Here is a 144,179-nt window from a genome sequence, read left to right on the forward strand (position 1 = left end):
AGATCCTCTGTCCCCTCTTGCGCAGCCTATATTCTTACAACCTGCGGCAGCGGTGTCCCCTTCCTGTGTCTTTTTTAAAGGGAAGGAAGACAATAATCCTGACCCGTTGGTAGACGAAAGGGAATGCTCGAATCAACCATCTTTGCCTCAAGCTGTGTTGACGGATAGGCTGGGTGGTGATCAGTCATCTTTATCTATTGATCTTGAACTTTGCGGCCGATATGTTAATACAGCTAAATTAGAGACTCTAGACCCTATTAAGCCCTCGGGGGGCGCTACCCCATCTGGGCTAATGATGTATAGCAGTACCCCTTCATTAAACGGACAGGATATGTCCGATTTGCTAGATGTTTCTGGGAGTCCGGGTCTTATCCTCTCTGGGATATGCCGTCCTGTGGAAGCGTGTGAAAAGCCAATCTCCGAATCCATGATTGCTCTGGAACAATTATTAGCTTCCATTTTAGCCCTTTTAGGGAAATTTGTAGGCAACTCGGACTGTATCTTAGAGTCAGTTACTCAAATATTAAAGGCATTGCTACAAAAGCCGTCTGATGCAAGGAGTGTTCCATCATCCACGATGGAACCCAGTTCGCCTAAGGGGAAAATAAATGAGCAAACAGTGGATTCTACCATGAAGGCTGCAACGACAGTCCTGAAAACTCATATCACAACTATCCCCTTAACTGCAGCGCCCAACTGTATCAAGAATTCAGTTCTAGAGATTGAGGAGGATATCAAACCCACTCCCGGCCCAAAAGTGGTTCAAGATCTATTCCCTATTTTCATGTCTGAAAATAAACAAGAATCTATGGATTATAAACATGAGGTAAAGGTAAAAAATGGTACACTTAGAAACAATAAAGGGAATAAAAGGAAAGCAATTCGAAAATACAGGAAGAAAAGACAGCGCCGGATAGTTTTCCAAAATTCTCTGGCTGTTCTGGAGAATGAAGAAATTAATTTGGATACGAATTCTACATCTTTAAAGGCGGAAATTGAACTGAATTTGTTTAACTCTACATCCCTAAAGGTCGAAAATGATCCGTGTCCGCTTACGCCCATGGAAGCTGTGTCACAAATGGGGGGTCCTCCTCCAGGACTATCACCATCGATTACGGCTGGAGCTTCTATTCAATATCCAATTGGGGCCCTTAACCCTCTGGCCCCCCCGTTCTTTGCAGCCTTAGAGACTGGTGACCGCCCCTTCTCGGATCGTCGCTTAACATCTCTAAAAACTCCAGTGGACACTCTTGTGCTAGAATTCTTACCTTTATTTGATGTTGATTTACCCTTAAATAGAGCCTGGCTTCTCAAATGTTTTAGCGAGATTGAAAGTCTTCGCCATGTCCAAACTAGGGACATTGAGTTAGTGTCCCTGATGGGTGAAGTTAGGGTCTCAAGCATAAGGGTGAAATTTTATTCACAAATTATTGTAAATTTGATATTGCAGCAAGCGGAAAATTTCCAACGTATAGGTATTGATATTCTCCCGATGTATAACCTTTGTAATACAAAACCCTCGCCTGGGGAGGTGTGTAGTAGGGATGAGCAAAATGGGATTCCCTTCCCCCTTACAGATCTGAAGATTTGGGTCTCTAAGGGAAAACGCTCGGTCTCGCAAGTGAGGCCTCTCCCGCTGATTCAGAATTCGTCCCTTGAGGATAACAATCAGTGGAATTGGCTTCACAGCGCCTTAGTTACTAAAACTAAGGATAATCCCAGATTGTTTCATCATCTTTAACACCTCACTTAAAATCATTTCTTGGAATGCGGCAGGGATTCACAGTAGTCCGGAGAAATTTGAGCTCCTACTTTCATTAGGAGCGAATGTGATTTGTTTACAGGAAACTTGGTGTACTAGTATGCTGGATGTTTCTAAGGATTTTTATGTCCTGGAAGTGCCTGCTGCCCCTTCAAAGAAGGGCCATGCTAGGGGGGGAATCGCTTGTTTATTATCTAACAAACTGCAATGGAGATTCTCCCATTATATTGATCCCAGTAAACTTTTCCAGGCGATAACCATTGAAAACTTGTTTAACAATGGCACCAAATCTCCTATCGTAATTTTAAATGTGTATATTCCTCCAGAAGAGCGTTTTAATGTGATATTGAAGCAGGTATTTAGTTTTATTGATCAAATCAAAAATGTTCCATCGCCTCCGGAAATTATGCTTGTGGGAGATTTGAATTGCAAAATTTCCAACGCTAGCTTAAAACTCTTTAGGAATAAATCTAAAGAAGAGGCGTATTTTGTTCCTCAATCACTCTTCCCTGACAAGTTAATGACAAACAAAAGAGGGAAGATTTTGTTAAAAGAACTAGCGGCCGTAGATGGTCTTATATTAAATGGGAGATTTCCTTCCGACGTGCCCGCTAAATTTACTCACAAATCTCCTTTTGGGTCTTCCATCTTGGACTATGCAATCTCCGACTATGGTTTGTTTCCTTTCATTCAGGATCTTAAGATTACATCCACTTCTATGAGTGACCACAGCATAATGTGTATTACTATTTCCTTAAAGCCCATGTCCACTGTACCCTGGTCTCTTAATGGCAGTGATGTTGCCTTCCATACTTCTTCGGGAAGGTGTGTTTGGAATCCCTCCGCCATTAATGGGATACAGGAGTTTTTATCTGATACTCTATCGGTGTTAAATGAGTGGCGCGGGAATTAAATAGAATACTTTGAAGAATTCATGCGAAATATCATCTCTTATGCTAAAAAAACTTCCCGACCTAGTAAAAGGGTAGTGGTCCCTAGTTCATTGCGTATCCTAAACAAGGAAATAAATAAACTAGTCCGACAACAATATGTAGATAGAGTCATGGAACGCGTAAATGAAATTTCCAGGCTAAAAAGAAAGAGATGTAGACTCAAGTTAAAAATAAAAAAGGCAAGTGAGGACGATGTTTGGATTAATTTGAGAGAATCTGTTATTCAGGGTAGGATCAGAGAATTCTGGGCAATAATCGGTAAGGGATGTGGCTCTAGACTAAGTCCCTCCCCTATTCCTATAGCAGAAGAGGTATGGATTTCTTATATTCGGGATCTGTATGCAGGGAACGGGATCCCAAGCGATGACATCGTTCTAGATGCCACTTGCGATGGACTCATTTATTACCCCACAGAAGTAGAAATCGAGATGGCAATAAAAAAGATGCGTGTCTCTGGGGCAATGGGTCCTGATGAACTCCCCATGACGGTCCTGAAACAGGATCCCGTAAGGTGGAGTAAAATTCTGTTCCCCCTATATAGAGCTTGTTTTTTGTCTAAAAAGGTACCCACCTCCTGGAGGGGTAGTATCCTGGTCCCTATTTTTAAGAAGGGAACTAGGGATAGCCCTTGCAATTACCGGTTGATTGCTCTCCTCGACTCTATCGGAAAGGCCTTTGCGAAATGTCTTTTACAATCCCTTTCCGCTTGGGTAGAGGAGCATAATATCTTGCCTCTTGAACAGACGGGCTTCCGTAGGGATCATGGTACGTTGGATAATCTTACCTCTCTGCATGTAGTGACAGATAAATACGTCCAGGTGAGAGGAGGGGTAGTGTACGCCGCCTTTATTGATTTCTCCACAGCGTTCGACAAAGTCGACCGTGGAACGCTGTGGAGAAAATTGGCTGCGCTTGGTCTCCCATCCTATCTGTTGGAGCTGGTGCGGGCTCTGCATACAGAGACCTGGTGTAGGGTCCTGATGGGGGGCGAGAGGGGAATCTCTTCTGTAATTCCATCTATGAATGGCCTTAAGCAAGGCTGTTTATTGGCTCCCCTCTTGTTCTCCTTGTACACGGCAGACTTACCTGCCGTTGTGTCTGCCAGCGAGGGCATCGCTCCGGTGGTAGGGGGGACCTCTATATCTTGTTTGATGTATGCCGATGATGTCCTTATTTTGGATCTGACCCCTAAAGGCCTTGCAAATCGGTTACATGCTCTTCATGCTTTTGCTGTAGCCCATTGCATGAAGATCAATATTTCTAAAAGTAAGGTGATGTGTATAGCTGGTAAAAAGAAGTGCCGCTCGGTAGACTATGGTTGGCTCATTGGGGGCCAAAAACTGGAGGTTGTGAAGTCCTATACCTTCCTGGGAAAAATTATCATGGCTAATTTAAGTGAGAGGCTCCATATTGAGCATTGCACACGCAAAGCTCTAGCTCATGGTAAAGGTTTAAAGTCTCTATACTTGACAACGGGGAAGCGACACTTCTTGACTTTATTAGAAGTGTATAGAGCAAAAATCCCCGCAACAATACTGTATGGTATTGAACTTATAGAAGTGAAAAACTGGGACTTTTGCCATAAGATTGAGGGGAAACTTCTTAGAGCTCTCTCTTCTCTTAACACTGCATGCTCTTTGGCCGCTTGCAGGCTTGATTTTGGTATTAGGAGTAGTTGGGTACAGGGATTATGTGCCCTTGTAAGATGGGTGGCCTGCCTTGCTAGAGCAAAAGAAGGGACAATAAGAGCTCTTCTCCGTAGTGAACTATTGGGGAATTTTAACGAGTTTTCCCAACTTGTATGTAATTTTAGAAAAGCTGTAGCCCTTCTAAAATTAGATGAAAACGTTTTGTTTTCGTACTCTCCCCCACAGTTAAAACTGGTTCTAAAAGCAGCCTCGTGGGACTTAAGTTTTCAGTCTGACAAAAAGTTAATCTGTGGTAAAAGGAAGGTAGATTTTCTCCTTGATTCTTATGTGATGAAGCAACCTCAAACTTACGCCACATGGAACCTACCGCATGGTATTCGTAGATTTTGGTTTCTTCTTCGTTATGATCTGATACCTTTAAATCTACTGTTATCCAAATGGTATGGTTCCCCTGCTTTGTGCAATTTATGCAAATTAAATATACAGGACTGCACACATGTCTTATTGATTTGCCCTGTGCTTCGCAAATTGCGCGCAAGATGGTTAAAAGTTATTTGTCTCCGCCTTGGCATTGTCACTTTAAATGGCTTTTTTCATGCACTTTACTGCCCTCCTAATGAAATGTTCTGCTTCCATATTTTTAACTTTTTTAAAGGTTTTTTAGCTATTTATTAATATGTCCTGGGTGATGTTTTGACTTTCCGATTTTTTTTAGTAGTGTGTTGCATGTTAGTTTGGTATCTAATTCCTGTTGTTGCAAGTGGTATATATTCTCTGTTTCTATGTAAATGTATCTGTCTTGATTTTGTTTTTATCTTGTACATTTTATGTGGCCCTCTTCTGAGAGCCAAAACATAATAAATAAAAAAATAGAGCATCTCGTTTTTTCTCCTACAAATGTTTATTGAAAAAGCTGGATTTTATGTTTTTAATCTTTTTTCGTTGCTCATATTTTTGTGAACATTATTTTCCCGTCTTGTAAAGCACCTGGGTATAGCGTTTTATAATATAATGAACACCGTACAAATTTAGAGAACTTCTCCCATCATCGCTGTAGGTCTAACGTTCATGAACATATTACGGCCACCAAGTGGCAGATTTGCTGAGGTTTTTCGTCAGGGTTGTATAATTTTTATGGCGCAGAACCAAAGCCAAATCTTTTTGGGCATTTGCTAAGCTACACAAAGTCACTTGGGGGCCTATTAGGATGGCGGGCGGACTTTTGTCCGCCCGCCAACCTAGCTGTGCTGGGACCGGACGCTAGTGGTGCGGCGGTCCCGCACCGATGATTAGGATGCCACCGGCACCGTGGCGGTGGCATCCTCCATTACCAAAGTAACAAACAGTGAGCAACCCAGACTACCCTTGAGGGCTCGGGTGATTATAGTAGAAGGGTGAGAGTGCCTTCAAGGGAATTTGTTTAAGGAAACTTGAGTTATTCAAACCAAATTAGGGGGATGAATTAATGATCCCTGTGTTAATTCAATATTTCTGCAAAATGGACTCACATCACAACATAATGCAATTCAACAATACAATTACATAAAACATAACCACAAACAAGGTGTATAGACACAAGTTTTTATCAAACAAAATTCAATCAATATATACAGTAAAAAGGATCTGTAGGTATATAAATGATATGTAGATATACAACGCAACAGAACCTAAACCACCTATCCAAAATAGTACAATCAATGATACAAAAAGGAAAAGGTGTAGGTCGACGTTTCGGTCTCTTTAGAGGAAGTTTACTGAGACCATCTTCAGGACTGGGGTCAATTAAAAACTGTATAATGACAGACTGTAACCTTAATTGAAAACAGGGTGATTGTAGTTAATTCAGACGATCAGCGTCCACAAAATAAGGGATTTCAGAGTCTTTAATCGACTACCGCATCTACACCACTACAAGGGTTGTGTGCGTGAATGATTCTGAATCCGACATCAAAGGATAGCCGGGAAGGCAACACACGTCTTTCAAGATGCTTGGGTTTATTTGGCGTGTGGAAGATCTCAGAGTGCTGAAAGGTAGCGAAGCACCCGTCTACCGCTGCGCACCGATCTCCGTTTAAGCGGGCATCCAATTTGTCTCTGTGATTCCCATAGGACATCTTTGCGGATCTGCATGTAAATAATCACGTTGCAGCGTCGCATACAAGTGAGGATTGTGGCTTAGACTGGAAGTAATTAAATTGGATGCCCGCTTAAACGGAGATCGGTGCGCAGCGGTAGACGGGTGCTTCGCTACCTTTCAGCACTCTGAGATCTTCCACACGCCAAATAAACCCAAGCATCTTGAAAGACGTGTGTTGCCTTCCCGGCTATCCTTTGATGTCGGATTCAGAATCATTCACGCACACAACCCTTGTAGTGGTGTAGATGCGGTAGTCGATTAAAGACTCTGAAATCCCTTATTTTGTGGACGCTGATCGTCTGAATTAACTACAATCACCCTGTTTTCAATTAAGGTTACAGTCTGTCATTATACAGTTTTTAATTGACCCCAGTCCTGAAGATGGTCTCAGTAAACTTCCTCTAAAGAGACCGAAACGTCGACCTACACCTTTTCCTTTTTGTATCATTGATTGTACTATTTTGGATAGGTGGTTTAGGTTCTGTTGCGTTGTATATCTACATATCATTTATATACCTACAGATCCTTTTTACTGTATATATTGATTGAATTTTGTTTGATAAAAACTTGTGTCTATACACCTTGTTTGTGGTTATGTTTTATGTAATTGTATTGTTGAATTGCATTATGTTGTGATGTGAGTCCATTTTGCAGAAATATTGAATTAACACAGGGATCATTAATTCATCCCCCTAATTTGGTTTGAATAACTCAAGTTTCCTTAAACAAATTCCCTTGAAGGCACTCTCACCCTTCTACTATCCTCCATTACCAGCATTGTGGCAGGTGGTGCTCACAGCACCTTCCGCCACAATGCTGGGAATGCACTGTGTGCATTGTCATGCGCAAGGTGACAGGCACCGCGAGGTGCCTGCCACAATGTCCATGACAATGCAGGGTGGTACCATAGGTACCCCCCATGTGCACCCCCACCCCCCAATACCCTGGGGGCCCGCAACGGGTCCCCAAAAGCAAAATCCACATGCGTTGCCACCACGGAATGGCTGCTTCCCGCTCCCATCCTAATATGGATGGCAGTGTCTAGCAGACACCGCCACCATATATCGCCCCCTTTCCGCCCGGTCGACTGGTCGACCTAAGGGAAACCAGTGGACGGTTTTCTGTCCGTTAGGGTCCCCCAACCATACTAATATGGTGGGGGAAATGGGTGGCGGATCACCACCGCCATGCGGGCGGAGGCGATCCGCCCTACATCCTAATTGACCCCTTAGCGTGGTTTATTAAATACAAAGTAAAGCAATGCAGTTGCATAGTGCTGCCCATCATTACCATGCATTGGGAAGGCATTCAATGGTTGGAGCATGGGAGTTCCCATGCTTCCACCCATGAATTTTGCCACATTCCTAGATTTACTAATGATAGTGATCCTGGGAATGCCTCGAAAGGTACGCCCACCGAAGCAGGCATAATGGGGATAATATCTTTATTTCTCCTTGTTACTTCCTCTTTCTCTGTGTGCTGCATTCTGAAGCACGCAAAGAAACAGAAAAATGGCTTTAAGAATTGTTGTTGTGCAGGAAGGTATGCTTCACTGCATTAAACAATCCTGCCTGTACCACAGACACTGTGGTACAAGGGTGTCTGTATTGGCGCTAGGCAGCACACATTGCGCCAGCCCTAGGAGAGAGCAGACCACATATTAGTAAATTTGCTTGCTGCCCTGCGTTGCGTGGAATGTAAGTATACCTGCTCCTTAATGTGTTTCCTTCAAATATGTAAGCACATTGTTAGTTTCAAATGAGAAATACATGATATGTATTTAGGAACTGTTATTCACCTGTCTTCCGCTATGTGTTTGATATTTTTTATTTCAACCAAAAATATTTAAAATTATGCTTTTGGTCATAGTTGAATGTTGATAAACAATGTTCAATAGACATCAAGGAAACAGTACAACACAGGTCCATACACGTAATATTGCCGTTCAGGATAGGTTTTATCGTTTTCAAAATTAGAATCAAAGCTCTGGGAAGGAAAATATTACTAGAACTAGGAAGGCAGATCACAAGCAGCACATGCAGGATTGCCAGTTGATTCCCTGTTACTTGATTTAAGGTAAAGCAATTTGCAAGAAAAAGTGAGAGCTTGCTTTTATGAAGTTGACAGCTGGGGAAACAGTGTTAGGTGACCTTGAAAAATGTGATAAGTGGTAAGAGTGCTGAAAAATGGAATATAAGCACAGCTGGACGCTAATTTTCAAGAGGGCAATGGTGGTCCCGGCTTATATATGAACATTCTGATATTTAGTATATATGTGTGGAAATGGGTAACTCCTCATTAGAGACAATTTTCAATTGCTTTGTGGATCTTTTCCATCAACGAGCCCGAGGTGCTAAACGTTCTTTCTCCTCTATGACAGTTTTGTGCAAACACATTATTTGAGATACTCTGGAGAAGTCACTATCAACAGGCTAAATGTCACCAGAACTACAAATAATATGTTTCTTAGCCATTCACAGTAAATCATGTCAGTTAAGCAATTACTGGTGAGTAATTGGCAGTGTAGCCTTCACTTTACAAGAATGCAAGATTAGTTGGTGATTTGCAACACACATTTAATTGTATAATATTTTGAACTTCTCATAACAGCACTATTGTATAATAGCATCAGAATGGTAGTTGATGGTTGGTCCAACATGCTCAAATAACCGCAAGCCAATTATCGTGAACTTAAAAATGAAATTTTAATTCAATACAGTGTAAATTGTAAAATGAGTGATTGTACTTTATGTGTTTTTTGTTTTATATAATATAAACCATTTCCATAAAATTTGAATTTATCTCAATATGCAGTTGTTCAACATTTTATTAAATTACCATGTTGTTAGTAAATACTACATTTTCTGAATTCTATCCCCATTGAAAACAGAGTGCAAAGAACCTTAATGCATATTTAGGGAATATGTTTTCACTAGGCCTTCTTGAGAAGTAGAGCAATCAAATATGATTCAACGTGATTCTGCTTCAGACAAATCACCAGCGCAGGATTTCAATATAATAACAGTCTGATATGGGTGTAGTATTCTGCTCATACAAAAACTCTTACTAACAGTTATTTGTCAGATAAGTCATTGAGGGGCACAACCCCATACTCCCACGTGACTAGTTCTATACCAGAGAGTTCTTCAATGTCCCACACATTCAATCAGTTTGCATTCCATTAATTTCGGAGTGAAATATATTCTTCCTCCAATTTTGCAAGCCCATCATATGTTTTGCTTTTCATTGCTGTGGAATGACTCAGCCTGTTTGTAAGTGGTGACAAGTGGTGATTGAAGCCAGACAAAAGCAGTGTAATTATGTAACAAATATTCCTTTTCTGCATGGTCTCCCCAGATTTGTTGCATTGTTGTACCATATTTGTGAATTATTTTGATACTGTGCCCGATGCAACTGACAGACTGTGCCAAAGAGCATATGCGCTGTACATAAAAATGTACATATAAAATGGCTACACCTCATTGGTTTATATAAGTTTTCCATACGGCCTTAGTAAATTGGGCAAAAAAATGTACACGCGTCAACAGACGACCATGAGGGAAAATTAAATAAATCATTAACTTTCCCTCGTCATCGTCTGTCGAAATCACCCCCAACCGCTCTTACCTGCATAGGCTACAGCTGTGGGAAATGAACCTGCAACCGTGAGATCGAACACAGGCCCCTGCAGTGGACTTATTAGTCCACTTAGTCGCCAGACCCTGCTCTGTATTAGTGCGTGAATATTACATTGATGAGGACATCAGTGTTCAAAGGTGCAGCGATGTGAACAATAAACTTACAAACAAACAATAAACTAATGCTACATCTATGTACACGTAGGATATGTCTCCGAATTCTCAAATATACACAGTCCAGTAATAATTCATTGTTATGTGTTTAGATCGAATCAGCATTGGACACTCCCCAACACCATGTCGAGGTTTGTACCCACGCCAGAGCTCCAATGAGTCTCTTCTTCTGGACATAGCATGCCATTTGGCAAAACAACCCACTGCCGCGTTCAACCTTTGTACATGCTGTGGTTGTCTATTTTCCAGGCTCTCGAAAGATTGCAGAATCACAATTTGAACTCAATTGAATCAGCGGATATATTATTCTTTTACAGATCCTCCGAGAACATGCAATGCGATGCGATCATTTTCTTTGTCAGCGAGTAACTACTGACAGCAAAGTAGCAGTGGACACTGGCCATGATCAACAACCCTCAGAAACGTCTGAACATGGCCCAGATGTCTACCAACCAGGCTCTTGTGTTAGGAGGACTGGGTATAAGCAATGTCCAAAGGACACATGCAGTGCTTCAGTGACCAGTGGCTCTTTCTGGCAAGGAACAACGCATGTCATAACCAAACCAAGGTAAGTCATAGAAAGATCTTCGATAAAGGGAGGTTTCCTCGGTTAAACGCATAAAATTGCAGTTGAAAAAATGTCACGTTATAATCCTTGGCCTAAAAACCCTGGAATTTGCCAGGCAAGGTGAGCTTTACAACCATAACTCTCACTTTCAGTGTTCATGACCACACACGATGAAACAGATGACATTACTCATAACATAATCAATGAAATTAGACATATGTATATATATACACACACGCACACACACTTTTTCATTGATTGAATTGAACATGTAACCTTTGCTAAATCGCCAAACTAATCTGGTGCCTGAAAATGGAAGTAAGTTTATCAAGCTAGCAATCACTCCATGTGACGCCTGTCCCCGTATACAAATAAAAGTGTATTAATTTATTCAATGCATTCAAAAATACCAAAAGTTGTGATAAATTGAGAGACCTTGCCTGTGGAAGATGTGTGATGAAAAACTGGTTCTCAGTCTATAGGAGAATATATATCTAATAAAAAGCACTAACAAACGCTTAGAGATTTTCTCTGCCTCATGTCTTTATAAAAGTCAGGAACACTGAAAAAAAACAATTGGTGAAATAAAGCCTATGTCGCTTTGCTACAGCAAATCATTTGTAACTAGTAACAAAGCAGTTTCTCTGCTGTGACCAGCATGAAACCCTTAGTGAAATTTGTCAAGAAAACCAAATTAATTGAGATGGTCGGTTAATCGCACAGCCTCTGTTTTGTAATGGCTGAGACTGCTGCTGTGGACTTTAGGTAATGTGCTCCCCAGTCAGCCCACCCTGAGACGAGCATCTGGCAAATGATGTGTTTGGCAGATGGATCAGTGGCAGCCCACATACTTGTCCTATCTAGCACACAGGTGCTTGAGGCTGCATTTCCCACTCCTGCGGCCTATTGGCATTTTGTATTTGTGGTTGGAGGGGCTCGGAGCATGGAGTGGAATTGCCTGCGGTTTCCATCATAGATCACTAGATGCTATCATGATCATTACCTCTTGAACTAAAGCCGTTCATCTCACTTTCTCGTCTACCCCGTGAATCACTACACGATTTTATCAGTGTGCCCTTCTCCTCCCTGTTGGCATCCCCCACATTGCTGCTCTCTAGGAAGCATCAGCGGTACTGTATTACCGCGGTGGAGTGTGGGAAAGGACAAGAGGCGGAGCCTCCATTGGCCAGGGTGCCGCAGACATAGCAGCTAACGTCAGCTGACGTGCATGTGTGTGACACGCCATGTGTGAAGGATATAACAAAAGTATTTGACAAGAAGAAGCTCATATTCCCTTTTTTGCCAAACTGCGAGCTACATGCTCATAAATCTTAATGCAGCGTTGTGGTTTGCACACACGCAAATATGGCTGTGCCATAATCATGTTGTGCTTGTTTTATCTCTGTGTCTCGCGCAGATATCACCTATCCCTTCCATAGCAGGAGCCTTTCCACTAGGGAGCAATCCGATCAGTTTGTGAAACATATCCTCTGCTATACCGTGCATCCTTTCAAAATGTTAAACAATATTTTAATAATGTGCCATCTATAATTTGCCCCAAAAAACAATAAACAGCAAAAATATTACTCAATTCCTTTCGAGGTTAGAGGCATGTCTATCATTTCAATGAGTTAGTTCATAACACTGGCAAAGATATTTTGAAATGTATCTCACATGAAAAGTGTTAAAAATATATTTGTAAAATCCCAATAGATTGCAGCATCCGTGTTACAGTCTGTGCCATCCTGTGTATCATTTGCTCACTTATTTGGTTATATTCCAGCAAACAGAATTAATTGGAGCAAACATTTCTTATCACTAAATTGCAACATCTCTGTGAGAAACACTCTAAGCAGAGTTCTACATAAGCAATGTCCTGCTAATCGTGCATATGAAACGCCTAACCTATATAGTCAGGTGCCAAACTGTGGCTAAATTACAATTTGGAAAGTACCACGACCTAAATCGTGTTCGTAATCTTACATAATCCCTTAGGGTTGGCTTCTCGACCCTTTATTTTTCATTGTATATTAATGCCATTGATTAATTCCTTTTTCATAAATCTGTAATATACATTTTCTCTTTGCAAATAATACGGTTATTTATATGTCAGGGAAGTCTTTCTATGACATTCAGTTGTGTCTCTAGTGAGAGGTTGACAAATGACAGGTTACAATTGAAGCGAAGGGGTGATTTTTTTTATATGCACATTTCAAGTTTAGACATTTGTTGGGATGCAAAATTATGAGGATTTAATATATAATCTCACCTTTTCCATTGATTAGGCATTGAACTTGTCACTCATTTCAGAACGCTTGTGAAATAATAGTAATTTACGTGATACAATCGTTATTCAGATTGACGGGGTACCGGTTGACATTTCACTTTTTAGATGTTATCTCTATTATTATTTAAGAGTGAAAAAAAAACATTTTATTCTTTAATTTTTATTGTAAAAAGTACTATTTTTGTATTTTCACGGTTTTACGCTCAGCCGCTGGTTCCTTGTTCCATGCATGTAGCTCTATCTCTTCCTTCCATCCGGTACTTCTGGCGGAGCGTGCATATTTTCTTCTATAAAAGTTATGGAGGGATGTCTTTTGTTGAGACTGTTGCTAATATATTGGGGCATTGGTCGAAAACTACTAATATATGGCGGAGATGTGGCTTGATGGCCAGAGTACCGACTTTTGAACTGGGGAACCAGGTTGGAGCCCCGGCCTTGGCTTAACACATTATGAATTCTGGGCAAATCGCTTAATCTCCCTGTGCCGTCTGACCTTGAATTACATAATCTGGTGCTCATTTGAGGCACTCTGATACCTTTGGGCCATGATCACACTCTATAAAACTGCCAAAAAAAAATAAACATACATCTGGCACATGGTCAGCACAATAGAATGTAAAAATGCACATGAACCCACAGAGGACTTTTAGACTTGACATCCTTGACGTGGTATCCTCCCAAATCTTTGCCTTCACCCCTCCTATTTTGCTTGATTTGTTTTTGTTGGCTTTAGTACTCTGTGTATGTTACCACTACTAACCATTGCCAACGTGCTTGTGCTCTCTCCTTCAAACATGGTGAAATTGGCTTACATTTAATGGGTACATTTCATTTTACTGTAAGTCCCTAGTAAATGGTACTACATGTACCCAGGGCCTGTAACGCTACTAGTGAGACTGCAGCACTCATTGTACCCCCTAACTGAAGTAGCCAGTTAAAACATGCCTAAAGCCTGCCTCTGCAGCTCATAGTGCAGTTTTAAACTGCCATTTCAACCTGTTAAAATAAACCTTTTGCCAAGCCTAAGCATTTCTTTTTAATATATATAAGTCACCCCTAAGGTAGGCCCTAAAGGCTCATAAGGCGGGGTGCATCGTATTTAAAAAGTAGGACATAGTGGTTTAAGTTTTCATTTTCTAGCTGTGAAAAACTTCTGCAGTCGTATTTCACTGTTGTAAGGCCTATCTATTCGATTGACTAACACTGGGCTATCTTATTATATTTAAAAAGTGATAACTTTGGATTGGGAGCAGAGAGAAAAATACTGTTTACACTCAAATCAAGTGTAATTGAAAATCCACTTTAATGGTAAAGTTAGATTTTAAGTCACAATTTTGAAAATGGCCCTTTAAGAAAGTTGGCATTTTCATGTCCTAACAATTTATGTCTTCTGTCAGTGTCATGAGGCACAACTGTGAATGGCTCTGCTTTTGGGGTCTCTTTATTTCTTCCAGACAGTGACACAAAGGGGGTTTAGGTGTGGTGTGGTATGGATGGGCCATCCTGGCAGGATAAATGGGTGGAGCTGCACCAAGCTCCACTTGCATTTCAAAGAACTATGCCTCACAGACACACACACACACACACACACACACACACACCCACACACACACACAAAGGAATTTTACATCATACCTGCCCCCTTTTTTGTTACCCTGACTTCTTGGAGACTTAATAGGGTTAGGAAAGAACCTGACATGGGGGTGGAATAGGGAATCACCCATTTCAAAGGCTGGCACCAGGTATAAATATTGCACCTCCTGAGCTATTCTTGAGAACACTCCTGGACCCGTGGAGATTACAGAAGAATGACTGACTTGCCACTAGAAGACTGCCCTCCTGCTAACAGAGTACTAGATTCAGGACTGCCATACCCTCTGAGAAGGAAGACTGGAACTTCTTCCTATATCCCAGACTACCCTGAGTGACTCCTAGTGTAAGTTGGCTGGCCTATCTGAGCTACAGGGACACAACAAACTCCAGAATCCTCCCTACAACTACCTAACTGACCTGCTGCACTGGAGCCGTCGCCGAATGGATGATGAACAGTCGCCTGAAACTAAACTCAGACAAGACAGAGGTGCTCATCCTCGGCTCCACCCCCTCCGCCTGGGACAACTCTTGGTGGCCAGACACATTGGGAGGTGCACTGACACCCACCGACCACGCACGCACGCACCTTTGGGTTCATCCTGAACTCATCGCTCTCAATGACCCAGCAAGTCAACACTGTCTCCTCCTCTTGCTTCAACACCCTCTGCTTGCTTCACAAGATCTACAGATGGATCCCCACCGGAACCAGAAGGACGGTCACCCAGGCCCTCATCAGCAGCAGGCTGGGCTGCGGCAACACCCTCTACGCAGGAACCACAGCCAAACTCCAGAAAAGACTACAACGCATACAGAACGCCTCCGCACTGCTCAACCTTGACATCCACCGCCATACCCACATCACAGCCCACTTAAGAGACATGCACTGGCTTCCAGTCAACAAGAGGGTCACCTTCAAGAACCTCACCCATGCTCACAAAGCACTCCACAATGTGGGACCAGCATACTTCAATAAATGACTCACCTTTTAAACCCCGAACAGCCAGCTTCACTCTGCTGACCTCACCCTTGCCACCGTTCCACGCATCCACAGGACAACCACCGGTAGCAGATCGTTCTCCTACCTCACTGCCATGACATGGAACACCCTCCCCACCCACTTGTGACAGACCCAGGACCTGCTGACCTTCAGGAGATGCCTCAAGACTTGGCTGTTGGAGCAGTAGCTCAGCGCCTTGAGACCCTCACGGATGATTAGTGCACTCTACAAATGCTTGATTTAGTGACCTGTAACTGGACTAGCCGGAGCCCTGCTGGCCTCTGCTGGCCTCTGCTGGAGTGGGATTTGGATCCCCAACAGGTGTCTCTCCAGGTCCTAAACCCTTAGCTGGCATCAGTTGGGCTCTTGCTGAAAAGAAAGGTGAAATCTTGATAATATGGGCTCTTTGCAACTGCAAACGGGCCAGTTCACACTGAGGCCCTTCCATACACAGCAACCGTTTGCCCATATCTCCAGTGAACCTTACCTTTTGTGCTACAGCGATTGCCAGCAATGACCAGCAACTGTGCACTCAAGCAGCAACAGCCCATGGACACTGCTCATGTGAGGCTCCAGCATCTACCATCCGAGATGCCCAACTGGATCTTCTTGCAACAGTGATGACAGGCAAGCCACCAGGACTGCTCTTTGCACTACATTGATGCGCATCTTTACCTCTCTGCCTGCTCCTTGGGCCTCCTCCACTGTGTACAGAATTATTTGTACTCGACTCTGAGAAAGTAACTCTTTCAGCAGGGCTAACCAGGTCCCCATATCAGACCTGTTCTCCATCATGGTCAGCCTGAACTTGTGACTTTTCCCCAGTTTGGCATGACCAAATGACCGCGAGTGGCACTTTATATTTTTAGATGCTGTTTTCGATGAAAACATTAAAATTAAATATCTCGGGTTCTACTGATTGGATTTGTGTCATCATGGTATCTGTTTTTTCTAAGTTGGTTTGGAATATTTCTTGTGTTGAGTGTTGTTTTTCACTTTATAGCTGTTTATGTGGATGAGAAGGACATCCTATGGTAACTCCCTCACTCCTTCACGGGAACAGCCCGGGAGTTACCGTCCAAGGTCTGGGAGTTACTATCCAAAGCAATTCTCACCTGCCATTTTCCTAGGCAACCACTTTTGCTGCAGAATCGAATACTGGTTCTTCCCCCCAGTTTCCTCCTTTTTTTTGGATCCAAACCCATCTGTTAGCCCATGACCTTGCTTATATCATTAATATCAAAAGAAAGAGAAAATAAATAGCACTCAGATACACCATAGGCTTCGACTCAGACCGGAAGAGAATTAATCATATATATTTTTTACACCTCCAGAAGCGTACTTCAGAATGACAAACAAGCTCCAATATGGCCTCCATGGTTTCAGTCATACTTACGAGTTCCAGTAGGCATGAACATGTGTTAGACCACATCGACCGACGGGCACCTCATCACCAGGGAACTGATACCCGCAGCTGCTTCCCCGAATGGTATTATAACCAAGCAGCTCACACTGGGCGTTTATCTTCGGGCAGGCAGACAGGAGCGTAGGTGACCACCAACATATTTTGACCATCCACATGAATAAATTTGCTCCCCGGTCAACTCGCTTGCTCCATAGCGACATTACCTCAAGTGCTCTGATTGTCTTTCTCATTATTTTAACCTCTACAGCAACATTTAAAACCACAGAGAACGTTTTGGACCCCTTCCTTAGGAGCATCATTAATATTTTTTGATCCATGCACTTCATAATTTATAAATGTACCCTAGTAAATTCACCCAGGCACACACTACTCTATTTTTATTTCTGTTGATGTTTAATTTGTAGGTTGGAAACTCAGATGCATCTAGGTCATCTGACAACTAGGTACCTGTGTGACAGGTAAATATTTACTTATCGGTAACAGTGAATACCCCATGAGACATGCAATTCCCCCACACAACCTAGAATAAGGGCAGCAACTGAAATGCCTTGGATACCTCCTAGACCACTGAGGCGTGAAACATGTCGACCCAGATCCCGCACACATAAGTAGATTGATCTCCTCCATTCAGAGAAGCTCACAATCTACATACATCCCTTTTTAATCCTACAGTGGGGACCTTGGATTAAAGTTTAACATTGATGGATCCCATAGGTAGTTTTAACTCACCATCCACAATTCCCCCACACACCTGCACTCACCATTTTAGCTCATTATAAATAGATCTCCACAATAGAGCCCTCTCGTGGGGCTAGAGGGGTATTGCATTGCGACCTCTGACCCTGTTCGCAGGCAAGTTGCTCCCCACGCTGTTGCACGGCTCTGTCCGCATTGTTTTTGCCTAATCTTGAATTTTTCCCCTGTACCTAACTTGCTTTCTTGCCCAGACTTGTTTTTATTCCTCTGTGCCTGTCCTTGCTTTCTTGCCCAGACTTGCTTTTTATCCTCTGTGCCTGTATTTGCTTTCTTGCCCAGACTTGTTTTCATTTCTCTGTGCCTGTACTTGCTTTCTTGCCCAGACTTGTTTTTATTCCTCTGTACCTGTACTTGCTTTCTTGCCCAGACTTGTTTGTATTCCTCTGTGCCTGTACTTGCTTTCTTGCCCAGACTGGTTTTTATTCCTCTGTGCCTGTCCTTGCTTTCTTGCCCAGACTTGTTTTTAATCCCCTGTGCCTGTACTTGCTTTCCTGCCCAGACTTGTTTTTATTCCTCTATGCCTGTACTTGCTTTCTTGCCCAGACTTGTTTTTATTCCTCTGTGCCTGTACTTGCTTTCTTGCCCAGACATGTTTTTATTCCTCTGTGCCTGTACTTGCTTTCTTGCCTAAACTTGTTGTTCCTTCCTGTGCCCAGTTCTCCCACGGCCCGCTGGCTTTTCCTGCTGCTGCGTCCCTGCGACCCTGCCCCCCTGCAATCCCATTCGCCACCTGCTGCCGCCTCCCAGCAGCTCCTCCCTCCCACATCCCCTCATATGGAGGCTGAGCAGCAGCTGCATGCAGTGGGTGCGCAGCTAGTGCGCCAAAGTTCCCAGCGCCAGGACCCTTTGGACCCCGTGAACTCCATGATGCCCGACACCACTACGATACCAGTACCCTCCACACACTCAACTCCGGATGATCACACACTTGCTTCCTGGCCACCCCGAAGTGCACCCACAGTGCTTTCACCAGCCAGAACTGCAGCTTCACAAGCATCCGCCCTACCATGCTGCCGACCAGGAAAGAGCCCAACCACCTCAGATGCATCCTTCTCAACACCCGCTCCGCAAGCAAACAGGCTGTTGAACTCTGAGACCTACTTGACTCAACCTCCCCAGACGTTGCCTTCCTGATGGTGACCTGGCTGAACCCCGCCTTGGCACCCGACATAGCCATCCCAGAAGGCTACAAGGTCACCCGCAGGGACCGCACCAACGGAGCAGGAGGAGGAATCGCCATCATCCCCAGGAACACTCTCAGAGTCTCGACCAACACCGATGACACCCTCAGCACCGCCGAACACCTGGACTTCCAGATCCACACGGACACCAACACCACCCTCAGAGGAACCCTCATCTACATACTCCCGGACCCCGACCACAGTTCAGCGACTCCATCACCGACTTCGTCAGCACACACGCCCTCGCCTCCACGGACTATATCCTCCTCGGGGACCAGAACTTCCACCTCGAGAACAACAACAACACCAACTCCACCACCCTGGTCGACAAACTAGCCAACCTCGGACTCGGGCAACTCATCACAACACCAACCCCCCAGCCGGTCACATGCTTGACCCCATCTTCTCGGCAAGTCCCTACGTCTCCTTCAACCACACCACCGAACTCCATTGGACCGACCATCGCTGCATCCAATTCACCTTCAAGAAACCCACCACTCACCACCACACCCAACAGATGCCTCGCTGCTGCTGGAGCAAAGTCACCAAAGACCAGCTAACCACCACCCTCGCCCAGAGCCCACCCACCGACCCCACAGACCCCGACACAACCATCCGCAACCTCAGACAGTGGATCAATGACTGCGCCAACACCCTCGCCCCAATCAAGAAACCCTCCAACAGTCACACCAACAAGAAAGACAGCTGGTTCACTAAAGACCTTCGGGTATCCAAGCAAACCTGCTGAAAGCTGGAGAAGATCTGGCTCCGGGAACGAACACAGGACAGCCACGCAGTCCACAAGAATGCCACCCACAGACACCATCACCTCATCAGATCCGCCAAAAGGGCCTCCTGCAAAGACCGCCTAGACAACAACGTGCACAACAACAAAGAGTTCTTCAACATCGAGAAGGAACTCCAACCCCAGCTCAAACACCAATGACGTCCCACCCTCACAAGACCTGTGCAACTCGCTGGCCACCTTCTTCCACCACAACATGGCAGGCATCCACAACAGCTTCAGCTCCATGACCCCCCGACAACCACTGAGACCTCTGCCCCCACGACCACCATCCGCACCAACCCCTGGACCATCATCAACGACAGCAACACCATCAAGATCATGAACACCATCCACTTTGGATCTCTGTCAGACCCATGCTCACACTACGTCTTCAACAAAGCCAGCACAGCCATCGCACCCCATCTCTGGAAAGTCATCAACACCTCCTTTGAGACAGCGACCTTCCCGGAGAGCTGGAAGCACGCCGAGATCAACGCCTTACTCAAGAAACCAAAGGCGGACCCCAAGGACCTCAAGAACTTCCGGCCCTCCCGGTCCTAGGAAAGGTCATCGAGAAGACGGTCAACGAACAACTGGCTCGCTACCTCGAAGAGAACAACATCCTGGACCCTTCCCAGTCCGGGTTCCACTGCAACCACAGCCCCAAGACTGCCCTCATCGCCGCCACCGATGACATCAAGTCCCTGCTTGACAGCGGAGAAATGGCGGCCCTCATCCTCCTGGACCTGTCAGCCACCTTCGACACGGTCTGCCACCACACACTATGAACACGCCTCCAAAAAGCCAGGATCCAAGAGAAGGCCCTGGACTGGACCACCTCCTTCCTCACCGGCAGAACACGGAGCGTCCACCTTACCCCCTTCCGCTCCAATGCCACCGAGATCATCTATGGCATACCCCAGGGCTCATCCCTCAGCCCAACTCTGTTTAACATCTACATGGCACCACTCACCTACATTGCCCGTCGGCACAACCTCAACATAATCTCCTATGCAGATGACACCCAGCTGATCCTCTCCCTCACCAAGGACTCCCACACCGCCAAAATCAACCTTCACGAAGGAATGAAGGCGTCGCTGAATAGATGAGGAACAGTGGACTGAAGCTGAACTCAGACAAGACGGAGGTCCTCATCCTCGGATCCTCCCCTTCAGCCTGGGGCGACTCCTGGTGGCCAACCGCACTGGGAACCGCCCCAACACCCACCGACCATGCACGCAATCCAGGGGTCATCCTCGACTCCACCCTCTCCATGACTAAACAGGTCAACACCGTCTCCTTCTCCTGCTTCAACACCCTCTGCATGCTCCACAGGATCTACAAGTGGATCCCCACTGAAACGAGAAGAACAGTCATCCAGGCCCTCGTCAGCAGCAGGTTGGACTACGGAAACGCCCTCTATGCAGGAGCCTCGGCCAAACTCCTGAGACGGCTCCAATGCATCCAGAACGCCTCTGCACACCTGATCCTCAACATCCCTTACTGCAGCCACATCACACCCCACCTGAGAGACCTGCACTGGCTCCCGGTCAACAAGAGGATAACCTTCAAGCTCCTCACCCATGCACACAAAGCACTCAACAACATCGGATCAACGTACCTCAACACATGACTACACAGCAGCCTGCCCTATGGGTTACCTAAGGCCTACCTTAGGGGTGACTTATATGAAATAAAAGTGGGGCTTAAGGCGTGGTAAGAGGGTTTTAATGTCAAGTCGACTTGGCAGTTTAAAGCCGCATTCGGGCTTCAGTGGCTGGCCCGGGTCAGCATATAAGGTGCTACTTAAGTGGGCGGCACAATGACTTCTGCAGACCCACTGGTCACATTTAGGTTACAGGCCATGGGTATATGGTATACCACATTACAAGAAAATTATTAATACATTAAATATGCCAATTGGGTATAAACCAATTTAACCATCTTTTAGGGATTGAGCACAAGCATTTTAGCACTGGTTAGCGTTGGTAAAGTGCACAGAATAATACGGTCAACAAAAATAAGTACAGCCAATGGAGGAGGAGAGGCAAAAATGTGGGGGAGGACCACCCTAAGGCTGGCAGGTCCAACACTGCTAATTGTAAGAGGTAGCTGTCCAAGTCGAATACTATATCAAATATCACCAAGTATGTTGAGTTCTTTAAAATCTCACTGTTCTCTAACTTTAAAAATGATACTGTGGGGAGAACAGCATCTATGTCCACCCCAACATCCATTTTGTGCTGTAATTATTTTTTGGGATCAGGCCACCCCTAAACAGCTACTTCTGGATACATGCCTGTCTATTACTAAGCATGGGCGTAAAATCCGTTCCGCTCGCGGATTTTGCGGATTTTCGGCAAATTCGCAATCCGCGAACTCTCGCGAACTTGCCGAAAATTCGTAAATCCGTGCGAAGCGGATTTTTTGCTTGGTCGCACTTGCCAACTAGAATACTATACAATTTCGCGGGAGTAAACACTTGCGAACACGTAGATGCGGCGGGCAGCGACAATCTCGCAATTGCGAGATTGCAAAATTTGCAATTTCGCACAAGAAATCCACCAGCAGGCAGCATAAACCGTCAAAATTATGATTTTTATCAGAATAACTCCTCAGGTTGACATTTGCCTGCACTTTTTTTTTGCAAGGAGTCCATTTTGGGGGCGGGGGGTGGGAGGAAGGAAGTGCCCCACAGTCTCCAACTTCCTGTTCCTGTCCAGGAGGCTCCTCCCAGTGTTTTCTTCATGTGCTGGTCACTTTGATTTGGATCTTGACTTGGAAGGATTACTTTTTGTGGATGCTGCTGGATATTTGGATTTTTGCAAAACTGAAAGCACTCAGCAGGTGAAAAGTTCAATCTTATCATTAGTAACCATTCCCTGTAGTGCCTGGAAGGATTACATTTTGTGGATGCTGCTGGATATTTGGATTTTTGCAAAACTGAAAGCACTCAGCAGGTGCAAAAGTTCAATCTTATCATTAGTAACCATTCCCTGTAGTGCTTCCTGAGGGGCCCCTTCAGAGTTCAGTTGCCTACTTGCAACTATTCTATGACCCTGCTCTGACCCTCACAGCAGGCTCAGAGAATAGCTGCAAGTATACAACAAAGGTCCTGTTAAAAAAATTACACTGCAACAGAAAGCAATTACAGATAAGGAAGCAGGTGCCAGCCTGGAAGTTCAAATTCAGTGACACATTAATCAGCCCCTAATTCATTCATGTCAGTTGAGGCAGGGCAGGTGTGCTTTTCCCCCCATAATCTACAGTGATGAACTAGAGGGTGGCATGGGTGAGCCAGAGGGTGGCATGGGTGAGCCAGAGGGTGGCAGTGGTGAAACAGAGGGTGGCAGTGGTGAAACAGAGGGTGCTGTGATGAACCAGACGTAGAAACAACATGGTCGCGACCGTTGCTACCCGACAAGTAAGTTTGCGTTTGCGAACTGGTAAAAAACCCTTGCAAAATGGCAGAAACACTTGCGAACACAAAAAAAAGGAATCCGCAAAATTCGCGAGAGTTCGCGGATTTTGCGGATTGCGAATCCGTAAATACGCAATTTCGCGGATTGCCAATTCGCAAAATCCACCCATGCTTATCAATTACCTCCATTCTTATGGAGGATATTGAAGGGGCAGAGTGTCTTAGCTTTTAGTGCACACTCTCCCCTCATCAGTGCCTAGCTGGAGTTCAAATTTATAGACCCCAGGGCCACGTAGGGGCATTTTCGAAGTCTTTTAGTGACTCCATTACGTCACTGACCCCCAGATTCAAACACTTTATTGTCTTGGGGGATTTTAACAGCCTTATGGACAATCAGGCACGTACCAACACTGTTTCCTTAATAGAATCCATGGACACGCTTAATCTTCCCCCATATGTCCTTGCTCAAACGCATAAGAAGGGTCATATCCTCGACCAAATCTTTGTGAACACTACCTTTCAAACGGATGCACCTCAGGCTTTACCGTGGTCAGACCATTTTTTAATCAGCTTTAAGCTACAGAAATGATTGAAACACTGGCAAACCCAGGTGAAGCATGCATCATTTACATCCAGGCCTTTGCATAGAAATACCCCGGAAGCCCTCAAAGACGAACTGGCCCAGCACCCACTCTTGCTGAGCTGCAACATGAAGAGGGAAGCGGAGTCCCTCGAAAATTGGGCCAAGCCAGGTACATGGAAACTCAACCCTCTGATCTCTCGCACTCCTAAACCCGTAAGATGCTCAGCCCCATGGTTCAATGCAACCTTGAAACAGTGTAGAAAGGACTGTAAACATCTGGAAAGAGCCTGGAGGAGAGATTTTAGAGAGGAAAACAAAGAATATTGTAACAAGTCCTTAAGAGCCTACCACAAGAGGATTCAGGAGGAAAAGAAAACATTCTTTGCATCTAAAATAGAGTCCTCGGGGAACAAAAGTAGAGACATTTTCAGCATTGTGAAGTTTCTCTTTGCCTAGTGCTATGTCCAATTACCCCTCCTTCTCCTTGAATCAGATTAAACAGTTAGCAAACATTTTCTATTCGAAAATCACAACTATCCAATATTCCTTTGGAATGTCTGGTAGGCTAGAGCCTAAGGCCTCCTCCTCGGCCGACCGTCAGATCCAGGCAGGAAGTGTTTTTCTTTCCCATTTTCCCCCCATTTCTTTCTTTCTTTCTTTTTTTTTTGTAGTCCTCATACCACCGTAAGTGTCTGCAATTGTAACATAATAGACCCCATCGATCCTACGCACCCTGGGTCCATGTTCCTGCATTCACTTTCGGGCCCACCAGGCCAGCTTCTTTTTGTACGAGGCTTGGTGTAATCATAGGACCATTTTAAACCAGCCGCAATTTCGTGCCCCAACATACCAAAGGTAGCCAGATGTTGCCCTCCCTTTGGTCCAATCTCGCCATATTCAGTGCAGCCCGAGCCCACTTCTCATAAGAAGGGGAAGCAGGGTCTTTCCATAATTTACAAATTTCCCTTCGAGCTAAACAAAATCAAACATAGAAATAGACCCGTTTGTAGGCTAGATATACGATTTACAAGATCAGCACTTATACCAAATATGATTAGAGCTGGATCGAGATTTACCTTAAAATTAAAAATTCCAGTCAGTGCAAGCTCCACATTCTGCCAATAGCCCTTCAGCTGAATGCACTCAAAGAACATGTGGAGATCATCTGCTTCTATCAAACCACATTTAGGGCATCGAGGGGGTGGATCTGCGATTTTTTGGGGCGTATAGTACAACCTATTGATAGTAGATAGAGAGAAAAAATAAAGCTCTACAGAACTATTTTCTAATATAGATGAATTCCAAACTAGGTGTGGTGAAGGAAGCTCAATATCCTCCCTATCAAGTAAGCTCCTATACCATATCCCAACTTCCTTTTTAATGGGAGTTGGGTTTTGGAGCTTATGTTCCACCTCCCGATTCCCGCCTATGGTTGCATTCTCTGCCGCATACCATGAGCAAAGTTGTAGAAACTTAAATCGGGAAAAGGGATCCCCAATCTTTGCTTTTAGAACCTCCCAGGGGTGAACTCCGTCTGAAGAAATTAAATCAGACCATATCAGAGTTCCTGCGCGCTCGATTGGAACAGCCAAGCTATCTTTCAAACAAGCAGGAAGCCCCGGGTAGTCCCAGATTGGGGCAAAGTCCGAATAGTATTTTATCCCCCATCTTGCTTTGAGAGTATGCCAAGTATTAAGTGCCCATCTAATCACCTTTAACCAGACTTTCTTAAAGAACCTGGGAGCCCCAAACTTATACAGAAATCCAGGGTCCCCCCCTCTTGATTGACCATGGCATTTAGGGTAGACAGCGTATATTGTTAAACTGAAAGGCAAAACAGTATGTCAGGTAAAGCTAAACCCCCCCTTAAGTAGCCTTCTCTTTAGCTTCTTCCAGGAAAGTCTGGAGCTCTTGTTGGCCCAAATAAAGCTCCCGATCTTGCTCTGGATTTTGCTGAGGAGTTTACCAGGGAAGTCTAAGGGGATGGCACTAAACAGGTAGGTCAATTTAGGTAAAATTACCATTTTGACTAGGTTTAACCGACCATATATTGTAAGTGGTAAACTCCTCTACCTAAGAAAAAGATGGTCGATTACCTTAGAAACTCTCCTCAGATTAATCAAGGGAATGTTCGCGAGGTCCTGCACTATAGTGATCCCCAGGTATTTAAATTCTATACTGCTTCTCCTCTCCCAGCCTTCAATCCCCCAACACATTATCTCAGTTTTGGAAGGGTTAACTACATACCCAGAGTACAGGCCAAACTCATTTAAGATATTTTCAACTTTAGGAAATGCCTCTGTTGGGTTGCTAGTATAAATTAGCAGATCATCTGCATACAGATCGAGTTTAATTCTAGAATCTTGAACTCGAAAAGGGGTGATTTGAGCGTCGATTCTAAGAGCTTGAGCCAGAGGTTCAATATATATGTTAAACAACAGGTGTGAAATAGGACACCCCTGTCGTGTACCCCTCTGAATTTTAAACCTTGGTGTTAATATCCCATTAAGAATAATAGTGGCTGAAGCACCTTCATAGCATTTAACTAAGGTTCTTATAAATAATGGGCCAAAGCCCATTGCTCTATGGGTTTCCCAAAGGAAAATCCAACTGACGCGATCGAACGCCTTGGCTGCGTTGTATGCGTGGAAGGGTATACTCAGATGTGAGTCCCTTGCTTATGTGGAGTAGTGTGGCTCACTGGTTAGAGGCGGCAGGCCTGAGAGCAGAAGTCAGCCTGGGACCAGGGTTCAATTCCCGACGCGGCAGGGTCGTGGACCTTGGTCAGCGGACTCGATAATTCTCGCTTCGGTGCTTACTCTAATCAGGGGTTCCACTCGGAAACTCTGGGCATTAGCTTGCCTAATCTCCACAACGGCCCCACCAATTCCGGGGATGCCTTGCTCCACCTTGGGGACTCCCAGCAAGGGACCATCCCACAGGGAAAGCCAGGACGGGTTCCCCAGAGTTATACAGCGCCGGGACGCCCCGTTGCTGGGGCAGCTGTGCGCTTTACAAGTATACTACATTTACATTTACATTGCACCATCAGGATTCAAGCAAGCCGGGCCGACGACGCCTGAAATGGCATAAACCGGTCCCCGGAAGCTTGTTTCCTTCCCAGTACAAGAATTGGCTTGGTAGTTTGGTTTGCCCTGTTCCCATCATGCACTGGGACAGGAACAGACTAATTTGCATATAGCCAAGTTCTGAGCCGGGATGGTGCAGTGAGCTAAAAAACGGTGATGGATCAAGCCCTGATCTTTGGACTGGGTAAGAGTGTTCTGCTTAATTCAGGCACTCTGTTCATCACCACCCCCCTTTTCTGAATCATTTTGTCCACCTCAAGCGTGGAAGGGTATACTCAGATGTGAGTCCCTTGCTCATTGCACCATCAGGATTCAAGCAAGCCGGGCCGACGACGCCTGAAATGGCAGAAACCGGTCCCCAGAAGCTTGTTTCCTTCCCAGTACAAGAATTGGCTTGGTAGTTTGGTTTGCCCTGTTCCCATCATGCACTGGGACAGGAACAGACTAATTTGCATATAGCCAAGTTCTGAGCTGGGATGGTGCAGTGAGCTAAAAAACGGTGATGGATCAAGCCCTGATCTTTGGACTGGGTAAGAGTGGTCTGCTTAATTCAGGCACTCTGTTCATCACCGCCCCCCTTTTCTGAATCATTTTGTCCACCATAAGCGTGGAAGGGTATACTCAGATGTGAGTCTCTTGCTCATTGCACCATCAGGATTCAAGCAAGCCGGGCCGACGACGCCTGAAATGGCAGAAACCGGTCCCCGGAAGCTTGTTTCCTTCCCAGTACAAGAATTGGCTTGGTAGTTTGGTTTGCCCTGTTCCCATCATGCACTGGGACAGGAACAGACTAATTTGCATAAAGCCAAGTTCTGAGCTGGGATGGTGCAGTGAGCTAAAAAACGGTGATGGATCAAGCCCTGATCTTTGGACTGGGTAAGAGTGGTCTGCTTAATTCAGGCACTCTGTTCATCACCACCCCCCTTTTCTGAATCATTTTGTCCGCCATAAGCGTGGAAGGGTATACTCAGATGTGAGTCCCTTGCTCATTGCACCATCAGGATTCAAGCAAGCCGGGCCGACGACGCCTGAAATGGCAGAAACCGGTCACCGGAAGCTTGTTTCCTTCCCAGTACAAGAATTGGCTTGGTAGTTTGGTTTGCCCTGTTCCCATCATGCACTGGGACAGGAACAGACTAATTTGCATATAGCCAAGTTCTGAGCTGGGATGGTGCAGTGAGCTAAAAAACGGTGATGGATCAAGCCCTGATCTTTGGACTGGGTAAGAGTGGTCTGCTTAATTCAGGCACTCTGTTCATCACCGCCCCCCTTTTCTGAATCATTTTGTCCACCATAAGCGTGGAAGGGTATACTCAGATGTGAGTCCCTTGCTCATTGCACCATCAGGATTCAAGCAAGCCGGGCCGACGACGCCTGAAATGGCAGAAACCGGTCCCCGGAAGCTTGTTTCCTTCCCAGTACAAGAATTGGCTTGGTAGTTTGGTTTGCCCTGTTCCCATCATGCACTGGGACAGGAACAGACTAATTTGCATAAAGCCAAGTTCTGAGCTGGGATGGTGCAGTGAGCTAAAAAACGGTGATGGATCAAGCCCTGATCTTTGGACTGGGTAAGAGTGGTCTGCTTAATTCAGGCACTCTGTTCATCACCACCCCCCTTTTCTGAATCATTTTGTCCACCATAAGCGTGGAAGGGTATACTCAGATGTGAGTCCCTTGCTCATTGCACCATCAGGATTCAAGCAAGCCGGGCCGACGACGCCTGAAATGGCAGAAACCGGTCCCCGGAAGCTTGTTTCCTTCCCAGTACAAGAATTGGCTTGGTAGTTTGGTTTGCCCTGTTCCCATCATCCACTGGGACAGGAACAGACTAATTTGCATATAGCCAAGTTCTGAGCTGGGATGGTGCAGTGAGCTAAAAAACGGTGATGGATCAAGCCCTGATCTTTGGACTGGGTAAGAGTGGTCTGCTTATTTCAGGCACTCTGTTCATCACCACCTCCCTTTTCTGAATCATTTTGTCCACCATAAGCGTGGAAGGGTATACTCAGATGTGAGTCCCTTGCTCATTGCACCATCAGGATTCAAGCAAGCCGGGCCGACGACGCCTGAAATGGCAGAAACCGGTCCCCGGAAGCTTGTTTCCTTCCCAGTACAAGAATTGGCTTGGTAGTTTGGTTTGCCCTGTTCCCATCATGCACTGGGACAGGAACAGACTAATTTGCATATAGCCAAGTTCTGAGATGGGATGGTGCAGTGAGCTAAAAAACGGTGATGGATCAAGCCCTGATCTTTGGACTGGGTAAGAGTGGTCTGCTTAATTCAGGCACTCTGTTCATCACCACCCCCCTTTTCTGAATCATTGCGTCGTATGCGGCCACCGCCAAGGGCTCCGCCCGTGCTACTGCTAGATCTGTACAACCAATTAATTGTAGGGTCTGTTCTTGTTTATATCGTCCCTGAGTGAACCCCTTTTGATCTATACCTAATACCTGAGGTACAACCCTGACCAATCTTCCTGCTAAAATGCTAGTGAAGATCTTATAATCCGCATTTAGCAGGGAGATTGGTCTATAGGAATCTGCCTTGAGTGGGTCCTTTCCAGGTTTTAATATGAGCACGATTGTTGCTTCTTTCCAAGACGGAGGGATTCTCCCCTCTGAAATATAGATGTAATTGAACAGCTCATGTAATCTGGGTATTATTGTCTCATCCAGCACTTTATAGACTTCTCCTGGTAGAGCATCGGTCCCTGCAGCCTTATTGTTCTTGATCTTTTTAATGTGAAACCTAATTTTCTCTTCGGTGATCGGTCTTTCTAACATCTCTTGGGAATCCTTAGTCAGCACTGGTAGAGCTTTATTTTTTAACCACGCTTGAGTAAGGTCAATCTGGTACAACATTCTCTTTATATAATTGGGAAAATAAAGAAAGAAGACATTGCTGCATACCTTCCTGATTGCTTGAAGTTGCACCAGCCTCATCGATAATTAACTTATTGATATTATTCTTTGCTCTATCGACTTTTATCTTCCAGGCTAAGGTGGCGCTTGCTCTTTCCCCGTATTCGTAGTTCTCCATTCTATGTACCTCCCATTGGGCCCTGACCTTAAGGATTAAAGGGACTATCTCAGGTTGACAGTGCATCCTTGCATTTTCCAGTCTAGATACCTCAATTTCCATTTTTTGGAAATTTAACCTGTCTTCCTTGTTTTTAGAAGATATCAGACTGTGGAACACCCCCCGGATGTAAGCCTTAAAGGCATCCCATACATAGTCAGGAGAGGTTGAGCCTACGTTATCTAAAAAAACCTGGTTGTTGATTCTTTATTGTTGCTAGTTAATTCCTGATTAAGCAACATATCCCTTTTTAGCGTCCACCTAGGAGGGGGCTTAGATTTACTACCAACATATAAAAAAGTTATTGGGGAATGGTCCGAAAGGATACATGGAAGAATAGAGATATCTACCACATTTTCCAAGCCCACTCTGTCAGTGAGGATATAATCAAGTCTCGAAGAATGACCGTGTTTTTTACTGAAATAGGTGAACCCAGATCCCTTTCCCTCCTTGACTCCCCAAACATCCACCAAACCGAGGTCATGGATCATATTGATCATCACTCGCCGTGTACGCGGTGCAACCACGTATTTACTATAATTAGACCTGTCTTGAGCGGGATTAAGAAGTACATTAAAATCACCCCGATTATTACTGGGATTGTAACTTCTATCAGGTTGGCCTGTACTTTGAGAAGGCAAGCGGGATCATCTATATTAGGACCATAGTATGATATCAAAACAAGTTCGGTCCCCCCCAAAACCGCCCGTACCAGGATCCATCTACCAGAACAGTCAGCTAAAAAAGACTTAACGATACTACTAAATCCCTTTCTGATCAAAACAGCTACCCCCTTATTATGTGTCGTATTTTGAGAACAAAGAAAGTGCTCTATCCATTTATATTTGCTAAAGACATCCCTGGCCTCTAAATAGCTTAGATGTGCTTCTTGTAAAAGAAAGTCCTGTGCAGACGACTTTTCAAGATATTTCATAACCAGCCGCTGTCTTCTGCTGCACCGTAGCCCGTTAACATTCCATGAGATAAATTTTGTCCTTATGAGAGTCATTTTTTACTGCCTACTCTTTCTCCTTCCCAGGTCTAGTGGCCAGGGCAAGCATCTTTAATTTTACAAAGAAACAGACAGGATATGAGGATGTTATTTTTCAATTTTATCCCACTGCAACCCCACCCATACACCCGCCAACCCTTCCCCACCCTCTAACCCATTGTGACCCGTTCAACCCTTTATACCGCTGGGGAACCCTCCCTTTTCCCTTGGTCGGAGTTCCCTCCCGGTGTGTGGCCACACCCAAAGAAAAAAGAAAGATATGATATACTGAACCTTGCTAAGGAGTGCCAGCCCCAGCTCTCTGCTCATAAAAATAGAAAGTTTGCTTACCCTATTAAAGGTCTATGTATCCTACCATAGTTATACTTTACTAACAACCCCTCCTACACCTCTGCCACGATCTACGTCCTCCCCTCCGCCTCCTCCTTTTCTGATTTTATCTATTAAAGAATCCACCTCATCCAATTGGCGCATATTATACATATGGTTGTCCCACATAATACGAAGAGATGCGGGAAATCTTAATTGAGTCTTGGCGCCCAGTTGGTTCAGTATAGCCATCCTTTTGCCCAGTTCCCACTGCCTTGTATCTGTACTATGGGACACATCAGACCGGATGGAAAAAAAAATGGAGTGGAGGTCGAGTTACATTCCAGTTGACCAGCTTTCAGGGCAAGGGATCAAATCCTCTCTTTGACAGAATAGGTTAGAAAATTTACAAGTGTTTTCCTACGGTGGGCTCTTCCAGGAGATCTTCTAAATGGGTCGCGATGGACCCTTTGAATATCAGCAAATAGGCCCAAATCTTCATCTGAAGGTTTTAATACATGTGTCTTCAAAAGGGAGACTACAAAGTTCTTAATATCGCTTCCCTCGAGATCTTCCAGAACCTTCAATAATTTCAAGTTGTTTTTCCTTGAATGATTTTCGAGCCGCTCAATATCATCTTTTAAATCCTGATTCTGCTGGATCAGCTTATTCATCGTGAGGGAGGAAGCACTTATAGACTCCTTAATCTTGGTTATCTCAGCTTCGAGCGCATCAGTTCTCTGTGAGACCTCCTCGATCTTTGACGCCAAAAGATCACATGAGGCTTGTATGGCCTCTTGATTGGCCTCTGAAGTTGTGAATCTCCTACCAATGTCATCCCTCAAACTCAAAAGAGGCTGAGGTAGAAGTGGAGGTAGTACTACAAATCTTATAAAAAGATTTTAACGATGGAGTAATTTTTAACTTTGAGGAAAGACAGGCTTTCTTCGCTTGTTTGCTCTTGCGCCTTCTCTTGCCTGGGGGAGTATCTTGTGGGGCCTCTTTCAGGACACTGGTATCTCTTTGCCTTATACTGGCCTTTACTTCCACTATTGGTGGCGGGTCTTCCTTTGATTTAGACTGGACTGGGAGGTTAACCAGGGCTCTATTATGTAGCGTATAGCGCCCGACCGCAGTTTTAGAAGAAATCGCAGCCTTAGTGTTTAGCAGACTGCACTCTAACTCGCAATCTTCCCTATTCTCCATACACTGCAGTCTTCGGTTATTGTTGTTGTTATTACTATTATTACTGCTATCACTGTTACTGTCGCTGTTACTGGCGAGATCGTGAAGCTCTGAAATCTCCCTGAAAACCTCCCAGTCTACCACCCCAGCACCTGACGCCCAAGCCCCCCGTCTCTTCCAGGGGTCCTCACTATTGAAGACGCTGAAAAAGTGAAAATGGAGGCTCTTACCGCACTCGTTGCTTCCCCCACACTCCTCCCCTGCTCTTATTTTACTGCCGCAGGAATCAATGGACTCCGAAGTACCTCTTCCTCCCTTACAACAGGGAGCGGGAGCTACTGCTGAAATTGTGCCGGGCAGAGAAAGCTGTCCGGGAGCTCCAGGGACCCACCGCCGCTTCCATTCTTTTGCGGCGTCTAATATGCGGCAACCCGGCAGGTCCTCCGGAGCTCTACCGGTGTCGCTCACCATCCGGGTAGCCCGTACCGTTCCGCGCCTTCCGGATGAAATGTAAAATGTGAAGGGCGTAGGGGAAAAAAAAAGACGAGGAAAACGGAAAAACAAAGAAGCCAGGTGTAATCCTATGAAGAACTCGGAGACGCTAGCTAGCACTTCCAATGTGGAACAAAGACGCCACACATCTCGGGAGCTCCACCTACGACCGTTAGCTTCCGGCCGCCATGTTCCCCCTCAAAATCCCCCCCCCCATTTCTTTAGAAACCTCCCTGATAATAATGAAAGGCCCGAAGTCTGGCTCCCCTTCGGACCCTTGCCCTGCAAAATTTCTGGCCTCAATGGCCAAGATACTGAATCCTACAGTCAAGAGCATTCTGAACTTGTCCCATTGCAATGGCCAGGTTCCCTCAAATTGGAAGAGCGCCAAAGTTATTCCTTTGCTGAAAAAACCTTCAGCTGACCCAACAATACTATCCAATTTCAGACCCATTTCATTACTGTCGGTTTTTGCAAAAACAATAGAAAAATACGTACATTTGGTGATCATCAACTTTGTGGAAGTAAATAATCTCTTCCATATGAGCCAGTCAGGTTTCAGGCCAAATTTTGGTACAGAGACGGCCTTGCTCGAGGTCTCTGAATCCATCAAAGAGACCCTCGATGAGGGAGAGAAATCGGTATTGATCCTTCTAGACCTTTCTGCTGCTTTCAACACCGTGCCTCACCATCTCCTCCTGCAGAGACTGCAGGAGTGCAGCCTGGGCGGCACAGTGTTAAAATGGTTTTCCTCCTTTTTGAAGGACAGAAAGCAAGAGGTCTGGTCCCCCCCTTTCGCAGCCTGTGTTCGTCTCTTGAAAGTCGGTGTCCCCCAGGGCTCTATCCTGAGCCCGGTACTTTTTAATCTGTACATGGCCCCCCTTGCCACTCTGGCGGAATCTGGTGAGGCAATGATTATATCCTACATCAACGACACTCAGCTGTTGTTTACATGTAGGAGGGGGAGGACTTCAACGGGGTGAAGATTAATAAATGTTTGACAGAAGTTTTCTCCTGGTTCACACTTAATCAACTCAAATGTAACCCCAAAAAGTTTGAAATCACCTTTTTTGGTACCCCTCCGTTGGAGGTTTGGAAACAATGGTGGCCAGCTGAAATGTCTCCTCCCCAGGCAGTGGTTAGTACTGTCAGAAATTTGGGAGTAAAAATGGACTACGCTTTATCAATGAAAACAGTTTCGGACTCCTCAAAATACTCAGGAAACTTCTCTACCTGTTGCCGATCCCACACAGAAAGACGGTCGTACAGGCCCCTGTCACCGCTAGATTGGACTATGCAAGCATCCTCTACCTGGGCCTGCCAGAGGTCATACTGAATAGACTACAAATCATTCAGAATGCTGCCGCTAGGGCAGTCCTCAAATTAGGGCTAGGGACAGGATTTCCCACCACCTGAAAAAACTACATTGACTGCCCGTCCGTTACAGAATTCTCTCCAAAGCCCTAGTCCTGGCTTTCAAGGCGTTACACAGTCTGGGGGCCCACTATATCCGCAGAAGAGTCTTATATTATGCTCCACGCAGATCCCTCAGATCAGCACACCAAAATCTGATCGTGACACCTTTTTTTAGAGCCTGCTGTGGCGGTTGCTCCTTTCAAGTGCAAGCTCCCCGTGCTTGGAACACCCTGCCATTACCACTCAGGCAGTCCACGAACCTATTGGCTTTCAGGAAACAGCTGAAAGCCTGGCTGTTTCAGCAGACACCTTAATAACAATAGCTCCTTCTGTACACTGAGTTTTTCAACGGTTTCCCGTCTCTCCTGTCATAGCGCCGGGACACTCTGTTGAGTAGCTGTGCGCTCTATAAATCCTCTCTTAACATAACATAACATATTGACCCACAGAAGTAATGTGAGGTATGAGGGTGGTGATGCAAATCATCATACAGACAATGCTCAAGTAAGCCAGGAAGAAACCTTATTTTCAAAGAAAAACACTCAGATCAACCTATGGAGTGCAGCAACAGAACACACCAACAGCCTTATTATGAGTTTGGCAGTGCATAGGACTCCGAACCCCAAAACCGGTGGTAGCGGTATGACCATTGCCACACTGCGGGCCCTCCCATGGTTTTACAACTGGCATCCAGGGCACAGCATTTAGAGTCTGAAATATGCTGGCGGTGCCACAGCGGTACTGCAGAGCATATTTCGAGTTGCCTCTCGACCACCCTTTTCATGGTGGTGAGCTCACCAGGAAAAGGATGGTGGTGAGGCAACAAAGGATCCCTAACGGCGCCCCCTGCTGGCTCTGGGGATGCATGTGGGGGGCACAAGTAGTGCCCCCCAGTTTCTGCACATTGTGGCATGCATGCCACAATGGGTAGGAAGGTGCAGTCAGCGCTCTGAGAGTGGCGGTCTGCAGGTTAGGCTCCTCTATGAATGTAAAAGACCACCGCTGTCAGACCGTCGCATGGCCACCCGCCAGACCAGGATTAAAGTCCTACACTGCCAGGCAGCAACATCATGGCTTAGATAATCCTATAGAGGACGGCGCATTGTAGCATCCGCTGTAGGACTGCCAAAGTCACAATAAGGCCCTAAATATTAAACTAATCCATTGAGTAACATACTATGCACCGGTCACTCAGTTTCTTTCAAAATTATGCACACAATGTGGTGACTGCAGTGATATTCACACTAACAAGTATGAACAAAAATGACTAGTAGGCATAAAGGGGAAGTGACAACAATGTATATACAACAATTTTGTTGGGAATGGCACATAAAAAATAGAAAGGTTTCAAAAAATTAATCGGAATACTTTCATTTCTCAAAGTGACTTGTCATGTCAAAGACAATCAATAAAAGTGAATGACAATACTGAACTTGTTCAAGACCACAATCATAGTTCGAAATAGATGCCATTGAAAAACTGGCATTTGTGAAAACAAACCTGCATCAGTATGCAATGTTTTAGACTTACCGTTATGCCAGGTCAACAGAATGTACCCATATCACAATCTAAGCGGTATGAAGGGAAGAACATAGATGTTTGATGAAGAACAACTGCACCCACTGTCCATTACAAGTTTAATTTCTTTTGTAAACTCATTTAAATGTGTTTCATATTAGCAACTTTCTGTACAATAAGCTAACAGTAACAGCAATAGAAGTGTCCAACATATGTGTGTGAACTGTGCGGATGGTCATGTTTAGAGAGGATATTGCAGAGCAGCGACATCGCTATGATATAGTTATAGGTCTTTGGATTAGTATACCAGTGTGTGGTGTTAAGTGATAAACAAGTTCACAGTAAATTAGCAACTCAATCCAACAGGGACCCATAACACCCACTCTCCCTCCCATCGCCATATCCCTGAGGTGTCAAGAGGTATGTCAAATGGTAGTAAATGGGAGTGTCAGAGATGCCAGTGGGTTGTCAGTTCGGGGTGAACATGGTCTCAGCAGGCAACAAAGGGCATGTCAGACAGTCAGTATTTTAGAGATCTAGGAGATCTTGCGGGTGGGGCTTGGTTCCCCCAGTTTGTTGGAAGAGATAGCTGAAGAGGGTGGGCAGAGTGTCAGGGTGTCCTTTTTCCTCATTGCCTCCAACAGACTCCCCAAGGACCTAGCAAAGTCTAGCAATCCCCTACCCTTCTCCGGAGAGGGCTTCCCCTCCCATTCCACCCAGCGCCCGAAATCGGCTTTCCACTGCTCCACCCGGTGACCAGTGGTTACCTGCAATTGCATTGTTATGCGTCTTATGGTATGGTATCTAGACGTCAGCTTCTTTTTGGTGGAAGGGAATATAAGTCTAGGATTTAAGTCATAGGGGACAACTCAATATCAAGTCCCATGGCATAATTTATAAACTATAAGCCCTCGATCAGTGGGTTTACATATTCCACATGACTAACCTAACATTGGTGCAGACATATTAAAAGGCCTAGCAGTTAAGGCAACTTATGACATGGCATTTTCATTCCACACCCCTTTTCTCACATGTATTTGGAGCTATGTATTTTGCACATATACCACTTGTCATACTGCAGCCACCACACCACACCACAAACCTGTTTTGTAATCTACTCTGGATATATCCCAAGTGTATGTCAGTTTTCTAATGCATCATATGACGTTGTTTTCCATCAATCAGGGATTGTGTATGCCTTACTGGGTATGGCGACATGTGATAGTGATATCTTGATATCTCTACTTAACCTTACATACAAATGTTGACACAGTATTGTTGAAAGACAAACTTTCACATACATAATACCTAGTAATGGGATAACTCGGTCAAATAAATATTTAATTTAGCATTCCATGATTGTTTATGACCTATTTGTATTTAGCTATCTCACTAAAGGGTAGATGATTCTAAATATGCTCTTTCTCCATGTCTTTTGACTATATTACATTAACTCATCACTATGCCTCAACTGAAATCTGACATAGACCTCACAGATATCTGCACAAAGCATCATAGAGTTGACCTTTTTTCTGTTACAGTCATACTTCAGAATGTCCGGCTCATGTAGTGGTATTCTACTATACTCTTTCAATTTTGCATTGCATCAACACTGATATATTTATTATTTGCCAAATCTTGGCTCAGGTCCTAATCCTGATCCATTACCTGAGCTTGATCACGTGAGCCAATGGAATCCATATCCCAAATCAACTAGTAGAAATATGCATTGACTTCCAACTCTTACAGATCAGGTACACTGTTTGATTCATCGTTTTCACACCACCATTTTTATTATGACAAGATATTGTCTGCCTGTTGCACTAGAACAATTGCAGGGGGCTGCCGAACTGAAATTTGAAGAATTTAATTGTTGGCCATTGTCTTAGAATCAATACAAATGTGTCAGGCTTCTTCATGACACATCATAAAACGTTTTGCCTTGCCTGCCCATGAGTAGAGCCTTGCTTTCTAACTTATGTGTTGGAGAATGTACATATCATCTTACAATGTTTTTTTTGACATGACAACAAATAGTTTATTCTGCTTATTAATCTGACTTCGCCCATATGTGGGTGTATATGTGCATATTTTATGAAATAATACAGTTTTCCCATATCTGCCAGTCATAACATTTTGTCTTGTAAACTTAATAGTGCACCTGCAAGCTGTTATAGTCAGGATGACCCCCCCAAATGTAAATTTTTAAAAATAACCGCATAATATAATTTTGTTTTAGAATTATATTATTACTATTGTAGATGTTTAATACTTTTTACTTTTTATCTTCTCTTCACAACAGGAGACACTAAACACCTGTATGAGTTACAACTCTCCACAACAGGAGACACTAAACACCTGTAGGAGATACAATCAGGCCAACATATCATGAGATTACCACATCTCAAAATGTTATGACACACATGCATAAATGGAAATACATTGAAACGGAAAGTGACATAATGGCCATTCCTCTACAATCAGGTGAAAATTGAGGAAAATTAACATGTATCCTACTAATCCTTGAAAGACTGTGAACTGCACCATGGCAGAGGAGCTTACAACGACGCCCTCCACTTGCACTCTTCTTGCAACCTACACAACTGAAAGGAATGTTAACATTAATAGGACTAGGTGTATGAGAGACAAACACATTTATTGCACACCACATTACTCATTATGCTTTAGTGACATCTATGCTGTGCCTCCATCCTCTGAGCATGTTTAATTAACATTGTTTTGATGTACATAATAGCGTATCATGTAGACTGAGGACGTGACCCCGAGTGTTTTGCCATAGAAGCTTTCACAATTATCTTCATGTACTGTGACATGGTATAAGACTGTCTAGTCTAGTGTTTTTAGGAAGCAGAAGACAAACAGTTGGAACTATTGGAACATATGGAAATCAAAGGAAACAAAGCCACCACAACAAATTCATCATAAAAGGAGAAAAAGGGGAAAACTGAAGATAAGCCTGTGCCCATCTATAGCTCAATATAAACAACGATCACTTAAATTCAGACATTGCGGGCAGGTTGTGATCACTGAGCCTCCAACATGTCAGCAGGAGTCAGAGGAAGAAAGAACATCTGGGACATAAGCTACAGTGAAGAGATTACAAAACTGTGTCATTCTACATCCACTTCTCTTGACCTCATCCACTAGAGTCTTCTGCCTACCCCATGAATGACATTAGTGCCCACACGTGTTATTTCTACTTAGTAGATCCTATTCCTTTTATGTCTCTACTTTGAATCCTCCCAAACCCAGACTGCAGTCAAGCACAACCTTAAGTATGTTTACCTGGCAGCAGGCATTCCTAAAGGAAATGGTACAGCACACTAGAAATTGATTTAGCTATGCAATTAATTTTCTTTCTTTCTTTCTATTTTTCTTTCTTTGTTTCTTTGTTTGCTTCTTTGTTTCTTTTTTTGTTTGTTTGTTTGTTTGTTTCTTTCTTCAATTGTTAGTAAAATAATCAATAAAGAACATAAACATTAGATACAGGAACGATCTCAATACATTGTAACAAAAATACAAATTCATAAATCGATTTATAATAAACAAAACATGTATTGTGTTAAGCCTTCACAAAGCGTTCTTTAAAAACAGCGTCAAAGAATTATAAACAACAGGGTCAGAAAACCTATGGAAGAAATAAAATGCCAGCCTGTATTGATCAAAACAAAGAATTTTAAGTATGGGTATTACAAATTTTTTCTAAAGTGCTCATACTTTTTGTAAAAGAGGGTAAAATGTATCAACACTGAGGGGCGGTATCATCACATGGACAAACCAGAATACGCTTCAAGTCAAAGTGTCCCAACAGAAAGCAAAGTTTACTTCTGATTGACCCTTGGCAAAATTTGGATAGACGTGATGGTTCCCAAACATTTCTCACTTGGGAGATATACAGGGTTCAGCCCCTCACATGTTTTAAATACTATAACATCTCTCAAGAACAATTTTCCCAGTTCTCTGCTCCCTCTGGTTATGTCTGAAATTCGCAAAAATAGCTCTTTAACCCTTTTGCTCTCCCCTTTGTCCATTTGTGGTGCAGACTGTATAGCTCAGGCTTTCCCATCACTTCTAATATAACTCAGCAAGTCTAGTCTGTTAGGGTGGATATAAGACCCCTGTCTCATAACCGCCCTAACGGACAAGACAATCAATGATAAACTCACAATTGAATGCAGTATGTTGGTTTTTTCCACAACTTGATCTAAAGGAGAATCCGAACAAGTTTAATACAGTTTTCCACATAGGTTAGGCCCAGTTCCTCATGGAGAAACAAGTAGGGGCTACCCGGACCTACTCTTAGAAGTCTCCTGTAAAATCGTTTTTCCTCTTACTGCACACTAACACAATCCTGATACCAGTATATGGTGACCCCAAACATTAGAACTGGTAAGCATTTAAGCTTATATACTTCAGTCAGTGTAAGAATCAGTTTACTGTGAACTCTGGTAGCCAGTTCGAGCAGGGCCCCCACCCGAGGCATCGGTTAGAAATGCAAGGCAAACAACATCCATATAAATAGAATGTTACCTTTAAATAGAGCTCCCTGACACTTGTTATAGTTTGCCCTGTAATAGAGATATGCATAACTTCTTCCCAAACACCAAATATCGAGTCTTTTTATGTTAACTTCCAAATCTAAATTATTAATACACAGAATTAATGCCTCTATAAGGCTGTACATAAATTAGGAGTGTGGGAGAGCAAAACTGAATCATAGCATAAAGGCAAGCCAGGACATATCTGGATTTTACTTTTTTGTAACTAAGTCTTTCCCCGGGAATTGAAAAGGAATAGAAACTTTTAATAAATAAGAGAAATACAATGGGGGCAAGGACTCAACCCTGGTGTAAAACCTGGGGACAGGTCAAACGGTTCAGTCAATTCCATACCTAAATGAAGCACCGACCCCTTGATGCAGGACAATAAGAAATTCTACCAATGGGTGGGGCAAACCTTCTTAGATAAAATGATCCAAAGTTTACAGCTCTTTACTAAGACACAGGCGCTACCAAGGTCTGTAAAAAGCCAAGTAAAGCGTACCTTTCTTGGTGACTGTATACTTCCCTATCAAACCATGTAAGTTTAGGTACTGTTCCTCAGTCCCCAGCCCTTCTCTGAATCCATATTGCAGTGGGGTTTAATTGTGTAATTTTGCTGCACCCAAACCTCTATCTTATGCAAAGAAAATATGTCCCACAATCTTCATGAATACAATAATGATGTTGGCCTGTAGCACTGGAATTCCTGTCTATTGCCTTTCTTAAAAACTGGGACAGTACAGGCAGTTTACCACAAGGGAGGGATTTGTTTGGAAACTGCAGTATTTAAAACGTGATATTATGGGTGCCCATAAGGAAATATTCATCTTGTAAAGGTCCAAAGGGACTCCATCAGGACCTGGAGCCTTATTAGAGGCTTGCAATTATGGCAGCAACCACCTTCTCAAGACCAAACCTAATCTCCAAGGGAAACCTCACATCTTCATCCATCCCATTATCTGCAGTCCTTTACTGTGAGAGTAAATCCCCCTGAAGTAGTGAAGCCATCTATTGGGCTAATTTGGGACTCTAGTCTCTCTGTTGTGGGGAAAGTTATATTCCTGCCATTCACAATGCTCCAAAAACCCCTGGTGTTCTTATCGTTGCCTGATTTAACTTAACTCCCCCACGTTTCTTCCTTAATAGCTAATTTCCTGATCTTAGTGCATCATTTGTACATTAATCACACATCAGCCATTACCTGCTGATTCCTGTGGTTACTTTTAAGGGCTACAGTGTTGCTTGGGGTTGAATCCTCACTAAAAACAGAAGACAAGAGGTGTTTGGCAAAAGAGGAACAGTTTGTTTAATAAACAGTTCTGCCGGAAGAACAGTTCCAGGTACGCGGTCTGAGGACTGTCTCAATTTATTTTGGATTCATGTGTATCATATATATAATTTTACAACAGTTAATTAAAGTTTCTGCTGTACCATATGGTGAAGAATGTTGGTTGCTGCCTTTAGAGCCATAAATTAATGGTCAAAGGTTACTTCAGGTGAGTCTCGGCCTTGGGTGACAATTTAGGAATGGTAGGGGAATTATTTAAAAATGTGAACAGTATTAATTAAAGTTTCATGCTTTAGTTGACAATAAAAATAAAAAATTCAAACTGAATATTTTAGTGTACATTTTCAAACATTAAAAAACAAAATGTTAGGAATGGCACATAAAGGGTGTAGATACCTTGGGTGGGGAATTTATTATTACCTATGACAGTTGTTAACAATAACTACTTTATAAATAATTTTCATGATTAATGATATAAAAACTACTATTAATATTTTTATAAACCTGCAAAGAAAATTGGATGAATATAAAGTATGCATAATGCACAATCTTTGTTATGAAAAATTATTTTGCCACACGTTTTATGCACCTTTCATGTTTACATGTTTTTTAAAGGTTGCTTTTTAATTTTCTCAAAAAATATTTTTTTAATGATTTTTATTTTTTATCGATTTATACGTTTTTTCAATGATGCTTAGATTTTTTATTTCTTCGAGCATCTCTTGAATAGGATTTTTTTTCTAAAACTAGTTTGGGTTTTTTTAATGGTTTTATCATAGATTATTAATTATTGGAAAGCTCTTGAATGAGAACATTGAGGGGGTCATTAGGATGTCTGGCGGATTGCCTCCGCCAGGCTGGCGGTGGCAACCGTCAGCCTGGCGGAGGCAATCCGCCAGATATCCGTCCCTGAATTCCCCCCCGCCACATTACAATGGCGGCGGGGACCGCAGCGGGAGAAAACACCGCCCGCCTGTTTTCCGCCCCGGTCGCCTTGTGGCCGGGGCGGAAAATGATTAATATGGTGGCATGTCTATTAGACACCGCCAGCCATATTAACATGGGCTGTGTTTCATGCTTTTCAGCAGCGGAAAGGCAGGCGGTGTTCACTCTGGGGGCCCCTTGCGGGCCCCCAGAGTGAAGCAGAGTGGAGACATGCACACAGGGGGTACTTGTGGTACCCCCCCACATTTACATAAACAAAGTGGCAGGCACCGCGCGGTGCCTGCTGCTTTGTTTATGTAAATGCTGCAAAGCATTTTTAGTATTGTGGCAGGCGGTGGAGAGAGCACCGCCTGCCACCATACTAAAAATACAGGATGTGCCCGCCACTGTGGCGGGCACATCCTAATACCCCCCAAGGGACCCCTGCCCTTATGGCGGGCGGTCCCATTTACCACGAGGATGGCGGGCGGGCAAAGTCCGCCCGCCATCCTAATGAGGCCCATAGTTCTTAAGAAACCACTGCCATCTGAAGAAAGAAGAATTCTTCAGGTAAGGTATTATTTTATTTAAATATAAAAAGTCAATTTAAATTATATTAGGGTTTGCAAGACAGGAAAGTAAAGACAGGTTGTAACAGAAATTGAGACCCAAATCTTTAATCTACATGAAGACGCCACGATGAACACCTACAGCACAATGAACCCCGGCACCCACACCCAAGAGCGAGACTAATGGTGCTTGAAATGCTATTTAACTCCACATCTCTGAAGACGTTCGTATAGAATGAAACATGCTGGCTGGTTTTGGCCACAATCAAATCATTTTAATCAAACTAAATAAAGATTTGGATACAACACTTGTTGGGGACCATCCCTTAATACATTGGATGTGAATGAATGTGAACAATTGCATAAGGTGGAGAAGTTCTACATATGGAAATGTAGAACATTGGACATTCTGACTACAAACTTATGCAGTCTGCTGAGTAATGTTATCTTACTGGCAAACAGATTTTCCCTATAAGAAGTTATGTGGTTGCTGTCCCATCATACTCGTGCACCTGTCTTTTTCTTTTATAAAACATTTGCCTTTTGCTTTCAGGACACATTAGGTAAATATGGTCGCTGCAGTAGTTAGATTTATGGACCAGCAACTTATCTTTACTATAGGTAATTTAAGTACAGTTAGTATCATAAAATTATGCAATATTTTTCAAATAGTCAGTGCCACTAAACATGCCAAATGTCTTCCATTCAAATGTTATGTTGTTGTTGTTATTTGTTACTGAAAACTGTTTACAAAAGATTGACTTTCCCTCATTTTTTGGAAACTTTGATCCTTTTTTAAAATGCCCCACAATAATAGAAATTAGGGTGGAGTTTTCCACCTGTTCATAGCGGAGTAATAATTAGCTCTAAAAATGTTGAGTAATTATTCTATTGTAATTACCTCTTTCTTTAAATGTTGATGGTTTCTTGTGCTTGTGCAATAAAATTCTGTGTATTTTCTATTTAGGTCTGCTAGGTTAGGTTGTTATAAAAGTATTTCATTTGATAATATGTTGTTGATACTGTTTAGTATGAAAAGGAAAATTATGGTTATTTTGTAATGTTGTTCCTGTTTCAGATACATAAATAAATATTTATTTATAAATCCTTAAAAATAGTTGTTAAATGAAGCTAGGTGCTTCACTGAGTGAAAGATTAAAGTCTAGATCTTGTTTAGTCTGTTTCACACTGGACATAGTGACATACTTTTCGTCAAATCTATTTTGTTAAAAATATATTCATATTGTTTTGTTTCTCACTTACTGCATTTTGAATTAATACTGTATGGTGTGATTACATTTTTATACTGTTTAAAAGTTAAGTGCCTCTCTGTAAGCAGTGTTCAGAAATACACCTTGTCGACTGAACTATTATCAGAGGAATGGTGACAAAATGGAGGACTGTCACTTTTTAAGATCAAAATGTCTTTGTAAAATGTAGCTCATAGTAAGCGAGATTATTGAATTTTGAATGTAAATCTGACTAAAGCCTGTTTTGATTTTTATGTTTAAATATCCCTTTAGAATGGTTATTTTGACTAATGTAGCCATATGTATGGCAAAAATAATAAATGTGGTCAAAATGTGTGCAGTTATGGTGATATATACATATATATAGGATTACATTAATATGTGTGGTAATGTCTGTAATTGTAAAACCTGCATGGCAAAGTCTAGCATTGTAAACGTTTTCCTGGTATAGTCATATATTACTGCAGAACAAGAGGATTCTCATTCAGAATAATGTAGTAACTCTCACAGAAGAAAGGATTGCTGGTACAAACAGTTCTTATAAAAGTGATAAGAAGAAATAATATGCACAATATTATTGTGGCTGGACGTTGGGGACTGGAGGGAATCCTGGACACTTTTATTAGAGTGAGCATCTGCCACTACATGCCCCCCCTTGCATGGAAAACACAGCGCTCACTTGAGCACATAGTGACCCTGAGACTGTTGCAATTTATCATCCAGGTGCACGCTGGGAGCTGTAGTCTCCCATTTGACTACAGACATCCTGATAGGATCAAGGTCAGCTGTTTTCTCACCAATGGGAGTGCCTTAGCAACAACAAAGGAGGGAGAAGTTGCAAACCAGCTGAAAGCGGCGTCTGACGAAGGCTGGGAAGCCGAAATGCATTATGCCGCACTTCATCCGGTGAATAAAGGATTCCTGAAATTGTCCTCTCTGTGTCCTTGGATTGCTTTTTGCTAAGTGATCTCCTCTTCGATATTTCCGCATCTGCCAGGAGCGCGCATACACAAGGACCCGTCCACAAAGAGGCCAGGGAGCTTGCTGGCAACACACTTTTTCTCATTAAGTGATTGATTCTGCCCAGACCCGCATGAGAACGGACCTTGCCAATGGCCGCTGCCAGGAGCAGCCTGTGACTGCACGGGAAGGCAAGTTTAGTACAGCTTGCTTCATTGCCCGGTTTTGTTCTATTATTGTGGCTGGACGTTGGGGACTGGAGGGAATCCTGGACACTTTTATTAGGGTGAGCATCTGCCACTACATGGCCCCCACCTTTGCATGGCAAACACAGCGCTCACTTGAGCACATAGTGAGCCTGAGACTGTTGCAATTTATCATCCAGGTGCACACTGGGAGCTGTAGTCTCCCATTTGACTACAGACATCCTGATAGGATCAAGGTCAGCTGTTCTCCCGCCAATGGGAGTGCCTTAGCAACATCAAAGGAGGGAGAAGTTGCAAACCAGCTGAAAGCGGCGACTGACAAAAGCTGGGAAGCCGAAATGCATTATGCCGCACTTCATCCGGTGAATAAAGGATTCCTGAAATGTTCCTCACTGCGCCCTTGGATTTCTTTTTGCTAAGTGATCTCCTCTTCGATATTTCCGCGTCTGCTAGGAGCGCGCATACACAAGGACCCATCCACAAAGAGGCCAGGGAGCTTGCTGGCAACAAACTTTTTCTCATCAAGTGATTGATTCTGCCCAGACCCGCCATGAGAACGGACCTTGCCAATGGCCGCTGCCAGGAGCAGCCTGTGACTGCACGGGAAGGCAAGTTTAGTACAGCTTGCTTCATTGCCCGGTTTTGTTCTATTATTGTGGCTGGACGTTGGGGACTGGAGGGAATCCTGGACACTTTTATTAGGGTGAGCATCTGCCACTACATGGCCCCCACCTTTGCATGGCAAACACAGCGCTCACTTGAGCACATAGTGAGCCTGAGACTGTTGCAATTTATCATCCAGGTGCACGCTGGGAGCTGTAGTCTCCCATTTGACTACAGACATCCTGATAGGATCAAGGTCAGCTGTTCTCCCGCCAATGGGAGTGCCTTAGCAACATCAAAGGAGGGAGAAGTTGCAAACCCGCTGAAAGCGGCGACTGACAAAAGCTGGGAAGACGAAATGCATTATGCCGCACTTCATCCGGTGAATGAAGGATTCCTGAAATGTTCCTCACTGTGTCCTTGTATTTCTTTTTGCTAAGTGATCTCCTCTTCGATATTTCCGCGTCTGCTAGGAGCGCGCATACACAAGGACCCGTCCACAAAGAGGCCAGGGAGCTTGCTGGCAACAAACTTTTTCTCATCAAGTGATTGATTCTGCCCAGACCCGCCATGAGAACGGACCTTGCCAATGGCCGCTGCCAGGAGCAGCCTGTGACTGCACGGGAAGGCAAGTTTAGTACAGCTTGCTTCATTGCCCGGTTTTGTTCTATTATTGTGGCTGGACGTTGGGGACTGGAGGGAATCCTGGACACTTTTATTAGGGTGAGCATCTGCCACTACATGGCCCCCACCTTTGCATGGCAAACACAGCGCTCACTTGAGCACATAGTGAGCCTGAGACTGTTGCAATTTATCATCCAGGTGCACGCTGGGAGCTGTAGTCTCCCATTTGACTACAGACATCCTGATAGGATCAAGGTCAGCTGTTCTCCCGCCAATGGGAGTGCCTTAGCAACATCAAAGGAGGGAGAAGTTGCAAACCCGCTGAAAGCGGCGACTGACAAAAGCTGGGAAGACGAAATGCATTATGCCGCACTTCATCCGGTGAATGAAGGATTCCTGAAATGTTCCTCACTGTGTCCTTGTATTTCTTTTTGCTAAGTGATCTCCTCTTCGATATTTCCGCGTCTGCTAGGAGCGCGCATACACAAGGACCCGTCCACAAAGAGGCCAGGGAGCTTGCTGGCAACAAACTTTTTCTCATCAAGTGATTGATTCTGCCCAGACCCGCCATGAGAACGGACCTTGCCAATGGCCGCTGCCAGGAGCAGCCTGTGACTGCCCGGGGAGGCAAGTTTAGTACAGCTTGCTTCATTGCCCGGTTTTGTTCTATTATTGTGGCTGGACGTTGGGGACTGGAGGGAATCCTGGACACTTTTATTAGGGTGAGCATCTGCCACTACATGGCCCCCCTTTGCATGGCAAACACAGCGCTCACTTGAGCACATAGTGACCCTGAGACTGTTGCAATTTATCATCCAGGTGCATGCTGGGAGCTGTAGTCACATCAAATATAATTAGGTAACCCCAATGTTATCCTATGGGAGAGATAGACCTTGCAGTAGTGAAAAACAACTTTGGGAGTTATTCACTACCAGGACATGTAAAACCTAAATATACATGCCCTGCCATACAGATACATTGCTCCCTGCACACAGAGGTGGTTAGGGCCTATCATAGGGGTGACTTATGTGAATAGAAAGGGAATGCTTGGGCATGGCAAAAGGTTTATTTAGCCAGGTCGACATGGCAGTGTAAAACTGCCAACAAAGGCTCTGCAGTTGGAGTCTTGAGACATGGTTAAAGGGCTACTTCATTGGGTGGCACAATCACTGGGTGGCCTACTAAAGCAATGGGAACAAATGGTGGACGGAATTCTGAAGAATGCAAACATTCATCCCGAGTCACAAGGATCTGGGTTTAACCCATCGTTCCTCTGCTCATCATGCTACCACACTTTGGCTCCAGCCATATGCAAATCAGTCTTGGCTCTGCTCCTCACGGTAAAAGTCCAGCCCAAAATACCGAGCTAGGTGCTCCCTAGACTGGAAACAATCTTCCTGGGACCGGTTTTGGGGTATTACCCCTTATTAGCCAGGAGAGCTTAAATCCAGTGGAAGAGTGAGCATGGGGCCCACATCTGGGCATACCCTTCCCACTTAGGGCGACAAAAGAAAAGGGAACAAATGATGGACGGAATGCGGAACTAATAGAGCACGCAGGTCACCCAACTCAGTTTACCATAATCACCTGGGCCCATAAAACAACACAACTTTTTCGTGAGTTTAATCAGGTAACCTGTGCACTTACTCTCATCAGTGATTTATGAATTTCATTTAGGACCTATACCATTGACTTACCAATCCTTGTCATCGGTACCTAAAGTCCTAAGGGATCAAAAGGAGTTAGAATAATAGGTAAAATAATAACATTTGCACTCACATAATAACCACAAACTCGGGAAAGGTTTAAACTCTTTATCTAAATTTCTTAAAAAGTTTTAATCCAAATATTAAACCTCAGAAAATTTTCAATCAAGAAAATAATGATTAGAATGATAATATTCAGAGATTTTATAAATCAAACTTTACACATTTGACATTAGGGTGGGAAGAGAGAAGGAAACAGTACAATGACATACCCACATTGAATATTTACCTAATATGGCTGAAGAACTAACCCTGGCCACGGGTCAGTTTAAAGGACAGAACCCCGAAAGTGCAGGCACCATAAAGGCAAGCAGGTGCAGATCAGAATCAGGACAGGTAATGCCAAATTGGATCAGGACAGGACCACCACAGGCTAAGACCTGCACCCGCAGTTAAAGTTGAAACACCTGCGTTACTCTCTCTCTGCAGCTAACAGCCAGAACCCGGTAAGAGTTATCGATCTCTCAGACAAAGTGCTTCGCCAGCACTTCAGCTCTCAAACCCCGATCTGGGTTTCGAACCTTCTGACAGAAGGCTCCGCCAGCACCTCTGCTCCCGATCACCTATTGAGTGCATTGGGTCAGAGACGGTTCAGCTATTCGGACAAGTCGGACAAATTAACTAGCTAAGCCTACCCTAGTTATACTATTTTCCAGGTCAGTGTACCACCCCCAATGTTGCAAGTGTAAGGATCCCCAATTTTGATTGGACAAAAGGATGAGGAGAGGTCATCACACCATACCAAAATGAAACTTTTAGAATGAATATTAATGTTTGCGTTCCTGCCCATCAATTTATTTTCCCATGTATGTTTATTCCACCCAGTAATGAATGTTCCAATATTGGTTACATTTTAGTCCCTTTGAGAATTCTGCTTCCTCCGTAAGGGTCAGGAGGTAGGATTCCCACAGTCATCTTCTAGAAAGTTGGCTCCTTGGCAGCATTTCAAAGGTCATTCTGCTTCATGGACTTTGTGATTCGTGTGAAGTCGCAATTTCTCCAAGATGGAGTTCCGCAATAGGCGTCAGGCCCAAATTGATTTACATGTAAGAATAGAAAAGAAACAGTTTGAGAATATGGAATACATGAATGCACTGTATACCCCTTATCTCTACTCTATTCCCATTACTTTATATTTAACTATTGTGTTAGAGTTAAGCAGAACAAACAGCTTAGCAAAAGCAGCAGTACAAGCTTCATGCATGCTGTAACACAGAGCAGCCATCTTAGTTCAAGTGCGCAGAAGCAAAAGATTCCTTCCAAAAGCAAAAAGTACGTCATGTCACGTGAGTGTGACAGGCGCATGCGCAATAAGAAAACCCGCGTAGCAGCGGCCATATTAATGCAAGCGGATTATCGTTAGTAAAAGCACATATGCAAGCTTCACTTAGATGTCATGTAATGCAATATTAATAGGACAAACATGTTGATTAGTACATTAAAGTAATGTCGAGAAGACTGAATACAAGCAAGTCACATTACGTGTGAATCCTTGCTCCATCAATCCCCTCTTTGATGATATTTTATATCATCACCAATTAATGAAACAGATGCCAACTTTCACATTTCACCCAGCTCAATTTCTTCAAATTCTCTATTTTGCTTCTTTTCATTGTTAGTGTGAAAGTTTTTCACTTTCTTGTATATATTTTCATTCGATTCTTCTGATTCAAGCTCATCAATATTTCTTTTTTTTCCTCTCTTATTTACTGTATATGTCTTTTTGTGCTTCCGACATTTGCAACAAATTATTATCCCTAAAACCAGTAAGCCTATTCCCACCATTGGCATCAGTATTCAACCTACAAAACTTTTTCCTACATTAGAAAGCCAACTACCTATAGAGGAGAGACCATCGGTAAGTCTCTTCCATGGACTATCAACCTCCAGTGGTTTAAGCTCCTTTTCCAAATTAGTAATATTTATTACATACCTTTTCATTTTATCTCTTTTGTCAGGTATGTAAGTGCAACAATATTGAGCTTTCGACATTCTACAGACTCCGCCCTCTTTTGCTAATAATGTATCAAGAGCAAGTCAATTTTGTAAAACCATTGATCTGATCGCAACCAATTCGGTATTGACCATTAAGAACCCTTCAGCAGTATCAGTCGATAAACGATCCACTACTGTTGACAATTTGCTAATTCTTTGCGTATTCAGAGCCACTCCCAGTGTAGGTATCAATGCACTAAATATATCACCTACTATTTCTCCCAAAATTGCTCTTTTGCTACGTATTATTCCATTTGTTTCTTCATTGTTTCCAGTGATTTTGTTTACATGATATATCTTTGCGAAGACTATTCCAAAATAACAGCTCCCATACCAATGATCTGGCAGTTTGTAATAAGCTTTGTTTCCGCATATAAAATAAATTCCAGCTAACACAGCTTCAGTTCCATCTTTGAAACCCTAACCCCCAATTACCTTATAATTGTGTTCACATTCACTGGAACCAATGAATATATTGTTATAATAACTAGTTCTTTCCCTGTGGAGATTAAGTTTCCCTTTCTTTTAGAAATCCAGCAACATAGCAGCATGAGTCTTGCCATTAGGGGTGTATCCTATATTTTCAGCCCATTTAGGAATTTTACGATTCTTATCATTCGCCTTTCTTTGGAAATTCTCTCTCCTTTTCTCAACCATATTCAAAAATATTTTCTCTTTTTCTTATAATAAGCATGTTAAATTATTCTTGTGTGCTTCAGCTATATCTATTGTACCTATAGTTAGAAAGTATTCACCCATATAACAAGTTACATCACTCTTAGTATGTACAGGATTCAGGTTACTACGTATAGGAAGTTCAGAAAATATCACATCTGAATTAGAATAATAATACTGCAAAGGTCCTTTCTTATAGAATAAACTAGCTAAAATACTACATGAAATACCATATGTTAGCGGTAAATGGTGGTAAGTCACACCTTCGGCTACCGAAGTAGGTAACTTCATACAAACATAGCAATCTTCTATTTCCATGGCTTCTACATAGTGTACTAATAGGTTTGCAAATACATTTAGGTGAGTTCTATTTTTAATTCCAGTATAATGTAGTTTCTCCCTTTTCTGATGCTTCTAAATCTACCTTCTGTTGTATAATGCTAAATGATTTCTCTTGTGTATCTATTCTTCTAGGTGTATCTATCGTTTGTAGCTCATTAGTATTATTGTTCATGTCTCTACTCATTATGTAAGGAATAGCTATTGCCAGTCCTAACCATACTACGAGTACTATCACTGTACTACGTGTGCATATTCTACAGCATGTTTTCAAACAGTTTCTTTTCGGTCTTCCATTAACAGTATGAGCAGCCATTTCTGACCAAGGAGACTTAACCCCTGTTTGTAGCCTTTACACAGTCTTTTAACCTGTGAAATTTTTCAAGTGGTTCTCACTTCTCCGTCAGTCTGATCAACAAATAATTTGTCATCACTTTCATCACTTATTTCTAAGTTTTCGAAATTTTCAAGGACAATGTAAGTCTATTAAGGGCCTCTGAATTTGTTATTCAGCCTTTTCAGTCGTGGACTTCTCCTTCTTGGTTGTACTGTAGATTGTTCAGTTTGACTTGTTATTTCATTTACTTGTTCTGGTTCTTCATTTATTGTCTTTAGACGAAATCTCAATATTTTGACAAACCTAGGCCACTTGTCTCCTTTTCTGAGTCTTTTAGCTGGCACAATGCTCTGGCCTTCTTCCAGTGCTCTCTTATTTTCATTCAGTTGTGGCACATCTATTTCAATGCTGTCTTCTGTATCCCTCTCTATTTGACTAGGTCCAGGTCTTATTTCTGTCTCTTCTGCCTGGTTACTAATCTGGCCTTGTTCAGCTGTTTGCTGAATTTGACTTTGATTTGATTCACCTTCTTCTTCCGGAACACATTTTTCTACTCCTATTTGGTCCTTCTCAACCTCTTCGAACCCTTGATTTTCTTCTGCCTGAGCTTCCGCCCTAATATCTATCTGTCCCTCTCCAGACTCTGGAGTTCTTGGTGAAGTGTTGATTGTCTGGGTAACTTTGGGGCATATTACCAAGGGGGGCGATAGGCAATTATCGCCGATTTAGCGGCCGTTTTCGGCCGCTAAGCGGCGATAATTCTATTGCCCTATTAGCAAGCTGTCGCTAAGTGATGTCAGCGACAGCTTTTAGGCGATAGAGAGCGGTTTGGGGCCCGCTATGCATGTCAATTATGTTTATCGCTAATGACATGCAAAGTGGGCGTACCCAACCAGTTGGCGACTGAAAGCAGCCGCTAACGTCGCTATCGCCTATTAGCAAGGCAGGCGTAGCGTTGGAAATATTCACGCTAAGCGTGAATATCTCCAAATACTAACACCTGCCCAGACCAGTTCTTAGCCATGTTATCCAATGGGAGGTGGATAACATGGCTAAGACCATTTCGTCGCTAATGCGTGAATATCGCTGTATTGTCAGCGATATTCACGCATTTCGCCGCTATCGCTGAATATTTTAGCACAATGGAGAAAAACGATGCTAATAGCATGTTTTCTCCGCTAACATATCCAGCGATAGGCAGCAATAAAAAAATCGTCGCTAAGCCTATATAGCGATAAATATCGCTACTTGTTGGTAATATGCCCCTGAATCTTTCCCTATCTGGTCCTCCTCAGCATTACTGTTAGCTTGGATTTCTGTAATCTGAGTACGTTCTTCTAGACCTATCTCATCTTCACTATCACTCTGACTGTCTAGATAAGTCTGACTTCTGGTTCTCACGTATTCCGCAGGTATGTTAACTACTCGAATCCAATCATCTTGACTGGTGCTTGGTTGATCCTCTTTAGCTACTTCAGGATCGACATCTTGAGACCCCTCAGCTGCACAACCTTCAGCTTCAGTTTCATCAGGTACGGTCACTCTTTTTATGTGACTGGCATGGATCCAGTGTGGAACTCCTTCACACTTTACAGCTGTGGTGGTAACCAAAATGACTTGTCGTGGTTTTCCCCACCTCGGTGCAAGGCAAGATTTTTGAGTGTGTTTCTTTAACACTACCCAATCACCTGGGTTCAGGTCATGTGCTGGAGTTGCTTGTCTAGCGACAGCGTCTTCCCCAACCTGGTGAGAGATAGAACGCACTTGGTCAGCCAGTTCTTTGCAGTACTCCAGCACTAAATCATCAGATATATTTATCAGCTTGTGTCCTGGCACCCATGCTTGCCTCATTGCTCTTCCCATTAGTGTTTCATGAGGACTCAAGTCTGGAATACTTCTGAGTCCCATCAGAACAAGAGGAAAAGCATCTGGCCACTCTAATCAGGTAGATTCATACATATTTCCCAATCTTGGCTTGATTGTGCCATTCCAGAAGCCTCTGGGCGGTATGCACAGTGCAACTTTTGCTTAACGTTGAATGCTTCACAAATTAGGCCAATTATTTCATTATTAAAATGACAGCCTCGGTCTGATTCACTTGTTACTGGAAAACCGAACCTAGGTATGAGCTCTCTGAGTAGGAGTTTTGCTACAGTGATGCTATCATTCCTAAGTGTGGGGTAAGCTTCCACCCATTTTGAAAATAGGCAGACAATGACAAGAATGTATTTTAGTCCTCGACAAGGGGGTAACTGAATTAAATCAATCTCTAATTGTATGAAGGGACCTTCTGCCTTCCCAATCTTTCCTGGTAACACTACAGTTTTCTTTCCAGGATTGATTTGTTGGCAAACTAGACACCTCTGGCAAAGATTCTCTGCTACATTCCTGAACCTCACATTGAACCAACTCTGTCTGAACAACCTGATCATGGCATCTCGCCCTAAATGGGAATCTCCATTGAACATCCTAGCCATAGGAGTAAGCATACAGTCTGGTAACACAGGCCTACCATCAAGGTAAACAATGACACCATCTTCAACCCTTCTCTGACAACCTATTTTTCTCCACTCTTCTTTTTCTTTCGGTTCTGCTTCATTCTGCTTCATTGTGCAAATCTCTCACTTCCTCCCACGTTTTCACACCTTCAAGCAACATAAGTTGGCAACTGTTTCCGCCTACTCTAACATTCTTGTTTACAGCCATTCTAAATTTGGCACAATGTTGGGCTAACTGGTCAGCATATCATTTACCAGCTGTCACTTTGTCATTTCCAGATTGGCGAGCAGCACACTTGACCACAACCACTTCTTTTGGTAATTGGATTGCTTCAAGCAAATCTTTTACATAATTACCATTTTTAATAGGAGTACCTGAAGAAGTCAGAAACTCCCTTTGCATCCATAATTGGCCATAGTCGTGCACAATCCCGTAACCATACTGGCTATCAGTGTAAATGGTTACTTTCCAATTTTTCCCAAATTTGCAGGCTTTTGTTAATGCAATTAATTTGGCTACTTGTGCAGACTTGACTCCAGGTAAATCGGTGCTTCAACTGGACCCCCCAATGTGCACACTGCATAGGCAGCACTCAAACCTCCTTCCTCATGTCTCATACATGAGCAATATACAAATAGTTCATATTCAGAATCAGTTGATGGCTCTTCTCTTATGTCAGGACGTGGTTTTGTACTGTATTCAGTCAGGTCGATACAATCATGTTCGACTTCTCCCTTCACTCCTGCAAAGTGTGAATCAGGTAACAGTGTTGCTGGGTTCAGAATATTACATCTGGCAATGGTGACGTTTCCTGCATCTACAATAATTCGCTCGTACTTAGTCAGCCGACTAGGAGTGAGGTACTGAGTCTTGGTCCTTGTTAACAAAATCACAACTGTGTGTGGAACATACACTGTCACTGGATGTCCCATAACAATGGACTCACTTTGCTCAAGGCTCATGAAGGTTGCAGCTACTGCTTTCAGGCATCCTGGCAATGCAGATGCTACTGGGTCTAGTGTGGAAAAAAAATATGCCATAGGACGTCTCATCAGACAGTGAATTTGGGTCAGAACTGAAAGTGCACAATTATCTCGTGGGTCACAGAATAGTGAAAAATCTTTTTAATAGTCAGGCATCCCTAACGCTGGAGCTGCACACAGACATTCTCGTAGTTTCAAGAAAGCAGTCATGCTTTCATCATCCCATTCCACTGGGTCTTTTGCTCTTTTCTATGTCATTTGTATCAGTGGTTTTGCTAGGACTGCAAATCCAACAATCCATTGCCTGCAGTAACCTACAACTCCAAGAAACATTCTGATCTCTTTCTGAGTTTGAGGTAAATTCATGTTTTTGATTATTCTGATTCTTTCTGAGGTAACCCTTCTGACACCTCTTTCTATCTGGTGCCCCAGATATTTCACTGATGTGGTACAAAACTGTAATTTCTCAGGTGACACTTTATGCCCTCCTTCACCTAAATGATTCAGTAAGGCAATGGTATCAACAACACAGTCATTTCGAGTTTTAGACGCCACTAATAGGTTGTCTATATACTGGACCAGGACTGACTGTCCGGGCAGCACCAAAGACTCAAGGCACTTTTTCAAAATCCGATTAAAAAAAGCAATGGACTCTCTTTATACCCCTGAGGAACGCCGTTCCAGATGTACACATAACTGTCGAATTCAAAAGAAAAAAGAAATTTGCTATCTGGGTGCAATGGAATGGAGAAAAATGCATGACACAAATGTATCACGGTAAACCATCCAGCCTCCCACAGTATCTGATACAGAATCACTGCAGGATTTGGCACAACTGGACAGCATGGGACAACAATCTTATTGACTCTTCTCAGGTCCTGTACGACCCTGTACTTGCCATTTGTTTTTTTAATGCCAATTATGGGTGAATTACATGGACTGCTCATTATTTCTTGTAAAATGCCTGTTTCAACCAAACGCTTTATTTCTGCTGCAACACCTGCTTTTATCTCTGGGCTCACTTTGTACTGTCGAATATTTGGGTAAACTGCACCTTCCTTTACTGTCACTTTGTTTGGATCGACATTTGTCATTAATCTTACATCTTTTCCGGTAAAATCAACACATTAGGATTTACCGTGTTTTGTAACTCTTTTGGTATATCTTCTATGGTCAATGTTTTATTTTCAGTTTCCTGTTTTGCTAACATTAATTTATAAACTCCGTCTTCGTCTGGGGTTTGAATTTCAACACTACTTGGGGTGCAAAAGATGGTGCAATTCATTTTGCACAACAAGTCTCTGACTAACAGGTTTACTGGACTTGAATCACACACAACAAATCTGTGCATTTCTTTAAAATTGCCTATTCTAACTTCCATTGGTTCTGTAACTGGGGTACTAATTTGTTTATTGGAAATGCCCACTACTTGGCTCGCTTCTCGCGAGAGGGGTAGGTTTGGAAAGTCTGCTGTTCTCACAGTAGAACGGGTAGCACCAGTGTCCAATAGAAAGGTATAATTTACAAAAAGGGGGTGACCCGGTGTCCCTCAGAACCTGGGTATGTAATAGTTTAACAAAAAATTGGTTCTGTTGGGTAAGGCAGGTTATTTGAACAATGCTCATAAATGCAAATGAAAACAAATCAGCTCTCTGATACAGGGAGTAGTGTTTAGTGAGAAATCAATTGCTCAAAACACGCAAGAACAAAGTTATAAGGTCAAAGTGTTGTATTGTACATACTAATACATGATTGCTTTTATACAAAACTGAATTACTTCATTCCTGAATTAATTATACATACATAACAAGACCATCATAAAAATTTGTGACTTTTTGTGAAGGAGTGCTTAGTGAACATGATAGTATATACAATGTGGGAAAATGAATCTATACAGATGTATATACAGGTACAGTTGGAGTTTGGTCAGAAGATGGTTTGATCTCAACCAAGGATTCCTGTGATTACTGTGGGAATCCTGGTGATTCTGAACCTATGGATTCGCCGCCTCACTGCTCTCGAGTTTGATGCAGCTACCGGCTTCCGAGAGCGAGATAACCCCCGACCATCTTGACCGACGCGATAGATGCGAGAGGTCATTGAGCCACACTAGATCAACCTGAGGAAACCCTGCCTTGATCTTGAAACTGTCCTTTCCTCCCTGTCTTGAGAAAGACCCGCCGTGACCACCTACAGGGGCACACTAGGGTTGAAACGTCGACGAATCCATAGGTTCAGAATCACCAGGATTCCCACAGTAATCACAGGAATCCTTGGTTGAGATCAAACCATCTTCTGACCAAACTCCAACTGTACCTGTATATACATCTGTATAGATTCATTTTCCCACATTGTATATACTATCATGTTCACTAAGCACTCCTTCACAAAAAGTCACGAATTTTTAGGACGGTCTTGTTATGTATGTATAATTAATTCACGAATGAAGTAATTCAGTTTTGTATAAAAGCAATCATGTATTAGTATGTACAATACAACACTTTGACCTTATAACTTTGTTCTTCCGTGTTTTGAGCAATTGATTTCTCACTAAACACTAGTCCCTGTATCAGAGAGCTGATTTGTTTTCATTTGCATCTATGAGCATTGTTCAAATAACCTGCCTTACCCAACAGAACCAATTTTTTGTTAAACTAAATCCAATAGAAAGGTGACATCATTTCCTTCAACCTTTCCTTCAATGTATGGACCTGACTGATCTACCGGCAAGGAGGCGCCAAGTATGCACTCCTCGTCCTCCCCTCTCAGGCACCGTCAGTATGTGTCCTCACTGAGAAACATATCACTCAAAAGAAATTGTGAAGTTGCTGTGTCTCTCCATTCACTTCCCTCCCAATTAGTGGTATCCACACTTTTGTGTACTTTGCTCCTAAAATTTGGCATAGGTGCAAGGGGTAACTGGTTTTGTAATACCTGCTGCTGTGGCTTCCGTGACACATCATTCTGCGTCTGTGGATAAAAATCATTAGTTTGGACAGTGTTATTTTGCACAGCCTTACACTCGTTCTTCCAGTGCCCCAACTTGCCGCACCCGCGACAAGGAAACTTCTTTTTGGCTTCTTCTCTATTGAATTTTCCCCTTGGCTTACCCCCATTACCATCACCTTGAGTCTGGTTATTGTTTATTTGGCTCAATTGAAGCTCTTGTTGCTCTGCTAATTTCATGTGTGCCCACGTTACCTTTTCTTTTAATTCTTTTCTTTTATTGTCAAGTTCATCTTCACAATACTTTGCATATTTAAGAATTTCCTCAATCGGCGTGGCCTGCCAGCAAATGTTATGATATTTAATCCATTGTGAAATTTCTGGCCTTAATTCTGACACAAACCGATAGATGAAATGCGTCATGTCTTTCATATCGATATTATCTAAACCACTATACTGTTTGAATACTTGTAACAGACGTTAATAATATGCATGCACAGATTCATCTTTATTCTGAATAGTTCTATCTATTCTAGTCCAATCAGTCTCTTTTGCAGGCACCTTCCCTTTGAGATAGAGTATTACCTGGTTGGATTTCTTCATAACTTCATCAGATGGTGCTCCTGTCTTTGGGTCTCCAGGGTATTCGTCACTAGGCCAATCAATAGCAATTTTACATTCTGTCCACAAATCTACAGGAACAACAAGGTCAAATAATCCATCTAAATCTTTCAAAAGACATTTTGAAACCTTCACAAATCTCTCAACTTGTCTCTACCATTCTACAGGTTTTTCTCGAAGTTTTGGGAAATCATTTGTAAATGACAAAATATCCTGTCAGGACCATGGGACATGTACATAACCTCTGCCTGGTACCTCTCTCATGGGACATAACCTTTCCACCTTTTCTGCTTCTTTTAACACATATTCGGATGCAGTTTGTTTTGATCGGGCTTCTTCTTTTTTCTTTGCCCACCTAGTTTTGCATTTTTCCATGTCACCCCATTTCTGCAATAATGCCATAAGTTCCCTAATTTGTTCTTTACCAGCTGACACATTGATATTTTCCAAATCTTTGTCAGAAAATTCAAATCTATATGGTTTCTCTAACACTTTTGATTTGCCAATGTCAATTCCCATATTAGCTGCCATATCCATTAACTTTTCATGAAACACTCTTGTATTTCTAGTAATACTTTTGCATATGAACAACAATTCATCTTCACTGAATGTATTTAATCTGTCTAATCCCACATTTCCAGCCATCATTTCTTCTAATTCAACTCTTAATTTGAATATATCCAATACTTTTGGCTGTGACTTTGGTTTCTCTATTTTTCGTGTCCATCTCTATATTTCTTCTGGGGTTACTACTGTGGCACTTCTTGTACCTGAGGAAGTCTCTATTTGTACTTCTCTAGAACTTATAGGAGTGGTTTTCCTGACCGAGTCACTCACTGGTTCTCTTATTGGCAAATCCATCCGGGAAATCACTGTCTCACATTCACTCGCTTGATCATCAACTATTAAGGGTTTTTTTCTTGGCTGAACTACAGGTGTAGTCAGAACGGGAGTTTTAGGACAAGCCTGCTTATCTCCATACAAAGGAACAACTGGGCCAATAGTTACCGGAATTGTTAGGGCTTCAGGACTTGTATTTACTTGGGAAATTTTCTGAATCAACTCACTTCTTTATTTATTTAATGCTTCTCTTTCCCTGTCTTGTAGTACTTTTTCTAACAAAGTCTCATGTACCACTTGCGGAATCAGATGTGGTTTCAAGAACGGAGCATTTGGGTTAACTGTGCTTGGCTCCTCATTATAAGGTGGTGGATTTTTCATCAATAATCCTCTAAATAATCATCATCTGACTCACCACTAGTCATTAAATGTTTCGTTTTCTCAGTCTTTTTACTTCCTGTAGGTTCTTCTAAAGTTTTTACAGCATATAATCCTTCCACTAACATGGACTGTGTACATTGTTTCATTTGTTGGTCTCTTGTCTCTTTTGGAAATCGGGGATAGAATTTACTCCAATTCCTGTTACTCCTGGGTCTACCTCGCTCAAAAGCCTCAGTTTCCCATTCTTCCAATGCCTCATACTGCGTTAATCTAGGTCTGGGATCAAATTAATTCATGCGAGTTCTCAAATTGTACAAATCTCTGCCATTAAACGTACCATTTTCTGGAAATGCTAAAACACCATCATCTATGTGTGTACTCCATCCAATTTTCTAACCACACACAAGTGTGATAGCCCCTTTCTACCATCATGTAAGAGCGGGCGTATTTGGTGCTGGAATAATAATCCCTTCTCTTGTTTTAATTGCTTTATCTTTCTTGAAATAATTCTTAATTCTTTTAATGAAGGACATTTTTCTTTTCTCTCCGTACATGATATAAGGTCTTCCTATTATATACTGTTCTTGCGCAAACCCTAGATATTTCCTATCGGGTCTACCTCCTACAATCGGACCTATGTGCCACATATAATTTAAACGCAAATCTTTTAGGATAACTCTCAATTTGTTTACAAAATTACTTCCAATACCAGCACATCTTTTATTTTTCAGTGACCAATCAAAATTTAGAATTCAAATAAATTCAACCAATAGTTGCGCGACTTTTCTCGTGAGACTAGTTCTCACACTCCTGTACTCACCCCTCCTTTACAATTACTATCTCAGCTACACGCCTGCTGTCTCAACCAATACCAGCGCGGCTCTGAGTGACGTCAGTGCAGCTGCGCGACTGACTCCCTCCTTTACAAGGTAATACGATAACTTATTCTTTCACTTTTGATACAAATTTTATTATTCAACAACGTAAAAACATTTGCCACTGTACCTGAATGACTTATTTAAAGGAAAGATAGATTTCACTCACTGCGAGTAAATCCCTTCCGCTTACTCTTCATAAACTACGAGTAGATCCCTTCCGTCTACCCTTCACGCATGCATTGGTGAACCTGGATTCCAGACAAAACATATAACAGGTACAAACAATTTTGGTTAATACATAAATTCAATACAGCATCAATATAATCAATGTAAAATCAGATTTGATTGATCAATAATCAGTACTTAACTAACTAACTACCTATCTTAACTAAATCCTAACCATCCTCTGCTACCAAAAGAAATACTGATAGAGCGCGCAGATCACCCGACTCAGTTTACCATACTCACCTGGGCACATAAAACAACACAACTTTTTCGTGAGTTTAATAAGGTAAAATGTGCAATTACTCTCATGAGTGATTTAGGAATTTCATTTAGGACCTATACCATTGACTTACCAATCCTTGTCATCGGTACCTAAAGTCCTAAGGGATCAAAAGGAGTTAGAATAATAGGTAAAATAATAACATTTGCACTCACATAATAACCACAAACTCGTGAAAGTTTTAAACTCTTTATCTAAAATTCTTAAAAGTCTTAATCCAAATATTAAACCTCAGAAATGTTTCAATCAAGAAAATAATGATTAGAATGAGAATATGCAGAGATTTTATAAAGCAAACTTTACGCATTTGACATTAGGGTGGGAAGAGAGAAGGAAACATTACAATGACATACCCAAATTGAATATTTACCTAATATGGCGTGAAGAACTAACCCTGGCCACAGATCAGTTTAAAGGACATAACCCCGAAAGTGCAGGCACCATAAAGGCACGCAGGTGCAGATCAGAATCAGGACAGGTAAAGCCAAATTGGATCAGGATAGGACCACCACAGGCTAAGACCGGCACCCGCAGTTAAAGTTGCAACACCTGCGTTACTCCCTCTCTGCAGCTAACAGCCAGAACCCGGTAAGAGTTATCGATCTCTCCGACAAAGTGCTTCGCCAGCACTTCAGCTCTCAAACCCCAATCTGGGTTTCAAACCTTCTGACAGAGGGCTCCACCAGCACCTCTGCTCCCGATCACCTATTGAGTGCGTTGGGTCAATGACAGGTCAGCTATTCGAACAAGTCGGACAAATTAACTAGCTAAGCCTACCCTAGTTATACTATTTTCCAGGTCAGTGTACCACCCCCAATGTTGCAAGTGGAAGGATCCCCAATTTTGATTGGACAAAAGGATGAGGAGAGGTCATCATACCATACCAAAATGAAACTTTTAGAATGAATATTAATGTTTGCGTTCCCGCCCATCAATTTATTTTCCCATGTATGTTTATTCCACCCAGCAATGAATGTTCCAATATTCGTTACATTTTAGTCTATTTGAGAATTCTGCTTCCTCCGTAAGGGTCAGGAGGTAAGATTCCCACAGGCATCTTCTAGCAAGTTGGCTCCTTGGCAGCATTTCAAAGGTCATTCTGCTTCATGGACTTTGTGATTTGTGCGCAGTCACAAATTCTTCAAGATGGAGTTCAGCAATAGGCGTCAGGCCCAAATTGATTTACATGTAAGAATAGAAAAGAAACAGTTTGAGAACACGGAATAAATTAATGCACTGTATACCCCTTTTCTCTACTCTATTCCCATTACTTTATATTTAACTATTGCGTTAGAGTTAAGCAGAACAAACAGCTTAGCAAAAGCAGCAGTGCAAGATTCATGCATGCTGTAACACAGAGCAGCCATCTTAGTTCTAGTGCGCAGAAGCAAAAGATTCCCTCCAAAAGCAGAAAGGACGTCATGTCACGTGAGTGTGACAGACGCATGCGCAATAAGAAAACCCGCGTAGCAGCGGCCATATTAATGCAAGCGGATTATCGTTAGTAAAAGCACATATGCAAGCTTCACTTAGATGTCATGTAATGCAATATTAATAGGACAAACATGTTGATTAGTACATTAACGTTATGTCGAGAAGACTGAATACAAGCAAGTCGCATTACGTGTGAATCCTTGCTCCATCAGAACAATGCAAATATTTATCCCCAGTCACAAGGATCAGGTTTTAATCCATTGTTCTTTTGCTCACCATGCCACCCCAGTTTGGACCCAGCCAAATGCATATTTAATTTTCCTATAAGTCCCTATTAAATTTAATTAAAGTAGATTAAATATGGCAATTAGGAGGAGCCAATGTTACCAATTGTACAGGAGAGAGCACAAGCACTTTAGCACTGGTTAGCAGCCGTAAAGTACACAGAGTCCTAAACCCAGCAAAAGCGAGGTCAGAAAAGTGTAGGAGGTAAGTGACAAGTTGGAGGGAAGTCCATCCTTAGGCTGTCAGGTCTAACATTGGGCATAGAGACTGAAGCGTTCTGCACTCAGTCAAGGATTGATTAAAATATTATAGCAATAAGTTAAATACCTTAAATCTGATTTTTTCGCCAGAGAATCCAAAAATTAGGTGGACAGAAAAATTGTATCATTCCACATGTACATCTATTTGTCTATTGCTCTGTATCTGTATTATGTCGGAGCGTTCTTGTAGCTGGTTGCTTGTTGACTCTATGAATCCATCTCTGTGTGTTGGTTTGCAGACATGGGTATTTCGCTGCCCAGTTTGCTCTGGTTTCAAACAGTCTACCATTCCTAACTCTTCACTCTGTTTTTACTTCATTTTTTATAACTCACTTTCTCTGCCACAGTAATTTTTTTCTTTTGTGTTTTCTAATTGCCAGTCAGACACCTAGGTCACCTGCTGGTTACTGTTCCATTTGCAGCGATCATTTAATTGAAAATACTTTCTTTCTGGTTTCCTGTTTCTTTGACATGCCTTTAGGGCAGCACAATGTTCTCCACAATTAACCAATATAACTTAGGGCTTGTTTTTTGTATATGAATGATTAACTGACAATTAGTCTATGTGTATCAGTGGTGGTAGGTCTCTGAGAGTAGGTGCTTTGTGTGTCTTAATATGGGTGTCTGTAGGTACTATGATTTGTCTGCATATTAACATGTATGTGTAATTTGTGTCAATGCACAACTGTGAACCAACAAAGTGCAACCCACTAAATTTAGAAAATGGCTCTAGGAGAGTCCATTCTTTTTAAGGTACCTTAAAAAGAATGAACTCTCCTAGAGCCATTTTCTAAATTTAGTGGGTTGGACTTTGTTTGTTCACAGTTGTGTAATTTTCCCTGACGTCCGCCCGTATACATTTCAAGGGGCCCCTTTGTCTATTGGATAATTTGTGTCAATGCCCACATGGATGTTTGGTGACTGTGTACATGCGACTATGCACTAGGTAAAAGTCAAACGGATTGGTTGTATTCTCAGCAAAATCCGCAATGCCCTTTGCGCCACCACACAGTTAAGAGGCAACTATTTACCCGCAATAATAGGATTGTACCTTAGATGAATGTTTATTGTTCCTGTTTTACAGCTATTTTATAGTTACGTCTTTTTCACAGTACGACAATGGGAAATGTTATTGCTATTCTTTTATTTACATCAGATGTTGTTGCATTCTTTTGGAAATTGTTCACTTGAAACATATTGTGTACAATTTACGGTAACATTTGTAGAGAAACAGCTTTTTGCCAATGCACAGCCTGATGTGGCTTATTATTCTTGGCAACTGTCGGCTTTCTTGTGTCATCTTGCGCCCCGGGCTTCTTAAAATGGTTGAGGTTATACTGCCTCTGCGTGAACCCACTTAGCCTGCCTATTCTGCATGATTTTCTGAATAGGTTCTGTATTAAATATTATTACAGGGATACTATTTGCATAATATTAACACACAGCTGATTTATAAAGTGAAATGGATGTACGTTTTAGCAAGTATCAATTTGCTATAAAACCAAGGACAGAAATGTATTTTCACTATACAACGCTTAACTTTTATTGTAGGAACAATACTTTCTGTTTTTAATATACATGTCAAATGTTTGTTTGGAATACATTTCCTGCTGATGATTATCAGTGACAGCTAAATAGTTATTTTCTTGCATGTATGTTTGAAAGTATGTTATCCTGTTTTAATTTGCTTGACATTTTCAGAGGATTTCCCCCGTTTTTAAGTAGTTAACTGACATATCACATCCTTTTCCTATCATTAAAGATATTTGATCTGTATTCGTACCCCATTAATTGTTCAGAGGTAATTATCAACTAGTAGAGATTACCACGCCAATGTAGCCCCCCTGATCCATAGTCCGTGCGGGCTTGGTGGAGAACAAAGTGAATGCAAAGTCCACCAGTATAGTAAATGAAGCAGTCAATGAGAAAGTTTAGTTACTCTTGGCTGATTTCAGAGCGCCCTTTAAGAAATATCAACTCCTTCTATTGAATGATACCATTGGGCAAAGATTAAAAAAGAGTAAAAGAAAATAATTTGTGTTTTTGTTATTGACTGATACAAAAATAAGAAAAAATTGACAGATGTTACAGATTGTTTCCATCCAACGGACCCCTCCCCTGACTAGCCACTGACCGCATGGGAACAGCTCACCAAACAGACCACCACAGCCATCATGAACTCCATCCACTCAGAAGCACCCATGGACCTCTGTCCCCACTGACTTTTCAACCTAAGAGGCAGGGGTATCAGCTATCAGATCACCACCCTCCTGAATGGATTCCTCGCCACAGACACCTTGCCCGATGCATAGAAACACACAAAGTCAGACCTCTCCTCAAGAAACCCTCCGCTGACCCCAGCAAGCTCCAGAACTAGCACACCATCGTGCGGCTCGCTTTCCCCACATAAGACCACGAGAAGACCATCAGCCAGCAGCTCACCGAACGCCTGTATTGAAATAACTGCGGAGACACAATTGAAGAGCAGAAAACAGTATGGCACCGTACGTCCCTTCATACAACATAACGTAAATGTATGGTGACTGTGGTATACAGAACCGTGCACTCAGTATCCCAAAATTATTGGCTGTGGCACCTATGAAGACTTGCAGGACTAAAACCTTATATTCCTGTCTTCAGAGAAGTCATTATTAATGGAAGAGGAAACCTCACACACTTATTAGTGTCATGCTTCATCATAGGAGTCCTCTCCCCACTACGGTAGGAGAGTGCCACCTGGGTTGACTCGACCTCCTTGAAGACTCACTAGATAGGAGGGAGTTTTTGCATAAATCTTACTGGGCAATACAATATAACAGGGGATCCATGTGAATATTTTAAAAATACCTCAGCGCCCTGTGGAATTTATACCTTTATTAGTGGAACACTAGGTAAGGTTAAAAATGAAATAGGTTGGGTAATAGAGTTTAATGACTCATACCCAATAATTTTCCAACATGTTTCTGCCCACTATTAATAGCCTATAATGTCTGGGGCCTTCATCAGGGCATGTGGATCCTTATGGGTGAAAAGTACCTAAACGCTTTTCTATTTAAATTGATAAGGTTGGTTCACAGAGGATTCCTTAATTAGGTCCTACCATACTTCCCTACCTGTAAGTTGTCTTTGCAACCAATATTTAGAAAATTACAAAGAATAGAAAGAGAACAAAACAGGGTATAAGGATTACCAGGACTACCTGATTATACATACAGACAATAATATGGTCATTAAATTACTAAGGGCTTCTAAGGTTCTGGTAGTGCAAGTGCTCTTTATTAAAAAAAGGAAACTTTTGTTAAAAAAAAAAACCAACAAACTAAAATCCTATGTGCTCTATGGGGCTATGGCATTCAGCCCGTGATGATCTACAACATTACATTCTAGCATTGTAGACAATACATAAGATTATTACTGTATACGTCCCTATCTCTAAAGTATAGGGGGTACCAGCATCATGGTCACAGAGAAGGCGGGCTCCTTTATAGTCACACACTGACAGAAGGAAAACCACAATAAAGAAACACTTATGTCATTAAGGCAGAGGGGACGGTAATCATCCCTCTCATTAAAATGTATGTGACACATGTCATGACTGAATACCAGACTCGATTTTCTGACATTGTTCATTTCTTAAAAAGTTATGCTATGATTTGCCATCATAGTACACTAGTTCTTGGTATGATCCCTTACATTCGCACTGGATATATAATTCGTTCTAGCAAGACTATTGTTAGGATGATTAAAATACACAATTTGTTTATCAGTTTGTTTTTTCTCTGTGCCAGTTCTTAACTCACTTAGGTCTCTCTTAGCTTGATGTTGCAGGCGACTCAGCCACGCTGAGGGCCACCAATATGGGAAACCAACAGTGTATCAAGAGATTTCAGAAAAAACTTGTGTGAAACGCTGAATGAGGAGCTGTGCATTAGCCTTCTGATAGGAGAAGGGGCAGTTTGGATTAACGTATTAGTAGGCCAATATATTGTTCTCTCATCTGAACACGAGGCAGACACCCACACACGTTGCAAACAAAAGCCAGGAATCTAAGGTTTTAGTCCTGCAAGTCTGCATAGGTGCCAGAGCCAATAATTTTGGGATATTGAGTACACGTTTTGTATACCATTATCACCGTACATTTACGTTGTGTTAGGGAAATAATTGCTTAACTCCTTCCAATATGGTTTCCCCACCAGCCACAGCCCTGAGACCACCCTGATCGCTGCCACTGACTCCATCTGCACCCTTCTCGACGGGAGAGAATCGGTATCCCTGGTTTCCCTGGTCCTCCTCAACCTCTCCGCAGCATTCAACACTGTATACCATTACACACAAATCAAGAGACTGCACCACAATGGGGCAAACTCAGAGATCTGCTTACCTTCTTTCGCCTTGGAACTTAAGATCACCGCCTGCGGCGTACCTCCCTCAGCCCCACGTTCTTCTACAACTACATGACACCCCTAACTGACATCGTCAGAACCTATGATCTCAACGTCATGTCTTATACGACGACAACCAGCTCATGGTCTTGCTCTCGACAGACCCCACCACCATGAAAAAGAACTTCCACAACTGCATGCAGAATATCACTGACTGGATGAAGGCCAACTGTCTGAAGCTCAAAATTGACAATACTGAAGTGTTGATCTTTGGCAACAGTGCATCCCCTTGGAATGACATCTGGTGGCCTGCGACCTCGGAGCCACTCCCACACTGACAGAAAACACCTGCAACCTCAGCATCATCCTGGACAGCAAACTCACCATGAAAATTCTCCTCCGCTTGCTTCCACACTCTCCACATTCTCTGAAGATTATTCAAATGGCTCCCACCGGCACAAGGAAAACCTTCACTCAAGCCTTAGTCACTACCCAGCTGGACTATGGCAATCGACTGTATGTAGGCACCACCACCAAACTAATGAGGAGACTACAGATAATACCGAACACAGCATCCAGACTCATCCTCACGTGCCCAAATGGACCCACATCACCCACATCTTAGGAACCACCCCAGGCTCCCTGTCCAGAAAAGCATGATAATTCAAGATAGTGACACATGCCTACAAAGCCCTCCACGTTCCAGGACCAGCATACATCAACCACACCTGAACTTCCACCAACCATCCAGAGACCTTCATTCCACTTCACTCACACAGACACCGCGCTTCTGCTGAAGCCACAGTGGAGGCCGTTCCTTCTCTTACCTCGCCACCAAGTCCTGGAACTCCCTCCACCTTTAGAGATCACCTCTGCTGGCTAAATTCAGGTAGAGACTCAATACCGGGCTTTTCAACCAGGCCAGCAACCTAGTGCCTGGATACCCTCATGTGTGATTAGCAGTGCTTTACAAATACTAATTGATTAATTTCCGTGAATTTACAGACAATGAAAGAAAAAGAAAATATGGTTTATCTTGCTGCACAGAATTCTTGTCTGTCTACCTGTCTGATTACTGTAGAGAGCTATCTTCAACCCTGTATTACACATTTTCCTCTACCTTCCTTCTCCAAAACTGGTACATCAATGTTTTATGGGCATTTAAATTCAACCTACCTGTTGTCGAAACTTGCTGAAGAGATGAAAAAAGCCTCTCTGCTGGAAGTCACTTCTTTTCCCTATTGTAATGTGACCTTGGGTGACAGAAGGCAGCAAAAGCTGTGAAGAGCTGATGCCAGGATAGAGATGGTTAGTGAGAGGAATTAGCCACAAGCAAGTAACTGTATTTTTAATGTCTACTTCCATTCCCATTTTTGAATCATCATTGAGTCATCAAAATTAAGCATGTTGGTGCATGAGCCAATTCCCATCCATCAAGCCATGGTTGATCCATAGCCTGAGGAGGTACCCACAGCTGCTTTTAGTGCCTGTACAGCATCACTTGAGGTTCCACCATTTTGAACTGCCTGCAACTAGGCCGAGCCCCATCTTGACCATTTATTATTCAGATGCTAGGATATTATATGCACCAATGGTTACAGACCCAATTCATTAGCAATTAGATACCTATTTATATGACACAAAGGCCCTTAGACCAGCCGCGGTCAGTAGTGGGAGTACCTGCCATGCGGTGACGTGGGAAGGGGGAGGGGTAGGGTGGAGGGTAGTAATCTATGGATTATGGAGCTTTACAGGTAAGTAAACATATAAATAAATAAAATGAATTTTGTTGTGTGCACTGCATCCCCAAATGCGATGCAGTGCGCGCAACTGAATTCGTTTTATTTATTTATATGTTTACTTACCTGTAAAGCTCCGTAATCAATAGATTACTACACCCACCCTGCCCCTCCCCACGTCACCGCCCGGCAGGTACACCCACTACCGACCGCGGCTGCCTTAGACCTTTCCAAGTACAAGACTTTATTTTTCAAGGAGACGATTTTACCTTGATAAAGTATGCCTTGAAAAAGCCTCGGGCTTCCAGCCTAGATGGGGAGGAACATGTTGGCTGAAAGTTGTGACATCTGTTTGAATCAATTCTATGGATCAAAATGCATCTAGGTGATCATAATGTAAAAAGTTTGGTGTGGAAGGATGGCCTTTTCATTTTGACGTTTGGAGGTCTTCCTGGAAGGCCTCCACCTAGGCAGTACCAGGAAGACCCCCAAGCCTGTGGTGAACCTGCCTACTGTATTCCAAGTTGAATCCAGGATGGGTGGGTGGTGTGATGGTGCTGTCACTGCAGTGGGTAGGTTAGGCTCATAGGAGAGCCTAAACAGCATACCGCTGGTGTGACAGCACCTACAGCACATTTGTGCACAGTGTGGCATGCACCATGTCATACATGCCACGCAGTACACACACAACCAGGCACTTTTCGAAGGGCACATCATGAGCGCCACCATGGACAGATTTGCCCGGCGGTCCTGTTGGGGGCTCCTTTTCATGTCTTTCCTTGGAGAATTACATGGCGGGGTCCCTGCCATGAAATTCTCCAAGGAAATGCAGGTTGGAATCTGCTTGGCACTGCCGCGATTCCTGCCTGCTTTCCACACCACCATGGAATCCGGGACCCTGGCTTTGGCGATGGTCTTGTGGTGGTCCCACCGCCACCATCGTAATACGGCGGTCGGACTATTGTGGAATATTAGTTCGTGAACTGAACATCATCTGTGCCATCTTGCCCATTCCTCAGACTCATGTATAAACATACACGACAGCCATATTAGGTACCATGGTCTCTCTGTTCACGATCGATCATCAGCGCACTTCCCTGACCCTGCAAGCATCCCCCATGCACCCTGGCTGCCCCCGCGCTCACATGCACAAGTCATGAAACCTCCTCTTCTGCATGACTCTGTCTCTGGGAATCACACCCCGCGCCTGACCAACACCTCCTTTCCTTCCATGAATACCCCTCCTTTGATGACCCCTTCCTCTGAGCCCGATTGTCTGCACGGACCGCTGGTCATCCCTTGGCCTGAGGATACAGTTTATTGCCCACTACTGTATGCACTCGCCCCTCTTCAAAGGAGCTACTATTGATCATGACCTCCCCATCCCTTGAGATTCGATCAGGTGCTCACATTCCAAAGGAATCGGCGAAACACTCAGCTGCGTGATAGCCCCCTCCTATTGTACGGGGGGGGTGAGGACCTCTACTGTAGCCACGTGTTGGAATGAGCCGGAACTGGGGGGATACCGGGGATGTCATTTTTTCATTACTTCACAATGTCTTTATTGTAATAAAGAATGGTCACATGTCGTAAACCAGTGTATAAAAGGCCAGGCCTCAGAGAGGCTAAAGAGAGCACCTCGAGACGATACCTTGTTGTCCGATCTGATGTGTTCTGCTCCGTCGGAATAAAACTTGTTTCCTGTCTTCCTGTCTCCAGCGCCTGCCTCTTTATTTGATAAACTTCGTATGGTATTAGAGGCGTTTAACGCCGGGCAAAATTATTTAAGAAACATCGACTAAATCGCCTGACCATTTTCCTGACTTTCCTCAATTGGCGTCCCAAGTGTGGGGCCCATCAGCGACACGTGGATCCAGTGGGAGAGGTCCCGACGACAGAGTGAAAGACTGCAACGATCGGGAGAGCTCCTGTCCGATAGACCCTCATCTGACAGCCGATCATCCGAACTTCACTGGTTCCAAGCAGACCTCTCCCGAGTGATCTACGGTCCTGACTGGGAACCATCAGGAGTGCCGCGGTAGCAGCAGAGAGTAGAGGACGATCGGGCGCTGGAAGCGGAAGACAAGAAACTGTCCATGCGGTCCGGGTAAGGTCGTGACACACGACGAATTGCGAATTGATTGATTGTTTGATTGATTGAAATACTAGTATTTGCATTGTCGCTCTTTGAGATATTCGCTGCCTGCAAACGGGGAGGAATAGGAATATTCTATCTCCCTTTGCGGATAGTGAAGGGTAGGTAACGCGGACTTTTGTCCCCCATTGTAATCTGTCGTACCTATTTTTCTCCCCATTGATTGATTGTCCGAACATAGATTGTTTGGAGTATAGTTCTTTTGAGGTTCTCTGCTTGCAAATAACGTAGAATAGCCATATTCTGTCTAGTCTTTGCAAACAGTGAGAGATAGGTAGTGCGGACCTTTTTCCCCCGTTGTAATCTGTCATGCCTGTCTTCTCCCCACTGATTGGTAGTTGGAACAACCCGGACCGCATATTAGAGATGAACCATCCTGCTCCATTGGAAGGCACCCCTAATAAGGACATGTTCATTAAACAAGGACTAGTCGCTATAGCTTATAGTAAGTTATGGCATAAATATACAAAAAAGGACCCCGAAAGTCAGTGGCCACTGATAGGTTCCTTTGATGAACATAAAATAAAAGCGCTAGAAACAGCTGTTAGAATAAATAAGGCAACACCCACCATGCTCGATAGTATCGGCATGTGGCGCAAAGAAGCAGAACAACGAAGGAAAAGAGAAGAAGCAAGAATAGGGAAAGAGTTACGAAAGGCAGTCCACCTGGCAGCGAAGGAACTAGATGAAGAAATAAGAAGGAGAGAGGAAGTTAGACAAACGCAAGAATCAGGGTCGACAGGCCAATGCCCTGTTAGGACCCCCTCTACGCTCTACCCGGAGATGCCCTCCAAACAACGGGCAAACGACGAGTTACTGCTAGGTCCTCCGATTATCTACATGCCCCCTCCTTATGCCCCCTGCCAGCCTCTGCGGGCGAGGGTGACTCTAGCGCTAGTGCCCCCGGCTCTTACGGCCTTCGCACCAGCCACATTGGTAACAACATCAGATGAACTCGAGACTAGCAAGCAGCTAACGGCCAGACCAAATAGGTTGAGCAAAGATGAGCAGGATGGGATTGACAAGATAGCAAAGACATTGGTAGAACGGAAAGAGAGCGAAGAATATACGATGGATGTGCACAATTCACATGCCGGTAGCAATAGACGGCATTTCATTTTACGGTTCAGCTACCACACCCTGAACGCATATGAGGATAGGTATCAAACTAAGGGTCCTGCTAAGCTGACGACTCTATATAGAAAGATCGACGTTGGAGATGGGACTGAACGCGAAGTGAAGGACCTTTTCATGCAAACGCTTGAAGTCTTCCGCCACCTCACGGAACAGAAACCAGAGGTTAAGATCACAGTCCCTGAAACGGCTGAGTCCCCATTAGAAGTAACCAACACTATGATGCCTATCAGAGAAGCCGCCCCCTACTGGGTTCCCCCAAGAGGTCAGGGAACAAACGACGATATCAACCACGCAGATGCAAAAGGAAGGGTTGTGTACAATTGGGTGTACCAACCATGGGATCGACAAGATATTTTAACCTTTAGGCAAACCCTGCCTGATTTAAGGAAAAACCCGACAGCATTTTACACCGAATTAGGTACAGCCTTGGGCTCAACGATAATGACTCTAGCAGACATTGATTTGTTTTTCGGGTTATGTCTGCCGGCTGACGTGTGGAAGCAAATCCGGAAAGCCGAACACACAGATCTGTTCGGACATACCTGGAATCAACCCAGTGAGCTAGATAGACGACGAGAGCCTGGAAGGAAACCGATAAAAGACATACTGGAACTTCCGGACAAAATAGTTCAAAAGCTAAAAACCTTGATCCCAGAGAAAAAGGTAGATTGGTCAATAGTCACGGCTTGCCGTCAGAAACCCCAGGAAGATGTATCAGAATACTTCTCCCGATTTGAAACGGTGTTCCCCGACTACAGTGGCCAAGACATGACCACCGCAACCGGACAACACCTATTTGTGCAAAACTACGTAAAGGGTCTGTCCCGAGAGGTTTCCGAAAAGTTACAAACGAGCGAGAGTAGTTGGGGGGCCTCCAAACCCGCCGCTATCCTCCAAATGGCTCAGTACTACGAACACCAAAAGAATGAGAATGATAGGGCAACCGAGAGAAAGAAGAAAGATTTGAAAGAAAGGGTGATGATAGCTCAGATACAAGGGGTGGCAGTCGGGAAAGAACTACACAGGGGGAGCTATCAATCAATCGCCCCTAGAAATCCACCCCCAAAGGACCGCACACCCACTCCCTACTCTGGACGTAGGGATATAGAAGATAATCAGTGTGCATTTTGCAGAGGATTCGGGCATTGGAAGTCTCAATGTCAGGCTCTTCTGGAACTAATTAAAAATAAAGAAACGAGGGACATGATGAATGGCCCCAGGACTAGAGGACAGGGACGGGGATACACAAACGACCCCAACAGCGACAGACCAGGAAGATCGAACACATTTGACCGTCCCCGACAGAACCAGTACCAACTATCTGACAGTGAGAACACCCCCGACTTCGCATAGGACTGCCAGGGGCAAGGGAGGGATCCAGTCGAGCTCTGTGTTGACCAGCAAGGTCCTTACGTCACCGCTAAGGTCCTGGGTACAAAGTTTCCATTCTTGGTGGACACTGGAGCGACACGTAGTGTATTATCAAAGCGACTGATTCCAAGGGCACCCTCGTCTGGCTCACATATTACATCGATAGGTTTCGATGGAACGCCCTCCACAAATCCCCTGTCTGTACCTATCTCCTTTGACCTAGGAAACGGATCACTGAAATAATATCGACTACCAAAATATCGACTACCCAAAATATCAACGAGAAAATATCTACAACCAAAATATCGAGTTTGTATGTACAAACAGGTAAGTACAAAAATATCGAGTACAAAATATCGTTAACAAAAATATAGTTGTAAAAAATATCGACTTTAATAAAAACAATGTTTAATTACATTAATATAAAAAATTCATTACTAAAATATAATTAACAATACTTAAAATAACTATTAATAATTAAATAATCAATGAAAGTAAAAAAATAATATTTTTTTAATCATATTTCTTAAAACATATATATATATAGTAACAAAATGTAATTAAATAATAGCCAATATTATTAACGTACAAATACAAAAGAGTAAAAATTACTATTCCCACTGCAAAGAGTGCAACAGTGGATACATGACGTTACAACGCAACTTTTACAATGCACTACCATTACAACGTAAGTATTGGTAAGTATATAATAATTTTTTTTAATTTAAATTATTTAAAATTATTTAAATATAATTTAATTTAATTTAATTTCATTAAATTAAATTAATGTAAATTTAATTTTACTTTATTTTTACACTGTACCCCTGTACCCCTGTACCCCAAAACTGACCCTGAACCCTAAAAAAAACCTTTACCCAAAAACCCAAAACTGACCCTGAACCCTAAAAATACCCCTTTACCCAAAAACTAAAAACTGACCCTGAACCCTAAAAATACCACTTTACCAAAAAACTAAAAACTGACCCTGAACCTTAAAAATACCCCTTTACCCAAAAACTAAAAACTGACCCTGAACCCTAAAAATACCCCATTACCCAAAAACTAAAAACTGAACCTGAACCCTAAAGATACCCCTTTACCCAAAAACTAAAAACGGACCCTGAACCCTAAAAATACCCCTTTACCCAAAAACTAAAAACTGACCCTGAACCCTTAAAATACCCCTTTACCCAAAAACTAAAAACTGACCCTGAACCCTAAAAATACCCCTTTACCCAAAAACTAAAAACTGACCCTGAACCCTAAAAATACCCCTTTACCCAAAAACTAAAAACTGACCCTGAACCCTAAAAATACCCCTTTAATTTAACATAATTAGCAATTAATCAATTAAATTAAATTAATTACCAATTACATTTTAATTAATTAACAAATATTATTTAATTACCAATTAATTAAATATTACTACCAATTAATACATTTACATATTTAATAAATAATAATTAAATTACTTCCCACCCTATTCCCCTATAAACCCACAACCCGCTACAGGAAATACATTATTTTAATTTACATAATTAGCAAATAATAAATTAAATTAAATTAATTACCAATTAAATTTTAAATAATTAACATATAATATTTAATTACCAATTAATTAATTATTACTACCAATTAATAAATTTACATATTTAATTAATTATAATTAAATTACTTCCCACCCTATTCCCCTATAAACCCACAACCCGCTACAGAATAAAATTACACAATAATTTTAAAAAAATCATTAATTAAAAATAATTATAACATAAAATGACACTTTTCACACATATTATAACATAAAAACACTATAAATAATTACATATTATATAAAAAACGATATTTTTTACTTTCTATATTATTTACAGTCGATATTACTTCACTTACCTTAAAAACGATATTTTTGCTGTCGATATTCTGTCCTGTCGATATTTTCTCCAAACGATATTTAAAACTCGATATTCTGTCCAAACGATATTTTGGAGTCGATATTATGTCTGTGCACCCTAGGAAACAACCCCACTGACACAACATTTCTGCTCTCCTCCAACTCCCCTGACGCCATTATGGGTATTGATTTACTAAACATTTCCGAGCTACTATTAGGTGTTCCCCAGATGGAGTCCGAGTCATCCTGTACGACAACCCGAGCATGTCCAGATCCCGCCCCGCACGACATATGTACTCTATAACTGACGCTGACCTATCCTTGCTCGACACCCTACCCCCGTACCTATGGGCCAGAAAACGACTCGGATGTAGGACGAATGATGATCGACCCTGTGCACATAACTGTTCGACCAGACGCAATACTCCCGAAACTCCCACAGTACCGGATATCGCCCTAAGGCGAGAAGGCATTGGTAGCGATTATTCAGTCCCTGGTAGATGCAGGAGTGGTAGAGGAAGTGGTTAGTAATGTCTGCAACAGCCCTATCCTACCCATTGTTAAGAAGCAAGGTGAGGGAGATGAGAAAGCGTACCGCTTCATCATCGACCTGCGAGAAGTCAACAAAGTGGTGGTGCCACAGTACCCCGTAGTCTCAGACATCACCACCATTCTGACCCTCATCCCGTCCACTGCCACCACCTTCACCGTTATTGATCTCAAGAATGCATTTTTCTCTATCCCCATCCATCCAGACAGCCGTTATCTCTTCGGCTTCACCTTAAAAAACCGTTCGTACCGATTTTGTAGAGCTCCCCAGGGCTACACTGAAAGTCCTAGCATTTACAGCCAGGCCCTCAAAAGACAGCTGGACGCCGTCCAGCTACCAGATGGAGTGGTGTTGATCCAATATGTCGATGATATCCTTTTGGCGGCCGACACCACTCCACTTGCAATCACGGCCACTATCCAACTCTTGCACTTTCTTGCGGAGAATGGCCACAAAGTCTCCAAAAAGAAACTGCAATTCTGCCAACCTCAAGTGACATACCTAGGCCATCTCCTGTCCAAAGAAGGGAGGAAACTTACACCCGATCGAATCCAGACCATCTTAGACACCCCCATCCCAAAAACACAGAAGCAAGTCCGTTCATTGGTGGGCCTTACCTCTTTTTGCCGACAATGGTTACCAAATTTCAGTCTCATTATAAAGCCCCTACTTTTCCTGTTGGCCAAAGATGTTCCCTTCCCACTCCCTTGGACCCCCGAATGCCAAGCGTCCTTTAAGGAGTTGCGGGATGCCCTTTGCTTGGCACCCGTCCTAGGAACACCAGATTACTCCAAGCCCTTCTCTCTCTTCACTCACGAAAGGGAGGGATGCGCATTGTCTGTTCTAACTCAGCCCATCGGCTCCAAACAACGCCCTTGTGCCTACTTCTCTGCCACTCTTGACCCAGTCGCCAGAGCATTACCTGCCTGCCTTCGAGCAGTAGCCGCCGCTGCTGTCTCTATCCGTCAGAGTGAGGGTATTGTACTTTCAAACTCTCTCACGGTGTTGGTACCCCACGCAGTTGACACCCTTTTGAACCAGACCAAGACTCAACACCTGACTAGTGCACGACTGACGGGATACGAATTGACTCTACTTGCACCCCACATCACTCTGAAGAGATACACAACTTTGAATCCTGCCACACTGTTGCCCTTGCCTGAAAATGACCCCGATGCGCCCCCTATACACGACTGTGTGACCCTCACGGACGAACAGACAGGAGTAGAATTGACCTCCGAGACATTGCTTTTACAGACCCTGATGGAGAGCTATGGGTAGACGGCTCTTGTATCAAACTCCCAGACGGCACCACTTCAGCTGCCTATGTAGTGACGACAGCCCTTACAGTAGTTGAAACAGCCCGCATCACGCAACGATCCGCACAGGCGGCAGAGCTAATTGCCCTCACACGAGCATGCATCATACCAGCAGGAACCACGACAAACATTTACACGGACAGCCAGTATGCCTTCGGGGTGGTTCATCATTTTGGGCTCTTGTGGAGGGAAAGGGGATTCCTGACGTCCCACGGCACGCCCATCCTTCACGGAGATCTAGTCTCCGCCCTGATTGAAGCAGTCCTCCTCCCCAAACGAGTAGCAGTGATCAAATGCCAGGCACACAAGAAGGTGACGGACTTAGTTGGACAGGGAAACGCACTGGCTGACATCACTGCCCGAACCACAGCTGAGAATAGGACAACGACACGCATATATGTGACCAGGTCACAAGCAGAAAAATGGACTGACGCTAGGGAAACGATTAGGGACATCCAGTCGGCCAGCACACCTCACGAACTGACTGAATGGGCACGGGTGGGTCTGAAGGAGGATGAAGGCTGCTGGCGGACAAAAGACACTAACAAATGGTTGCTGCCTGACTCATACTTGATTCCCATACTGACTATGGCACACTCCCCTGCACACATAGGTTCTGCCCCCATGATTGAACTCATTTCCAAAGTCTGGCATAACAACAAAATCCCCGACTCAGCCAAACGCCTGGTCCAGCAGTGCCTTATCTGCCTACAACACAACCCCGGGAAAGGAACTGTAGTACCCCGGGGAGGGTTTGGGATCCCCGACCACCCCTTTGAGGTCCTCCAGATGGATTACATCCAGTTGGAGAGATGCCAAGGCTTGAAGTACGTATTAGTCATTGTATGCGCCTTCAGCAAATGGGTGGAAGCCTATCTAACCCGTGATAACACTGCCATGACTACTGCCAAAGTACTACTGAAAGAGTTTTTCCCTCGCTACGGCCTTTGTCGAATTTTATGGAGCGACAATGGCCCCCACTTCATAGCTGAAGTTATCCAACTAATCTTGAAGGGGCTGGGAGTAAAACAGAGGTTCCATGCGGTCTTCCACCCCCAATCCGCTGGCCTAGTTGAGCGACACAATGCCACACTGAAACTGAAACTGTCAAAAATAGTGGCCACCACAGGGCTTAAGTGGCCAGATGCCCTCCCACTGGCATTGCTATCGATGCGCTCCACTCCCACTAAGCACCACTTGACCCCCTACGAGGTTGTGTTTGGGCGACCAATGAACCTCTGGACTGCCCACAAACTGACCTCCATCCACGACGTCCCCGACGTCCTGCTGTCAGATTATTTGTGCAAATTAACTAAAACGTTGTCTGTCATTCATCAACAGGTGCAGCAGGCCATCCCCGATGCTTCCAGGGGTCCCGGTCACGATATCCAACCAGGAGATTATGTTTTAGTCCGGAATTTTCAACGGGCAAAGAGTCTGGAACCCCGGTGGACGGGCCCCTGGCAAGTACTGATCACCACTCGGACGGCTCTTCGAGTGGAGGGAAAAAGGCACTGGCTGCACGCCCACCACTGCAAGAAGGTCTCCTCGACCCTGGCCACGACAGAAAACGTCGACACCCAAGAAGAGCTCCTGAACAAAGACCGACCATCGTTGAACTGCTATCCTGATACCGAGGCACTTGAACTTGCAAAATTCTCTGATCCCACTGTGCCATCCCGGGAAGGGTATTTCCTGCGTCGAAAGGAGGGAGCTTCGGCTAAGTAGACCACGGACTAAGTTAAAATCTCAGAACGGTGACCTAAAACAACCAAGGGTTACCCGGAGAGAAGCTAAACAAAGTCTGTGGTTCTGCCCACTACCGAGCACCTTGAAGATGATGGAAGCGCCAGATAAGAAGATGATGGAAGCGCCAGATAAGAAGATGATGAAAGCAACAGGAAATACCCACTACAGGAACCCAAAGACTGACAATTTGCACGAATCAAAGACAATCGCCTTCTTCATTCTCTTCCTCCTTTGCCTCCTCCTCATGACTTCCTTCTGGATCTTGGAGGACAGCACACCCGCTCATCAGATATTGCTGACCACTGCACAGCCAACCACCATGAAAGAGCATCACCTGATCTCCCTTTCGCCTCAGCTCCGAGAAAGGCGTAAGGAGTTCTGGAACAATTCCTTCGTGCAACTATTGCACCAGCACAACCTTGCTGCAAATGCCACGAACTGCTGGATCTGCGGGTTGCTCCCGCATGCCACTGGACACTCCATCCCCTTCATCCCTTCTCCTTTCTCAGTTCATGGCTCCTGCCTCGCCTGGTTGATCCTCTTGCAGGAAAGCCACAAGGTCAACGCCGCTTCTGGTCAAACAGTGTCACATTTCTACTATGGGTTCTGGCTGAACAAAACAGGAAGGACATCTGCCCCCTTTTGTCCTGTGACCTCAGGTTCCGCCTTTCATATGAACATCCCTGCCAAAGAACGAGTCGAGATGCAAGTGCTCCACAATCCAGCTAGACCCACCTTCTCCCACCTGCGGAAGCGAACGGCTGCCACTCTGACTGTGGCCCTGTCCGTCATCAATGTCACAGGTCTCGTGTGCCTCGAAGGCCGGGGAACACAGCTGGTGGGTCACAGTTCCTGCCGTATCACCAGAACATTGGTCTCAGTTGATCCCCCCTCCTTTGTTGCTTCTCCGGATATGTACTTTGTTTGTGGCATCAAAGCTTACACTTGGCTCCCGAAAGGTTGGAGCGGTACGTGCTACATCGCCTTCATTCTTCCCCCCACGTATGTGGCCCCAGCCTACCATCACCGGCAAAAGCGTGCCGGAGACATTGGACAAGCCGACTCCACCGGAGCACAGTTCCTGGATGCGGTGAAGGGACTTGTTCCTCTGTGGGGCCCAATGGCAAATAGCCGCGCTATCCGACACCTGACTCAGGCAGTGGAAACAACCATTAACATCACGGCTGGCATCCTCGCTAACAACACGGCTGAGCTTCAGGCAGTCCGCCTGGTGGCTCTTCAAAACCGCCTTGTCCTAGATGTGGTTCTGGCCGACCGTGGAGGAGCATGCCGCATCATCGGCTCCGGCTGTTGCACCTACGTGTCAGATAACTCGCCTTCGGTCTACAAAGCAATCGAACACCTCCACAGACTATCCTCAGAGGTTCACCAGGAGCAAGAAGGATGGTCGCTTGGAAGTTGGTTTTGGGACACTTTGAAGGACTGGGGATGGAGGTTGTTTACATTTATACTGATACCAGTCGTGATACTGTGTGGGTGTTGCTTAGGTATTCAATGTTTGCCACCTTTGTGTTCACTCATTTCTAACTGTATGTGCCCTAAGACTTTGGACTTTAGAACTGAGCACATGAGTCCCCTCTATGAGATAGAAATACGTGGTCTTATGGGGATAGATCCGAATTGACAAGCTGGCGAGACATGTTAAAAGGGAGGACTGTGGAATATTAGTTTGTGAACTGAACATCATCTGCGCCATCTTGCCCATTCCTCAGACTCATGTATAAACATACACGACAGCCATTTTAGGTACCATGGTCTCTCTGTTCACGATCGATCATCAGCGCACTTCCCTGACCCTGCAAGCATCCCCCATGCACCCTGGCTGCCCCCGCGCTCACATGCACAAGTCATGAAACCTCCTCTTCTGCATGACTCTGTCTCTGGGAATCACACCCGCGCCTGACCAACACCTCCTTTCCTTCCATGAATACCCCTCCTTTGATGACCCCTTCCTCTGAGCCCGATTGTCTGCACGGACCGCTGATCATCCCTTGGCCTGAGGATACAGTTTATTGCCCACTACTGTATGCACTCGCCCCTCTTCAAAGGAGCTACTATTGATCATGACCTCCCCATCCCTTGAGATTCGATCAGGCGCACACATTCCAAAGGAATCGGCGAAACACTCAGCTGCGTGATAGCCCCCTCCTATTGTACGGGGGGTGAGGACCTCTACTGTAGCCACGTGTTGGAATGAGCCGGAACTGGGGGGATACCGGGGATGTCATTTTTTCATTACTTCACAATGTCTTTATTGTAATAAAGAATGGTCACATGTCGTAAACCAGTGTATAAAAGGCCAGGCCTCAGAGAGGCTAAAGAGAGCACCTCGAGACGATACCTTGTTGTCCGATCTGATGTGTTCTGCTCCGTCGGAATAAAACTTGTTTCCTGTCTTCCTGTCTCCAGCACCTGCCTCTTTATTTGATAAACGTCGTATGGTATTAGAGGCGTTTAACGCCGGGCAAAATTATTTAAGAAACATCGACTAAATCGCCTGACCATTTTCCTGACTTTCCTCACTATTGGGATGGTGGAGGTCGGACCCCCACCGCAAGTATGGCAGACTGCCCTATTAGTACAGACAGCTTGTTCCTGGGAGAGAGTGAGCAACACGGACCTTCTGTGGCTTGATTACTTCATTCAGAAAACGGGCCAACTTTAACTGCCGGCCTGAACTGAGGCCAGTGACCGGCCGCTTCCCTCCCTGTGGTCTGCATAGCCAGACCTACACGCGCAAAATAATGTGAGCCTCCCTGATACCTGCAAGCTTCTGAAGCCTGACACCACGCCTTAAGTCCTGCTCTGCGCCTATTGCAGGTGTGAACACGACATACCTAAGCCACGGCAACCTTTGTGCCCGCGTGCAGAGTCTGTTTCCCAGTCCCTGTCCTGAAGAGAACCTTGAATACTTAGGTTCGAAACGCGTCGACAATACCACCCTGTGGCTACAACAAAGGGTGCCGCTAGGATGTAAATCATACCACCACTCTGTATCCTAGCCTTGCAACCCTATTTAACATTACACCACAGGCTTTCGTTGACAGGCAGGCTTGTTTTTGATCTCAACCCCGCCTGTCACTTGGTTTTTTCAATCTCTAGGACTGGTTCCCGTTTGTTCGCTTATGGATTAATCTCTGCACTGTATATAATTGCAATTTATTTGAATTATTATACATTTGTGATTGTCTTTTGGTGTGTCTAACCAATCTTTTGTTTGATTCTTTGTTGTAAATTTGTAAATGTGTGCATTTGTAGATACTGTATATATGAACCTCTTGAATTGACAGTGGTTTTGTTTGTGCTTGTGTTTCAAAAAATTGCTGATAAATGTAAAAAAGAAAAATAAACTTGTTTGGAAAATTAAATCCAGTGGTCACACGGTACAGATTGACTGTGTGTCTGGTGAATTGTTTCACGAATAATCCTGTCCAGCCACCCTGTTCTGTTTTTCCTATTAGTAATGAGGCCCTAAATGTCCAGCAATCTGGGCCCTTGTGTTTTCGCCTAAAGACAATTGCACTAACAAAAACACTGTCATGTGTTAAATAACTGCTGTCTGTGATGTATTAAACAATATCTTTAATTATTATCATGAAACCAATGAAATTGAGCATTTAAACACTCTCAACTTAGAAACATAGGTTATATTTTGAGGATGGCTATAGAAACTTTCTATTGTTACACTATGATTGTTGGGTGTAAGTGCTTTAATCCAGGAAGATGCTTGTCTTAGCCACTGAATATGTTTTATGTTTGAAAAATGGGTATCATCAGGGACTGTGGAAGAGCGAATAACCCTTGTTTCTCTTTCGCCTACAAGTATTATTCAACGACATTTGCCGGAGGATGCTTGGCCATGGTTAATAGTTGTCTCTAAACATATTTGCACTGCGCATAACTAGAGAATGCTGTTTACCCAAACCCCGTTTTATGAAATGAATACTTCCCAGACGCTGTGCAAACAGGAAGTCTTTATATTGGCTCCGCTGTTGCAAAATTAGTAAAAGAGTTTAAAATCGTCCCTGTGATTACAGATTCCATTGTTTCGTGGAATAATTCCGTCTATTTTAACATGTTTCTCGTGTAATTCCAATGGAAATAGCTCTTCCTTTGATTGTGAAGTGCGTTAATTCAGAGGTGTGGTGCAGTGTCTGCTTTGGCAGTGGAACTTATATCTTTTGTTTTTAAAAAAAAAACCTCAGTGTTGGCTTTCCTGTCCAGCCTTCCTTAGTATTTTCTGTTTTGGTGATGTGATGACAGACTTACAGTGAGTTTCCTTGTGTGTATGGTAACAGATGTTTATGTGAATAACAGACTTTTTTATGAAGGCATAGACTTTATAGCCAAATACTAATTAAAAATAATTGCATGTAAGCATTTTTGTTTATTCCCCGTTGTGCATCTTTAATCATTTGCAATCACCTGCAGTTGAAAATTGAAGCACAGGTTTGATACTGCAATTATGAGAGGCCATCTGACTATACATTAGAAGGAAACTGCACACACATTGGAAAAAATAGAAATATTTCTGAACTTCTGATCTTTGCGATTGTTTCTGTTCTATCGGTTAAAATTGATAACACAGAGACTGTTTTAAAGTGATCAAAGATTAGTGCAGCTTGTAATTACTCATTTTCCAAATATAAAATGCTTAACCGAAAACACAACATGGAGGAAATATACCAGGCACTAACAAGCTCATTACAACTGTGTTTCAATTAGGAGTGTAACAGATGGTTCTGAACAACTGCGAGGTGTATTACTGTACGAACAGCACTTTCGTAAAAACAAGGAAACACATACACACAGAGGACTGAAACAGCCAACACTCCAGGTTGAGTTATAATCAATCAGTCATTGCCCTCTGATTGTTCCTTGACAGAGAGAAGCAAAAAATGCGTATTCCCCACCTTGATTAGACGAATAGAGCATGGATTTATGTATATATAGTTTTTTTTTTAATATATGGTCCAAATTAATACGAAAACGGGTGGTTAGCAAATGTGTCTCTTCTTTTCAGACTGCTGCAGAAAGAATTAGAGAAGACTCAGACATCCATAAGAGACGTGATTAGTCAAATAATGGCTATATGTGATAAATGGCAATACATTTTAGCAAAAGTGGGCTGATCATGCTTATGTGCAGGAGACAAACATGGAAGTCATAGAGGAAGCATTTTAGCTACTTTTAAATCTAAAATAATGACTACCTTAGTTGTATTTAAACTCAAAACATTAACAAAAAATAAATTTACAAGGGAAATACTACTTGCAATCAATTACAAAGTCAGGATGGCTTGTTTTATCGCCAAGAAGGTCGAGAGATGCATGGACCTAGAAGGGCCCTTTCTGTAGAAAGTGATGATTGTTTACCTAATTGTTATTTATATTCTTATAGATATGTAGATGCAGATTCAAATAGACTACGGAGATCTGACTTACCGCTAGGAGCAGGGTCCTCCCTGCTCAGCCTCTCAGTCTTTTGCCAACTCCTGGAATCCTACAAGTATCAAGGCCAAGTTTCCATACATTATCAGTACACTTGACATGCATGACAGTGATGTAACCAATCTCAAAGCAAAACTAATCATTTGTCCCGCCCCTGTAGAAAACAAAGAACATGACACAAGAGGTGCATTGCTTCCTTCTTTAGGACTATTTGAACCATTGCAAATGGACAAGAGTGCACATCACCTCAAGGGAACTCAAACTCAATCTTAAAGCACGTGGTGCAAACAGGGTACGTATAGTATAGAACTCCATAACCATATATTTCTCTACATTTTCTGTTACCCACACTATCAAATATATATCAAATATATATTCAAACAAATTTGTTTTGGAATTAGACAAGGGGCTCCAAAATTCACACATAGTTGTAATAATTTGAATGTAAAACATAATTTGGAACAGTATGTCCAAATGAGCATGTAGTATAGATTCTTTCATTTTTTGCAACAGTGCAAATTATAAAAAATGCACTCAATTATATATTGTGCTATCAGAGGCATATAAATGCATTAATTTTAAAGATTGTCCTAGGGTGGTGATCTTTTAAGACAAGAGGCTCACAGTGTCAGGTGGCTGTATGGGTTGCCAGAATGAAGACTTAGGGACTGATTCACAAAGGGCCTCTGCACTGGTGACGGAGATCTGGCACTCCGGCGTTATCTCTTCAATGGAGTTTCTCGTTGCAGACTCCGTGCCAAGACTCGCCCATGACTGCGAGGCCTCAGCCATGAGTGTGGAGGCCCTTTATGAATCCGGCCCATAGTTTACATTACTAAACCCCTGTAGTGAGGTCTTAAATTGGCGATGTGAGGAGAAATGCTCTATTTCGTGTTTGCATTCCATGTGTCCTGCCTTGTGCAGCACACATGAAAAATGCAAAATGCCATGGTTTGTTTATGTACAAAAAGGTGTCCCTTCCTGTATGTAAACAAACCTTTTTTTCCGATGTCGTTTTGTAAATTACATGTGTGCTGCATGAAGCAGCACACATGTAAGTTACACACTGGTATTTTAGGTTTGTTCATGTGCAGGAAGGGACACCTATCTGTACATAAACAAACCTCCCTGCTTGCAGATACCCTTGCACTCTGGTGCAAGGGTGCCTACATTGGCACTAAGGGGCATATTCACAAGGAGCTATTGCCGAATTAATAGCACTTTATCGCAGCCAAAGTCATGATAAATGTACCCCCTCATTCACAAGCTGGTGCTAACAGCCCACTGCACCAGTTTTCCTGCAATAGCAGCTGCAAAAAACACCACACCCAGTACCACCCCTCCCTGGCACCCCCTGACCAAAGACACATCAGCTACACCTAAACATGTACAAAATAATCTGCCTGATGTCGCACAATCACAACTATTGATATGCTTGTGTCGTCACAGAAATGAGCATCACACATTCACTTTTGAAGCATCCAATGACACCTTATTGAAATCAACACTGAAATGAAATGAAGACACATGGCGGCTCCACTCGTGACAATCCGCAGGTCACAGCCTGCAAGACAAAAAACATGATGAGATGGTGTGTCCTGCGCATATCAAAGGACAGAGAGCAATCAAAGGAGAGAGAAGAAGAGAGGGGGAGAGAGAGGGAAGAAGAGAGGGGGAGAGAGAGAGAAGAATAGAGGGGGAGAAAGAGAGAGAGAAGAAGAGAGGGGGGAGAGAGAGAAGAAGAAGAGAGGAGAAGAGAGAGAGAAGAAAGAGGGGGAGAGAGAGAAAGAAGAAGAGAGGGGGAGAGAGTGATAGAGAGAAGAAGAGAAGGAGGGAGAGAGAGAGTGCCGCCCCTGCGCACCCAGGCCACACCGCTCACCTGCTGCCACCAGTGTGTCTCCAACCACTTACCGGTATGTATAGCAGTACACCCGGTCACACATTAGAGTCAGAGCCATCATCTGAAACAGAGTCCAGATAAATGACTGGCACAGTGCATACACAAGCACAAGACAACATTGCCTGCCCGCCCATGCACATCCAGGTAGAGGCATCTCAGCCCCTCCCACCACCCATCGGAGCATGCCTGTCCATGCACACCAAGGCAGAGGCATCCCAGCCCATCCCAACGCCCATTGGAGCATGCCTGACCATGCAAACCCGGGCCTCACTGCTCACCTTCCGCCACCAGCGTGTAGACAGCAGGTCCCACCACATGTCGCTGCAAGCCACAAGCCCGGGGTCCACGGATATGGCACCCTCTTCACTATGCAGCCATGCTGCACAGGCCACCAGGTCTCACGTCTGGTGCTTTGTCTTGATTACACCATGGCATAGGCAACCGGCAACATCGCAGCCTGCACAGCCGCTCAGCCCAATGGATGCCGCTAACTCTGTGATCCCGGAAGCGAGGGGTCGTGGCGGTAGGTCCGTGCAGACCGCTGGCTCAGCCTACACTGCGGTCTAGCAAGGCACACAAATCCTGAGCAGTCCGAACTGCTGGGACGGGGACTCATCGCAGGCGGCACACCTGCTCAGCAGCTTAAGGTGCCAATGACCCAGTGCACCCAAAGTCACCGTTCTGTGGCGGGGCGCCTGTGCCATCTGCAATGCAGCATACGCCACAAACCCTGTTCAATCCCAGTCACCGTCCCACGGCGGGGTGCCTGCGCCGTCAGCAATGCAACGCGTGCCACAAAGCACCTTCAACCCCAGTCACCGTCCTGTGGTCGGGTGCCTGTGCTGTCCGCAATGCAGCGTGTGCCACAAAACCCTGTTCAACCCCAGTCAGCGCCACATGGTAGTAGGCTGTGCCGGCCTCAAGGCCTCGGGTCCGTCATCCAGTCACCAACTGCAGAGGAGTATGTGATGTTGTCGGTCCCTTATATTTGCAGGGTCACATGGCCTGAGACACCTGTGCCTGATGGGTGTGGTGTGCGTGCAAACCTGCCCTCAGGGAGTAGCTGTGACATGCTGACAACTAGACCAGCGACCTGCACGCCACCAGCGAGTACACCTGCAATGGTGTAGGAATAAGGTCCCTCTCAGGGAGTAAGTGTAGTGGTCTGGCCTGGTGTACGCCATATCAACGCAGGGCCTGCAACAATGACTCGGGGTCTCTGGGCGTGGTTCATCCATGTCCGGACAAGAAAGTGGCTGATGCGTGTGTCGCTGTTCTGGTGTCCACAGGGCCCGTAACACAAATTGCTATGTAGCACCCTCTGACTGACATCCCACAGGATGAGCATCATTGACGCAAGGGAAATCATTGTCCCTACCTTCATCCACACATACATACATGAATGATGAAAGACATGACACAGCAGTGTGTCACTGGATGTTTATTGCACATTCAGTGCAGTTCTGCAGCTGGAGCGGTACAGGGCAATGCCGAACACACTACACAATATGGGCCTGAGGAGGGCCAGCCAAAGTCCATTCGGGGATGACAAGTACTGCGGAAGAGGAGGGGTGCCTCCGCAGTCTGGTCACCTTGTCATTGGTCATCAAACAGGATGTGGCAGTCCATGTCCCTGTCCAAGATGAGTGCATCTGTGTGAATCAGGGGTCAGTGGAAGGTGATGAGGCCATGTGCGAGACAAAGGAGAAACAGGCAAGGTGGTGGAAATGAATGCTACTGAGTCCTTCTTATCACAGGCACATTCAAGTCCTTGTCCCCAAATGTGTGCTCTGCCCCACCTGGGGGCGTTGCTGTACTGGCTGCGGCACTGTGTGCCACTGACACATCAGGGGTGGGAGGTGGATTGTCGGCCCACTGTGTGCCACTGACACATTAGGTGCCGGAGTGGTTAGGCTTGCGGCACTGGGAGGCAGAGACACACCAGGGGGCAGAGATGTAGATGGTGTGGGGGCAGCAGCATTCATCATCGCCACGCCTTGTGACAGCAATGTCATGATGAGAATCTGCAGGGCATGGTATATCCAGGCTACATTCCGCGGATGTGCAGCAGTGGCTGCCATCCTTTACGCCTCCATCCGCACCATGTCCCCATGAGCCTCCGCATGTATGCCAGCTCACGGCTGGTATCGCTGGAGCCACCCTGAGCAGACAGGTGTTCTTCTCTCCACGTCATGACTCCAGCGATGTCAGTCAGGGCTCGTTGGAGACCATGGAGTAGGCCTACACCCCCATGGATGGTGTCAAGTTTGGTTGCCAAGATGCCAAAGCCCAATTGCACCTGCTCTGCGGTCTCCATCTGGCACTCCAGCACACGGCGTTGGAAGGCCATGCGTTGTTCCTGGGGTTCCTGGGGGGGTACCGGGGCTGTGGCTGCCTCCTGCTGGGTGCTTTGGGTAGTGGGTGGGGTCTCCTTGATGTATCTGGGCTGCCCTAATCCTGGAGGTGAGTGGCGGATGAGGTCAATGATGTCTTGGATGGTGTTGATGCTGAAGTTTTCCTCCTCGTCATCAGTGAAGAATGGCTGGGACTGCTCTGCAGGAGGTGTTGACAGTGTCCTTGTGATGTGAAGGGGAGATGGTGTATTCCAATCTGTCCACATGTATGAAGCCGCATGGTACATGTTGATATTCAGACAGCATGGCATTGTACATTGTGACAGTCTGTAGATCTGGGCGAGGACCCAGAGTCATTGTGGGTGTGCACTGTGCTCTGCTTCATTGTGCATGTGTGCCATTGAGCCCATCTCCACCCGTCCCTGGAGTACCTGGTGGTCACTCACCCTGTTGCGGTTGTGTTGAGTCCTGTCGAGCAGTGTCCGATCCTCCAACTGCGGCAACAGTCTCCACACTGATGACTGTCAACACCAGCTCCTCCATGTCATCTAGCATGAGCTGTGATGCTAGGCCCCCACCTCTAGTCTGCGTTGCTGCCTTCTGGTTGGCAGAGAGTTTCTCCTTGGTCCTCCGCTTGATGTCATTCCATCGCCTCTTGACCTCATCCATTGTCCTCTTGTGCTACCCAATGGCATTCACCGTGTCCACCATGTCCCACCAGATTCCATTTTTGGTGCCCAATGACAAGTTGGAGGTGACGAACAGTTGTTGATGGTGTTACATCCTGTTCGCCTGCGGACTGAAATTCGTCTTCCTCTTCTTCTTGGCATTGCCCTTCCCTGTCCCCGAGGTACCGGGGTGGTCGTCCGGGGTGCTTGTAGGGTTGCGCTCGTCCTCTGCATCTGCTCCTGCTGCCTCCATGGTGTTTGGGTGTTGGTCAGTTTGTGTTTGGGTGTTTTTTCTACTTTTATGGTTATTTTTCCCACCTGCCAGGTGTGTGTTGCAGACCTGGCGCTGCCTATCGCTGATTTCCTCATCGCGCTTTGATCTATCGCAGGTTTTTTAGTGTTGTGGTTTGTGTTTTTGTCTCAATTGAGGTCACTGTATCTCGTACATTGACCGCAGTTTCGGCAGACTATTGCATGCTATGTTGTGAATTCCACGTTGTCACTGAGTTATTTTCCCGCAATAGGCTGTGATGTTGAAAGTTGCGTTACGCTACTCTTGCAGTAGTTATCATATGTTCTAGTGAATATACTCCTAAGTTGTGAAAGTTAGCACCATCGCAGGGGGAAAAGCAAGGTTGCACCACGTCCTTGTGAATAGAGTGCAGCCTTGCTTTTCAGGAAGTGGCAGAGAGAGGCGTTAAGCCAAGAAGGCTAAGGCCTCTCTCCGCCAATTCCTTGCGAATATCCCCCAAAGTATTTGCAAAGTTCCCCTGCAGCAACATGAATTGTTCAAAATAGGCATTTTACACAGCATGGGGCTGGGTGGAATGTGTATTTCTCTGCAGAGCTCTGGGAAACATGCACTGTTCGTGGATGGGGGAGAGTTGCATGAGTTTGAGCCAAGTTGACATGCATGTGGGATTTTTCTGTGTGTACTTTGTGCGTTGTGCATATGTGGTATGCATTCCTCTAGTCTTGCTTTTTTGGTGGAGTACATTTGTGATTGTCTGTGCATGTGGGTGCATGTGTAAGTGTGCGTGTGGTATGCATGTCTCAGACTTGTCTGTTTGAGGCAGTAGATTTTTGATGAATGGAATGGACAGATAGTAGGCGTTTGCTACAGATACAAACGATAAAGCTGATTGAAAATGCTTTGTACTACTCCTTGGAAGTTAGTTTATGATGTATTGGTGGTTGTGCAGGGTGGAATTTACACACATTATCATGCATAAAAGTGATCATACTTGAAAAACCTAACAGTACTTTTTGGAGTTAACATCTACAAGTGGAAAATAGGCCTAAAATAATGAGAAATATAAGAGAGGTGTTGGAAACGCTATTTGCTATGGGATTGTCTTTTGGTACTTTCGAGGTTGAACTTAATGTAATGAAAGAGCAATGGGTGATATGGAATGCAAAATTAGGGTTGGCAGGAAGCACATACAGTGCGAACACTGCAAGTGCAAAACAGTGTTTTATCTTTTGGAGCACTCATCATACACTGAAAATGGCTAACTTTCTGGCCTAATCTATAAAGTTGGCACCATCACTCTGTCATAACTTAAGGTCCCCGGGGTAACTTAACCTACGGAAGTGCCTGTGCTAAGTACTGACAATAAGTACTACGTAAAGAAAGTTTGACTCACATTTTATCAATTTGCCCGATCTTAATAATAGAAAGAACAATCTTGCTGAAAAGATTTTTTAATATGTATAGCATTAGATCGTGTTGGCACTATTACTATTCTGTATGAAAGGGGAATCTCCACAGATAATAGCTGCTTTCATATAATTTTATCTTAAAGCTGAACGATTACTGACTGCAAATAGTCTGATGAATGCAACCTAAGGATGAGTCCTAAGTGACTTTACTTAAACATGGCACGATATGCACTTCGGTAATGTTCAAAGGAAATTGTAAAAATCTGATTTTAATTTCAGCAGAATATGTTTCTTTTTAATGATTTTTTAATGTTTTTATCTGTGCAATATTTTATGGTTTTAATCAACTGAAATAAAGTCACTTACTTACTTACTGACAATAAGTTACAAAAGTGATTTGAGACATGAACTAAAAGTTTGAACAGGTTTAGGGTCAGAAGCTTCATTCCTGAGGACGAAACAAATGCAGATTTAAAGTTGGGCACATGCTTGAAAACTGTCGTGTAGTTATTAGTGTTGCCAGTGCAGAGAAGAATGCAAGGAGGTGTGGTGGAAACAGCAAACGGAATTTAAGATATAACAACCCCCAAGTGCCGAAAACTAGTTGAATTTTCCATGATTATACTTCAACAGTCTGTTGATATGTCATACAGTGTTGAAGTCACAACTGCATATATTAGCAGATTAAGGTTCAGACACTACAAATAGATTACAAATTGATGAGTTACCCTGTGCTTTTGGGCATCTGTACTCCAGTGCTTAAGTTGAGACAGTGGTTTCCGGTGCTCATCACCGGCACTTAATCATCAACACCAGTGCTTTTCATGAGCACCAGTTAAGGACACCGTTGTAAACAGATGATCCTTGAGCCAGGTATACAAAACAGGATGAGTTTATTCAAGCCTAGTTTCATGTAAACATCTTCTACCACCCCCCAGGCTCCAACGACTCTTTTACCGATCACCTCTTGGAAATCATCACAACTAAGATTTCCTCCAATACCAAAGAGATTTTCCTGGGTGATTTCAACCTGCACTCGAATGACAGCAAAGATCCCCACGTCAACGCTATTAAAAATCTACTAACTGACCAAGCTCTAACTCAAGCCTGCTCTCAGCCAACTCACTCAAAAGGGGCCATCCTTGACTGGATCATTTCTAAGGAATCCTCAGTCAAGCTCATTTCCATAGACCCGTGTGACTGGTTTGACCACCACTCCATCTCCTTCATCTTACCCGGGACCCGCAAGACTAAGTCACAGCAACCGGTGGTCCCCAACAAATGGATTAGAGACACTAAAAACATTAACCTTATGGAAATGGAGGCTTGCTGCAAATCTGACCTCCCCCCCCTACGCACATTACTTCAGCCAGCGACCTTAATGAACATTACTCGTCAACTATATCGATCATTCTGGACGACCTTGCACCTCTGAAGCTAAAAAGAACACAAGTCAAAGACAGGAACCCCTGGTTCACAGGTTCCCTCAACAGGGAGAGGAGGCCCTACGACAATGCGAAAGATTATGGAGACAACACCCCTCTGAGACACATCTTAAACTTCTCCGCCAGGCGGTAAACTCCTACAACAAGCTCATCCTCAATTCCAAAATACAATACTTCAGATCTGAACTGAGCAACGCCAACAACAGAACCCGTAAACTCTTTGAACTGGTCAAACACCAATCCAATAAACTAACTAAAACACCGAAAGAATCTCCTATATCTCTAATATCGTCAGAGGAATTCTCCTCTTTCTTCGCTGATAAATCCTCGGCCTTAGGAATTGAACTCAGTATCGCCTCCTACTCACATCCTCTTCTGGACCAGCACCTTTTCCCCGCTCCACCTCCTCTGGTCTCTCCTAAAAACCAAGCCCGCTGGTCTGACTTTGAATATTATGACGAAGCCTCCATCTCCAAAATCCTTTCCACCCTAAAACCTAACAATCACTTCAACGACCCGCTTCCTTCCAAATGCCTCACTGCTGTCTCTCAATCCATTGTTCCTTACTGGACTGCAATAATAAATGCCTCTCTACAACAGGGATCGATCCCGGACTCCTTGAAAGTCCAAGTCCTCCCTATTCTAAAAAAACCATCCCTGGATCCTTCCTCCCCAGTCAATTTCAGACCCATCTCCAATATCCCACTACTAGCCAAAGTACTTGAGAAATGTGTACAGCAACAACTAAGTCAGTACATCAATAAATTCCATCTACTTGATGACTGCCAATCTGGGTTCAGACCGGGGCACAGCACGGAAACCACTATGCTCCACATTGTGGATGATGCCCTTCAAGCTCTAGACCAAGGCAAGACCTGCCTCTTAATCCTCCTATATCTCTCCTCCGCATTCGACACTGTCAACCACGATAAACTTCTCGAACGCCTTAATCTCCGGATGGGTCTGGACAGTGCCGTCTTAGAATGGTTCAGATCCTTCCTCCATAATCGTTCCCAGCGATTCCTCATCAACGGCAACCTGTCAGCTCCCACCCCGGTCACGGTTGGAGTCCCCCAAGGATCGACCCTGTCCCCCACCCTCTTTAATCTTTACCTTGTGCCTCTCGCCGGAGTTCTTCGTACCGCTAACATCTTATACCACATGTACGCGGACGATACCCAAATATACATTAAGATCTCTTCGCTCGAGGAGATCCTCTCCCTGACCGAGTCCCTGAAATTGACTGTCCAATGGCTAGCCACTAACCAACTAAAACTTAACGCAAAAAAAACAAATTTCTCCTAATCTCCCCCCCCCAAAAACCAACCCCGAGATTTAATTGTGGATCAAGGCCATTACAGCCCTAAACTGCCCGCCAACCATTGTGGACTCTGCCAAATCCCTGGGCATAATCCTAGACTGCAACTTGAACATGCGGGACTACATCAACTCAATGGCTAAAGCAGCTAGATTCCACCTGAGCTACCTCTGGAAACTGAAACCTTTCATTGAGGCTACAGACCTAAAAATGGCAGTTCAAGCTCTAGTCATCTCCAGACTAGAATATGGTTGCTCCACTCTCACTGGTTTACCCAAGATCTCCCCAGTCCCTTAAAAGCTTGTCTCAACGCAGCCGCCAGACTACTCACCGGCACCAAGAAATTTGACCACATCACTCCACATCTGAAAGCACTAAATTGGCTCCCCCTAGAGGCCAGCATTCAACTGAAACTGGCATGCATCACACACAAGGCTCTTCATTCAAACTCCCCTGCTTATCTGGCACAAAAACTAGTGGTATCTGGAGGAAGCAGAAACTCCCGGTCTGCCAGCAACCTTGTACTCCAACCTGCCTTTTTTCAGAAAAAAAGAACCTACAATAGGGCATTCACCGGGGCAGCACCCAGAATCTGGAACTCTTTCCCACCCGCCATCCGAAGAATCCCTTCTTTAGCACGCTTCAAGAAGGAGGCAAAACCTTCCTCATGGGAAAATTCCTTGCCTAATAACGACCATGCCTGACCACCGATCTGATGTTTCTAAGACTATCGTTTCTCCTCAGATCACCAATCCCTCCCCGCAGAAAATCTACGGGGCTTTTCATCTCTTTACTAAATCTATTTTTTGATTACAATATTTCTTTGGTATCCCCATTATCCCATGTTCCCCACACCATTGCCTCTCCACACCCCTTTGTACAGTTTCTGTATACTTCTGCACATTGACTTTGTTTGTTCACTGATAATTCTTGTAAAGCGCTCTGATACCCTCACGGGTCTAGTTCGCGCTCTATAAAATAAAAAAAAAAATGTAAATTCATTAGTAGAAGATAGGTAGATGACCTCCCTGTCACTCAGCCTGCCTGCCATCAACTGACACTCTACACTCAAGCCAGGCACCCAAGCATTCCATGAGGTCATCAGGCATTCTAACACTCATACTAGCTGAGCAACAGGGAAGACACATCTAGAGCAAGTAAATACATAAGTCACTTATAACAGACACATTCATTTATGTGATAGGAGATTACAAGAACAAGAACCCCAGCACTTATTTTTTTACAAATTAACCACTGCTGTCCAAGCTTTCTTCCTTATCCGGGAGGACTGAACAAATGTTCCATTCACTGTTGACAGTTGGCCTTTCTTTGGCATTTTCAGGGCCTTGCACCCTCCGAGAAGCTGACATTTACAATGTGCTGTTACACTGGACATTGAACCTGAATACAGAACCAGAGCCATATTAAGATATGTTCAGGCTGCAGGATAGAGCACCACACAGAATGAGGGAAACAACCATTGTACAACTTTTGATGTTTTTTGACTAGTTTCAATTGCATGAATGGGGTATACACACAAAGACACATTGATTTGCTTCATCATTAGCACCAAAAACAGAAGCAGATCTTGAGATGAGCGTGCAGCCAGTTGACTCTGCCACATGCTGCTACCAATGGTGTAATGTCCCTCTATATGTACACCAGGTTCTTTGCATTAGATGTAGAACATGGAATGCAGTCAGCGCACACAAAGCATCATTTACATGGCATACATAGGCAAACGTTTTAAGAATAGGCCTGTCGTATACATTTATTTGCCTATTGGTGTTCACATGGGAAGGAATTAACAACCACAGTTTTCTGGAAATAAGATGCTTTTCTGAGGGTACTACCCCCATATTTAATAGTTTAGAACATATTCCATCAAAGTACATAGATATACACATTAGCCAAGACCTTTTGATTTTACTAAAAATGATACTTATAATATACCTATATGGGTGATCAGCCAGCTATCTTCACCCCATGTTACTATTGTTGTGTTATTCTCTTTTTTTCACCCAATATAGCATACATTATCAGACAGTGGGTCCGCCTACTTCAGCTATTGGCTAACTTCACTTTGAGAGCTCGCGTTCTGCTTTTTCAAAAAGAGCACATCTTTAAACAAAATAGTGCCCTTCCGTGGCAGTGACAACCATGGCAATGTGGCCTTTTTTCAATAAAGAATAAAAAAATCATGTCAAAATAAAAAAAAAAGCATGACAGACCCAAAGGGCTAGCAGCCAACGCCAGGCCTATTGGCTTTGCCATTGCTGGTTAATCGTGTTTCGAAGCATCTAAATATGTTATCCCCACTTTGAGAATGCATTTATTTTTTTAGACGTTTTGAGTAAGTTTGGCCCCCGAGCATCAACCTTAATTTACAGCAAGTGAAAGAAAAAAAACCTGTTAATTAGAGTCATGGCTATTGCACTTAGACTCATATATGCTGTAAATGCACGCATAGTTTTTGCAGAAGTTATTTTTCTACTTTAAGTAGGATATAAAGGAGGTCTGGAAAATGTTTGGCGAATACATGGAAAAAGACTTTTTGACCTCCCGCCCACATAAAATATGTGCTTCTGTTTATTAGTGTTCAGTCACGGTGCGGCACCTGCTATTTTATAGTAGGTTTCATATTAAGGTGCCACATTTGACAGCCACAGATCAATTAGCGAACGCCATATGCACAATGCCTGACATTACGTACTAGTTGCTTGCAGCCTCCCTTTCGGTGCACTTCCTGGCTATGCATTTCACTGGGAGTTTTTCTGATCTGTAATTTCAATTAAAGCAAGCTGCATTGAAAACCATTTCCTTCACATACCACGGCTCTCTGTTGTCATTTCCTGGATGGAATGTTAAAGAGCTCGGTTTGGCTCAGCTCCCGCTGGCCACGACTTTATTGCAAAACATTTTTAAAAACATGACTTGCATTTGAATGTTGGCACAACTACTAACTCTGGTCTGTCCTGTTCCTTGTGGGAGCCAGCTCAGCACATGCATGCGTGATGCCATAACTGTTTGGGCAGAATGTGCTGAAACCTGCCAGGCAAGCTGGTAAGAAAGAAGAAATGAGCACTGCATTAAACAGGAAAGTCCATCTTCTCAAAACGACAGGTGGCAGAGAGACGCAGCAGACAGACCAGCTTTAACGTGAAATGTACCGAACACGGAGTCATTCGCAAGGTTCCTAATTTTGCATGTGGCGGGCAATGTGCCACATTTTTGGGGTATACGGTGTACTTTCTATCATTAGACTTTGAGCCATAGCAAAAGTGAGAAGGGCAGAAAACAGGCGAAGGAAGAAGAAGGAGAAAGATAACGGATTCAAAGAAAGAGAGCAAAGATTAAAAAAAAAACCATGAGAGGAAAGAAGGGACAAGAAATGTGGAGTGGTGGAAGAAGCAAGCAGAGCGTGGAATCAAAGCTGGGCAAGTCTTGGTACTCTGCTGTCTCAGCATGAGCCTCTGATGGCTGCAGGCACCACAGAGAAAGTTGAACTCTAAGCACCTCTGTTTTGTACATATGAACCACTGCACTCTTGTAATAGTGAAAATATAAACAATATCACACTTCATTGATTGTGTGGTTGGTGTTTAGGCTACTATCCGAGCGACATTTCCCGGCTAAATTTCGAGGGCCTCATTTATGAAAAGTGACGCATCGCTGTGTGAAAACAGTGATGCGTCACTTTTCACTGCGCCCTCCTTGCGACACCAATGATGCGTCATATTTACAGTATGACGCATCATGGCGCAAGGAGTTACAGATACGTCAGTATTCCTGACGTATCTGTAAGCGCAAAAGTGACGCATTGCTGGAGTGTGTCACAAAAGTGACGCACCTCCAGCAATGCATCCTTTCACGTGGTGCAAGCCCAATGTGCAAGGGCTTGCGTCAGTCTTACGCCTGCTGTGAGGCAGGCGCAAGATTTTGACGCAACGGCGTCCTAGAAGTGACGCAGTGAAATCTCATAGATTTCACTGCGTCACTTCTACGAGGCTTTTTGCGGGGGAACGCCCCCCCTGCATACATTATACCTGGCGTAGGTAAAATGTAGCGCAGGGGCTTACAAAGTGATGCATCTACCTAGATGCGTCACTTTGTAAATATGGTGCAACAAGGCACATTTTTTTACGCTGCAGGTGCATCACAAAAAGTGACGCACCGGTGGCGTAAAAGTGACGCACGGCCTCATAAATGAGGCCCCGAGAGTCCGACGTTGTTACTTAATGTGTGAAAAAAACTCATTTAATAATCATTGCTAAAACGCGAAATAAATACTTTAAGATTTCTTTCACAGCACGTAAATAAATGTAGCTCTTTCATACCTATCAAATGAGCAACCAGTCCATAACATAATTCATTGCAAAGTGTGGATCATAAGACAGCACATGACGGACTCAATTTAAGATATCACATTCAGTAATAGGTTTAGGAAATGGGGAGATAGTTGTATTAACATTTGAGACAGGTGTACTTAGAACTGGTCTCAAAATATTGGTTGCAATTTACAGATTCCTAGTGTGGCCTTCGACCTACCTCGTGGATATAAATAAGGTAGTCTGGAAATTAAGACCACTAGGAATCACAGCCTTCACAGGGATGGTGGCCTGCTGAGGTCAGCAGATTACCAGTCCTGTAATTTCTTTTAGATAAAGCGGGATGTGGGAACAAAAACAATAAAAAGAGTACTTTTATTTTTTAAGAGCAGGCAGTGGTCCATGTGATCACTCCCTTCTCTTAAAAAATGTTTTTATCAACAGACACAAAGAGCAAAAAAAAAGGATGGGATCCCTTGATGACCCCTTCCTGTTTGTGAATGTCTTTCATCTCTTTTAAGAAGAAGGTAAAAGATGAATCTTTTGTGCATGGAATTCAGTTGAAAAACATTACTGCATACCAATATGATTCAGTATCTGAAAGGGGCACCCTAAACATGCCTTTCCAAATAGGTACTTACGGCCAGATTCATCAAAGTAAAATCGGCTCGCAAAGGGCCAGATTCTGAGAATCCGGCCCTTTGCGAGCACTATTTTTGCATTTGTGATTCATCATCCCAAATGCAAAAATCGCAATTACAGAAATCGCTAAATTGCGAAGAATCGCATTTAAGGAATCTCAATTAGAGATTCCTTAAATGCTATTCATGAAACTTTTTTAAATTGCGAATTCGCAATATGGGCCCGCTATTTACCACAAAGTGTAACTTCATGGTAAATAGCGAAAACTTAGAAAAATGCACTTTAGTGCATTTTTCTAAGTTTTATGTTACACAAACACATGTCCTTTGGACATGTGTGTGCGCAACACCTGTGTACATTTGCATTTCAGGGGTGCTACAGGGTGTCCTTTGGACACCCTGGCACCCTTGAAAACGCTTCCTTATTTGCGATTCGCTAATTGCTAATCGCAAATAAGAAATGACTCCCCATTCATTCCTATGGGCCTTGAGGCCCATAGGAATGAATGGGCAGCCATTCCTTATTTGCGATTAGCAATTAGCTAATCGCAAATAAGGAAGCAGTAGAAATCGCAAAATTAATTGCGATTTCTACATGCATCCTGTTTTGCGAGTCTTTACTAGCGATTCCTTAATAATCGCTATTAAGGACTCGCAAAAGTGGACAATGATGAATCTGGGGGTTAGTCGCAAACCTAAATTGCGATCTGGTAACATGATACGGGATCACAAATTTGATTTGTACATAAGAAAATACCGATTTGTGGTCGCAAACAGGTCAGTTCTGCAAATCAGACTCTTTGCTATCACAAAAAGATTTATATATATGGCCCTTGATTCTCTAAAAGCGGTAGCAAAATGTGAACAGACGTTTTACAAATCAAATCAGATTTCGCTAACTGACAATAATAGGTGGGTATGCAAAATCAGGAGCTGCAAAGGGTAGCAGAATGTCTTGCATCATAAATATTCATTAGACTGGTCGCATATTTCACACACTGCAATTGGCTTCAATCACAGGGATGAGGACCTGCTAGCGACAGCGGACCACTAGGCCATGTGTTGGCATTCCTAAATGATAAAGCAATAATCTTTTCCTCAAACTTTCTTTATTGAGTTCAGTAAGGCACATAATCATAAATTGATAGCAATGTGAATACAAAAGACTGTAGTTAAATATTAAGAGTGCTAGTAGCATACACAGTTACCACAAGATACAGGCCTCTCAGTTAGAAACAATCAATCAGTTGCATTGTCACCGACAATCCAACAATAGAGTCCGAACGAGTGATTTGCCCAATTCTAACCACCCTCCCCCTGAATAACACAACAAACTAACTAGCATGAGTGTAGATGTTGATGCAGCAAAGGATATGTGAGCAATGGGGTGCTAAATTAAGTGTCCTGTCCAGTTTTGGTTTCCACAATACATCCCAAATGTAGCTACCTACCACTGCTTTGTGGTGACAATGTTTTCCTGACTCCCTCACTGACCACTTAGAGCTTACTCTCAACTGAGCTGGTTTATAGTATAATGTAAAGTCAGGTAAAGCCAAACCACCAGCCTCTGTAGGTAGCATCAACACCTTTTAGGGAATCCAAGCTCTGCGGTTTTGTAAAAATAAATCTAGTGATCAAGGATAGAAGGGACGAGAAGAAATCCTGTTCTATCTCAATGGGGAGTCCCGGAAAAAGGTATAGAAGCCATGACAAGATTGTCATCTATATCGCATGAATGATCAGAAGCAAGGATAAATATAGAGGAGCCAGCTTAATGCAGTAATGCTATCACATCCCGGGGTCACCTCCACCCTACAGGAGGTATCAGACCTACTCTGTGCACCCAATCCAACCACATCTCAGCATGGTTCTTCCCCAGGAGCTCGGAGAACATGCCCACCACAAAAGCCTCCAGATCTGGACCCTCAACCCCTTCATCCAGATTACAAAACCAGATATTGACCAGCTGCGAGTGATTCACCATGTCTTCACACTTCAAAGGATTGTTGTACAATTGGGTCCTCAGTTTTTCTGTGGAGATTTCTATCCATCCAAAACTCTGTTCCAGTCCCTGGTATGTTTTGTGTCAAGATCCAAGGCTCTGGAGACTGTGCTCTTTTCAGAGGCATAGAGGCTGCAGTAAAGGTTGGCGTAAGGAACCCCAGGGGCCAAGCGCCGAGGATCACCCTTCAGTAACCGTGTTCGAGAGCTCAGGTCATCCCTCTTTCCCATAAGACAAGGATGGTCAATTTGTGCAGGAGTCACATGTGCACAAGGCTTCTATGGCAGAATTCAGCTATATTTGGTCAGAGCCGCCGGCTAAGGTATCCTGTCATCTTTCCTCTATTGGCTGCCACGCGATTTGTATATGTGGCCACAAAGGGGCCCACCAGACCTAAAAAGGGATAAATTCGCCTCTCCTTCCAACTGTCTCCATGGCTAGATTTCCACAATTTGACTGGATACCCAAGTTAGGAGCTCCAGGGCTCTGACATGCTAGAGTCTTCTGTACTGTAGAAACGCATTACACAGAGGGCATCAGAGAAGAAGGTGTTTAGGGGTATAGTTGAAGCTTCACTCAAGTTGAGTATACATGCAGCAGGTTATTGCAGTTAACCCCTTCGCCAACTCTAACACTGCTCCTCAGCTGTCACCATTGTTCGAGGAAGTCTATGATTCCCGGTACGGCCTGCTGCCAAGGACGGCAAACATGTTAAAGTCAGGCAAATGTCTATTCGCCTGGCCACTGGGGCTACCACCCCCAATCAAGCACTCTTAACCATTACAACCAAGTGCCGGGTTCATGGGGCCGTTGCTCCAAGCCCCAGAGCTACCAACGCTCACATTGGAAGGAGGTGATGCCATGATGCAGCACTAATGACCACCATGTGGCTCACTGCCACCGTGGTCCGCTGCTGGTGCATTCGATCCTACTCTCATCATAATGAGGAGCAAGAAGCAGCCCCCACTGCAACCCCAATGTCTTCACCATCCCCAGGGGTCAGTCATGGGCTATAAGCACCAGACTCCCCTTATCCAGCAGGACAACAGCAAAGCATTGGTGTATCACGTCCACATGGCCATGCCCCTCAAAAAACATATTATTAAAGCAAAGTTAGTTCATTAAAGCAGTCATGGCTGCTTTAAAAAAAGTGTAATGTTTTGGAAAATGTCGGTAAGAGCAGTCCTTGGGACCACTGCCAACTGTACTAGAACCTATCATCCAATTCCCAAAGTGAAAATTGAATGAATGAATGAATTAATTCTTTAATTGTGTGGTTACTTCAAACCATTACAATAATACAATTTACGTAAAAACAGTCTAAAAAATCTTTAAAAAGCAAGTGTATGTACGATACAGTGTTAAGATTCTCTTTACTTAATTGGGTAAAATCAGCCAAGTGTTGATCAGTCTTTTATATTAAATCGGTCCTTTATATTAAATCAGTCTGTTTTAAGAAGGGGGCCGGACGGCAGTCCCAGCAGTGCCTGCCTAGCAGCCTTGGGCGAAGTGCCCATCAGTTTTAGGCGAGTGAGGTGGACAAATTTGCCAAGGTTGGCCATGTGCTTCACTGTGTCCAACGTGTAAAGGCGAAGGACTGCCTCCTGTGCAGTGCGAGTGCCCAGTTGGAGCAGAATTGATCAAAAGGTAGAGTCTGCATGCTGGACGCAGGGCCGGGCAGCAGAGTAGAATATGGCCCAAAGACTCGCGTTTATAGTTACAAAGGCTGCACTCCGCAATGGCTGGCCTTACTTTCCCAGTTGAATATAGATCTTTGAGAGGGAGAGGATGTAGTCTTGCAGCTAGAATTCTATTTAGGGCGTCTCTCCCCACAGCCTACATAATATGGATTTTGAGGCTGGGCAATGTGTGGGGGAGACTTTAAGTCTCGTGAAAACCTCTTGCTACTAAGGATTCCATATCCAAGCAAGGTCTGAGACCGTAGACGTACTTGCATTTTTATAGTTTTTTTGATAATGAAGTATTTGATTATGCTTGGGTCCCAATTCTCTGTTGCAAGTTGCAGCCAATCTTTAGCAGAGGCGAGACAAGAGGACCAAGGATTACCAGGTTGTTGAGAGATGTACTTTATGACGGCTGTCATTGAGTTCTCCGGGGCTGCCGTTGTTAGGTAGAAGTATTTACTCAGAGCCGCCATCTCTTCCAGGAATAAATTGTTCCTGGTGCAAGCTGGTAGGCGAAATAGCTTTTTGTAGGCACTACAGTGTATTTTTTCTAGGTTTTTCCCAGATTGTCCTGGAAAGGCCTGCTGGGCATAATTAATTGGTGGTAGTAGTTTCGTCCTCAGTACTCTTTGAATGGCGGTTGTTGTTGGGCTATTTAGGGTGACATGCTGTTTGCAGAGAGCATAGGTGACCCTTTTCCCTTTCTCCTGTAGTTTGTTAAGAGGAATCATTAGGCGGTCCGTTTTGCTAAGCCATGCCCCTAGATAGTTATAATGTTGTACACGGTCCAAGGTCAATGGACCCAGCGTCCACATGGCCCCTTTTTTTTCAGATAGTGGCCAAAGATCACTATTTTAGATTTGGTTGGGTTAGCAACAAACTTGTTTTTGACATTATAGACTGCGAGGGCTATGAGCGCTTTTCGTAATCCAATTTTGGTGTGATCCAAAAGAACCAGGTCGTCTGCATATTGCATCAGTTGGATCTTTGTGTGCCCGATCCTGGGGGTGGCTAAAGCGGCTCCATGCAGGGCTTGACCCATGTCGGCTTTATATAAATTGAATAGCATCGGGGCCAAGACAAAGCCCTGCTGTAGTCCCTAAGCATGGGCGGATCTAGCGGATCTCGCGTATGCGAATTTGCGGATTAACGGATTCGCAATCCGCGACAATACGCGAACTCTCGCGGATTTGCGGATTTTCCCGTTTTTTGTGTTGGCGAGCGTTCGCGCGGATTTTGGGACAATTTCGCAATTGCGAACTTACTTTTCGTCTCGCAACGGCCGCGACTATGTTGTTTCTACGTCTGGTTTATCATCACAGGTTCACAGCACCCTCTGTTTCACCACTGCCACCCTCTGGGACACCCATGCCACCCTCTGGTACATCCTCACTGCCACCCATTAGGTTTGTTTATCACTGTAGTTTATGGGGGTTGAAAAAAGCAAGCACACCTCCCCTACTTCAACTGCCATGAATTAATTTGGGGTTGATTAATGTGTCAGTTATTTTGAAAGTTCCAGTCTGGCTGGCACCTGCTTCCTTCCTTATCTGTAATTTGCTTTCTGTTGCAGTGCAATTTTTTTTCACAGGACCTTTATGGTCTACTTGTAGCTATTCTATGAGCCTGCTGTTTGGATCATAACAGGGTCATAGAATAGTTGCAAACTCTGGAGGGGCCCCTCAGGAAGCACTAGAGTGAATGTTACTAATGTTAAGTTTGAACTTTTGCACCTGCTCATTGCTTTCAGTTTAGCAAAAATCGTTTTTTCTGCAATTTCGCGCGTTTTTTGGGGCGCGAATCCGTGCGAGATCGATTTTGGAAGCCGCGAATGCTTGCGAATACACTAAATTTGTTTTTGCGACGTGTATGTTCGCGTGATTTTGTGCGTGTTCGCGAGGCGCTTGTAGCTATACGTTTGCCAAGTTACCCTAGCGGTCGTACACGGGCGCGGCCATCTTGTTTGCGTGACGTAATTCCGTTTCCGGCCGCTATGTGTAATCTCGCAAACTGTGCTGCTCGCTAGTACAATTTCGCGCGTGCTCGCGAGGAAAATCTCGCGCGAACTTACCCACGCGGTCGTGAACGGGCGCGGCCATCTTGTTTCTCATTCATTGCTATGGTTCTGGGCATGCTTTCTGTATCCTCTCTGAATCTCTGCCATCCTTTGCTTGTTTGAAGTTTATTTGATCTATTTTACTTATTATCTATCCCTCTATTTTTCTAGCTCTATATTTTTGTGTTTTCTGCTGCTTTTAGTTACTTTTAAACTACTTTTTTAAACTCTTTTCTTTTCTTCTTCACTATTCTATTTCTTCTTTATCATTTAACTTTATTTCTGCCCAGACCATGGTAAAGGGAGCCGGGAAGCACCCTGAGAAGGGGAAGGGTCCCGCACCCCGTGCCCGGCTCCCGTGCGGGCGTTTGAGGGGGGAGCAAGTGGTGCCACGGGAGATCTTTAGCGCGGAGGAGGTGGCCGCACTCATCTTCCACGTCCAGCGCCGCCTCCCCAAGACGATCCTGGGAGGCGGCAAGATCGCAACCGGCTATGGCATCCGGGAGCGCCGGAAGCGGTGGGAGAAGGTGTGCCGGGCCATGTTTAAGCTCTCTGGGGTCCGGCGCACATATAACCAGGCCACCCACCGCTGGACAGATGTCATGGACCGGGAACGGGACTTGCTGGACGCGCTCGGCGTAGAGGTCCCCGGGCTTGGTGAGTAGTAGTAGCTATTCATCACTACTCTGTTTTATCCGGCTCTGTTATTTGCAAATCTTTGCTCTTTACCAAGAGCAATAATGCTGCCGATTACATTGTAGGTAAATTATATTTCAAAATCTTCTATGCATTTCAGGTGCACTGCTCTCCTTCTCAGTAGCCTTGCTTGCTACTATGCTTATTTGTTTTGTATTTTGTGTTCATTTCATTGGCCTGAGAAATTATGTATGAGTGTAGTGTAAAGATAAGAACTGCATAATGCTAGACACTAAGGGTCATATTTTCAATTACCGGCGCATCCCTGCAAAGTAGCAGGGATGCGGCAGTAATTGTGTGCCATGCCACCACCACCCATTGGCCCAAAACGTCACAGAAGCCTTACGCATCTGTGCCGTAAAGGCGGCGCATTGCTGGAGTTGCGTGCCAACGATGGCGCAGCTCCAGCAATGCTCTGGGGTACCCTATCTCCCCAATGCTGCATCAAGCCGTACGTCGGCTTCAAGCGCGCAGGGTTTGAGTCATGCATCATTGTCCTAAAAGTGACTGATTGACATCTTGTAGATTTCCCTCAGCCACTTTTAGGATTCGTTCCTGCACAGGTACGCCCTCCCTTGCGCAGGAACGCCCCCTGATGGCGCAGGGCTTTACAACGTGATGCATCGCCCATATGTGTTTTTTTTTAATATATACGCCGCACCAACACCATGGCGAGTCTTTTGTTCTGCCGCTGCGTCACAAAAGTCACGCAACAATGGAGGAAAATGAGCCGCAAGGGACTTCTAAATCAGCCCCAACAGACTGAAGTCCAGTCCTTCCTTTAGACACATGGCTATAAGAAGAAATAGTGGTGGTGGTCGGTGGATTGATAGTTTGAGTATTCACTGATCTGCAAGCAGGATGGACTTTGTCTGTCACTTCGCGTGCTGCGGACTGCTGCCTGCCAGGCCTAGGCAAACCTCTTTAGTAGTCTGTTTATTGAGTTACATAGGAACTTTCTAAGTCAACGGTCCGCAAATCAGGCAATACGAATAACGTAGTATACCACATGAGATTGATCCCGTGGAATAGTTGTCTATCTATTTGCTATTTCTCCAAAATATTTTGTTATTGTTCTTTTGAAATGTTTGATTTGGTTGACAAATCTCATCCATGTTTTCTGGTCTTTCTTTCTTTCATGTTGTACATCAGCTCCCCCCAAGGGCAAGAGGAGTCGGACACAGGAGGAGGAGGAGGAGGGTGCTGTTCAGGAGGATGCAGGCCAGGATCGGGCAGGCGAGGGCTCCTTTGCTGGCCCCAGTAAGTTTAAATTTTAATAAAGAGTACCTATTTTTTCCTAGCGTTCCTCATTCGATTTTTTCTAAATCGTCTTTGATCTTCTTGTAGACTGGATATAAATTCTTATCCTGCCTCGAATATGACTCCCTGTGGTATTACTAGATTATTCTTATTAGTCTGTCTGTGTAGCTAACTAAGATTGGACATTTGGCAATTCCATTGGACTCCCATTCTATTCAGCAATAGCTCTATGCACTGTCTCCTTACTGACTAGATAGTGTGGCAGAGTCATTTAGCTCCTGAAGTCACCGATGATTGATCCCCAATGATCTTTAGATTATCCTACGCAGGACAAGAGTACGGAGTCACAGTCAAGAAGTGTCAGAGGCACTCATGCTTGCAAAAATTCCAAAACCTTTAGCTCATCCACTCTAGTCTGGAGGACCAAAAACCACAGAGTCTATTTAAGTTTAACAGCTTTATTAAAAGTAAACACATTTATTAAAATCAACTTTGTCATAAAACTATTTAACTGAAAACGGAAAAGTGCTTAGTGCTGACGATTAATTGGACACATTTCTTGTGGTCGAGCCGAGCTCTCACCTGGTTTGAACTTGATCCTGGTCGTGTTCTTAGAAGTCAAGCTTCTGTCTGTTAGGAGAAAAAGTGGTGCGTGTTAAAAATAAAAAGCAAGCATTCATCAGTTGTGCATAAAAGTGCAGCAAGACAACAGCCTTCCCTGCAAAAAGGGACATTTTTACTTTAGAGTAGACAGTCACAAATTATTACATTGTATTCTGTTTTTTTAACATTTCTTTATTACTCCTAGATCAAATATTATATAGTAGTGAGTGGTGTATTCTAACATTCTTAAATGTACTTTGTAGGTGGAACATCTGGTGGCGGGGCCAGCGCGGAGGTGGCGGTGTTGGGCGAGGACTCGGAGGACTCTGGGGAGGATGCGGTGCAAGAGCCGGCGGACGGTCCTGTGGGGGTTCGCACGGTGGTGGCGGGAACAGGTAAGCTATATATTCCTTACTTATTGAGATTGAAGACTGCATAGTGTGCTTTCTGCACGGGTGTATTACAAATCAACCAGGTAGTAGCCTCCTATAAATGTACTCCGACTTAGCTGTGAAGTTTTTGGTGAGAAGAATCCCAATAAGATCTTAGATGAACATGATGGATGGGATGAAGGAAAAGCGAAAGAAGGGTGTAAGTAAGTGGGACGCGAAATTTTATGATGGCTGGCAAAGAAGAACGATATGTGTTTGCTTGGCCCCCGAGGTGGCTGGGAAGGAAAGAATATGGTATGGTGCATGGCTGGGTCAATGATGAAGCAAGGATGGGTGGAAGGACAGCAGCCTGGGTGGGTGAAACAGAAACTGTATGTGTGCGTATACTTTGAATGAATGGATGCCTGGAGCATGGTATTCTCTGACTCTTAGATAGCACATGTGTATCTAGAGAGAGTAGACTGTCGCTGGATGAACTAAGTGTTACCTTGAAGAGCATGTACCACCGCACCCGCACGTCCGTTCCAGTGTAGGGAAGGCAAGGAAAAGAAATTGTAAATGTGTCCAATACTACCATGAATAGTAGCAGTACTTTGTATTGCAACTGCAAGCACAGCATATATCCGGTTATTACGGTGGACACTCCGTACCTCTCTTAATAACTTTAGTTTAGTTGTAGTATGTCATTCATGTGTGGGTGTATCACTGTTCACTCAATATTAAGCAAAGCACCTAAAGTCATCCCATATGCCATCAAATACGTCCCATGTGAAGTGATAGATAATCAAATTATTTAGCTTCTTCATTTTCCTTTTCTAGTACTCATTTGCACTGTAGGGTGAAAGGTAAATTAATTAAGCAGTAGCCCTTGTAACAGAGTATTCTCAGTGCCACCCGTAATAGAAAAGTAATAGCTTCACCACCTGCATGTACTGGACCGGTACAGTAACGCCAGTCTGTCTCACTCATCATGGTGTGCAACTGTTTTTCTCGGGTGCAAGTTCACTGTGCTGCCATTCTGCCGGCTTGCATAAGATAACGTACCAATTTTCCTAAACAAGAGAGAAGAAGAAGAATAAGACTGGTGTACTGTCATAGTCGACTGTAATGGAAGTCCATAGTGGTCGTAGAATTTGTTCATTAAACTACCACTAATGTTAGAGCAAGGATGCAGAAGTGGGAGGTTACATAGATACTGTCCTCAATAGGTATGTACTGTGCTTTCAATTTGCTACTTGTACTGTGACCCAACTTTCGGCTCAATCACTTTGTGTTATTAATGCTAAGGAGCATTGGTTACAGACTATGTCTTTCTTTCTTCATATAGTTGCTCCTTCCAAATCGACATCACGGAGGGAGCAGGCTCGAATGGCCCGGCAACGGAGGCTGGATGCCACTGTCGCCGAATATCAGCGGCTGGTGCCCCTGGAGGAGGAGGAGGACACGCAGTCGACCGGTGCAACCACAACATCCTCGACTGGGACAGCTGCATCCTCCTCCGTGACCCCACGGGCCGCCAGCATGCGCAGTGCTCCAGCGGTACGGAGCCGGGCTAACAAAGCCAACCGCCACCGCCAAGCAGCAGAAAGACCAGCTGCCCCCCACAGGAGCTGCAAGGCACGCCAACGCCGCCTAGGAGTCCGAATGTCCTACCTGGAGCAGGAGGTCCATAACTATAAGAACTTGGTGGAGGGCCTCCGCTTCGAGCTTGCCACCCTCCGCAAGGAGTATGATGCCCATGCCGCAAAATGCACCAGCACCCTCCAGTAGTGGAGTGTCCCTTGCCCTTTTTTAGAGACTTTTGGGGGGTGGGATTTGGGAGTTGGGTTCTTTTTGGGACTTTTCAAAGACAATCGTTGGGGTTAGGGAGGGTCTTGAGGGAGATTATTTTGTTAGGGCTACATAAATATACATTTTTAAACTTTATCTGACCATACCTGTTTTTTACTGCTTTTCAGTTTGGTGGGTGGGGGACGGGGGTGTAACAGTAAGTTTGTTTTCCTGAACAGTCGTAGGACTTTAGTAGTACTACCGTCAATCTCTCGTCTAGTCCTAATACTCCATTATACTACCTCCCACCAAACGCTTATCTTACCTGTAATTTGTGTTAGAAATTAGGGCTAGGCCCAGGGCTGGCTCCACGTGAAATGGGGATTAACGTTGGCAATCCTGGGCGGGTGAAATTTCCTCTTTGCGGTGGTACTAGTGGTGTGACACAGTGGCAGTTGCATGCCTATGGAAAAAAAGAAAACGTTTCCTGGTTTGTCCTTACTGTAGCATTACAACGGTTACGGTACGATCGAGAATATAGCAGGTGACAGTACACTAGAACAGTGCCATAATGTAGCCTAACAAATGGTAAATTATTTGCTTGCAAGTATAACTAGTACTTGCGTTGAATTTATTTGACATTGGCTCCTACTACTAGAAGAAATAGTACTGAAGCTGAGTAAGTCTAGAAGATATCCTCGTATTCCTTCACCAGCCTGTTGCTATGACCTTATCCTCCCCAGCAAGTGTGTGGAATTATTGATGTCATTTTAGTCAGACATCAAGCAAAACAACACAGCCCGGGGGAAGAGGGTTAGGGTTTGGAAAATGGATGGGAATGGGGGTTTCTTTTTGGGTAGGTTTTGTTGAGAGAAGAAAAAAAATGCACAGCCTGGACAAACAATAATTGAAGATAAAGAAATCTTTGGGTACAAACTAAAGCTAAGCACATGCAGTCACACTCATAGAAGAAAACAATGGATACTGTATCTGTATTCTGTATGTTGTTGGAGTTGTCCTGTTGAATTTGATAAGTAAGTTGCATGCAGCAAACAATTCCTCTTATTAGCGGCACTCCTCCATTCCAGCTGACGCTTCGTCCATCAATGTTGGTGACCACTGACAGAAGACACCCTGTCCACTGCCTGCCTGGCGGATGTTGACTGAAACCCGGCCTGTAATTATTGAACGGAAAACAGGAAGTGCTATTACAATACCACTGATAAATAAATATAAGGTATGTACGCTGTGTGGTGCAAAAAGTCACCCTTTGATTTCCCTAATAGACAGTACAATATTTTTGAAATTGAGTGCTCTGTCTGAGTCACCTTTTTAAGGATAAATAAGTATTGCCAAAATATTATAGCGGATCTTTCCCCTCAAGGTAGGTGTACTGTAAACTGTGTTTTAGAACAAAATTTGACCTTCCCAGCAATGCTCCCACCAAGACCCTTACTAAAGCCAGTCGCAAAAATGTAGAAGACCCCCAATCAGATCTCCAAAAACGATGCCTAGCAGAAAAATGGTGACAAAACGTACTTTGAAAGTAACAGTAGGCCCAAATACACCCTTACCGACCGTGGATTGTATTCAAACCACTTGCAAGCAAGCAAAAGTATCCATAGCCAGCATCGCTCCAAGAGTGCTCTAAAACCCCAGAACTGCGTTGCAATAGAACACCCCGAAACACATGCAATCCTGCTGCTAGGGCTAACCCTAACGAACCCTAACTTACAAAAAGTGCCAAAAGGTTTTTCCTTATGGATTTTGTCCAAAACACTTCTATCCGGTATTAGACCTTCCCAGGAATCCCCGAAGACCCGCCAACCCACCCGCAAAAAAGCATGCGACAACACCCCCAAACGGCAAAAAAGCTAAATCTCATACTTACAATATCTCTCGGCCTTCGGTCCAAACGCGCTGTGCAGCTAGGTCATAAGCATAACTCCTGTTTTCCACCACGGATTTCCTGAAAAGCAAATGCAATCAAGATTAGACTGTCGCAGCAGTGCTTCGACAGAGACCCCGCAACCCACCCACGAACAGCAGGAAGCCCCCCAAAACGCTACATTGAGCAAGATGTCAGAAGAAATAGCAAAAAAAGGCTTTTCCTTAAGGATTTTGTCCAAAACACTTCTATCCGGTATTAGACCTTCCCAGGAATGCCCCAGCCAAGACCCGCCAACCCACCCACAAAAAAGCACGCGACAACAACCCCAAACAGCGAAAAAGCTAAATCTCATACTTACAATATCTCTCGGCCTTCGGTCCAAACGCGCTGTGCAGCTAGGTCATCATCATAACTCCTGTTTTCCACCACGGATTTCCTGAAAAGCAAAAGCAATCAAGATTAGACTGTCGCAGCAGTGCTCCCAGACCCCAAAACTCACCCACAAACACCCGGAACCCCGCCAAAGAGCACCTCAAAGGCAAGCAAGTCAGCAAAAACGGCAAGAAATTTCCACCTCATATTTGGTCCAAAACACTTTTATCCATTATTAGAGCTTCACAGCAATGGGCCCAAAGCCGTCAACTCACCCGCAAAGAAGTAGAACACCCCCACAAGTGCTGAGTCTTTCTTCATTGGGCGTAATCCAGCACTCTGCTTTGAGGGAAATCGCAGTCTGGAGGAGGAGGATAGAGGAGCATGTTCTTCAGAACTTGTGAACCTGAGGAATGTAGACTGCGGCACCTTCAAATCAATAAGCAAACAAGTGAAGACAGTTCTGCTGATGGTCTTGTTTTTGGGATTAGGTGATTAAAGTTTGAATTAAATTAACTGTGCAAAACAAAGAAAGACAGACACACAGGAATAAAAGTGAATAAGGACGAAAAAGAAAGTTATTGATTCATTGTCTCATTTTCAGGGCTCGGTGTCAGGGAATAAGAAGAAGATTTCGTCATCATACTCTGCGAATTCAGGCAGGATGAGGTCAGTGCCACCGAACAGAGAACAAATCCCCTCATCTACGTTGCCGTCCTCCTCGTCTTCATGCGGCGTGCTTTCTCGTACTTTGTAATCTGGTGGTATGAGGTGCTGATTCATCTTGATCATTGTCAGCCGCTCCACATTTTTGGGCGAGAGGCGGCTCCGTTTGGGAGTTACAATGCCACCAGCAGCACTGAAAACACGTTCAGAAGACACACTTGCGAGTGGGCAAGACAAATAGTTTATAGCCAGGTTGGAGAGCTGTGGCCACAATTGTTTTTTCCCATGCCAATACTGCAATGGCTCATCATTAAGAAAGACCTCTGTTGAGTCATTCAGATAGTCCTGCACCATCGACTCAAGGTCATCAACGGTTCCTCCACTTTGCTTAATTTTTGCTGTGCCTGTGACATTTTTTCGAGAACCATACCCAAGCAAACTTAGCCAATCCTCCACAGCAGCCACTGTTGCTGTTGTGTGTGGTGCAGATGATCCAGTTGCCGGTGTCTTTAACGGCTGAGAGGTCACTTGTGCCCCAGCCACAGGTGCAAAAGTGGATTCTTGTGACTGGGGATGGCCTGCTGATGCTGATGCTGATGTACTGCCTTCTCCTTCAATAACCTGACGTTCTTTTTCAAACCTCTTGGCTGACCAGGCTAGCCAATGTTTGTACTTTTGAACATCTTCATCAGCAAAAGGAAAGAATGCTTCGCCTGCCAGCGCCTTTTTGTAGCGTGGATCCAGAATAGTAGCACAAATGTAATGCTGTTCTGACTTGATCTTTTGAAGACGTTCATCACCACGTAGGCGCTCTAATAATTTCTCAGACAAAATAAAAGGGTCTTTTTTTTTTACATCTTTTTCAAACTCAGAAGACACCGCCATCAGTTGGTGCTCCAGCATGCACAACAATGGGATAGCTTTTCCCAAATTACAGTCCTCCTGGCTGACTGCACGCGTGAAGAACTCAAAAGGACGAAGCATGTCTGTCAGGCTTTTAACTATGTCCCATTGCACCGCACCCATCCGCAGGTCCTCCTTCTGAGATGTACCCTCTGTTAAGAAATAGTGATCGAGTACCATATACTGCTCATACAGACGCTCAAGCATGTAGAAGGTTGAGTTCCAACGTGTTGCCACCTCCTGGATGAGTGCTTTCACTGGTATTCGACTTTGAAGTAGCAGCATCCTCAGATGCTTCCGGGCCTTAAAAGAATGGCTGAAATGGTTGCACATTTTGCGGCAGGTGGCCATTACCGCGAACGCTGCACTGTCTCTATCACTCAAGAATTTTTGAACTACCAGGTTGATACAGTGCGCCAAACACGGCACTCTGAAATAGCCACCCAGCGCCATGGCCTTAACTACATTGGCGCCAATATCCGTGGAAACATAACCAATCTGGCGTTTTTTTGGGGATAGCATTTTCAAGACCTTTTTGTTAAACTCGTCCAAAATGTTTTGGGATGTGTGACTTTTCTCCAAGCCAAACATGGCTAGTGTTGCATGTTTCCGAGCAGCTTTAAAAACTTGGTCCGGGTCAACACCTGCGTTTAGCTTTGCTTTAACACCTGAAAAAGAGACCCAGTGTGCAGTGATGCACATGTAATCAGCGCCTGCGCCACTGGTCCACATGTCTGTTGTCAGATGTATTGTGTGAACAGCACTCTTCTGCAAAGCTGCCCCAATCGCCTCCAGCACATCTTCATGTAGTGCTGGAACCGCAACTCTGGCAAAATAGAACCGGCTAGGAACCTTCCATTTAGGGCAGAGCGTTGCCACTAATTCTAGAAAACCTACCGCTTCTACAAAAGAAAAAGGGAGAAGGTCCACAGCTAGCATTTTAGCCAGCTTAGTGTTATACAGACGCGTCAGTGGGTGGTTGCGTTCATATGGCACGTCTGAAGAAAACATGGTTCTAATGTTGCCCTGGACCAAGCATTTACGGGATGATAATGACTTCATTGACCCAATTTTGCTCGCTGGTGAACTTTTGCGCATTGGTGTCTCACTCGCTCAACACTCTTAGTGTGCCTCACATTGTGTGTGCTGCTGACAGGGGTACTGGGTGTAAGGGAAGTGTTTGACACATCTTCTTCCTCCTCGTCATCATCAGATGCAACATCAACGTTTTCTTGACTTCCAATTCGGGCTTCCTTGATCGCATCTAGGTGAGCAAACCATTTGACAGTGTGCTTTCTCTCAAGATGACCTCTCTGGCCTCCGGTACCATAGTTGGTACCTGACTTACCACGACTAACTGCAAGCTTACAAAGGGTACAAATGGCAAACTTTGGACTTTTTTGGCAAACAGTAAAGAAGTCCCAAACTGGGGACTTGAAGTGTCTGTGGGGCCTGGAGGAGGCGGCGATACTGGTGGTGGTGGTCATGATGCTAATGCCAGATGAAGTGGAGGATCTGGATTGCCCAACTTTTGTACGTTGTGCACTTTCACCGCCACTAATTAAGGTCGAGGTGGATGGAGGTCCCTTCTTGCCCGAAAGAAATATGGAAGCGGTACGAGTTGGTGTACTACTTAACTCCAATGATTGTGGTGGTGTTTCCACTGCCTCCTCGTCGACAACATCATCATCATCACGCTCAGCAGCTTCTCGGGCTAGGGTCAAAATGTCTGTTTGCTGCATGCCCGCTGGAGCTGCAGTGACCTTTATGATGACTGGGTCGTTGTTGTCAGAGTCTTAATCAGCAGCAGTATCCACCACTTCTTGTTGAGCCTCATCATCACACTCCATAACTCTGAGACTTTGGACAAGCTTCCTTTTACGCGTAACTACCTTTGTCAGATCATGGTGTGCCTCACTCTCAGGCAGTGGTGCTGGCTCCCAAATTTGATCCGTATCATCAGAAGGAGGTGTGCTTGAAGAAGATGTAGACACCACCCTTGATCTCTTCCTTGCTAGGGGTGTGGAAGACAATGAATGATCATCAGGAGGAGTGTCTTCCTCAAATGATACCTCGCCTTGATTGTCGATTTCCTGATGTGCCCCTACTTCGGGAGGAACAACTATTGGGGGCACTTGTGACCCTCCATGCACCTCTGCTTGCGCATCTCCTTGCGCTGCCTCTCCTTCCACATGTACTTGGGCTTGTACTTGCACATGTGATTGTTGTTGCGGCTGTGGTTGTTCAACACTCGTCAGATGAGCTACAACAACCTGTGTTGATTGAGGGACATTGCTGCTGCTTTCTTGCGATGAGCCAACATCACTGGTCGATGGTGATTGAAGAACTATACTGGCTGCCTCTGCAGCACTCAAGGGCTTGGACTTAAGTTGGCGTGGTGGTGGTGGTGGCACTGAGCCCAATGGAGCGGGGGTGCTGCTGCCAGCTTGGTCCCCAGCAGATCCCGCTGCTGCTGCAGGCATACTTTTTTTTTACTCCCAAAAAAAGGGGCGGGCGGCACACCAGTCTCCTTGGTAACTTGCTTCTTCTGCTCCTTACTGGCACCTTTCTTGCTAGAGGAGCTACGGGTAACTTTTTTTGGGGCCATCTTCTTCAGAGCAGGTCAGAACAGCAGGCAGCAGTTGCACGAGTTGCAGAGTTGTCTGTGTCCAGACGTGACATCGCGTGACGTTATGCTGCACACACACACCGCTGCAGGACTTCTTCCTGGCACTGGTGGTTCTCTTGAGTCTTGTGCACCTAAAAGCAATGGAAGACAGAGGAACATCAGTTCAGTTATACACCCCAAAAAATCGACAAAACACAGAAAAATCAGCACAATCCCATGCCATCCATGATGTTTACATTGAAGACACCCCACAGAAAGACTAGGGCCATGCAAGTATGCAACACTCACTACCCCTGGGCATAATGAATGAAAAGTAGGCAAAATAAGTGCAGGCCTCAGACACTGCCTCTCTTCAAAATGGCCCCTTACACCCCAAGCCAGTCCACATCAACAGTACACCCCAAAAAAACAGAAAAACAGCCAAAAATCACCACAATCCAATGCCATCCAGGGTGTTTACATTAAAGAGAGTGAGACCACACTACAGGCACACTCAGTCCATGCACCACTACCCCTGGGCAAAAGGCCACACCAGCAGCCCCCAAAAAACGACAAAAAACAATAAAATCAGCACAATCCCAGCCCATCCATGGCCTCAATGGTGTTTAAATTCAAGAGGACACCCCACAGAAAGACTAGGCCCATGCAACACTCACCACCCCTAGGCAAAGGGCCCCACCAGCAGCCCCAAAAAAACGACAAAAAACAATAAAATCAGCACAATCCCAGCCCATCCATGGCCTCAATGGTGTTTAAATTCAAGAAGACACCCCTCAGAAACACTAGGCCCATGCAACACTCACTACCGCTGGGCATAATGGATGAAAGGTAGGCAAAATAAGTGCAGGCCTCAGACACTGCCTCTCTTCAAAATGGCCCCTTGCACCCCAAGCACATGTTGCCTGTACCAGCCAGCACTGAAGATGGCCACCACCACCACCCACATGGCCAGTCCACATCAACAGTACACCCCAAAAAAACAGAAAAACAGCCAAAAATCACCACAATCCAATGCCATCCAGGATGTTTACATTAAAGAGAGTGAGACCCCACAGGCACACTCAGTCCATGCATCACTACCCCTTGGCAAAAGGCCACACCAGCAGCCCCAAAAAAACGACAAAAAACACAAAAAACAGCACAATCCCAGCCCATCCATGGCCTCAATGGTGTTTAAATTCAAGAGGACACCCCACAGAAAGACTAGGCCCATGCAACACTCACCACCCCTGGTCAAAGGGCCCCACCAGCAGCCCCAAAAAACGACAAAAACGACAAAATTCAGCACAATCCCAGCCCATCCATGGCCTCAATGGTGTTTAAATTCAAGAAGACACCCCACAGAAAGACTAGGCCCATGCAACACTCACTACCCCTGGGCATAATGGATGAAAAGTAGGCAAAATAAGTGCAGGCCTCAGACACTGCCTCTCTTCAAAATGGCCCCTTACACCCCAAACCAGTCCACATCAACAGTACACCCCAAAAAAACAGAAAAACAGCCAAAAATCACCACAATCCAATGCCATCCAGGATGTTTACATTAAAGAGAGTGAGACCACACTACAGGCACACTCAGTCCATGCACCACTACCCCTGGGCAAAAGGCCACACCAGCAGCCCCAAAAAAACGACAAAAACAACAAAAAACAGCACAATCCCAGCCCATCCATGGCCTCAATGGTGTTTAAATTCAAGAGGACACCCCACAGAAAGACTAGGTCCATGCAACACTCACCACCCCTTGGCAAAGGGCCCCACCAGCAGCCCCCAAAAAACGACAAAAAACAATAAAATCAGCACAATCCCAGCCCATCCATGGCCTCAATGGTGTTTAAATTCAAGAAGACACCCCTCAGAAACACTAGGCCCATGCAACACTCACTACCCCTGGGCATAATGGATGAAAAGTAGGCAAAATAAGTGCAGGCCTCAGACACTGCCTCTCTTCAAAATGGCCCCTTGCACCCCAAGCACATGTTGCCTGTACCAGCCAGCACTCAAGATGGCCACCACCACCACCCACATGGCCAGTCCACATCAACAGTACACCCCCAAAAAACAGAAAAACAGCCAGAAATCACCACAATCCAATGCCATCCATGATGTTGTTGTTGTTGTTTTTTTAAAAACACGCACTAACGAACGCGCCAGCGAAGCGCCAGGGCACTTACCCTCACAGAGAGCGAGCAGCGGAACCAGCGCTGACTCGTTGTACAACCACCAGCAAAATCGCCATTCTCGGCGAGGACCGAGGCCACGCCCCCTGAAGGCCACGCCCCCCCCTGTCGCTGTATATAAGCGCTGAGTTCTAGCGCCTAATCAGAGACATCGCGCACTCCTGAGGCGGAAGCCGGGAGACTTTTTAACTTGTAAACCTGTCACTATTTTCTTGTTGTTGTTTTTTTAAAAACACGCACTAACGAACGCGCCAGCGAAGCGCCAGGGCACTTACCCTCACAGAGAGCGAGCAGCGGAACCAGCGCTGACTCGTTGTACAACCACCAGCAAAATCGCCATTCTCGGCGAGGACCGAGGCCACGCCCCCTGAAGGCCACGCCCCCCCCTGTCGCTGTATATAAGCGCTGAGTTCTAGCGCCTAATCAGAGACATCGCGCACTCCTGAGGCGGAAGCCGGGAGACTTTTTAACTTGTAAACCTGTCACTATTTTCTTGTTGTTGTTTTTTTAAAAACACGCACTAACGAACGCGCCAGCGAAGCGCCAGGGCACTTACCCTCACAGAGAGCGAGCAGCGGAACCAGCGCTGACTCGTTGTACAACCACCAGCAAAATCGCCATTCTCGGCGAGGACCGAGGCCACGCCCCCTGAAGGCCACGCCCCCCCCTGTCGCTGTATATAAGCGCTGAGTTCTAGCGCCTAATCAGAGACATCGCGCACTCCTGAGGCGGAAGCCGGGAGACTTTTTAACTTGTAAACCTGTCACTATTTTCTTGTTGTTGTTTTTTTAAAAACACGCACTAACGAACGCGCCAGCGAAGCGCCAGGGCACTTACCCTCACAGAGAGCGAGCAGCGGAACCAGCGCTGACTCGTTGTACAACCACCAGCAAAATCGCCATTCTCGGCGAGGACCGAGGCCACGCCCCCTGAAGGCCACGCCCCCCCCTGTCGCTGTATATAAGCGCTGAGTTCTAGCGCCTAATCAGAGACATCGCGCACTCCTGAGGCGGAAGCCGGGAGACTTTTTAACTTGTAAACCTGTCACTATTTTCTTGTTGTTGTTTTTTTAAAAAACACGCACTAACGAACGCGCCAGCGAAGCGCCAGGGCACTTACCCTCACAGAGAGCGAGCAGCGGAACCAGCGCTGACTCGTTGTACAACCACCAGCAAAATCGCCATTCTCGGCGAGGACCGAGGCCACGCCCCCTGAAGGCCACGCCCCCCCCTGTCGCTGTATATAAGCGCTGAGTTCTAGCGCCTAATCAGAGACATCGCGCACTCCTGAGGCGGAAGCCGGGAGACTTTTTAACTTGTAAACCTGTCACTATTTTCTTGCTGTTGTTTTTTTAAAAACACGCACTAACGAACGCGCCAGCGAAGCGCCAGGGCACTTACCCTCACAGAGAGCGAGCAGCGGAACCAGCGCTGACTCGTTGTACAACCACCAGCAAAATCGCCATTCTCGGCGAGGACCGAGGCCACGCCCCCTGAAGGCCACGCCCCCCCCTGTCGCTGTATATAAGCGCTGAGTTCTAGCGCCTAATCAGAGACATCGCGCACTCCTGAGGCGGAAGCCGGGAGACTTTTTAACTTGTAAACCTGTCACTATTTTCTTGTTGTTGTTTTTTTAAAAAACACGCACTAACGAACGCGCCAGCGAAGCGCCAGGGCACTTACCCTCACAGAGAGCGAGCAGCGGAACCAGCGCTGACTCGTTGTACAACCACCAGCAAAATCGCCATTCTCGGCGAGGACCGAGGCCACGCCCCCTGAAGGCCACGCCCCCCCCTGTCGCTGTATATAAGCGCTGAGTTCTAGCGCCTAATCAGAGACATCGCGCACTCCTGAGGCGGAAGCCGGGAGACTTTTTAACTTGTAAACCTGTCACTATTTTCTTGCTGTTGTTTTTTTAAAAACACGCACTAACGAACGCGCCAGCGAAGCGCCAGGGCACTTACCCTCACAGAGAGCGAGCAGCGGAACCAGCGCTGACTCGTTGTACAACCACCAGCAAAATCGCCATTCTCGGCGAGGACCGAGGCCACGCCCCCTGAAGGCCACGCCCCCCCTTTCCCCTATATTATGTGCTACCACCGGAAGCGCAGCGGACGAGCGCAGCGGGAGCGCCGTTTGCGCGCCGAAGGCGCGCCTAAGGCAAGCCCGTCTGCGCCCGTCATCGCCAGACCATCGCCTCTCGCCAGTTCCCCTGGTCCGTCTAGGCCTTGTCAACGCATACGTTACGACGGTAAGGAACTCTTACATCTAAACCAGCACCAAAAATGTTCCAACACTATGGGCAGTCTTGGTCTCACGCATCTCCACTGCAACCGCTGCCACTTCTCTACCAACACCCCTACTAGGGTGCGGAGTAACCCCCTTAATACCACTAATCCGCCACTCACGATACTCCAACTCAATTGTAGATCCCTCGTTAAACATCACCCAGAGGTGAATACGCTTCTCCAGGAGGAAAATCCTGACGTACTGTTCCTCTGTGAAACATGGCTCCGAGACGGCATTACTACCATCCCTAACCTATCGCTCCCAGATGAATACCACCTGGTCACCATTAACCGCGAATCTCGCGGCGGCGGCATCGCAATTATCTACAAAAAACTCCTGACTTGCTCGTTCATTAAGGAACCCCTCCAAGACTGCGAATGCGCCCAATTTAAAATCAGCGTGACCCCCCAATTTACGCTTTCCGGCCTATATATTTATCGCCCTCCAGGCCAGGCCACTAGATTTATTAACGCCCTTCTCGAAACTGCCACTGTGCTCACCACTAAATCCGCTAATTTCACCATCCTAGGTGATCTAAACCTGCACTTTGATGCTGCTGGCGATCACACCATTACTAATCTTCTTGCAGACCTCTCGGCACTGCAACTGAACCCCCTTGTCCATGCTCCCACTCATATAGCTGGACACACCCTAGACCCGATCTTTTCCAATCTACAAGAGGTAGTGACAGAAGCTCCCACCCCTATGGGATGGACGGATCACCATCTTATTACACTGAGAGTTCCGGCACCTCAACGTCAGATTAAACCTGAATCCTCACAGCGTCTAAAAAGACCCTGGCACAAACTCTCCCCCCTCGCCTTACATGAAACTCTGGGAGAATTCCAATACGATGCTAACCAGAATATAGACGCGACCTATACCTCGTTTACCAACTGGATCAGTAATGGCCTCGACACTCTCATTCCGGCTAAACTGACTAAAGGGCGCAACACACCCTCTAACCCGTGGTACGACGACACCCTTAGGGCTATGCGCAAGGAGTGTAAAAAAGCCGAACGCCGATGGAGGAAACACTATGACAACCAGGATAAGACAAATTATCTATCCACCCTTAAAACCTACCATAAAGCTATTAGATCATCCCGTGCTTCTTTTTACTCCAACAAAATAAACTCCAACGCGAACCCTTCTAAAATCATATTCAAATTAGTGAAAGAGCTTCAAAACCCTAGGGCACCCCCACCAAAAATCTCTTCTCATGAGCAATGTGAGCAGCTCGCTGTATATTTCATTGAAAAAGTCCAGAAAATTTATGCGACCTTCCCACAGACCGCTCCTCTCTATGAAGTCCCTAAGACCACAGCCCCTCACATCTTACCTCTGTCCCAAATTTCTGCCATCACTGCAGCAGACCTGCTCAGACTAGGAAAGAAAGTGAAGTCCGGCTCCCCAGCTGACCCCATGAGTCCTTCTCATTTCCTGGACTCGATGGACTTTTTTCTATCCCCCTTGCTGAAAATTCTCAACCTTTCCTTCTCTACAGGACTTGTGCCCATAGCCTGGAAACAAGCATGGGTTTCACCGATAATTAAGAAACCTTCCCTCGACCCCTCTAAACCAGAAAACTTCCGGCCTATATCCCTTCTTCCCTGGGTCTCCAAAATAGCTGAAACACATGTTAATAACATCCTATCGAAACATGTGGAAAGTCATGGAATCTTGGACCCCTCCCAAAATGGCTTCCGTGCAGGTCATAGTACGGAGTCTGCCCTGCTAGCCACTACGGAGCATCTCCGGGCGATTCTAGATGCCGGTCATAGTGCTGCGCTGATTCTTCTTGACCTCAGCGCAGCCTTTGACACGGTATCCCACGACATCCTTCTGAAACGTCTGGAGACAACCGGTGTGACTGGCCTCGCTCTTGCATGGTTCCAATCCTTCCTTAAGGATAGATCCTTCAAGGTCTCGGCTCCTCCTTTTCTCTCTAAACCCCATCCCATCGCTCAAGGTGTCCCCCAGGGATCAGCGTTGAGCCCCTCACTCTTTAATCTATACGTCCAGCCACTCACGGACGTGGCTAGAGAGTGGGGACTCACGCTGGTCTCTTACGCTGATGACACCCAGCTGGTGGTCACCCTCTCGGAAAGCCCGTCTCTCGCAGCATCCAGGTTTAAAGAGGGTATGACTGCAGTGGCCCGCTGGATGACGGACAACCACCTCCAACTCAATGCCGGAAAAACCGAGGTTCTCCTCCTAGGCCGGAACAACAGCCTCTGGAACGAGCACTGGTGGCCGTCATCCCTAGGCGCCACTCCACTCCCCAAAAACTGTGTCAAAAACCTGGGAGTCTGGGTGGATGCCAACCTGGGCTTCCAATCCCACACTAAAAAGGTGGCAGCCACCTGTATAGGCCTTTTAAGAAACCTCAGACCCATACTTGGGCTCTTCGATTCTAAGGCCCGCCAGCTTATCATCCAGGCCACCATTTTATCGCGCCTGGACTATGCCAACGTTCTCCTTCTAGGAGCCAACAAAGCGGAAACAGCAAGGTTCCAACGCATTCAAAATGCGGCAGCGAGAACGCTGGTTGGACTCCCACGCAGATGCTCAGCCAGAGCTACCATCCGTAAGCTCCATTGGCTGCCGGTGGAACACCGAGTTAAATTCAAGGCCTTAGTCACAATCTTTAAAATCGTCAAACAAGGAAACCCCCCTCTACTTCGTAGCCTTGTCCAACCTTACGTTCCTGGTCGTGCTTTGCGCTCTACCAATCAACTCCTTCTCACAATCCCCAGGATTCGACTCTGTCGATCTGGAGGCCGCTCCTTTAGCGTCCTTGGCCCTAAACTATGGAATGATCTCCCCTTTAGCATTCGTTCCATAGACTCCCTCCCAGCCTTCCGTAAGGCAATTAAGACTCACCTATTCCCCACTTCCTAGTCTCCTCCCCCTCCCCCCCTTTTTCCTCTGTTTGCGCGCCTGTCTCTTAGCGCCGGGACACCCCTTTGCCGGGGTAGCTGTTGCGCTTCACCAAATCTAGAAATAGAAATAGAAATGTTTACATTAAAGAGAGTGAGACCACACCACAGGTACACTCAGTCCATGCACCACCACCCCTGGGCAAAAGGCCACACCAGCAGCCCCAAAAAAACGACAAAAAACAATAAAATAAGCACAATCCCAGCCCATCCATGGCCTCAATGATGTTTAAATTCAAGAAGACACCCCACAGAAAGACTAGGCCAATGCAACACTCACCACCCCTGGGCAAAGGGCCCCACCAGCAGCCCCCAAAAAATGACAAAAACAACAAAAATCAGCACAATCCCAGCCCATCCATGGCCTCAATGGTGTTTCAATTCAACAAAACAGTTGTATCATGCACCCATAACCAACCCTGGTCCTACTGGATACTGTGGCTACCCACAATATAATTTATTTAATGTTCTGAAAAAGTTCCAAAATTGTAGTTGCAGCAACTGTAATGCCCCAAAAAAACTTACTTGTGAAAGTTGATTTCTAATCCAAAAGTGATCCAAAGAAAGTCAAAAAGGCCTCAAATCCAAATATCCAGCAGCACACACAAAAAGTAATCCTTCCAGCTCCAGATCCAAATGAAAGTGACCAGGAGATGGACAAAGCACTGGGAGGAGCCTGCTGGACAGGAACAGGAAGTTGGAGACTGTGGGGCACTTTCTTCCCTCACCCCCCCAAAAATGGACTCCTTGCAAAAAAAAAGGCCATGCAAATGTCAACCTGAGGAGTGATTCTGATAAAAAATCGTCATTTTCTGAAGGTTTATCCTGTTTGCTGGTGGATTTCTTGTGCAGAATTGCAAAATCTCTATTTCGCGAGTGCGAGATTGTTCCTTTCCGCCGCAACTACGTGTTCGCAATTGCGAACTCTCGCGAGGTGTGCTGTGCAAGGTGGCAAGCCGCGATTACGTATTCGCGGGCGCCAAACTCCCGCGGGATCACGCAGCAAGATCCAAAATGGCTCGGCACTCGCAAAATATGATCGAGAAAAACAACTCGGCAAACGCTTAATGACGGAAAGTGAACGCCGTGCACCACGCCGCGCGCCGCAACCAAGCAAAAAATCCGCCGCGAGCGGATTCACGGATTTTCGACAAATTCGCGAGAGTTCGCGGATTGCGAATTTGCCGAAAATCCGAAAAATCCGCGATCGGAGCGGATTTTACGCCCATGCTTAGTAGTCCCCGATCTGTGGAGATTTTCTCTGTGGCGAACTCACTCGAGAGTTTGACTCTAACCCAAGTTTGTGAATACAGTGATCTAATTGCTTGTAGTAAAGGCGGGCTGATGTTCCAACGTGCCAATTTCTGCCAGAGGATGGTATGATCCATCCCGTCGAAGGCTGCTGAATAGTCGATGAAGCAGGCAAAGAGTGGCAGGGTTCGATGGGTCACCGCTTGTTGGGCTAGATATGACAGGGGAATGATATTATCCACAGTAGAGCACCCTGGTCTGAACTCAGTCTGAAAAAAGGGCAGAAGGCCTTCATTGCCAGCCCAGTCTGCTAGTTCCGCTAGGAGAGTGCTTGCATAAGCTTTGCCCTCGATGTCCAGCAGGGCGATCATGCGATAGTTCTTTGGGTCGGTGTTGAGCCCTTTTTTAAATATTGGGTGCAGCAGTGATCCCCTCCAGCAATCTGGAACATCCCCCAAGAGCCTGCATTCGGCATATAGCTGTGCGAAGTTTTCCGTCCAGAAGATTATGTCTTCTCTGAAGAGGCAGCCGGGCAGCCCATTCGGACCAGGTGCTCCGTTCTGTCGAATCTTCTTTAGAGTAGTGCAGACTAATCCTTTACCTGGGAGCATTGGATCATACGGCGAAAGAGTGGATTCAGGGGTAAAGTTGCCTGTTCTCTCCCCTGGTGTTAATGGGCTAGTTGGAGGAATTGGTTTGGAATCGTCCAAGTACAAGCTTTTCACATGGGCTACCCAAATGCCTGCGTCAATTAGATTCTCTCTATTAGTGGCCCCAAGGGTAAGGTTACTTAAGTAATGCCAAAATTCTTGGGATTTACTCGGTGCCAACAGGTCAATGATCTTAAGCCATTTTGCCACCGTGCATTCTCGTCTTGTTTTCCAGACCAGTTTTGAGTGGATTTTTGCTGCTGATTTAAATTGCATTTTGGCAGACTCTGACCCGGTTTTCTGGTAAGCTCTGCGTTTGGTATGTAATTGTTTAGCACTTTCCTTCACTGCTGGGACATGTCATAGGGAGTGTGCTGGGTCTGTGGGAGTTCTGTGTGTAGTGCTCCCCCGAAGCAATGAGACTAGTTCGTATGCGAGAGAGTCCCATTCGCTTATGATATCCCCATTGGTTGAGCTGGTTTGCAAGCCTACCCGCATTTGTTTCCAAGAATCAAATGTATTTATTGGCATCGGCCCCCATTTGATTCTTTTACGAAGTTTATGCTGTTCTTTCCCTTTGGATGCCCCAATGCAATGCAGAGAGTGGCGAATGTCTGCTGTGATGGTTAACTGGACAGTTAGGGTGGCATGGTCGCTTTCCGTCCGTGGGTGCACACTATTGTTTGACATGAGTTTTTGTATTTTCTCACTTAAAAAGATATAATCTATTGTGGTTTGATTGTTATAAGTGGGTGCAAAGAAGGCCCCAGGGTTATGTTTTGTGAATAGAGAGTACGCTGTTGCCAGATTGTACGCCCGTATAAGGGCGTTGAAGATCCTGGTGCTCGCTGAGCTGTGATTTTGTGTTGCATGGTCCCCTATGTTGTGAGTATTCAAATCTCCTAGAACAATGGATTCCATAGATGCAAACTGTATGAGCAAAGCTTCTATCTGAGTTATCAACTGGTTGAGCTTGTTGTTGGGGCCAGACCCATGGGGTTGTAATAGACGTTAATCAGAAGAATCGATAGTAGGATGTCGATCGTATTAAGGCCTTTAAGGGTACCCGCCAGAAACATGTCTGAGGAGTTCTTTACCTCTGTGAAGTTTACTTTCAGTGAGTGCCTAATGTATATGGAAATCCCCTCAGAGGGTCTCCCGAATATGTTGTTTTTAATGGCCGGTTTGGAATATACTGCATAGCCTCTTATTGGTATCGGTGTAGTTGCCCATGTTTCTAGGGTGCAGATAAGGTCAGCTCCTTCGAGAAAAGTGGGTGCCAATGGGCTTTGCAAAACCTTTATGATCCCTGCGACATTCCAGGTCATGATTTTTAGAGTTTGGATATTATCCGAAGGGCACCTGTGCTGATCAAAACTGACTCTTAGGGGGTGCTGGGCCTCAGATGTCACAATCTCCTTATTAGCGACGGACTTGGTGTTAGGGGCAGGGGCTTAGGGCCCGTGGGAGCCAAGACCAGTCTTTGTTAGTGTTCTCCGTAGTGGAACAGGAGCGAATGTGTTAGTGTTCTCTGTGGTGGAAGAGGAGCAAATGTAAAAGTGTCCAAGGGGGATCCTTCTCCTTTGTGAATCAGTCAGCACCCCAACTTGAGAGTCAGTAACTCATCAATAGTTTGCAGTCGAATTACAGTTGTAAACCTTTGATACATACCAAACTGATATACAAATTAGAAGAAATTACGCTTACATGCATCTTTCAAATTACAGTTTGGTCTGTGTTGGTAACTTCATAATACAATTCAGAAAATCTTTCTTAATGTCAAAAAAGAGTTAGAACACATGAAAAATGGATTTGGGACTATAGACCATGGGATTTTGCCAATCCATGCTTGCAACATAAAAACCCCATAGTACATCTGCTTCACGGTTTCTACGTCAAGGGTTACATTTTTGCTCAGCACATGGGCAACAGCCTTTGATCAATTGCGAAACACAGCTGGCATATTATTTCTGTTCTCCACCAAGAATTATGGCTGACTCGTTGTGGAGATCAGTATTGAACCAAGAGGCAGATAGGGTCTATATGTTTGCTTTTCCTGAAATTGTACTATCTACAGTGCTTAAATTACATCAGAACATCTCTGAGTTATTGAATGAGCTTTTGAAAGTACACTTGGTCATAGGAGAGACAATTGCTTCTGTGTGTTTTCATCAGTGTAGTCTAAGTCTCTGCACAAAATGCATTACACTAGGCCCTCATTTCACCAGGAGCTCCTAAGGAATGTCCAGTTCCATTGTAAAGAATTTAAGTACTGCCTTTTTACTGATGTATAGGATATCATCCTTGAAAGATAACACATAGTTAAGGTTGTACACATTGCTCCCAGCACTTGTTTCCACGTAATCTATGCTCTAGCCAGTGCAGATTGTATAGCTAGGTCAATGAGCTGAGCTTGCTGAAGCAGAGCTCAGTCAATAAGTTAGTCACTATCAAGGCTAGTAGGGAACCAGGATCTAAGGCAGGGTGGGTGGACTAGAATTCCCATTGCCTGCTCAGCCCGCACTGGAATCAACAGCTCAGCTCCAACAGCTCAAAAAGAATAAGCGATGCACAGAATGATGAACAATGTCAAGCATTCACCCCAGTACAGAGATCTGTGCCTAAATCTACCATTAGTTTGCTCCCCATGCCATTTCTAGTTTAAACCCAGCCATATGCAAACCAGTCTTGTGCCTGCTCCCCATGGGAACAGTCCAGCCGGAACTGCCAGGCCAAGTCCTTCCTGGACCAGAAACAAGCATCGTAGGACCGGTTTCGGGGTATCATATGGCTGGGTCTAAACAGGGGTGGCGTAGTGAGCAAGCGAACAATGGATTTAACCCAGATCTCTCGAATGGGGGTGAATGTTTGATTAATTTGGCATTCCATCAATCATTTGTTGCTGCAAAACTTTTTGACCTAAGTGGGATGGGTATGCCCAGATGTGGGTCCCTTGCTCACTGTGCCACTGAATTCAATGCAGTCTGGCTGATGAAGGGTGTTACCCAGAAACCGGTCCCAGGATGCTTGTTTACAGTCCAGGGAAGACCTGGCTTGCAGATCGGGCTGGACTGTTCCCATGAGGCACAGGGTCAAGACTGATATGCATAAATCTGGGTCTGAACTGAGGTGGTGAAGTGAGCTAAATAATGATGATGGATTCAACCCAGATCTGTGATTGGGGGTGAGTGCCTGAAAAGTTTCAGCGCTCCAATCATCATCTCCTTGAATTTGCTAACTTCTATATATTCCCAGTAATTTACTTATGGCTTTGGTACTGGAATCAATCTTGGTCTGTGACTCAGGGCACTGGGACACCATAACAGGGGCCCAGCAAAGGCAGTATACATACGTGCTTCGGGGGAGATTCGGGGGTCTACCCAGCCCAGGCAGTCGCAGGGCAGCCATGAGATTTCAAACACAATACACCCACACATAGGCTTGATGAGAGTTTCCACCTGGACAGATTAAACCTGTTCCAACTTCTTCTTCCATGTAGGCGGGGGGTGTAATCCTAGATCTTACCTCAATGCACTTTATGCCTAACTACTCTAGGACCTTCCTTATTTTGGAAGCAGACTGTAGGACACCTCCCTGACACCCACCCCCTTCAAGGTAAATACCAGCAGCAGTTGGGTGGCATAGGTCACTGTCACACAAATCTACAATATTCTCCCCATTGGCCTGCACTGCCCTTGGCTAATCCTGCCCTGGACATGCCAGATATACCTTAAAAGGAACCCTATGCCTGGCAATGAATTGCATCACACCTGTGTTGTCGCTACCCTGGCAAATACCTCAAGAACGAGGGATAACTCATCTGACCAATACAAGCTTGCTTCATCAGAGGCCACCTCCAGGCCAACACCCCCACCAGAAAAAAAAACACACACATCCTGCTAGCTTTGTCACCGAACAGCAAGATTTTATTTTCAGCTTCTCAGTGTTTCTAATCTTTTGTTTCTTCCCAAGGGTGTCGGAGTCCTCTCACGCCCATGAACACCAGTCACCCCTGTCTAAATGTAGTCAATGGAGGACATTTGCCCCATGATTACAACACATTTACATGCACAAATGCACTTTTGTGAGTAATTCACCTTTATATATGTTTCCACATAGTAAAAAATCAGCATTATGTAATTTATGCATTTGAGTAAGCCATGAAGTCCACAACAATCACAGACTTCCTGGAATATCCTGAGACTCTTAGTGAATCTCCAAAAGGTAACAAATGTGATATAAACGGTTTGACGTCCGTTTTTCCCACCGCTGCATCCCCTGCGGCCCCGCCCCCTGCCTGCCCATTTGTTCCCAGCTACCGCCTCCCAGCTGGTCCTCCCTCCCACCTCCCCTCCTAATTGTGGCTGCTGCATGGCCAAGCAGCGGACGTGCGCAGCGGGCGTGCCTAAGGCAAGCCCGTCTGCACCCTTCTGCACCTGGACCGCGCCCAGCACCAGACTCCCTGGTACCTGCAAATCCCACACCGACCGCCGCCACTACACTGCCAGCACCCTCCTCGCACTCAACACTGGATGACCGCACACCTGCTTCCAGCTTCCTGACCTGCTTCCTGGCCGCCCCGAAACACACCAAAGGACCCTTCTCCTACCTTTGGTATCGCTTTGTTCGCCCTAAGTTGGCAAAAAACGTCCATCATCCCCTTTGGTATCGCTTTGTTTGCCCTAAGTTGGCAAAACGTCCATCATCCCCTTTGGTATCGCTTTGTTTGCCCTAAGTTGGAAAAAACGTCAATCATCCCCTTTGGGAGCTGCAGCTTCAACAGCCTCCGAGCCGCCAAACCGCCCACCATGACAGAACACAACCACCTCAGATGCATACTACTGAACACTTGCTCCGCACGCAAACATGCCATCGAACTCTGGGACCTGCTCGACACATCAGACGTAGCCTTCCTGACAGAGACCTGGATGAATGCCTCCACGGCACCCGACATCACCATAGCCATCCCAGACGGCTACAGGATCACCCGCAGGGACCGCACCAACGGGGTAGGAGGTGGAATTGCCATCCACAAGAACACCCTCTGGGTCTTGACCAGCACCGACGACATCCTGAACACCGCCGAACACCTGCACTTCCAGATCCACACGACCCCAACACCACCCTCAGAGGAACTCTCATCTACAGACCCCCCGGACCCCGACCTCAGTTCAGCGACTCCATCGCCGAATTTGTTAGCACGCCCTTGTCTCCACAGACTAGATCCTCCTCAGAGACCTGAACTTCCACCTTGAGAACAACAATGACACCAACTCCACCACCCTGATTCACAACCTCACCAACCTCGGACTCAGACAGCTCGTCACAACGCCCACCCACTCTGCCGCCACACGCTTGACCCCATCTTCTCCGCAAGCTCCCGCGTCACCTTCAACCACACCACCGAACTCCACTGGAACAACCATGGCTGCATCCACTTCACCTTCCGGAAACCCACCATGCATCACCGCACTCAATAGATCCCCACCACAGCTGGAGCAAAGTTACCAAAGACCAGCTAAACACCACCCTCACCCGAAGCCCACCCGCCGACCCCACCGATATTGACATCCGCAACCTCAGGCGATGGATCGATGACTGTGCCAACACTCTCACCCCGATCAAGAAACCCTCCAATAAACGCACTAACAAGAAAGCCAGCTGGTTCACCACGGACATCCAGGCCTCCAAGCAAACCTGCCGAAAACTAGAGAAGAAATGGCACTGCTAACAGACACCGGATAGCTACGCAGCCAACAAGAACGCCATTCGCAGACACCATCAACTCATCAGATCCGCCAAAAGGGCCTCCTTCACGGACCACCTCAACAGCAATGTGCACAACAGCAAAGAGCTCTTCAACATCGTGAAGGAACTCTCCAACACCAGCTGCAACACCAACGACATCCCACCATCGAAAGACCTGTGTAACTCCCTTGCCATCTCCTTTCATTGCCAGATCGCAAACATCCACGACAGCTTCAACAACTGGGCCGCCTCGACAGCCACCGACACCTCAGACCCCAGGGCCATCACCCACATCGATCCCCTGCTCACCTGGACCGACATAAACGATGACGACACCATCAAAATCATGAACACCATCCACTCCGGCTCTCTGTCAGAACCATGCCCACACCACATCTTCAACAAAGCTAGCACCACCATCGCACCCCATCTCCGCAAGGCCATAAACATCTCCTTTGAGACTGTGACTTTCCAGGAGAGCTGGAAGCACGCCAAGATCAACGCCTTACTCAGGAAACCCAAGGTGAAATCAAAGGACCTCAAGAACTTCCGGCCCATCTCCCTGCTCCCGTTCCCGGTGAAGGTCATCAAGAAAACCATTAACGGATAGCTGACCTGCTACCTTGAGGAGAACAACACCCTGGACCTGTCCCAGTCCGGGTTCCGCAGCAATTACAGTACCAAAACTGTCCTCATCGCTGCCACCGATGACATCAGGGCCCTGCTGGACAAGGGCAAAACCGCAGACCTCATCCTCCTGGACCTATCAGCCGCCTTCAACACTGTCTGTCACCACACCCTACGCACATGCCTCCACAATGCAGGAATCCGAGACAAGGCTCTGGAATGGACCACCACCTTCCTCTCCAGCAGAACCCAGAGCGTCCGACTCCCCCCTTTCCGGTCCATAGCCTCCGAGATCATCTGCGGCGTACCCCAAGGATCATCCCTCAGCCCGACATTGTTCAGTGTCTACATGGCACCGCTCGCCCACATCGCCCAACTGCATGACTTCAACATCATCTCCTACCCCGACGACACCCAGCTGATCCTCTCCTTCTCCCAAGGATCCCCTCACAACCAAAACCAACCTCCACGAAGGAATGAAGGCTGTCGCCGAGTGGATGAAGATTAGCTGTCTGAAGCTGAACTCAGACGAGACGGAGGTTCTCATCCTCGGCTCCAACCCCTCAGCCTGGGACGACATCTGGTGGCCGACCACACTGGAAGAAGCACCGAGACCCACCGACCACGCATGCAACCTGGGATTCTTCCTCGACTTAATACTCTCCATGATCAAGCAAGTCAACACCGTCTCATCCTCCTGCTTCAACACCTTCCGCATGCTCGCAAGATCTACAGGTGGATCCCACCGGAACAAGAAGAACGGTCACCCTGGCCCTCGTCAGCAGCAGGCTGTACTACGGAAACGCCCTCTATGCAGGAGCCTCGGCCAAACTCCTGAAACGACTTCAATGCATACAGAACATTCTTTCCAAGGGCTAAATAAATCTGATATCTAGCTGAGAGGTCCACCTGAGTCTTTTGTATGGCTTGGTTGGATGATGACCAAATATACTGACCTTGCTTTGAGACTCATATCAAAGAGAAGGAATGACTGGTTGCGAGCTTTCCGATGATACAATATCTAGGTCTAAGCACATAGGCAAAATATTGTTGTGAATGGTCACGTGATTAAAGCGCCAATATGGTGGGGCGCTAGCTGTCAGTACTCCTCATTTTTATACGCTTTTAACATTACTGCCTTTAGCTCTGCACAGTTTATTATTTCCAAAATAGAATCTTCGCATTGTATCGTTTTTAGTAAACATTGAAATAGCGAAATCTCGCTTCCTAACTCACTCACCTGAAATCTATTTTTAAAGCTTCACATCGCACTTATTCAGCTGGTCATTGCCCAGTCCACCCCAGCCTGTGCTGTTTGTTGTGGAGGGCGTCCTGACTAATAGCTGGACATCCCCAGAGAGCAACACACTTCCGGGGACGGCAGAGGCGGGTCTCACTCTCGCTAAGAGCATTTTAAGGAAGGCTGGCTCTGACGTGAAGCGGACGCGCGCTTATGGTGAGGCCCTAGCTACGCTGTCAGTATTCCTCATTTTTACATGCTTTTAACATTACTGCCTTGAGCGCTGCACAGTTTATTATTTCCAAAATAGAATCTTCGCATTGTATCATTTTTAGTAAACATTGAAATAGTGAAATCTTGCTTCCTAACTCAGTCACCTGAAATCTATTTTTAAAGCTTCACGCCACACTTCTTCAGCTGGTCATTGCCCCGGTCCACCACAGCCTGTGCCGTTTGTTGTGGAGGGCGTCCTGACCAATAGCTGGGCATCCCCAGAGAGCAACGCACTTCAGGGGACGGCAGAGGCGGGTCTCACTCTCGCTAAGAGTATTTTAAGGAAGGCTGGCTCTGACGCAAACCGGACGCGAGCAGCAGGCGCTCAGCGGGCGCGCCGAACGCGCGCCAAAGGCAAGCCTGTCTGTGCCCATCCGCGCCTGGACCAGGCCAAGGGCCAGAAACCCTAGTTCTACGCCGATTAGTTGTATTCAAGACCTGCCTACAGCATACAATCAGGTAAACCACCCAATTAGCAACATGAAAGCTCCGATGCTCACGTATGCAGACACCTTAATAAAACTTCTCAATAATATCAAATCAGGATCCCCAAAAGATCCTTTGCCCATCTTTGTACTCAAGCAGCTTGATTCCCCGTCGCTGGATATTATCACTGATCTCCTCAATACTTCCTTACAGGAAGAAACTGTTCCACCTGACTGGAAGCATGCAATGATACATCCACGCCTAAAAAAAGCAGGAGCCGATCCTGACCAACCCTCAAACTATCGGCCTGTCTCTCTACTGACACTGTTTTCAAAAATCCTAGAAAAACATGTTCACCTGAATCTAGCTCAATTTGTAACCACTCAAAATGTATTGCATCCTAGCCAATCGGGTTTTAGAGCTGTTTTTTCTACAGAAACCACCTTGTTAGGAGTCACAGAAAACATACGCTGCCAATTGGATAGGGGAGACACAGTGGCGCTTATCCTACTGGTGCCGCTTTTGATACGGTATCTCATACTGTATTAATAAACACTCTTAGCTCCCTGGGCATCCGCGGTTCAGCTCTCAACTGGCTTGTCTCATTTCTGACTAAGCGCACGTTTCAAGTTTTCTCCCAAACAGCTTGCTCCGATACGCATGTTTTTGCTCATGGAGTACCACAGGGCTCCATACTTAGTATCCTGCTGTTTAATCTGTATGTGAGTCCTTTAGCCAAAGAGGTAGAAAATTCCAGGCTGACGCTGTATTCTTATCCTGACGATTCCCAACTTATTTTTTCTCTCTCTTCCGAGAATATGAATGTTTCCTCTCCCCTTAAAGTGGGTTTAATCAAAATAGCATCATGGATGCAGGAAAACTGTCTTAAATTAAATGGAGAAAAAAACGAAGTGCTCATATTTGGTAAAAATAAAAATGTGTTGGGTCCCCAACACTGGCCATGCGAAATGGGTTCTCTTCCTTCACCTTCTCTCCAAGGGCGTAACTTAGGCATCATTATTGATGAATCTCTTAATATGCACCTGCAAGCAGTAAAAACCTCTGCCACGTGTTTTGCCATCCTCAAATGGCTAAAAAAGTTTTGCTGGATGTTGCCAGAATCCACTCAGAAAAGCAGCAGTCAATGCCTTGATCACCTCTAGTCTTGACTATGGTAATGTGCTTTATCTAGGCTCAAATAAAGCCACAACAGTTAGATTGCAGATGGTACACAACTCTGCAGCCAGGCTGTTATGCAAGGTCCCTAGTACTACTCCCACTCCCCAATACCTTCGAGACCTGCATTGGCTCAGGGTTGAAAACTGAGTCAAATTCAAAGCGCCCAGTTTCATGCACAAAATTAAAGTAGGTAGTGCACTGAAATACCTTCAATCCCTTGTCTGCCCTTACTCTCCCTCTCGTATTCTCCGTTCCTCCAAGCAAGAGAAGTTTGTAGTTCCTAAAATCAAGCTTTCCCGGATGAGTGGAAGATCTTTCTCCTATTTAGATACCTCTCTGTGGAATTCATTGCCTTTTTAACTACGAAACGAGATGGATTATACCAAGTTTCGCAAAACCTTAAAAACATGGATATTTAACATCTTGGGGCCTCATTCATGAGGCCTTGCGTCAGTTTTGCGCTGCTGATGCGTCACTTTTTGTGACGCATCGGCGGCGTAAAACATGCGCCTTGTTGCGCCATATTTAGAAAGTGACACATCTAGGTAGATGCGTCACTTTTTAAACCTCTGCGCCACATTATACCTGCGTCCGGTATAATGTATGCAAAGGGGGCGTTCACACGCAAAAAGCCTCGTAATAGTGACGCAGTGAAATCTATGAGATTTCACTGCGTCACTTTTAGGACGCTGTTGCGTCAAAATCTTGTGCCTGCCTCACAGCAGGCGTAAGACTGACGCAAGCCCTTTCACATGGGGCTTTCCCCATGTGAAAGTACGCATTGCTGGAGTTGCGTCACTTTTGTGACACACCCCAGCAATGCGTGACTTTTGCGCTTACAGATACGTCAGAAATACTGACGTATCTGTAACTCCTTGCGACATGATGCGTCATATTATAAATATGACGCATCAATCATGTCGCAGGGAGAGCGCAGTGAAAAGTGACGCATCGCTGTTTTCACGCAGCGATGCGTCACTTTTCATAAATGAGGCCCTAGACATTTACAGTGTCCCTTTGCTCCGAGAATCTGCAAATTGCGCCGGGAAACCCTTTTTGGGTAGCTGTTGCGCATTATAAGTGCAAATAACAATAATAATAATAATATTTGTTACTTATTTCCATAAAGCTCTTCACTAGGAATGCAGAAGCTGTTGGCACACGAAACAAGCTTGGTTATGGTTATGTTTGCTGTTAAAATCCCATAATTTCATTGGTAAATGTAAGCAATTGATATCCACACTTTATTTGTGCATCCTCATATATTGAATTAAAATGTTAATATTGAAGATGCGTTTATGTCATTTAATACTTGGAAGCAACATTCCAAAATATACAGCAGTACCGTAAATGAATCTGCTAGAAATGTCCCCCTTAAAGCTGTTTGTAAGGATCACTCATTGCATTCACTCTGAAATTAAATTAAAAGTTCCAGAGGACTTCTACACCTCTCACAGCTATCTCTATTGTTTTGCAGTCTTCATTTCATTTCTTTGTGAGCACCCTTAAAAGGCTCTCTGAACCATGAACACTGTTTTGTTGCTTTTGTGCCTTTTGAACCTCTAAGGTGCTGGGATGGACCTGGGGAAATTTGATATTGCTTTGGTTTTTCAACTGCTGTTTGCAGCAAGGCTGCCAGGCAATGAAGCAAATAGCAACTTCTCAGTCTCCCAATGATCCTTACAGAAGACTAGGCCCTGGGGGGTCTTCACTGATATTGTTTCCATTTCACACAGATTACCTAAAAACTAGATTTCCAGGTTAGAAGCATAAAATGCCCGCAGAGAGTACCAACATTAGAATAAATCAGGCAGGAATTATTTAAACGACCTGTATGTTCTGTAGAGTATGCCCCAATCAGGCATTTTAAAGCTGTTACATCTCTCATCCGCAAACATCTGCTGCCTTCTGGTCATATAATTGTAGGTGCTGCTTCCTTTAAATAACCTCTTTGTTGAAGTGCAGCTACTCAGGTCATATGGGTTTGTATTTCATAGCCCTTACATTGCATTTGGTTCACTGGTTATGTATGGCGTGCGTTATATACATAATTGCCTGCAAGTCAATGAAATGTGTCCTGTGAAAAATCCAAAACAGTTTATTTTATTTTACAGAAAACGATTCAGACCGCTTAAGTCATGGAAAGTATTGTTTATGTAAGTGGGATTCATTTTTTTTATTAAATACGTCCATTTTCATTTTTGCTGTCAAATCGCTGGCCTAGTCTCAAAACATGTTCCAGTAATAATGAAAGGAAATCTATGCGGAGACGGTTTCCTTATCTGCTTGTGTGGCATAGTTTGCGTGAAAATTCCTCTTTGGCGTGGATGATTATTTTGTGCGTTGTGAACAATTCTGTTTCAAATGTGATGCATTGAATTGGGCATGACATTTGAAATTGCTCTTCACGTAACATATTTGCTCCTTCTGTCTCTTTTCGTGTTGCATATGTTTATCTCGGTCTTTCCCTTTCACTATTTTAGTCTCTGTAATAGGTCCGTTTATCTTTAATTTCCAGTTTATCTCATTTGTTTTTATGACTTACATTTTATTCGGTCTTTCTCTTAATTGTTGGTTTGACATTTTCTCTAGCCTTGCTTTCTCCTTGTCCCTTCCATTCTTCCTTACTTCTCTCGTTAATTTATTGTACCTTCTTTCCTCCTCTCTCTTACTCTGTAGAAAAGACAATACGTTAGGAATACAAAGTTCTACAACTACTAAATCTATCCTAGAATACTTCGGATATTCGACGCTCTCTAAATGTTCGTATGCGAGATGAAGAAGCACGGTAAGAAACAAGTGCATATTTTCGCAATTGGCCTAATTTAAATGCATTGCTCGCAGTTGTTGTACCACATCTGCATCATTTTGCAGTGATCAATATCTACCAGTTTGTGACCTTTTTATCAACACAATTAGGCAGATTCTTTGCATTTTTAATTCATGGTAATTTATTTTCCTTTTCATTCATTAAACAATTTTAGGTGTAATTAATTTTTTTCGTGATAAGAATTCATCAAGCTTCACAGTCAGAGAGGAACTAGAGTACATGCGCATAATTTAGATTTTCTATGCCACCAGATGTGTCAAGTCTTGTTTTATGTACCATGTGTTGCCAATAAAGGCCAATACAGTAGTTCAGGTTAATTTCTGCTGGAGCATGTAGCTACCAAGACTAGATATTCCAGATGTTCAGTGCGGAGCAGCTCCTTATTTTGCATCATCTGCTTTACATCAACCTGATTAAATGGCTAGTTTGATTGCAACATTCTGTCATCTTATCTTCATTACTGATTTGACATTGACAAACAAATGGCGGCGTTGCTTAATCAACAGCCTTTAACATCTACATTCGAATGTATCACAAAAATCTACATCATAGTTAAAGAGTAATACATACTGCGACGGTTCTTTAAGCCTATTATTCTTACTACTTGTACTGTTCTCATGAGAATTGCATCTTTGAAAATATTATCAGAGTCAGGGATTTACAGCCCCACATTACAAATACCTTTTCTCTGTGGGTTTTTGTCTTACTCCTCTCAGGTGTGAAGCACTCTGGAATTCCCACAATCAGTTTTCTGTGAGTAGTTGGACTTGCTTCACAAATCCATGTTTGAGTTCAACTCACATGCACTAATGTTTCAATTTACAAACTGAAATTTGCCATTCTTTTTCACCAAATATAACATTTATACATGCATTGAATCTTAAGTAATAATACACCAGAATTGTGTAATGATACTTAGGAGGACATCTGCTCCTGTGGGCAGGGAGGACATGTCCAGAATTGTTTCCACAGATCCACAAACATGTGCGTTTGTTAACAAACATTTCAAAAAACGTTACCTCGGCCACTTCCCAATCTTGATATGGTTGTTGATATTTAAGGCATAAGCAAATCTCTTTCTGGATTGGGAATCATAAATGAGGAAATGTTGGGAAATCTGGCAACTGAATGGACCCCTTGATGAGGTGGGAAACCTGCCCCCAGAGAAGGACAAAATCTTGGGTGTGTAGGAAGTTTCTGTTTCTCTGGCAGAGTGACCATATGGACTGGGTTCAAGAACTTGATTAACTTCAAAGAGGCATATCCTGTCACAGGCACATTCTAGCTCATACCTGGTCAGGGTCTTTCTTTGTTCCCCCAGTCAGGCAGGCACTAATCCCAGTGGGAGAGGATCTGTCCTCAGAATTGGAATGAGATGACCACAGAGGAGGGGTTGCTCAAACTTCTTGCCACACCTCTGGGTTGGGCACCCAGGCTCTGCACAAGGGGAGAAGGACATCACCGTCTTGGACTAGGCAGAAAGGGATTTTTTACATTAGGGCATAGAGGAACTGCTGCAAAAGTGAGCAGGGGTTTCCCCGGAGACCTTTTCACTATTGGTTAGGAAGGGGCCAGTATTCATACCCACCCACAGGCTAGTGCCGCACATAAATATGGCACCGTGGGCAGCCTCCTTAGCACACTTCTTAACCTGTAGAAGACAGCAACAGGACTGCACCTGCTAGTGAGACCTCTGAGGAGACCTGAAAGCTTAATTTGTTCCCACTGTACCCAAGACAAAGAATTGCACTCCAAGGGTTAGTAAGCCCACCTCCTGTTGAGTTATAGGGACTCAACAAGCTTCAAGAAGCCCTTTTTCTGAAGAGCCCAGATGACCAATTCCAACTGGACCTGCTCTGGATCCTGCAAGTGGCGTCTGGTGGAGTGAGTCTTGACCCTAAGTTCTGTTCTTGAGGTCTTGGAAGCCTTCTCTGTGATCTCAGGAGGAGAGGGACAAAATTGCCACCTAAAGCCATTGAAGATGTGCAGCCACTGAGCCAAAGATTCAGGTTGCTTCTGCTAGGAGCTTTTCCATAGCCGCAAATCTGTTTCAGTGAAACATCACAGAGATGGTGGCCAGCTGCTTGCAGTTCTGTTCGACTACAGCTTGCAGTCTTGTTTTGATGGAGAAATCCAAGCTCCCAAAAAGTGACTGAGTCCTAACATAGAAATTTCCACTGGGCGAAGGCATCAACAGTACCTAGTGGGGGAGGGTCCTTCCTTGGGTGTGTATATTGAATTTTTCACCCTTGGAGCTTTTATTTGCCAAAGCCGACTGCCCTGCTCCACAGAGTATTTTTGACATCCATTTCAGAGACTAATCTGAAGGTAAACCTTCCAACCAGGTCAAACCTGGTTTCTGTATCTGACCCATGTCTATCACCTTCAACATTAAATTGGAACTCGGTACAAGTGGTGCTCAGTGCTTTTTTGGTGCTCTTTTTATTAAAAAAAATAAAAATTCATATCTATTGTTCCCCTTATTGTTTTCTTTCATTTTGGTGTTATTTTGTTCTTTAAATTATTCTAAATTTCTATAAATTGGAGTGGGCTATGTATTGTGTTGTGTTTTCTACTTTTAAATTGGTGTTGTACATCTAGATACTTTATACATTAAATTGTGTTAAGTCAAGCCTGCCTGCTCTCTGCCATAGCTGTCAGGGTTTGAGCTCAGCTTTAAAGTACTGAAACATTTACTGGTTCTAAAAGGACTAGTGTTGCTATTATTTACTCGTTGTGGACTACCATCAAACCCATCAGTTAATACACTTTCTCAACACAGCTTAAGAGAAGAACATGCATTTGGCTTGCATAAAAATGTTCCCAGTAGTTGGCAATTTTTACATTTTGGGTTCAGGGACATAAACTAATTTGCATGTTGAGTCATTTACAAGTAATAATAAGTACACAATGTTCTTCTAATTGGGAACTGGGAACAGGTGCCCAGAGATCTCTCTTCTGCTTCAGTGCAACCCTGACCTTACCCTTATAACTCATGTTGAGAGTCTGGCTCCTGCCAATTTTCCTGCTAGCTGCTCATTCTGCCCCAGACTCAGTAACCACTCTTTGTTTGTGCTGCCTGTTCCACCTGGCCCTATTCACGTTTAACTGCCCTTTTTTGCATCATTGTTCTTCTCAACTGCAGATTTTTGCATCTTATGCTCCTCTTATTGCTCTGTTTTGAATCTTCTGTCACTCCCCCAAACTTACTCCACTGTTTGTGTTGCCACATTGCAGCTCCCATCAGATTTTCCAGCTCTCCCTGGTGGACTTTCTCACTCATGCTGAGTCCGCCTACTTTCCCCCTGCTTGCCTCCCACTGACCAAGGCCCTACTTAATTGATGGCGCAGAGAGGCGCACCACTGGCATGGCAGAGACGCGCAGTGCCCCTAACCAAGAACCCTGGTCTAAACGCCTCCAGCACCTACACTGCCAACCAACTCAGCCCGCTTAATGCTAGATGCCGCCACAAACACTGCTGCAGAGCCACACCTCGGTCCACTGTGGGCCCCTTTGCCTGCTTACATTGCAACTTCACATGCCTTCACATACCCTCTCCCACGTCTACAGACACACTGCACCAGTCAACAAGGCAGAACTCAAGAACCACACTCACACTCACATAGCACCACACCACCCCGCACAATGACACTCACTTGCATGCATTCTCCTCAAAACTTGTTAACTCTGCAAGCACACCACCAAGAGATTTGGTACACCATTGACTCCAATGCACCAGACCTCCTCTTCCTCATTGAAAACTGGTTAGACCCCTCATCGGAGCCAGCCATTAATGCATCCATTCCTACTTGATATAAAATCCTGGAATAGGACCAACCATATAAAACAAGAGGAGGACTCACCAGCATCCACAGATGCACCATCAAGTATACCTCATACACTGACTTAGAAGCCACTTTTATGGAACTCATGCACTTCAAGCTTAAGACAGATAGTAAAACCACTATCAAAGACACCCTTACCTACAGGCCTCCAGGACCTAGCATTCACTTCCGCAACCTCCTCACCGACCTCGCCTCACCCATAACCATGGCAATCAAAGTCTTCATACTCCTAGGCCATCTCGACTTTCATCTCAGTGACCCCACGGATTCCAACTCTACTGACTTGCTCGAAAGTCTATAGAACATCAGCCTCACCCAGCTTGTACAAAACCCTATCCATATCGCCAGACATAGCCTGTGACCCATTTTCAATTCTCCATGAAAAAAGTCTCCAAGAACTACATCAATTTCGAACTCCAGCCACCCCTCATCAACCTTCCCAGCATGTTAACCTCATCAACCAAGACTATCAACTGACAGCATGAACTCTCTATCCATCAAGGACCCTGCAGCAATAATTAAGTCAGTCCACTCATGAGTGCTCACAGACTACTGCTACTGCCATATCTACAACCTGGGAAGATCCATAATCAGCACTGCACTGACTTCTTTCAAAGCCTCCCTCAAGACAGCGACCTTGCCAGATAGCTGGAAATACATTGAAGTCAGCGCCCTCTGCAATACACCTGCGGTCAATGCAGAAGTACTCAGCAACAACCAACCCTTCTCGCTGCTCCTCTTCCAAGGCAAGTCATTGAGAAGACCATCAACAGAAAACTCTCCAACCACCTTGAATGTCAGAAAATCATGGACGACTCACAATCAGCATTCCAAAACAACCACAGCACCGAAAAAGCCCTCATCTTTCCCACAGATGACAACCATCCTCGACTGTGGACAGACTGTCACCTTCATCCTCCTCAACCTCTCACCACACACTCATCACCAAACTACAAGTAGGAATACAAGGAGCAGCACTCAAATGGATAGATTCTTTCATCTCCAAAAGAACACAATGAGTCAGGCTTGTGTCTTTAACATCAGAACTCAAGGATCTCATCCGCGGAGCCCACAGGGATCATCACTCAGTCCCACACTTTTCAATATATTTATGACTCCTCATCCTAATATCATCAGACTCCATGGAATCAACATTATCTTCTACGCTGATGACACTAAGCTATTTTTTTTCTTCTCAGACAAGACCATCACCACCAAGACAAACTTCAAACAATGCATGCCCAGTGTGGCCAATTGGATGAAAGAGAACTGCCTCAAGCTCAATATTGACAAAACTGAAGTGTTGAACTTCGGGAATAAGAGCTCACCTTGTGACTCCACCTAGTGGCCTGTGAAATCTGACCCACAACCATACCCACACCCACCCCAACCGACTACACCATGATCCTAGGCCTCATACTGGACACAAACCTCACCATGAAGTATCAGGCCAGCGCAATCACCTCTGCATGCTTCCACATCATTCACATGTTATGTAAAACCTGCAAGCAAGTGGCTCCCACTGGACACAAGATACCATCACACAGGCCCTAATCACAAGCAGATTGGACTATGGCAATGCACTCTATGCTGGTGTCCCAACCCATCTTGTTCGCAGACTTCAACCTAACCATACCAGTGCAAACCCACACCACACCACTCCTCAAAGACCTCCACTGGCTCCCCATCAAAAAGTTCTGCCAATCCAAACTTCTCACAGATGCATTCAAGTCATTACACAACAAAGGACATGCATACCTAAATCACCGGTTTCATTTCCACCAAACTACCAGACAACGTTGTTCAGCATCATTCACACACACACCCCACATGCACAGAATCAGAACGGGAGGTTGATCATTCTCCTACCAAGCCAACAAATTCTATAACAACCTCCCTGCACTCAGGCCCAGCCTCACCACATGCCTTCTCTCACTCACTCAGCACCTGGATACC

Source organism: Lissotriton helveticus, chromosome 5_1, assembly GCF_964261635.1.
Source record: "Lissotriton helveticus chromosome 5_1, aLisHel1.1, whole genome shotgun sequence".
Lineage (NCBI taxonomy): Eukaryota > Metazoa > Chordata > Amphibia > Caudata > Salamandridae > Lissotriton > Lissotriton helveticus.